Below are 142,910 nucleotides of genomic sequence, written 5' to 3'. Positions count from 1 at the left end.
GGATCGAATCGGATCCACACTCTAATCAGATAGAAGTAAATATGTTTAAAAAAGTAAACAAAAAAAATTATTGACTTTTTTTTATAAAAATAATTTTTTTTATATTTTTTATTTTACGAATATATTTGATATTTGATCCAAACATAAAAAGTGCGAATATCGAATTTGATCTAATGAGTTTAGTGCGGATTGGATCGAAATTTCAGCTATATCACATCTGTAAACACCCCTAGCAATAATAACTAAAAAATTATAATGATTATATTTTTAACTAAGAGGAAGTGCAAAAAAAAAAGTACTAAATACAAGAACATTTAATCAAATATTAAAAAAAATTTTACTTTAAAACGTTGGACTTTTTTTGCTCATATATAATAATAATAATAATAATAATAATAATAATAATAATAATAATAATAATAATATTATTATTATTATTATTATGATAATTGCTTTGTATATCACACAAATATAAACGTTTTTTTTCTATGATCTTAAAAAAGGTTTTGTAAGTCTCTAACTTTGTTGTCGATTTTTGTAGTGTTAGCTCTCATATTATCAATTTGATTCATATATAATTCGGATGATAAATTATTTGGTGACGTGCTTTCTTTTTTACTGTGATATACTTGTTTATTATTATTATTATTATTATTATTATTATTATTATTATTATTATTATTATTATTATTATTATGTACATTAAAAAATAACAGGCCAAATTATTACCATAACATAATAGAAGTATGGAAGTTTATCATTCTTCTCTAATGGAGGAAACAGAATTCTTTTCAATAATTTATTTAACGTTTAGTAGAATAAAAATAAATTTTATTAGAATAAATTTTAGTACGAGTTTAATATTTTTATTCATCATAAAATATTTATAGAATTACTCGTAGATAAATTTTGGAAAAAAGAAAAAAAATCATGATTTTTAATTTTATTTTTAAATAAACTTTATTTTTAATTTTAAAATAAATTTTATTTTTATTTTTTAATAATATTAATATTTTACTGTATATAATTATTCAATTATTTTTTAATCATATATAAATAAATTACTCTTAATAAGACTTTTTTGTGTTATTCAATTATTTTTTTTAAAAAAATAATTAATTATTAAAATAATTAAATTTTTCACAACAAAAATAATAAAAAAATTAGGAATGAAAAAAATTAACCATCCTGATATTTTTTGTATTTTTATTCATATTTTAATTATAAACATAAATATAATTTAATTATATTATTTATGAAATGTGACTATAGATGTAGATAAAATTTAGTTATATTACTTATATATAGTTTCATTGTATTGTATTGCTTATAAAGTTAGATTATAATTATGACAATAGAATTGTTCTTGTATTTTTATATGTGTGACTAATTGGTGGTGTTAAAACATTACTCTTAATTATAAATAAGGTTTATAATTTAAAAAATCAATGACTCAATTAAAAAGATACGAAAAAAATGATGTTAAAATATTCTAACTCTTTAAAATAAAAATATTCAAAATTTAATTAAAAATTATTTAAAATTTAAACTCAATAAAAATTTATATTCAATGTGTTTTGTATTAAATATATTTAATAACCTATTATATCATATTATATCATATTGGTTGAAATTAGTTTTTATAATGTTAATTTTTTAATAACACTTTATTAGAAAAAACCATCTTTTCAGAATTTTTTAAAAACTAATTAATATTATATATATTTTATTATAATATATCTTGTTATAAAAAAATTATTTATTTCTAATGTTTATATTAAAAATAAAAATAAAATTTAAATTAGTAAATTTTAATCTATAATATAATAATAATATAGTAATTATTTTATATATTATACGAATAAAAATTAATTATTTTTTTATTTATAAAATTTTTTAAGAGCTTATATATATATATATATATATATATATATATATATATTTTGATGAATGTGATATATTTTTTTATGTAAATAATCTTTTAAAAAAAATTTAATAGTTAATCTATTATCTTTTTTGTTTTAGTCCAAATTAAATGTTTTTTATTGTTTTTGGAAAGAAAATCTTTTGAGGAATTTAATAATATGTGATGAGGAACACCGAATAAATTATACCAAAACCAATTAAAACACAACATAAAGACATCTTTAAAAAAAGGCGTTTTAAGCGTGTTTATCTGAGTGGCCTCCTTAATATAAATACTGATTTTTTAGACTTTCTCGTAATAAATTTTGTGTAATAATTAAATGATTTAAGATTATATCTAATAATATAAAATTATTTTTTTTTATTGATCAAGAATACTCAGGGTAGACGAGTAGAAATTTTCACACCATCTCAAGTCTCAACCAGCAACTTTTCATTAAAAAAAATAATTAAAAAAGCTGTAATGATGGTAAGTTGACAAGAGTTGAAGGATAAAGAAGAATGGAAATGGTGAATGCATGGTCCAAGCGGCAGCATTAAATCAAATAGAATCTGACTTGACTCCCCTTCTTCTTCATTGTCTTCTTCTTCATCACTTGACTCAAGAAACAATGCGTCCAATCTCAGTGTTGGTGGTTCTGGCGGTTCTATCAGCGGCAGCAGAGTCACTGAACCAAGAAGGACTGTTCCTGTATGAAATGAAGGTCGCCATGGAAGATCCTCATTCCACGCTCTCCAACTGGAACACCAGAGACTCCACTCCCTGCAACTGGTTCGGTGTCACCTGCCACTCCGACACCGTCGTCACCCTCGACCTCTCCTCCGCCAACCTCTTTGGCCCATTCCCCTCTCACTCCCTCTGCCGCCTCCGCAACCTCACCACCCTCATCCTCTTCAACAACTCCATCAACGACACTCTCCCCTCCGACATCTCCCTCTGCCGCTCCCTTCTCCACCTCGACCTCTCCCAGAACCTCCTCACCGGACCCCTCCCTCATTCTCTCTCCTTGCTCCCCAACCTCCGCCACCTCGACCTCGCCGGAAACAACTTCTCCGGCCCCATCCCTCCCTCCTTCGGAGCCTTCCAGAAACTCCAGGTCATCAGCCTCGTCTACAATCTTCTAGAAGGAACCATACCACCTTCCCTCGGCAACATCACCACCCTCAAGATGCTCAACCTCTCTTACAACCCATTTTCACCGGCTCCGATTGCGCCGGAGCTCGGTAACCTCACGAACCTTGAGGTTCTGTGGCTCACTCAGTGCAACCTCGTCGGTGAAATACCCGAATCACTCGGTAACCTCAAGAGCCTCGTCGACTTGGACCTTGCATTCAATAACCTCCACGGTTCCATTCCCGCTTCGCTCACCGGGTTGACTCGCCTGGTTCAGCTCGAGTTGTATAACAACTCGTTGTCCGGCGAGTTACCCAAGGGAATGTCGAACCTTACCTCCTTGAGGCTCGTTGATCTGTCCATGAACCACTTGGAAGGTGAACTTCCCGATGAGTTCTGCCGTTTGCCGCTCGAAAGTCTCAACCTTTACGAGAATCGCTTCCAAGGGAACTTGCCGGCGACCATTGCAAACTCGCCGAACCTCTATGAGTTGAGGTTGTTCGACAACAGGTTCACCGGGAAGTTGCCGGAGAATCTGGGGAAGAATGCGCCGTTGAGATGGATTGATCTCTCGACCAACCAGTTCTCCGGTCCCATTCCGGCCACTCTATGCGATCACGGCCAGTTGGAGGAGCTTCTGTTGATATATAACTCGTTTTCCGGCGAGGTTCCGGCGAGTCTTGGCGCATGCACGAGCTTAACGCGTGTAAGGCTCGGTTTCAACCGGTTTTCCGGCGACATTCCGGCGGGTTTGTGGGGTCTTCCTCACGTGTCTCTGCTTGAGCTTGTCGATAACTCGTTTTCTGGTTCAATCGCGAGTACCATTGCCGGAGCGAGGAATCTTTCACTGTTGAGGCTTTCAAAGAACGGTTTCGAGGGTCCAATCCCTCAAGAGATTGGATGGTTGGAAACTCTTCAGGAATTTTCTGGTGGCGATAACAAGTTCAATGGCTCGTTGCCCCAGAGTTTTGTGAATCTTGGTCAGCTTGGTACTCTTGATCTGCATAACAATAAGCTCAGTGGAGAGCTTCCCAATGAGATTAAATCATGGAAGAAACTGAACGAGTTGAATTTGGCTAACAATGAGATTGGTGGTGAAATCCCTAAGGAAATTGGTAGTTTGTCAGTGCTTAATTTTCTTGATCTTTCTAATAACAAGTTTTCTGGGAAAGTACCCATTGGTTTGCAGAATTTGAGGCTGAATGAGCTCAATTTGTCTCATAATCAGTTAAATGGAGAACTTCCCCCAATGTTGGCTAAGGATATGTACAAGGCTAGCTTTCTTGGTAACCCTGGTTTGTGTGGGGATTTGAAGGGTTTATGTAATGGAAGAGATAAGGATAAGAATAGAAGCTTTGTTTGGTTGCTTAGAACCATGTTCATTGTTGCCATTTTGGTGTTTGTTGTTGGTGTGGTATGGTTCTACTTCAAGTACAAGGGTTTCAAGAATGCAAGGGCTATTGATAAGTCAAAGTGGACACTGATGTCATTTCACAAATTGGGTTTTGATGAGGATGAGATCTTGAACTGCCTTGATGAAGATAATGTGATAGGAAGCGGATCTTCTGGGAAAGTCTACAAGGTTGTGCTTAGCAATGGTGAAGCTGTCGCCGTGAAGAAGATATGGGAAGGGGTTAAGAAGGAAATAGAATGTGGTGGAGATGTCGAAAATGGCCGCTTTCAAGACAATGCTTTTGATGCAGAGGTTGAGACATTGGGTAAAATTAGGCACAAGAACATTGTGAAGCTCTGGTGCTGCTGCACCACAAGGGATTGCAAGCTGTTAGTTTATGAGTACATGCCGAATGGAAGCCTTGGTGATTTGCTGCATAGCAGCAAAGGAGGGTTGTTGGATTGGCCAACCAGGTACAAGATAGCGGTTGATGCCGCAGAAGGCCTCTCTTATCTGCACCATGATTGTGTTCCTCCAATTGTACATAGAGACGTGAAATCTAACAATATCTTGCTGGATGGAGAGTTTGGTGCAAGGGTAGCAGATTTCGGAGTAGCTAAGGTTGTCGAAACCACCGGAAAAGGAACAAAATCCATGTCTGTCATAGCAGGGTCTTGTGGATATATTGCACCAGGTTAGTAAAGCATTTCATGTGAATTGATTAATCATTGCTCAAGTTTGTGTCAATAAATTAGTTTGATATTTGAGTTTTTGCAAGAAAATCACATAGGACCAATAGTGTTTTTAGTATTACCAAGTAATTAGCATTATAAATTATGATGTATATTCTGTTTTGGAGGCAAGCCTAGCTGACATTGTGATTTGGCATGTGCAGAATATGCATACACGCTTAGAGTGAATGAGAAGAGTGACATATATAGCTTTGGTGTTGTGATACTAGAGTTGGTTAGTGGAAGGAGGCCGGTAGACCCTGAATTTGGGGAAAAGGACTTGGTTTCATGGGTTTGCACAACCTTGGATCAAAAAGGTGTGGAGCATGTGGTTGACTCAAGGCTAGATTCTTCTTTCAAACAAGATATATGTAAGGTGCTCAACATTGGCCTTGTGTGCACAAGCCCCCTCCCAATAAACCGGCCTGCAATGAGAAGAGTGGTGAAGATGTTGCAAGAGCTTGGCACCACCACCCCCCCTTACCCCCACAGATATCAACAGAACAAAGTCAACCAAGAATGATGGCAATTTGCCCCCTTATTACTATGATGATGGCTCTCATCATGGAAGTATTGCTTAGTTCAAATGGATGTCATTGCATTGTTTTTTTGATTCTCAAAAGGAGGGGCTTGGGAGATTGGGAGCTTCTTAATTCTTATTTATTATTATTATTATAGTGCCAACTTCATTCATCCATGTTTCCCACTCATGGTTTGGTTTGCTTTAACAAAAGTTGGCTAAAGAAAGGGGATAGAAAAGAGTTTTATTTTTAATTGAATTTATACTTCTTTTTTTTTTAAAGTGATTTTGGGGTTGAAAATAGAATAGTAGAAGTTGGTGCTGTTTTTCCCTGTAAAGTTAAGGTGGTTGATATTTTATCAAGGCGGTTCCCTGCTAGAGAATTTGAATGGTGGTTTTGCATTAATGCTATTTATTAAATTACATTCTCACTAGTCATTGCTAAAGAAAAAGATGTGACCTGTCTCTGCCATGAGTCACGTAAGTTGTAAAATCATACCTTCTAAAATTCCAATAGCAATTCACTGTAGAAATTCAGTTCAACTTCAGTCATCACGTAATGGAAAATGATTCCCAGGTTGGGAATCTATAATTAATTAATTATTACTATTATTATTTGATAAGATAATAGTATATTATTTTATATGAATAGAACATGAAGTAGTTTATTACGGTTTAGTTTACTTTTTAAAAGTTGTGACATATGTATTTGATAAATTAAATTAAAAATAATTTTTAATAAGTACAAATAATAATAAATATATTTAATAAAATAATTTTTAAAATTTAATAATATAATAATAGATATTAAATGTTTTTAAATTTAGATATTAATTAATGTATTTTTAATTTTGATGAGGACAAGTTAATTTTAAAAAGTTTATCTTTAAATAATTTTAAAAGCACTCTTAGTTTTTGAAAGTTGCGTTTTGAATTTCCAACACTTGCTTAAACAGACGAATGAATTGACCACTCTACCGATTCAAGTTAGTTGAGGTATATGCTTATTTAGCAACATATGTATGTGTGTTTTAATGAGGTGGTTAGGAAGGCATTGTCATTTATGGGCCCTCTCTTTTAATTGCAGGTTGCATCCAGTACAATTGGTACTACTACTCCTTCTCTAGGCCTATGGAGGAGTATTAATGAGGTTGGGTGTATAGCATAGGCACTAGTACTCATTTCTGTTGCAAAATGACTTCAGCTAGTGGTTACTTATTATGACATCTACTTCAAGGGACTGCTAAAATTTGGTAAAGGGAATTATTGCAGTTAGAACCACACTTTTGTAACAATGAATATGACACTCTTGTTTCCCATTTTGGTAGTTTTCTCTAGTTCCTCTCCAATGTTGTAAATGCATCATTAGCGCAAAGCTGTGGCATTTGAAGAGCAATGCATGGATCATAGCCTCATAAATAGTGACGTTTGGATCACCATTCCCTAGTGCAAACTTCATCCCATGATTACTACTCTCCCACTTTATGAAACTCATCCAAATAAATACTACAGGTTAACGCAAATTCACATTATTGAGTGAAGCTGTTGGATTATTGACTCATTGAGATTTATTTAGAAGGCGTTAAAATTGTAAATGTGACCTCATCGTCATTGATTAATCGGTGTGGAGGACCACAAGCCTCTCACTTTACGCATTTCCACGTGTACTTGATTGGTCCACTCTTCAATATTGCCTTGATCCATGATCCACCTTGAGGCCCAAACTTGTTTAGACCAATAAGGAATAAGGAGAGTTTTGTAAGGCCCATTATGCTGTTCTTCACCCAAAAGAAAATGAAAATGAAAAAAGAAGTCCATTCTCATACCGTTGACCATAATATTATTTTAGAGTCCATTATTTTATTGTTCTTTTGTTAAAACTCATGAAGAGAAGCTGCTGAAGGAATAGCAAGACATGGTTGGGGTAGATCCAAAAAACAACCCGAACAAAGGTGTGAATATTGGAGCATTTCTTCACCAATATGTGGCTTTAAATTTCATAAGGAATGCAGCAGTGGCCCAGCACAAGCACAGATGGCATACCTATCTGCTTCATACAACACTGCACCCAGGTTTTAATCCCAGTTGAAGCTGGTTGTTGGTTTAAAAATCCATGATACCCATGGTAGTGTGTGTGAGTGTGTTGTGTATGTGTAAAACATGGGTGTAATATCTAAGATTGGGTGCTGTCCAATCCACTTGACAAAAAAAAATTCATAAGGAATCAAACCGAAGTAACCATAATGTCAACCCAATAAACTAAGGGTTCATCTCAATCTACTGTCTGCCGGTGTTAGTTTAACACACTATCATGTAATAATGCAATTAATATTAATATTATTGATGATGTCAAGCTTCTTGCTTTCCCAAATAACAGCCACCACACCAATACTTATTGCTTGAAATCTTCCAAGATATCCTTCCACCAAATCCAGCAATCAAATCCATGCTTGTCTGATTACAGAAATAATAACACATCATAAATTTTTTTTGGTTGTCCACGGTATTTCCAGTCTGCTCGATAGGTCAATGACTAATTCATTGCAGACCTAAGCTTTATTCAAGAGCCTGTCACTGGCCAATGAGTTGCTGCATGCACAAGACAGAATTCGAACACTCGACACTTACTTAAACGGACGAATGAGCTGACTATTAGACTAATTCAAATTCGTTAACTATCATAAATTATTTTTTTATACCATCTTATATGATTCAACTGGTGGGCCTCCTTAGAGCTAGCAGCCAAGCCCGTGTGCATTATCATGAATAGTCCATGGGCCCCTATTATTTCCATATAAATATTATGTTTCCCTAGCGGGCTTAGCTCATGTACTACTAACTTCAGCTGTAGCCTAATAGCTATGTCTGTGGCCAGCATATAATTGGCTACTTCAGAATCCGGTGCATCACAATTCACTTGCGATTTGCAGATGTTCTTCTCCATTTATATTAATGAAAAGGAAATACCTCGTCCATTCATTCTTATTGTTATTATTATCGCTATTAGTTTTAACTTTGCATTGGGGGTCCTCCTATTTTTGTTATTTATCTATCATTGCTTTCAATTATGCATTCAAATGAGTGAGGTTCCTCCCCATACTATTCATGTTATTATAAAATCCTTTGCACGCTTACTATTTCTTTTGGGGCCTGGTTTGATATGCACACTTACTTAACGTTTGTTTTATGTTAGAAAAAAAAAGATTAAGAAAGTAAATACAGAAAATTTTAATTTTAAAGAATCCATTTAATGTATAAAAGAAACTTAAAACATTTATATATCAAAATTTTCCACACGTAGTATATTCTTATTGCTATTATATCTTATTAAATTAAGATTAATTTTATAGTAGTAACTTTTAATTTACGTTAGCTTTTAAGAAAGTTGCAGTCAACGATATGAGAAATTGAGAATGAATAACACAGTTTCCAAGCTGTCTCTTATACCATTTACTATGAGTCAGCATTGGAATAACCCCTGACAACCTATGCACAGAACATCACAAATAATATGCAATGCGAAACAGAGTCCGATACTTGGTGAAGAAAAGAATCTATTAAAATACCTAACCAACAACATTACAGACAAAGCTACAAAGAATTGGAGAACTAAAAAAGACAGGGAAAGTTGGTTTGCTGAAACCAAATTCTCTGTATCTGATGAATCCCCAACACCTTTTAGACTAGTATAGCGGTATATAAACTGAAACTTTAGTACAAAAGTAAGTGAAAAAGGCACACAGATGCACCAACCAGATCAACGATTCGTCTAATAAACCGAAACCTCGCTCAAACCACTTTAATTTATACATATCCTTTAGCAGAATTTAAGGAGCCACAATGTGTAACAACAATTCTCTAATTATGTTGCTACATTTATATACTGCGCGCTGTCTTTATGTGTATGCTAACATAGTACCATAGTCCCATTTATTTAAGGAAAAGTATAAGGAGTCAATGTATATTTTATACAGTGTGTACAATGGGTTAAATTAAAATTAGAATTAAATTAGAAGCAATTAATTAATTTTGAGTAGTTTTCAATTTAAAATTTGAATCAAATCATGATTTTCGCGAGGTATGGCAATTAATTAATTTTGAGTAGTTTCCAATTTAAAATTTGAATCAAATCATGAATCCCGTCATTTATGAAATCAAATTAGGATAAGAAATATTTGGGAGACAATAAAAATTAACTTAAATCAATTTAAAATTATCTTATGTTATATTTATTAATTATTTCTAAAATAACTACTTAACATTAGATATAATAAATGTATAATTTTAAATTATTGTCTTTCTAGCATAATATTTAAATTTCAGTATGTCACGTATATAAAAACAGTGGCATGGCTCCAACATTGAACTAACACAACTAATCTCACCAAATAGGCAAATACTAAATCTCTTTTTGTCAAACTTATGCTCTCTTTTTTCTCCTCCAAAGTTTAAACATACCCTCCAACTGTTTGATAAAATCTCTCATCCAATTATATTAAATCACATTTATAAGTTTGACAAACTACCCTCCAAATTCCAATTCACTTCCTGCAAGCAATTGAAAAGAGAAAAGAAGGACCGAAACTAGAAATGGACCATGCCAAGATTGCTTATGATTTAGTCATGGTGGCTCTATCCATATCTCTTATAGTTCTTGGTGTTGTTCTGTTTCTTGCATGCAAGAAAAAGCCGGTTGAATCCGAGGAAACACTTCCGGTAAAATTTTGTGCTCGTGCATACCCTTTAATGGAACTTGATGCTGCCACTGATGGCTTCAACCATAGGAGAATTGTTGGCCAGGGTCGCCTAGGAACAGTTTACGCCGCAACGCTATCGAATGCAGAGGTTGTAGCTGTGAAGAGGATCCACCCTTTTCTTGTTTTGAGCAATGCAGGCTTTGGATTCTCATCTGTGTTGAAGTGGCTCTCATTGGCACAACACCCCAACGTTGTTCCAATCATAGGATTCTCCGAAGCGCCAGGGGAAAGAGTTGTAGTCATGGAGTTTATCCGAATGGCGAGCTTGGAATTCTATTTACAACAAAACCAAGATGGTGTTTCACTTCTGGATTGGAGCAAGAGGTTTAGAATTGCAGCAGGTGTAGCTAGAGGGCTTCAATACCTGCATGAAGTGGTAGCACCAAACATAGTACATGGTTGTGTTAAGTCTTCTAATGTTCTTATTGATGTGAATTTCTGTGCCAGGGTTTGTGATTATGGACTTAACTTCTTGGCACCAATGGAGAAGAGAGGGGTAGTGGGGTATGTGGATGGTGAGTATTGGAATGAGAGAGGGCGTGGTGCTACTAAAGAGAGTGATGTTTATGGTTTAGGTGTGGTGCTTTTGGAGCTTCTAAGTGGAAGAGGGTGTGAGGGAGGGTCATTGGCAAATTGGGCATTGCCTTTGATTAAGGAAATGAGTTTTGGTCAAGTTTTAGATCCCAGGCTTGTGACTCCTTCTGATATGAGTCCTTTGGTTAGATTGGCCAAAGTTGCTTCTGCTTGTGTTGGTAATCCAAGAAAGTGTAGGCCTAGTGTTGCTCAAGTTGCTACCATTTTGAACGATTTAGAAATACAAGTGTGTGGAAACTCAGTTGCAGTCGACTTCACGTGAAGTTGATACTTGAGAGCCGTTAGATGAAAATTCAGTCAAATCATCTAACATCTCTCAGTATCAACTTCACGATAAGTTGACTTCACTTGAGTTTTCACCCTTTTTCATAGAAAATTATTTGTATCACTCATTTTTCTTTGTATTTTATAGTAATTGTGTATAAAATGATGGTAATAAAAGAAAAAGAGTCCTCCAATTATATGTTATATAAAGTTGTTGGGTTGTGAAATTAAATTGGTATAGCAATTTTGCCTTTTCAATATTATACATATTTAGATGCAGACCAATTACCAATAAAATGATATATATTGCATGCATTTTGGGTCCATGAAAAGTAAATATATCATATCATATCATATGCACATTTTCAATAAGAGTTGATTAAAAGGGAGAGAGGGATTGAAAGTGGGATAAGTTAGGTGATTTTAATTTGACATTTATCAGATGCTAGTGATTGGTATGAGAATTTCATTGAGGAAGAAGACTAGAAGAGGGCATGGCATTATCACAAAAGTTCTGACGGGTTGAGAAGTCAGAAAAATTAGATATAAATTATTTGAAGCTACCAAAATATCATTTGGTGGGGATTATTGAAATTAAGAAGTGGACGGTGCCCTTGACATTAGGATGGTGAACATTTATGTAATGAAAGGAACATTGTCTTTTTTCCGAATCTTATGACTCTCATTATTTCAACTCTTAATCAGCTTATACTTATGTAATTTTATTTTACAGCTTTTTCATTGTTACATCGTATCCTGTATGAAAAATATAGGCATACTTTTTTCTATTTGGCCGTTAATACATGCATATTTTAAAGAGTCAGGAACATTGAGAAACTAACTTAGTTCATCGAGTGATCAATTCATTCGTTCACTTAAATAAGTATCTGAATTTAAATATTAACATTTTTTTTAATCTTCGGGAAGATGGATGACTAGTTTGTTTGTTAACTGTAAAATTGTAAAAATATGTATAACTAGTTTAATACTAATATCAGTATCTATCTATTATATATTATTAAAATTGATTTTTTTTCCCTGTTAATAACATAGTTGTTATGGTATGTATGTTTGTATTTCTAAATTTATTTTATTTTATTTATTTAAATATATTTTTTAATTAATTATCTATTTGATTTGATGATTGAGATAACTATTAAATTATTTAATATTTTGTTTGACCATATTAATTATATTAATTATTTGATTTGGCTGGAATAAATAAATTGATTTTATTTTAATTTATATTAATTTTTTCATCTTATATATCATGACTAATTATTTTTAAGAATGTCATTATTAATCATTTATTTGATTTGATTGAGATAAATATCAAATTATTTTATATTTTATTTGATCATGTTAATTATAACTAATTAATTATATTAATTATCTGATTTTATTAGAATAAATGAATTAATTTTATTTTAATTTATATTAATTTTTTTATCTTATGTATTTTAAGTAATGATTTTTTTAAAATATTATAATTTTTATATAACATATTTATAAGATATTTTTTATTTGTTTAACTTATTTCATTGAGCTAAACAATTATAATTAATTTATTATATTAATTATTTGATTTAATTAATTTAAATATATGTTAGTTGATTTAATTTATCGTCATGTAAAATAAAAAAGGTAATTTAATGATAATTTTTTATTTCATGTTAAATTGTACTTGCTCAAATCAATTTTAATATAAAAATAATAAAATTTAAAATTTTTACTCATAAATTATAAAAAAATATTTATAAATTTAACTGTTAATATTATTTAAATAAAAATCTTGAAATGATAGGATTTTAATATAAATATTTTAATTTAATCATGAGTAATGATTATATTTGAAAACAAATAAAATTATTAATTATTGATTTTATTATTTTTAATATTAAAAATAGTTAAATTTTAAATTTAATTAAATTTATGTACGTGTTTTTATTTAACAAATTTGAAAAAACAATTATGTATTTTTATATAGTATCCCGTATACAGTACATATTCTAGTTAATTGTTTTTTTTTCGGTTTTTATTCTAGTTTTTTTTTTTTTTTTTTTTTTTTTTTTTTTTTTGGTCGGTGGATTGGACAACCCCCAATTCTAGGTACACATTACACACCCACACACTCCTCATATACTTACCAATTTTTTCTTCTCGGTTGCAGCTGGTAGGACTCGAACCCGAGACCTTTGAGATGAGGAAGGGGCGGAATGCCGTGTGAGCTATGGCTCATTGGCTTACTTAAAGGAGGGGAGTTGGGCTTACTTTCCTGCAGGCCATTTTAACGCTTCAGTAGTTTCAAAACAACCAAAACCCAAAAGGAGTCCATTATCCTTCTACTGTTTATATATAATTTAAAGAATTTTGATAAATAAAATAAAAATTTCAATTTCCACTTGTAATGAGAAAATTTTAAGTTCACTTTTTTCTATATCTCACTTAAAATTAACAAGAAGGAAAGTCTAAACATTAAAGAAGAAGAAAACAAGTTGGCAATTCTATTACCTTATCCATATAAAGAATTTTATATATACAAGTAGTATATTTACTTCATCCAAATAAAGAATTTTGTAATTAAATATTAAATTTTCCATGCATTTAAAATGTTCCTAAATTTAAAAATATTTCATCCAAATACAATTTTATAAATTATACACAATAATTAATAATTAAAAAACAAAATTATACACACAAGTTTTCTTGTGTGGGTAGAGGCCTAGAGGGTAAACTAAATAAAATATAAAATAATTTGGTTTTAACGGTGTAAAAATTGAATTTTTTGAATTTTAAAATTTATTTAGAGGATATATTGTAACTTTTTATCATTTATTTTATAGATAGAACAAAAAAAATATAAAATAAAAAGATTTAAAAATAAAAAATCGTATTTTATCATCTCAAATAAAAATTTAAAATTTAAAAGATTTAAATTTAAAAAAAAAAATTGTGAAGCTTAATGCCTAAGCTTCTCTTGCTTGGCTTCTATGACAAGCTCATAAAGACGTGTCGGCTGCCGCATACAAAAGTCACTATTTCTTAATTAATTCAAGCCTTATAATCTCCTGTGCTCCTGTCTTTGCTATGTACCGTACCTCCAACAATCCAACCAATAGGATCTCTCCACGTCATTATTCCTTACATGCAAATTTACCAGAACGTCACTCTATCACAAACCATTTAATAATTATATCATAATAAGACGCTGATTGTTAACATTCGTTTTCCCCAAGCTATATGTGATTTACAAAACCACGTTGTAATCCAGCATTCTTCATCATTCTTGATATTGTTAATAATCAATGTTTGTAAGTCCATCCTCTACAAATGCCAATAATTAAGCACATATAGTTAATTAAATTAAATTACTGTATGTTTGTACCAACAAGCTAATATGCTCTCTCATAGGTTCCAGCACAACTTTGTTGAATGAGAATAAAGATATTCAGTTCCCAGTGTGAAGGGAACAGAGATGAATGGAGGGGGGAAAATAAGAGAGATTCGTGAAGAATTGAACATTAACGAGAATATGCAGTACTAGTGTGTATGTTTTTTTTGTTGGTTGGTGCAAAAAAATGTATTATATTTTTGGAAGAATTTTAAGTGTATCGGAAACACCAGTGTTCCAGTTGTTTTAACCGTTGATCTGAATTATAAAAAGTATATATAATATATATTAATTAAAATCAACAGTTAAAATAACTGAAACATCGATGTTCCTTGATACACTTGAAATTTTTCCTATATTTTTAACTAAAGTTCATTCTTTGTATATATTTCATTCATTCATTTCTTATGATATGCACTATTTTTTTATATTTTTGTTTTAGTACTAAAAGTAATTTATATAAACAGTGAAAACATCCTTTTGTGGTATACTTAGATATGTGTACGGTGTACCAAATTTTTAGGGATAAGTATAATTTTAATTTTTAAGATATAGGTTGAAGATTTGTTTCGTTCTAATATTTTTTTTATAGAAAATTGTCCCTAAGATTTAACTTGGTTTTAAAATCGTTCTTATTTTAAGGACCAAAATTGTGCGGAGGTGATGGCGAAATCGAAGATACAGATGAATCGTAGACACTTCTTCATTTCTCCCTTATTTTTTCCTTCCTTTTTGTAGAAGCAAAAATATTTTCTTTCTCTTATTTTTTCTTTTTTTTTTTTATTTTATAATTTTTTTTGTTATTAGTAATTTAGTCTAAAATTATAATATTTAAACAAAAATGACAATTTTAAAATTTAATTTTAAATTTTAAAGACGATTTTATATAAAAAAATATTAAAAACAAAAAAAAATGTATATCTTAAGAACTAAAATTATACTTAACCCAAAATTTTTCCACAACTTTGAGGGCACTCTAATGCAACTTAACACTAGCTACTAGCAGCTCATCACTAATCAGCTTTGGACACACACAAAACCTTAATTATGTGGATCTCTTTCTCAAAAGAATCAGGTTTGCTCCATCTCCATTATTACCTTAGATCACCTTTTTAAAGTCATATATATAAGCTTTCATGTATAATAATAAATTAATAATAATCATAATGAGACCCTTTTGTTTGGCCTTAATATATAATAAGTGAAATAATTTAATTTTTTACAACACCATAGATATAAATGTAGGAATGCAGCAAAAAAGAAAAGTCTAGTAGTCTAGGAGGAATTTATTCTATTTAAAAAAAAACGTATATACCATAATATTATTACCAAACTTGACGTCCAAGTAACCTTTCCTTATATCTAGAACCGCTTCCTTTGGTTCCCACCTTTTCTTTTTATTTCATCTATCGCTTATACCTTTTGTCCTCTTCTTTATCTGATCTTCCCTCTTTCTCTCTCTATCAGTGATCACCAATATCATCAAGCACATAAGAACGAATTCAAGACGGTGGCCATGGTAATCATAAGCTAAGGGAGATAGAACGTGTCCCAAAAGAGTACAAATAAAGTACTACTATGCTTTCTACCTTATTTTACCTTTCTCTTAACTATATACTTAACTTGTAATTTTTTCTCCTGTTCAATTTTTGGGGGTTTTTTGTTTTTACAATTCTAAGTATAAGGGAAGAAAAATTAGAGGGTGGTCTCATTTATTGTGATGGCATGGTGCAATGACACTCATGAGAAAGAGATAATTGCTTCCAATAATAGTACTATTACTCTTAGACCTAAATCCGACCCAAACGTAACTTGCCCCTCATGTGGCCATAACATTCAAATAATCCAAGAGCAGGTACTCAAATTAAATTATCTTCTTTGTTTGTGGTCTTATGGTTTATTAATTAGGAACTTGAATATATAATAAATTGGTTTAATTGTTTTGATAGGGTGGAATTCATGAGTTGCCGGGGTTACCAGCTGGAGTGAAGTTTGACCCAAATGACATTGAAATATTGGAGCATTTGGAGGCAAAAGTTATGTCTCATGTGCCCAACCTTCATCCTCTCATTGATGAGTTCATACCAACACTTCAAGACGAGAATGGCATCTGTTATACACACCCAGAGAAGCTACCAGGTATTATTCTTTTATTTCTTCTATTTAATTCATTTTCCCTAATTAATATAATTAGGACATAGGTTATTATAAACTTATTATATCATTTATAATTTAAGGTAGGCACGCTGCACGCACGTCTTGCTGTGCACGGCATGCATAAAATTAATTACTCTTTTTGTAATAATAATAATGAGAATGATTTAATTTGATCTTCTCTTTGAAAAGGATCTAATTATTATATATACACACCACAAGCGGGATCTTAGAATTTTATTTAAATTATTGTGATATCTTTTAAGCTTTTAAAACATTTTTTTAAACTTGTTATATACTATAAATTACCGGGTGATTAAAAGAGTCTGAAAATATAAAGATTTCACCTTTCAAATGGTTGAGTAGTGGCAATAACTACCAAACTCTTAAGTTTAGCCATGTAGCATGCCGAATGAAAACGTTATTAACCCTTAATTATGTTCTAAAAAATGTTTATATTTTACGTCAAATTTGAACATGGCGTGGGGTGTCGGCCAAAATCTATCTGTCAACACCAAAAAATGGGGTTGCTGCCCTGCTACTCTTCTATTTTCATGAGCCTTCGTTATACTCAATATATATATATACCCAGATCATTTCATATATAGCTCCTATATATCCTATATAACAAATTTAAATTGCTGTTGATTGATATCTTAGTGTAGCATTATTTCATATATATTACCCTAAATTTATCCTTGTAACCAAAACTGGAGAGAAAAGAAAAGATTGATGATTTAAAAATTCAACTTGGTCAATGATCACCCAATTTAATTTTTAAGATAAAATTAAATATAGAATTAAATTTTAATATACTAATTATACACGTAAGTTTAATTCCGTATTGTTACTTAGCTAAAAATTTAAAAACATTTTTTAAGGTGAGTACATTAAAATTAAACAATTAAATATATTAATTTATTTTTCGATATCAATACATATATAGTCTAACAAAAATGTTATTTATACATCAAAATTAATATATTTGTATATTATATATGTGTGGTTTAATTATATTTCAACATACATTTTAGTACACGTAGCATAGTCGATAATCCAATTATCTGATTCTAAAGTTAATGATTGATTATAGCATTATGAATGACGAAAATCATGTTAATTATACCATAACTATAATAATGGTTTGCAACATTTTTACACTATATCTCATCTCCTTTTGTTTATATTTACATGTTAAGATTATTTGCATACATTTCTTAACATAAGAGTTTCTTTATGTAATAAGTATGAGACAAATGAAAGATTATTATTAATTAATGATGTAGGAGTAAAGAAAGATGGGCAGATCCGGCACTTCTTCCACAGGCCTTCAAAAGCATACACAACAGGAACAAGGAAGAGAAGAAAGGTTCACACCGATGAAGATGGAAGCGAAACAAGGTGGCACAAAACCGGAAAAACAAGACCGGTGGTGGCCGGCGGCGGCCTAGTGAAGGGTTTCAAGAAGATTCTAGTACTATACACCAACTATGGGAGGCAAAAAAAGCCTGAGAAAACTAACTGGGTGATGCATCAATACCATCTTGGAAGCAATGAAGAAGAGAGAGATGGAGAACTAGTAGTTTCAAAAGTGTTCTACCAAACACAACCTAGACAATGCGGCAATTCCATTGTTATAAAGGAAGATAATGATGATGATCTTCCCTATGGAAAGATATTGATGATGAATAACAGTAGTAAGAAGCACAAAAATAATAACGATAGAAATGTTGCTGCTCCTGTTGTGGACTACTACATCAACTATGACCATGTTGATCATCATAATCACAATCATAATAGTCAAAGATGTTCATCACCTACTCAACTTATTCCAAACTTGGTTCTCCAAGGTGATTCCTCTTCTCTTTTTCGCTTTGCTTCATCATCACTCGATGGGAATACCAACAAAACAAGACTTTTTGAGAGAAAGTTGTAGTAATTCGTTCATTATTATTATTTCTTTCACTAAGTGACAATATTTATTCTATACATATATGATATATGGGATTAATATAATTAGAGTGACATGTAATTAAGTTGATTGGCTTTGATGTGAATTAAGGACTCACTCATATAATCAAAGATTGGTTTTTATTATGTTAATTTTAGTGCTTAGGTACATTCAAATATTGTGGTATAAATAGTAGGGTTATTATTGTCCATTCATAACTTTGTTAAATAATGAATTAAAATTTTTCTCTTTCTCTTTTTTGTTTTTCTCCAATAATATATCTTGAATATAAAATACTGGAAAATCATAGATGTTCATTTAATTTCTATATTATTTCTCGGCAACATACAACTTGACGTGGAATGAAAGTTATCCATTTTGATATTGATCTTTCATAGTAGCTAGTTAGCTATAGCCTTTCCGTTTCTTTTCGAATAAATCCGACACACTTTAATTTGATATATTGAAATAATGTAAAAGGCCATAGATTCTCCCTACTGATTCCGCTCCTTATGAGAGTCTATATATATATATATATATATATATATATATATATATATACTAGTATATGTTTTAATCACATAGAATTAATATCGAACCATAAACATGCATTATCTGTGATCAATGAGTAATAGCTCAAATGGCATAGACTCTCCATACTTAATTAAGAGGTTGCTTACTCAAATGGCATAATCTCTTCATACTCAATTAAGAGGTTGCGGGTTCGAGTCTCTTATCTTTGGTAAAAAAAAAAAATACATTATCTGTAACGAACTTATATATTGAGGTCGTCAAGTACCAATAGCGTATGCGAAAATACAAGAAAATATGAAACTTTTAATTACAAAAGTTGGAAACCGTATTCTTCAAGGATCATTACCCGTATTCGCTGGAAAAAAGAAACAAACAAACATTCAATAACGTACAAACAATAGAAAAGAATAGAATAATGTCATATCATACGTGGATAGTAATTAAAGTTTCTTAATCACAATGAATGTCTATCCAACAAATAAATTATTAGAATAATGAAAATAAAGGAGCATCCTGAATGCACTAAATATCCTAACTGTGTTGTAAATTTATTAGGTGATTATTAATTTAAAGATATTTCTGTATGAAAATAATTTGACATATCTATATTTTAAGGTTGAGGAGGTGAATGATATCCTACTCTTTTTAAAATAATATATAAATTATTCTCTTTGATGTATCACATTTTAATTTGATGTTTATTTTAATATATTTGTTATATATTTATTAAAATATTAATTTAAAATTTTTTTTATATTAATTAAATTCTAAACTAAAATATTGATATGACAAATTAAAAATAGAAACACAAATTAGTGTCACCGTAAACATTTTCAAGTTAAAGAGTTTATCATGTCAAGTAGATCTTTAAATTTAAAAATTTATTCTACACAATTTGGTTTCGAATTATATGAAAAAAAAAAAAAGAAATTGAAACACTTTATATTTTATTTTTTAAAAATTAATGTAGCTAGTTTGTAATTATTTTTTTATGAAGATCTGAATTTTTATTTAATTTTTGTTAGAAATTAGAGATTTTGTGTGAAAAATAAAAGAATAATATATAATATTATTTTTCAAATATTTTTTTAAATTTTCAACAAATTTTAATGACCCGAAATCAATTTTTTATTTTTATTTATTAAATAAATTAGTCATTCAATAAATTTTACTAAAAATTTAAAATAAATAAACACCCATTAGAATATGACATATCAAAAAGAGAATAACTTACATATTATTTTAGAGAAGATAGAATAACATTCACCTTAAAATTATATCAAGAAGTAATTATTAGAAGTCCTTAAGTAATTAATTCTACTAGCTTTTGTAGAGTTATGTTGGTCTCTTCAGAGTATATATATAAGTAGGCTCTTGTGTTTTGATACTAAATAGACTTGTATTCAGTTGTTAATTGTTAATTAGTACAAGAATGTTGTTCCTATAAATTATTATTCTTTTTATTTCATTTTTTCCTTTCATATTTTAGTGTAACACTTGGAAGAGTAATCATCCATCATTGTGTGGATGTTAATGTTGCATATATGTGATGTTAAACACGAATTCTAAATAGATTGATGAATTGTAGTAGCTGCTGGGCTCCACTGTCTCATTCTAATAACTGATACTGCTAATTTATTTTATTTCTCTAATATTATCATTGATGTATTGTATAAAGAAACCGCAAAGTATATTAAATAATATTTTTAAAGTAAAACATGAAGAAAAAAAAGTTAAAGCCAACTTTTTTTTTAAATGATAAAATGTCTCATATTTTTATATCTAATCCGATTCAATTCGAATATTCAATTCAAATATTGTATGATAGGATCAAATCGAATTTAGAAGTAAAAAATATGTATATTTTATTCAATTTGATTTTTTTTAATACAAATCAAATTTAGATTTTGACGAAATCTACCTAAATTATATATTCCTATATTATAATATCTTGATAAAAAAATATTTAATTATTTAAGTACACTATTATTATTTTAAAAGTCACCAAACTTTAGCATCTTAATGATTCTTTGAAGATAAATATTTGATCGAATATTAGTAGTTATATATAAAACTCATTTATACTGCACATTAATATTAAGCAATTTATTTATATATAGTAGTTAAATCATACTTACTATTAAAAATATAATTATCTATATATTTTTTATTAACTTAAATTTATTGATTGAATTAAGAGTTCATACAACAATTACTCTAACAATCTACTATGACAATATTAAGACAGTGTTATTGGCCAACTAATTCTTTCTTTTATAGTAAAACAAAGCACTTTGAATTAGATCTTATTTTGTGTGAAAACACATGAATCAAAACAAACTCAAAATGGTGTACATTCTAGTAGAAAATCATGTTGCAAGCATCTTCACAAAATCATTATTCCCATATCCTTTAATTTTGAGCATTTCAAACACAAATTAAGGTTATTCCAAGAATAATCACAAATGTGAAAGAGGGGTAATAGAGTATATAGTCATAATAAGGATTGTTCTTATATGGATACCTGGAGGGAGAGCTCAGTCTCTGGGAGTCGACGCCGAGCTATTACCTTCGGTGCCGACCTTTAAGCCTTGTGACAATCCGAGCTTTACTCCAAGAGGGTATCCAATCGCGTAGAGCTTTGAGCAAGAAACAGGGGGAGAGTGTACCTGCAAAGGCACTCCGAAGCTTAAGTTAGTATTGAGAATTCAATGTCTCCTTAGGATAGAAGATCATACCTTTTTATAGGTGATAGTGTATAAATCGGTTATGTTCCTACTTTATTGCCTGTATTAAAGAGCAATAATAAGGGTTTGGACGTTTCACTTTTGTGAAGCAGTCCGTTAAGCTGATTTGTAACGTTACTTTTCAATGAATGACACTGATTGCTGATTAGTAACTACAACGCCGATTAATAACGTAAATTGCCGAGTAATGACTGAAATGCCGAACTATAACGTCATTTATCTGGGTAACAATGTGAATAACGCCGAGTTATGAATGATAAAGCCGATTTATGATATTGGATTTGTAATGGCCGGACCACAGCCCCAAGCTTAGCCTGGAAATGTATTAAATGAAGCAGGTTGAGCTTTAAATGGATCATAAGTCGGCTTGCTGAGTGATCTTATAGACTGGCGACTGGATTGGCCTTGTTGCCCCCAGTTCAAGATGCTTCATTTGAGAAAATTAAATACGTGTCTGTAAGAGAGAGAAAAGGTCTATAATGTTAATTAATGAACGTGCGTGTTCCCTATGCACATGATGGCTTTTTATCTGACTGATTTGATTGTTTGGTGGAATTGATAAACGTTTTGTAGTGGGAAGTTAATTGGTTTTTGGAATCCAAGAGGTTTTGTGTGTTTGTTCAGAGTGTGTGTGTTTATCAGTTGCATTTGGAGGAAAAAATGAGCAAGAGAGGTACGCAACTTCTTTTTTCATTTCTGTAATTTCTTGTCTTCTTCTTCTGGTTTTTGTTCCTCTTTTTGATTTTGTTCAAAATGGATTTTGAGAAAGGGAAAAAGGACAAAATTGATTGGTCATATGATTGGGTTAGTGAGGATGTGAGAAAATATGTATCTCTGTTTTCGGATGAAGGTGCTGTAGGGAAGATAGATAAGGGTAATGTTGGGAGGGTTGGTTCTGGGGTTAACTTGGAGTTTCTTCCCTGTGTTGATGGTTTAAGGTTTAGGGTTTAGGGTTTAGGGTTTTCCATACTTTTATATTCCACAGAGAGGATGGTTTTCTATACTTTTATATGTATAGCTGTGTGTTGGAGGAACTGAGGGTGAAACTTCCATTTAGTGAGTTTCAGTGTCAGGTTTTGATGCAATTGAACTGTGCACCGTCTCAATTGCATCCTAATGGGTGGGCTTTCCTTCGTGCTTTTGAGATTTTGATGGAGTTTCTAGAGGAGGTACCTACAGTGCATTTGTTTTTCTCTCTGTTTCAAACGAAAGGTGTTTGGAAAGGGGTGTGGGTGAATTTGAACAGTTCGCCAAGGTTTGCTGTATTCAAACTTTACAAATCCTCTTTTAAAAATTTCAAGGAGATGTATTTGAAAGTAAGAAGTTTTGAGGGTGACTTTCCGTTTTATATGGACGAGCACTTTGGGGAGAGATTTCTGATTTGGTGGTATTCGGAGCCTCAGAATATTTTGGGGCCAGAGGTTATAAGCGCAAGGGATGAATGTATCATCGAGTATTTAGTTGAGGCTATTGATCGGAGGGAGTTAATTTCAGTGTTTGACTTGCCCCAATGGGATGAGAATAGGAAAGCGGTGATAGAATATCTAGGTAAGTTATGTGATTTATTGTAGGTTGAGTGGGATTGTATAGTTGTTCTGATTTTTTTTGTTTTGCTTTTTGGTAGGTGAAAAATATCCTGGTGTATCTGCTGCGAGTTTGAGAGCTCGGGTGAAGAATAAAGGTCTTAACAAAGAGGGATCTTCATCAAAAGCGGGAAAGGTCGGCACTGGAGAGGTTGATCAGCCAAAGCCGAAGCGAACAAAGGTAATTTTGAAAAGGAAAAAATCAGACGTAGTGGATTTGTCCGAAGATTATGAAGAGGAAGTGGAGGTCCAGAGGTTATAAGTGCAAGGGATGAATGTATCATCGAGTATTTAGTTGAGGCTATTGATCGGAGGGAGTTAATTTCAGTGTTTGACTTGCCCCAATGGGATGAGAATAGGAAAGCGGTGATAGAATATCTAGGTAAGTTATGTGATTTGTTGTAGGTTGAGTGGGATTGTATAGTTGTTCTGATTTTTTTTGTTTTGCTTTTTGGTAGGTGAAAAATATCCTGGTGTATCTGCTGCGAGTTTGAGAGCTCGGGTGAAGAATAAAGGTCTTAATAAAGGTCTTAACAAAGAGGGATCTTCATCAAAAGCGGGAAAGGTCGGCACTGGAGAGGTTGATCAGCCAAAGCCGAAGCGAACAAAGGTAATTTTGAAAAGGAAAAAATCAGACGTAGTGGATTTGTCCGAAGATTATGAAGAGGAAGTGGAGGTTCCAGCCGAGGAATTACAGAAGTTCTATGATAACCAGAAGAAATTGCATGAATTTGTTGAGCAGAGTGAGGGGTCTTCTCTTTGGGGAAAAGATTACCCCTTCATGATTACCGCCGATGAAGTTTGCCAAACTCCTGCCGATATTAATTTGGCTGAAGAGGTGGGGGATGTGGCAATTGATCAGTATATGCAGGTAATGTTTTATTTTTTGTTTTGTTTTGGTTGATAATCTTGTGGATGTTCTTGTTTAATTCTGCATTTATTTGTGGAAGGTTGTTGGTCTGAGGCTCGTTAGTTTAGGGCGGAGCCAAGAAAAGAAACATCGTCAAGTAGCCTAGCAAAAGCTTGATTTGAGATTGGAGGAACAATTGAGGTTGAAGGCTGCTAGGGTTACAGAACTAGAGAGCAAATTAGCTGGGGTTGAAAAAGATTTAAAATTGATGAAAGAGAATTATGCCAAAGAAGTGGAAGATGTTAAAAAGAAAGAGGCGGATCTGTCTAATATGAGTACTCGGGTAGTGGAGTTGAATGCTGAATTGAAAAGCTTAGAAAAGAGTAAGGAGACAGCGATCCTGGACTCTTTTATTGAGGGGTTTGAACGAGCTTCTCTGCAAGCCAGGTTCTTAGTTCCTAATGTTGATCTTGATCAGATGGACCCTAGTAAGATTGTTCGTGATGGGGTTATGGTTGAAGATGACGGTGCTGAAGAGGAGGAGGATGAAAATAGTTAATTAGTGTTTATGTTTAGTACTGTTAAATATGTATTTTGGTGGGTTATTTTACTCCTGTAGTGAGCTTTTGACTGCTAATGTGTAGACAGTTTAGTTGGCTTTTCTTATTGTAGCTTATATGTTGCTACTATTTTCTGGCAGAGGACAAACTTGGTTGTTTGTGTTTGCATGTTATGATGGTAATATAATGTTATTACTGTATGATAAGTTGGTTTGTATCTGGTTGAAGCCAGATTTTTGAGGTAAAATTTGTTGTAATGGTGTATTGCCATTAATTTGATTGAGAAAAGATGAGTAGGCCGAGTTTGGGATACTGATTCATAGGCATGATAATAACTGTATTGTGTTTTAGTCATTAGCAATGATTGTCAATGAGATCGGCTATTGGCTATAATAGTATCATAGTGTTGTGTTTCTGACTTAAGGTCAGATATTTGATTGACTAATTGGTAAATTCTGAATGACTGGGTTCTGAGTTAGATCGGTCATGTTTTAATGATCGGACTCCGAGTTAAATCGGATGTTTGAGTGAATGATCGGGTTCTGAGTTAGGACGGATATTTTTCCGATTGAATGATTGGATTCTGAGTTAGATAGAGTATGTTGAATGATCGGATTCCGAGTTAGGTCAGATATTTGTCTGATTAAATGATCGGATTCCGAGTTAGATCGGATATTTTGCTGGTTGAATGATCGGATTCCGAGTTAGAGCAGATATTTGTCTGATTAAATTGCCGTTTTAAGGTCCGCAGTCGGATTGACTGGTTGTGTCCGAATGATCGGATTCCGTTTTAAGGTCGGCAGTCGAAATGACTGATTGTATCCGAGTGATCGGATTGATAGTATAGATCGGCATTATATGTTTATGCATGAAGTGAGAAATGTATTGGTAAAATGAAATATTTATTGAAGAACCTTTGATTCCAAAGGTTCAGGTAGACTAGCCTCGTTAAAACCTCTCCAAGCAAAACCCTTGTGGGAAAAATCTTGGTAGTAGGAAAAAGAGTACTTGGCTGTCCCTGGTATTAGCTGTAATATAACTTTAAGGAAGATACATTCCAAGTGTTAGGGAGATCTTTACCCTCTAATGTTTGTAGTCGATAGGCTCCATTGCCGATTACTTCTGCGACTCTGTAAGGGCCCTCCCAATTGGCTGCTAGTTAGCCATGTGCTGGTGGTTTCCTAGCTTGTTCTGTTTTTCTGAGCACAAGGTCGTGGACTTTGAAGGACCTTGGTTGAAGTCTTTGGTTATATCTTCGGGCAATGTGCTGTTGCATGGCTAAATGTTTGATTGCTGTGGATGATCTGAGTTCTTCAATAAGATCAAGGTCAGTTTGCCGAGCTATGTCCTGTGTAGTTTGGTCGGCCAATGCTGTGCGTAGTGAGGATTGGGAGATCTCCACAGGTATCATTGCGTCTGAGCCGTAGACCAAACGGAATGGTGTCTCCTTTGTGGTTGAGTGAATTGTTGTATTGTATCCCCATATGATCTCTGGGATAAGCTCGGCCCAGAGGCCTTTTGCATCATCCAATTTCTTTTTTAGAGCATGTAATATTACTTTATTTGCGGCTTCAGCTAACCCATTTGTTTGTGGGTGCTCTACTGATGAGAAGTGTTGTTTGATTTTCAAGTTCTACAAACAAGATGTGAATTTTTTATTGGCAAATTGGCGACCATTATCTGTGATAATGTGCCGAGGAATGCCGAATCGACAAATAATGTATTTTCAAACAAAGGAAAGCATTTGTTGTGATGTAATCTTGGCTAGAGGTTGTGCCTCTATCCATTTGGAAAAATAATCGATTGCTACCACAAGGAACTTTACCTGTCCTGCGGCTGTGGGGAAAGGTCCGAGGATATCAATGCCCCATTGGTTGAACGGCCAACTAACCTCGGAACAGTGTAGGAGTTCAGCCGGGAGATGTGTAATTGGACTGTGTTTTTGGCAATTGTTACAGCTTTTAACTTTCGCTTGACAATCCTGTCGTATCGTCGGCCAATATAATCCAGCTCTGAGGATTTTTGAATACAGACTTCAGGCTCCGAGGTGTGTTCCACAGATCCCTTCATGTGCCTCAGCAAGTGCAAGCTCAGCTTCTGTTCTGCAAAGATATTTAAGCAATGGACGAGAGAATCCCCGTCTATATAGGCAATTATTATAGATTGTAAAAAATGAGGCTTGTCGGCGGAAGTGTCGAGCATTTTCGACGTCGCCTGGCAAGATCCCTGTTTGGAGATACTGTGTGTATGGAGATCTCCAATCTGCTTCCTGTGTTACACTTAAGACTTGTGTTAGTTCAATGCTTGGCTTAAGTAGTGTTGACTGATAAAGTGATGATCCATTTGGTTGAGTGCTGGCGAGTTTAGACAGAATGTCAGCTCGGCCATTACTCTCCCTTGGTGTGTGATGTATTTCATATTTAGAAAATGTTGAAAGTACATTTTGTACGACATCCAGGTATTTAGAAAGCAAGGGGTCCTTAACTTGGTATAAATTGTTTACCTGTTGGACGATAAGCAAGGAGTCGCAATATACCTTAAGTTCGGTGATGTTTAGGTCGGCCGCGAGTCTAAGGCCGGCAATTAGCGCTTCATACTCACTTTGATTGTTGCTTGCTTTAAATGAGAAGTTGAAGGAATGTTCGATGACGTTGCCACGGCCATCGTCAAGTAAGATACCTGCCCCACACCCTTGCGGGTTGGAGGATCCGTCGACGTATAAAGACCATTCGATGTAGTCTTCAGTTGTACTTGGTACTGAGAATTCGGCAATGAAGTTGGCCAAAAACTGGGATTTAATGGATGCTCGTCCTTCGTACGTGATATCAAATTCTGATAGCTCCACCGACCATTTTACTAGTCGGCCAGCCAGGTCAGGTTTCTGCAAGACTTGCCGTAGAGGTTGATCTGTGCGAACATGGATTTCATGGCTCTGAAAGTATGATCGGAGTCTTCTGGCTGAGAAGATAAGAGCGAGGGCCAGTTTCTCAATGCTCAGGTATCGAAGCTCGACATTCTGTAAGGTTTTGCTGGTAAAATAGATCGGGAACTGTTTCTTTTCTCTTTCTGCAACAAGGGCGGAGCTTATAGCCCAGTTAGTGACAGATAAATATAAGAATAATGGCTCTCCTTGTAGGGGGGTTTGTAAAATTGATGGTTTTGAAAGAGTATCTTTGAGAGTTGTAAATGCTTGTTCACATTTATCAGTCCATTGGAAAGCTTTTTTGTTTTTTAAAGTTTGAAAAAAACATGAGGATTTAGAAGCTAGGCAAGGTAAAAATCTAGAAAGTGCAGCAAGTCTCCCTGTTAACCGTTGGACTTCCTTGATGGTGTGTGGGCTTTTCATGTCTAAAATAGCTCGGCATTTTTCTAGATTTGCCTCAATATCTCGGCTAGTGAGCATGAAGCCGAGGAATTTACCGCTTTGAACAAAAAATGCACACTTTTCGGGATTTAACCGCATGTTGTATTTTCTTAGCTGTCCGAAGATTTCTGTGAGATCATCAAGGTGATTTTTGCCGATCTTTGTCTTGGCGACCATATCATCGACGTAGATCTCAATGTTTCTGCCGATTTGTTTGGCGAAGATTTTATCCATTAGACGTTGATATGTTGCACCTGCATTCTTAAGACCAAATGGCATGACCTTATAACAATAGTTTCCATATTCAGTAATAAAGGCTGTCTTATTTTGATCGGATGGATGCATTTGGATCTGGTTATAACCAGAATATGCATCCATAAAGCTGAGTTTTTCAAAATCAGAGGCATTATCAACTAAACAATCAATAGAGGGTAAAGGGTAGGAATCTTTGGGGCATGCTTTGTTGAGATCGGTGAAATCAACACACATGTGCTATTTACCGTTATGTTTTTTAACCATGACAACGTTCGCCAGCCATGTTGTGAATCTGATTTCTCGGATGAAGCCCGCGTTGATGAGCTTCTTGGTTTCTTCTAGGGAAGCCTGTTTTCGGTCGTGGCCGAGATTTCTCTTTTTCTGTGCTATAGGTCAGACGGATGGATCCAACGCTAACTTGTGTGATATGATGGATGGGTCGATGCCTGGCATATCAGCTGGGGTCCAAGCAAACAGGTCGGCATTTCGTTGTAAGAATGCTCGGAATGATGATTTTTCTTCTGAGGATAATATGGAGCCGACGTATGTGAATTTGTCCGTGTTTTCTGTGAAATAGATTTTTTCTAAGTCTTCTGTTGGGGTTGGCCTTTCTAGTGTTCCTGCTCTGGGATCAAGGTCGGCCAGCATGTGTTGGTTGTTCATGTTGCCGATATTGTTAACCTAGGCTTTTGTGTTACGGTTAGGTGTTTTGAGGCTATTGTTGTAGCACTCCCTGGCTTCTCGGGCATCACTGTGAATGGTTGCAATTGTGTTGTCCTGCAAAGGGAACTTAACACAAAAATAAATTGTAGATACTATAGCGCCGAACCTATTTAAGAAAGGTCGGCCAAGTATTAAATTATAAGGACTGAAGCAATCAATAACTAAGTATTGAATGTCTGAAGTTTTTGACGAGGGAAACTTACCGAGTGTGGTTTGTAACCACACAGAGCCCATAACCGGGACTCGCTCACCTGAGAATCCTACCAAGTCACCAGTGGAAGGTTGGATGACGTTATTGCTTAGTTTCATTTTCTGTAATGTTGAGTAAAAGAGAACGTCGGCGCTGCTGCCTGGGTCGAGCAACACCTTTTTAACTAGGAGATCTCCGAGCTGTAGGGAGATTACGACGGGATCATCCAGATTTGCTACGCTGTTGTCATGATCGGCTGTCTGGAATGTTATCTGTGGAGATGTCGGCAGCGGCTGCTGTTGACTTTGATCGGCACTGATGGAAAATATAGCTTGGTAAGATCTTTTTCTTGCCGAGCTTGTGGCTCCGCCACCTGCAAAACCTCCGGAAATACAGTTAATTGTACGTGTTGGTAGTTCAGGATGGCTATTGTTCGGTCTATCTTGGCCATGTTGTGTAACCGAGCTTTGGTCTCCTGAAGGAGGTGCTCGCCGCTGCATGTGGCCGCTGATGTATTTGTCTAGGTGACCCTGTCGAGTTAGTCGCTCCAGTAGGTCTTTGGCGATGACGCAGTCGTCGATATTGTGTCCATGCTTCTGGTGGAAGGAGCAGTATTTTGATCGGTCAGTGCCTTTTGAATCTGGGTAATTGCCAGCTTTTCTTGGTGGCTTGATTAATTTCAAGTTCAAGATCTCCTTGATGATATCATCGCGCTTGGTGTTGAATTTGGTGTAAGTCTCATATCATGGAATTGGTTTGAAATTCTTCTTGCTGTCCCGTGTTTTGTTGTCGTCTCTATGGTGAAGCTTTTCTACTTTCCGAGCTTGTCGGAGTTCTTTGATGTCGATCTGTCCTTTAGCTTTTTCACGGAACTCGGCCATAGTTTTTGGTTTGGCCACAGCGATAGATTCCTGGAATTTTCCTAGTCGTAATTCGCTTTTTATGGCGTGTAGTTCCACCTCGGGGTGGAGGTCGAGTATACTCATGGCTATCTTTGTGAAGCGCGTCATGTAGTCCTTGAGGCTTTCGTGCTGGCCTTGCTTGACTGTGTTCAGGTAATCGGAGTCATGTAGGTAGATGGCTGATCCAGCGAAGTGCTCCTCAAAGGGTTTTGATATGTCTCGAAATCGAGAAATGGAACCTGCAGGCAAAGAACAAAACCAATCAAGTGTAGGACCGTCTAAGTAAGATGGAAAACAACGACATAAAACTTTATCAGATGCACCGTTTACTATCATTATGGAGGTGAATTTCTTAATGTATTTCTTCGGATCACCTAACCCATCATAAGGAGTTAGGGTGGTCAACAGAGTAAATCTTCGGGGTAGCACGAAGTTCATCACCTCCGCCGTGAATGGTCCGGCGGAGCTTTCCTGATTGTCATTCTCTATGTCTTTCTGAGCTTCCTCATTATGTTCGGGTTGCTCCTCTTCCTGTCGAGCAGTGTCTGAGACATGTGTTGGTCCTGACTGCTGCTCGGCTTCTTCTGCCCGTTCTTGTCAGTCATTGTTTTCGGTTCTGGTGTTATTCAAGTTGGCAATTTGATTTGCCATTCTTTGGTTCTCCTTGGCCACGGCTTGCCGCAACTCGGTCACCATTCGGAGCAATTCGGATGGCGTGGGTGGAGGTTGTTTAGCCATGACTTCAAACGGGAACCTTGAGGCCGATGATATGTGGAGAGGTTTATATTTTCGGCCCCACGGTGGGCGCCAATTGTTCTTGTATGGATACCTGGAGGGAGAGCTCAGTCTCTGGGAGTCGACGCCGAGCTATTACCTTCGGTGCCGACCTTTAAGCCTTGTGACAATCCGAGCTTTACTCCAAGAGGGTGTCCAACCGCGTAGAGCTTTGAGCAAGAAACAGGGGGGAGTGTACCTGCAAAGGCACTCCGAAGCTTAAGTTAGTATTGAGAATTCAATGTCTCCTTAGGATAGAAGATCATACCTTTTTATAGGTGATAGTGTATAAATCGGTTATGTTCCTGCTTTATTGCCTGTATTAAAGAGCAGTAATAATGGTTTGGACGTTTCACTTTTGTGAAGCAGTCCGTTAAGCTTATTTGTAACGTTACTTTTCAATGAATGACACTGATTGCTGATTAGTAACTACAACGCCGATTAATAACGTAAATTACCGAGTAATGACTGAAATGTCGAACTATAACGTCATTTATCTAGGTAACAATGTGAATAACACCGAGTTATGAATGATAAAGTCGATTTATGATATTGGATTTGTAATGGCCGAACCAAGGATCAAGAAAATCAAGAAAGAGAACCTCTAAACACTACTGCCAAAGACAATTACTTAACTAGTAAGGTATCTGTTACTCATTCTATCATTCTATTAAGTTTCTGTTTTTGGTCATTGTGTGAGTTAGTTGTGTTGCTTTGCTAGTTGGTGTAAGCTATATATTCATAGCTGTTATGTATAATTGATCATCAAGAATTCATAATACAATCAAGTGTTATTCACTTTCATTACTTTCTTTCTCTCTTTCACTCCAAATTACTCACTTTCTCATGACTCCTATCAGAAATCTAGTCATATAGTAATGTTAGGCTGAGTTTGTTTTTTGAGTGTATTTGATGACTGAGCTAGAACTAAAATTTTAGTCGGGAGACATAAAACTTTAATCTCTTTGGTACTTTTAAAAAGTGGAAACACAAGAGATTAAAATTTTTAGAGACGAAAACTAAAATTTTAATGATATTTCTTACAAAAAAAAAATACTCTAATTTAATTTTTTAAATTTTAAATTTACTTCTATATATTTATTTTAAACCAAATATGATAGTGAGATATAACACATTTTTGTATACTTTATACCAAATATAATATAGCAACTTAATTTAGTATTTATCTCTCCGTGTTTGTTTCTCAATCTCAGTTGCAGTCTTAGAAAACTAAGTTTTTTCAATTAATATCAATTATTTTTTTAAAATGATTTTATTTATCTTAAATGGTAGAATCTAAATAATAAATTATTAACCTTAAATAATAAATTATTGAATAATTAAAAGTTTTTTTTATATTTCTCTTACTCTTCGAATATTGCTCAAAATATAAACCATAATATCATTTCTTTTTCTTTGGGTCGGTGAAATAAACCATCAATAGTTAGGAAGAACAGAGTTGTAAGCCCATTTTTCTTCCATAAGTTTTTATATCTTAATTCAAACCCGTTCCTAAAGCCTGGAGTTTCCTGCCCGTTAAATGCATATGACACAATGTGTTATATGTATTGGTACGGCCCATACGTGTTTTTGTGTTATATTTAATAGTTTATATTCAAGACGAACAAAATAAATGTATATTACTATTATTCTAGAACTTTATAAGAGACAGCAGGTCTAACATAGATGGCATATTTGTATGCCTCTTGAATGCTGTATTCGGGTTCAAGTCTAAACTAAGGTTGGATGTAGTTTGAGAATTCATAATATGTATGAGTGGAGGATATGTAAGTAGTGTATAATGACCCCAAAAAAAAAAAAACATGATAAGAATAAATTTAATTTTATCCTCTTTAAAATAAAATCTGAAAAATTTAAAGTTGAAAACCAATATTTCTTTAATTTGGATTCTCTAAATTTTGAATTTTATTTTAGAAGGTAAAGTATGATCAATTATCATTTATTTCATAAATGGGACAAAAAAAATATAAAAAAAATATTCAATAATAAAAAATTTTACTTTATCTTTTAAAATAAAAATTTAAAATTTAAAAAATCCAATTTCATATTTTCTAGGCTTAGTTTATCTATCCTAGGGTTAATTTCCATCACGTGGCCCAAAAGCGCCAAGCTCAGCCTAATTAAATCCTTTCTAACGAACTAATTAATTCTGGGGACCAGTACAATGTGCGTATCGTGCCATGTTTTGGTACAGTGCATACAAATTTAATGGTTTCTCTTTTATATATATGAAAAATGCCAAATCATCATGTTATTACTTGGTCACCAATTCAAAATTTTTAATTTAGTAATTTAATAATATATTTTATTTTATATTTTTAATATTAATAATTAATTAATAATAAAATCTAATAACCTTCTAATATTATTCATTGTTTGATTAAGTGGTCAGATTAATTATCGGCTTATCGGAATTTGGGGTTGTTTAGAAGTTAGAAGCCTCCTTATTCTTAGCTTTTACCTTGTTAATTTAGGGCCCCTAAACTTCTTAAATAAGTTCTTTTGAAAAAAGGAGCTTAAAATATAAGGGTTTTTATTAATAATAACTTTTAAATAAGTTATTTTGAGTTTGAATAATTATTATAGAAGTCCTTATTTTAAAGTTGTGTATTAAATAAAAGTGATAAAATAGTTTTTGAAAATAGAAGAAGTCACATTTTTTAATTTTTTCAAAAACTCTTAAATAACTTTTTGAAAAGTTAAAAATTTATTTAAAAAATTGTACCAAACACATTAATATAACTTTCTATAAGTCAAAAGTTGAAAAAAGCAACTTTTTGGTGTTTCCAAACGGACCCTTAATCTATCTTATTTCCAAATATGATGGAGATGCACCTCTTTACTTAACCGAAAAATGGAAATCAAATTGTATTAGTGTTTAATTTTAATGTATTAATAATATAAATATTTTATGTAATGGTCCAATGACATTTATTTTTGTAAATAATTATTTAAAATATACTTATTTATATTTACGTGATGTTATTAAAATCAATTCATACTATTATTTCTGTAGTTTATTTAGTTTCTATGTTCTATGCCTGCTTGATTAAAATATTCTCAAACATGTCGATAAATTATAGATTAAATGGTATAATTTTTTCATACTCATCTCAGAAATTACAGTTTAAGTCTTTCTATTTTTAGTAAAAAAAAAAAAAATATTCTCAAACATTGCTAAGTAGATAAACGGGAAAACGAAGAAGAAATCAACTATTTGAAGCTTTTTCCCCCTAAATCTTTATCTACAGCTGTTAAGTAAGACGAATATCACTTGCAATTTCTAAGCAATTGTGAGAGGCCGAGATTTTGACTTTGTCTGCTTTTCTGACGTATATGTATGTTTTATTTTATTTTTTATTTTCTAACCACTAACCTAACGTGAAACTCACCAATCCATTAATTATATTGACAGTGAAGACGTTTTCCAAGTATAATTAGAGCATCGTTTTCTAAATTATTCTTCGTATCAAAGATAAACTCGTCTTTAAAAATGGAGTATTTTGTTTTAAAATACAAGGCAATTCTTTTTTCTGGTTTTATTATAACACAAAATAGTTCATTTTTCTTGCCTAAGAAACACTTGTAAGTAGTACATTCAACACAAAGCAAGTGGTATCAAATGGCTTAGAATTTATATGTATAACATATTAACAATTAATCAACACATAAAACATATTTAGATCGATCAGTACTTGGAAATTGGAAATTGAAGAAAATAAAACCCAAGAACAATTCTACTCCTTTTCAAACTCTATCTCACTTCACTTACTCACCTATTCTCAATCCAGATTTGTATATAAGGTAGACAGAAAAGGACGATGATGTGGATTATTCAAAAAATTCAACGACAATCCTTATATTAATGCCTTAATGCGTTCAGTTGTTACCTGGGTTAACGTGAAATTCAAAGATCGAAACAAAAGGATTAAGAGTGTAATCCAAAATTAAACCAGTTTGTTGTCAAAAGAAACTTATATAATGTATATAAAGTCCCTTATCTTGCTTGTCTAGCTACTTAAGAGATTGAAGAAAAGAGGTAATTATAATAAGAGTGAGAAGAACTAATTAACAAAATTTTGGTACAATTAACTTAATTCCTCTCTTGATAAGAAGAAAAGTAGTAGTAATTATAGGAAAAGAAAGAGGAATTAGGTAGTCAAAGCCACAAAGCGCCAGCGTCCTTTAGGATTGGAACCAATTCACCTGAGATATGAGTCGCCATCACTCTTTCCAACCCTCCAAACAACTTCCCTCCTACGAACACCGCCGGGAACTGCACCGTTGCAGCGCCCAGGTGTGCGGCGACGGCGGCCTCGTGGTGCTCGTCCACCTCGTAGACTGGAGGGTTGACTCCAAGGCCTTGTAACAACCTCTTGATGACGTGGCACATGCAGCATCCACGTCTCCCAATCACTATCACTGCGTTCTCCGAAACTAACTTTGCCACGCTGGCAGAATCCACACCTGCCCCCCGCACTCCTCCTGCGAGGGGAAGGTCACGTGAGTCACGTGTGTTCGCATGGATCCAGGTTCTATAAGGGATTGCTTGGTGCATCGTAGAGAGAAGGAGGTTCCAGGTTCGTGAAGGAAGCAAAGGAGAAGGGGGTTGCAATGGAGGGTAGAGGTGGAAATATAAAGACAGTTTTCGTGCCTGGAAAGAGAAGAGACGACTCTAACGTCAACGGCGGTTACGCGCTCTATTGCGTCACAGCTACTGTGGGTGACGTTATGTTGCGTCACCAGCTGGTCAACACATTCCAGGAAGTTGCAATCGCTGACGTGTAACTAACATGGGAATTGCATTTCGGATATAATTATTCCTTCACACCGTAAATGACAAGTCTTTATTAGAAGCTAAACACAATGGATAAGAATTAAGATGAATGTAATCTACTAATCTTCATAGCATTGGATGTGTTGAGCTGGCTATATAGTATATATTTAATCCAATTCTATTGGAGCACATACTTTAATTTTATAAAGAGTGACGGTGATTAGAATAAATAAATACTGATGATTAATGTCAAAATTAAATATTAAAAAAGGAAATAATAAAAGCAATGATCATGCATATAGCGGGAGCAAGTCTAACATGGCCACACGGCCAGCGTAGTGACAAGTCAAGTCATGTCGTGTCCCACATAATGCCGAGGACGGTGCAACAAACGACACCGTTTAGCTGACGTTGATATCCACTGCCACGTGTTAGTGGTGGTGATGAGAAGAAGCATCGTGGCCGTCCATTCATGCATGTTACGGAGCTGTCGTTTTTAGAAGCTGGGGGTAGTTCGTTTCGGTTCCACTACACGTTTTCATCGAGTCTGTTTATTATGATCATTAAAAAAAAAAACAATGAAATGATGTCACACGGGTGAAGAAGATAAGATTGATTACATTACATTATTATTATGCACCTATGAATTGATTAACACGTTATGGACCGTGTTAATCTAATCTAACCAGCAGGCCAAGGCACATGTCATTCTCCTTTGGACTGACGTATCAAGTTCATCAATGTTCCTCTAATTTTTGTCCCCCTCCACATATAACTACTACTATATGAGTATGTTAATCACTTGTGCTTGTCCATGCCCCACTATTTTGTATGATTTGAATTTCTTTTGTCTGTTGGGAATATGTGGTTGAGTCATATTAGTAATAGCGGAAATGAAATGAAATAAATCACATCACCAGACCCATAAGCCAAGAAAAAAATTCTTACTGAAATTGTTTGCTTAGATTTTTAAACAATGTGTGTAAATAATACCAGGTTAGTTGTAGGTATATCATTTCAATCCATAAAAAGATATAAGGTAGATTCAATTCAACCCTTAGTGCAATGGAAAAGGTAAGGTAAACACGAAGCTAGTCAAATCTAATAAAATAGTAGGCTAAATTAATTAAGAAGTAACTAATTTTGAAGGGGATACTTTTATAGAGACGTAGAAAAAGTTTTTTTTTTTAAAGATATTTTTTAATAATTAAAATTTAATATATATAATCACTTAAATTATGTTATTTCTGTTAAAATTAGGTCAAACAAATTAATTTGACCGAAAAATAGTGAATTAAATTTTGAATTTGTCTAAATTAATATTATTTTTTATAAAAAATGACTATAATACCCCTATTATATAAAATGACTAAAGTACTTTTACAATATATATTAATTTTGATAATTCTAAATTCTAGCCCTTTTTTTTTCTATCGTTATAGGATTAGATTTAAAGTTTTCAATATATATATATATATATATATATATATATATATATATATATATATATATATATATATATATAATAGAGATATTTTAGTTGTGTTTTATAACAGGGATATTGTAGTAATTTTTATAAAAAATATTAATTTATACTGATTTAAAATTTAATTTATTAATTTTTTTGCTAAACTGATTTGTCCAATATAATTTTAATAAAAATAATATAATTTAATTGATTATATATGTTAAATTTTAATTTTTAAAAAGCATCTTTTAAAAAAAGATATTTTTGACATCTTTATTTAAGTCGCTCCCAATTTTAAAATGCATGTTTCACGACCTGTACTGTTAATAACTTCATTTTTCTACTTGCGACTTGCTCAAACACTTCCAGAACAACGCAACTCACGGGTTCTCATTTGATTTCTTAATGTGACTGTTTCATTCGAGAGGTATTCTTGCACCTAACATGTATTCCTTTTCTTTTCTATTTCACTATTGCAAAATCATTCTTATTGTCTTGTAGTTTTGAACGACGAGTTCATGACCGTTTAGCTAGGCCACCATTATTGTTATGATCATTATTATAAGATAAGATAGACTATACAATTAAACCCATATACAAAAAAAAAAAGTAAATATTAATATACTGATAGTTATAAAATCTTTCATATAATCATCTTAATTATATTAACTATTTTTGTTAATATAGCGATAGTAAATAATTAAATAGTATAATTTTAATTAACTTGTCACCAAGAAAAACCTTTTGACTACAGAATACGCCTTCGCTTTCATCGTAAACGTAGTGGATCAATAGCCCTACTATTGCGATAATATAGTTGATAAGTCCTTGCTTATTATTGCATTGCTAAGAATAACTATTCTATTAAAATTATTGTTATTAGGCAATCATTATCTTTTTTTATTCTAACTATTCGGCAGGAAGAAAAAGAGTGCAAACAAATAGAAGAAAAGTCGTCGCTTCTCATTTTGTCATCACTTCCTTTCATCACTCACTACTCATCACCTGGACATATATGCCATTATGCCCCATGTGACACTAATATAAAATCATTTACTCACCCTAGCTGTTCTAACTATTTTGGCTTTATTAGGATGTTATGTATATTATTTTTGGTGCACACTATGGTGAAAAAATAATAATTTTTTTCGTTATAAATTTATTTATTTATTTATTTTATCTATATTTTTTTATTATTTTTATCTATATTTTTTTTTATATGTTTTTCATTTTTATAATATAAAAAATAAACAAAAATAACACAAACATCATTTTCTATATATTAAATAACTATACAAAATTACAAATCATTCTAATTCTTCTTTGTTCACAAATTTTGACTTTTTCACAATGTTTTGGATAGTTGATATAATCAGTACAATATGAACCAATGAATAGAACACACATACATTACCTTCCACATTTTACATACGTCATTTAATTGAAGGTTAATGACGTACCCAGTGACGAAAGCCTCCGGATATATTTTACTATATCCTGGTTGATAACACCTCACCCTAGAATCAATGATGTTAATTATCAACAATAATCCTTTGCCTTACAAGTTTTTCTTTCCATAATTATATATCAGAATATGGAGGGTAGTAAATGATGTGATTAAATAAAGAAAAAACGGCAAATCGATTCCTGATCTTTTGATTTGAGAATTTAAAAATATATTTAAATTTATAATTTATTTAAAATTTGGATAGATTAATCTTTGGGTTTAATTTATCTCATTTTAAAAATTCTCTTACGTGTGCATCTGTATTAACTATGTTAGTACAACGAATGTTACATTTGATTTTTCATTGAATTTGACAGACCCAAGTGAACATGAGGGATCGATATGTTCAAATTTTAAAAAAATCAAAGATTTAAATGTATTTTCAAATTCTCGAAAACTTAAATGTCCATAGATCAAAAGATCAAGCACTTATTTGTCCTTTTCTCATAAATAAAATAGGACTCAAAATTATACAAATACAATATTTGAGATTTTGTTATATTCTAGTTCTCTTTGATATTTATATAAATTGCATTGATTTATAGGATGTTTAAAAAGGAGATTGAGACTGAAAGACAAAAATTGAGAGACAGAAATTGAATTAAGTTTTGGTATAAAATGTGCTGAATTAAGTTATGCTTCAATATGTTTAAGATAAATATGAAGATTGACAAATAAATTTAGAATTCAAAAAGTTAAATGAGAGTATTACTAAAAAGAAATGCTATAAAAATTTTAGTTTTCGTCTCCAAAAATTTCAGTCCCACGTATCCCCACTTTTTAAAGGTATTGAAAGAACTGAAATTTTGTGTCTCTGAAATTTTAGTTTCAATCTCTAATCACCAAACAAAATACTCAATCCCAATTTCCCAGTGTTAATCTTAGTCCCAAAAAACAAACGCAAACGTAGTGTTTTTATCTATTTTAACATAAACCACGATAGGTCGTAGCGGTTTATGTTATTATGGTTTTAAAGCACAAACTGCTACCAGTAGCAGCGGTTTATGAAAGACAAAAATTGACTATAAAATTCCATAGGTTGTTGCGGTTTCTGAGGTAAGAACCATGACCCATTAACCACTATAAGTCACCGCGATTTATGTACATAGAATTTTCAATAAAAAAATCTTGAAGAGTTTTTTAGAGAGAATTACGAGAATCATGCAAAGATGGGGCCATGATAAAGGAAGAAGATCGTCTATACCGACTTAACGGTGTTACCCACATTGTTGGGTTTATCAATCAAGAGGTTAGTGCATACTTTTTTTTTTTTGTTTGATTAAAAAAAGTAACTTTATTTATTAAAAGTAGATTTGTAGTAATAATAATAAAGTTCATGATATTTTGTTAGATATACTAGTTTTGTTGGCTATTATTAGTGATTTTGTTAAGTAGTATGTGCAGGTTATTGATGTTGTATTAGATAATATATTATTTTAAAACTTTTAATGATGAGTATATGACATTATAGTTAGGGTCAACTTGTTACTTTGTGATCCAGCCGACTAAATATATATACAATGTTGGGAGGTAACAGAACATGTCTCTTCACGATCGAGTTATCCCCTACTTGGAGAGTGCCAGGTTGTACCACCTAACAAAGTTATTGAGAGATGGCGTCTTAGGACGCACATTTTTCATATGTCATTCGGAGATAGCATGATAAGACTGCAATGCTTCTAGCCATGGTAGACTGCACACCGAGAATCCGTCGCACCAACTCGCCATAAGACTCCTTCCAATCTCCAAAGATCTGCGCTATTGCCTTTTACTTCGTGAGCCAAATCTTTCTGTAACTAAGTCTGAAAGACTGAAACCATAACTTGCTTCTGTTGCTTGCTGCAAGACCTTTATTGTACCGCATCATTCGCCCTAACTAACAAAAAGAGGAAAGTACATCTCATGTGATAATCAAACTGCATGTAATCGCTTGATATCTATTATACCTCCTAACCTCTCATGTACTCTTTCTCTGCCAAAGTGAGATCTGTATCAACTAATTGCAGCCTCTACCAAATTCCTAGTACTTTCCATAATACTTAAGATGGTCTGACTCCAACACTATGTACTCTACTCTAAAACGGATGCAATAATGCTTGACATTAAGTATAACTTTCACTTTATTCTAGAATGACTGCCCAATCAAAAATTCTATTGGAGCGTTTGCATCGTGCAATTTCTGGCCACAAAAAACAGACTCAAAGTCTAATTATTGCAACATCCATCTAAGTTTAGGGCGAAAAAGTGTGGCTGGTATTGCTGTGTGCCAGAATTTGATGGACATGTTGTGTACATGAATAGCTCCTTCGATCCTTATCATTGTCTCCAACTATCTCAACTAATTCCTCCTCTGAATAATTATCTCACAATGCATTTTCAACCCAATCTGGTTCTCCGTCCTTTTCACCAATAGCAATCGTGTGAGAACTACCAATCATCGCAACTGCTAGTTCGCTGAAGGAATGATCATCTCCGTTAACACATGCATCCTAATAAACACAATCACATGGTTTAAAGCAACCACAAAACATGGGGATGCAACCAATGCTACAGCTGGTGCAACCATAGGCATTGAACTAGAAGCTCCCCCTAAGCCAATCAATTGAGGATTCAAAGTTAATCCCACTGAATTGGCAATAACATCCTCCAACTTTGCAAATAACTTATGGGTTCTCACCTCGAAAAAACTTCTCTCACAATGAAAATGTACTTGCAGATCTTCATCGGACCCTAGGACAAACATGTCGTACTTCACACCGCTTGATACGATGGCAATGAAAATCCTGTAAAATAATTTCTCCACCCACTTGATTCTATACATCCCAGGTTTTTGTAATACACTGATTTGAACATCTATAAAACTATTTGATGAACAGAGAAAAATACTCAAAAGCTCTTTGTTTGTAAACTTTGTACCTTGTCTTTTGCTCTACCTAATCTTTCTTGTGTAGTGCACCAGAGTTAAGAAACTATTTGATGTTGTATTTATTTATTCTATATCACAATAATCTTCGATCAGTATTTACAGAACAATTAATGTTCATAAACCGCCAAAACTCAGAGGGGATTAAGTTTAGAGAAATAAACTACCACTATCGCGGTTTATGGGTTTATTTTTCTTCCTCAAAAACAGTTGCCACTGCAGCAGTTTACGCTTGGTTATTCTCTCTTCATAACCCGATATAAATTGTAGCAGTTTATGTTTTACATGATGGTGCATATAAACAGTGATTATCTAAGGTAGATTATGAATCCCGCTTTGTACATGCAGCAACCCATTGGCCAGCGGCAAACCCTTAAATGGAGCTCAGTACCGCGATGGATTAGTCCTTGACCTGTCGGGTTGGGGAATACCGTGGGAAACCAAAAAAAAATCTAAGGTAGATTATGTAAAATCCTAAAATTCTACAACTAATCACAGTTTACATAAAATTGGATCAAGACTTCATTGTAACAAAATGTCAAATATTGTATTTGTGTAATTTAAAATTTTAGTTTATTTAGTCTAGACAGTTATCTTAATATCGTTCTTTCTCTTCTTCGTTGTTGCATCTCCCACCTCATCTACTGTTCTGTGTTTTGATTCGCTGTGGCATTTTCCCACTGCGTTATTTCGAAAGAAGTCACGGTCCTATCATTTAGACTTTTTACATAAAATCTTGCTATTTTTGTATGAAATGGATACTTGCAGTTCTATTCTTATAGAAATTAGTGATTAATCAGAATTACTGGAGAGATAAAAAATGAAATTCCTACCGAGAATAGGATCTTATGGAGAATAAAAATAGAAAGCAATAATTCTTCACAGCAAAAAATAAAAATAGAGACACAAAATAAATCTAAAGACAAAGATAAAAAATAAAAAAATATTTTCTACGCCTGTCTTGCTCCATTGTCATCCCTAAATTAAATGGAACATGTAATATAAAATACAAGTTGTGGGACACCTTTTTCGATCGATATATATACACGTTACAATTCTAGATGATGTGTAAATATTTGTGATTCCTTAAATAAATATATCGATGTTGAATGGTGAATGCTGAATTAGAATAAAGAAGTTTATATTTTATAAATACAATAGTGGTGGATGTATATGTGCCTTCAAATTTCGTACGTGAGATATGTAACAATGGTTCTCGGGCTGAGATGCTATATTCCATTCTCATTTGATTCATAATTTTCTACAATTTTCTTTTCCTTTTGTTTTAGTCCTATAATCCTATCTAAGTATATATACTTTTAATTGTCATGATTCAATGAATATAGTTAAGTAAACGACTTACCAAAGTCCATGTGAAAAATGAGTGCCAGCGGAAGTGCAAAATACAAAAATATTATATACACATAAAAAATTAATCATTGAATTAATTATGATATAATTTTATATAAATAAATATATAATTTAATTGTTTTTATATATTTTATATTTTAATATATATTTTATATTAAAAATGTGGTAATTGATTTTGGTGAATATCTATTATAGTTGTCTAAAATAATACACAAGAACGCAACTTTTTAAGCATATCCATATATATAAAGTGTGATTTTCGTTTATGAAATCTCGTCACTGTAGCAAAAGATTTTTTACGCCTAATTTCCTTTATTTTCTAACATACATTTCAACACTTGCAACTTTCATTTTTCAGCATTTCTGCATTGAGATTTGACAGCACCGAGAACGATAACTACTTTAAATATGGAAAATTTAAACTTCTCCACTCACTAACCTTTAATAAAATATATTTTAAAAATGGTGCAGCTATCAGATTTTATAATTGTGAAAACTCTTTTTTATTAAAAACTGCTGTTTTATTTTATTTATTTATTTTTTATCAAAGATAAGAGACTCGAACCTGCAACCTTTTAATTGAGTATGGAGAGACTATGTCATTTGAGCTATAACTCATTGGCAATTGTTGTTTTATTCATTGTCTTATAATCCTATCTAATATGTAATATAACTTATTTAAATTAGCATTTTATCGAATATTCCATCCGTCAAGCCACATCATTTTTAGATATCGATGTATATATTTATATAATGTAAAACTACAAAATCAACTATACTTTTTCATTTTCTTTTACCATAACCAAAAATTAAATAGTGATATATTTTTTATGTTAGTAAATAATGATTTTTTTCAGTTAAACTTTGATCCAAAGTAAATAATGATGATATATGATAAACTAATATCTAGTGTTTTAATTTTTTTGGGCTGGAAATTAACTTCTAGTCTTTTATCCAGTTTTTCAAGCGGGTCCAATGTTTGGGCCCTTCACTGATCCATTAAAGAACGAGCCTTTTTCTTTTGGGCTAACTCATTAAAGTAAAAACTGAAACAATACCAACCAGGCAACCAAATTATGATAGCTATTGGGATTTGGGACTCACAACATTCCTCTTATCATATTATGGTAATCCAACCATATTTTCTTAGAATTAAAAAGAATGTTATACACATCACTTTTAATTTTTAGATATTTTTGAAGTATTTGATTGTTAATTTTGTTAAAACAATAATTTGTGCACCTACTACTATTGCTAGTAATAACAACTTCAAAAATGCAACATATATGATATATATAACATTTTAGACCAAGAATCCACAAAACACCATCAACATAGGTTAAGATCAAGCTAACCTTGACCAGATTATTTTCAATTCTGTATTAGATCAACATAGGTCCCTGCATTCCTCAAAAGTTTACTTCAAATTTTTATTACAATTTTTCAAAGGTTAGCATTAACTTCCTTAGTATTTTAGTCATTGGTCCCGACATGACACATTGATGGGTCCCAAAATGCATTAGATCATGTGTAGCCAGACAAAGTAGCTTGTCAGGAAAGTGAAATTTCAACTTTGTACTTAACAATTGCCAAGAGATCAAAATTTAATGCTTGTTTGACTTTTGTAAACTTTGTGATGAAAACTCACTCCTTTTATAAAATAAAAATCCATAAACCTAGCCTCAAGTTGCAAAGTGAGAATAGCCTAAACCTCATTCATTTAAGAACATTAAATTACCAACCACTTTGGTGCTTGTATATTACCCTAGGAAGTTTAATGTGATGAAGGCTTTACATTGCTCATAAAGTGTGATGCTTGGGCCCTGTAATGTAACATGTCATTGAGTTGCCACAGTCACTTTCAAATATTAAATGATTTCAATATAATTATTGTATTGCAACTTAGATATTATTTCATTCCATGAACATGACCGTTAAGATGTCACATTCAGCAAGACTGATTCCATTATTGCAACTATATAATCTTTAAGTCTAGTTTATAGGATACTCAGCCTAGCAACTAGAGCTATTATACCAAAATATCTAGTTTATTTTGTTAAGAACATGAATAAAAATGCATAAGGTTTGCCATAAAAGTGTCTTACATAGTTGCATCTCCAATATGTCAGTGAGCATGCATAAAAAGATTTGTTACAGAAGCAGTTAATTGGTCATAAGCCAATTTAAGAACAAATCATCCAAAGTTTTCCTTCAAACAAATCCAGAGTTATCATAACAAATCACCAAACAACTGGAACTAGACACTTTCTTCAGCTACCTGAAGTCAGTGTCATAATACTACTTTCTAGTACACATCAGGATTCTCAGCTCAACACTGCAACACACCCTACAAAGAATATGAACAAATATCTAAGATCAGTGATTCAAGGAGATCATAACTACACACTATATATGCCAATAATGACTAAATGAAAATCACTTACTTTGGTGAAGTTACTCTCAACAGCTTTAGTCCTGAGAGAATGGCCGGGAGGAAAACTATCTTCGGCGTGTTGAGTAAATGTAGGGACTGAACTCAATTGCCGAGTGATCAAAGGTCGGTCAGCCTCCTTGTTTGCAATGTGAGGGTCCTCGGTTAAAGAGAATCCGAAGAGTCTGCAGCTACTTTTACACGAAGATGCCAACTCTTGACTTTCTCTCATTGTCAATGCTGATTCAACAGACTTTGAAGTGCCCAACTGATTATGGAAGTTAAACATGCCAAGGGAGTTCATATCTTCCTTAGCTCTTCCAGAGAAAATAGGCTCATCAGTTGGGAACGATGCAAATGTTCCACCTTTCACTTCAGTTGCATAGGGACGCCGGTAATGGACTGTACCCTCTATCTCCTGGTTACTCTTTTTATCATAATCAGAGTTTGAAAGAGGATTAACCACTTGCTGGAACATTAACACAGATGAAGGAGACGACACTTGCATTGATGCTACAGATGCATGCAGATGTGATGGATTGTCATGCACCTGGGTTGACCATCCATTTCTGGGGCTAACCAGATGATAACCATCAAAAAGTCCAAAGCGACCATTTGTGCGAGCCTCATCAAAAGACAAGGCCCTTCCATATGGTTGGCTTGGAAATATTTCTTGACCTTGCAAGACCTTTTGGAACCGGAATGATTCCCCAAAGCCTGTGCCATTGTTGTAGGAAAAATCAGAGCCGGCTTGAGGGATTCTGATATTACTTCCTACAACCGATGTCCCAGAACCAATAGAACCAGGATAACACCTCCCTAACTCGGATAACCTTGGACTCTGAGAATTAATACCATCATAAGGGGTATTAACACCCAAAATTTCTTGACCTTGCAAGACCTTCCGGAACCTCAATGATTCCCCAAAGTCTGATGTTCCAATCCCATCTGTAATGAGCAATAAGTCAACATCTTATCAATGTTGATGCATGATGTAAAACTGCTCAAATAAACAAAAGGAAAATGTAAACTTACTGGGAAGTGGAAATTCTAGTTTCCCTGAAGATCCAATTCGGCTCCTCTTCAAACCGGCTGCCATCAAGTTATTGGAAGTAGGAGCAGGCCCAGATGGCTCAATCTCCCATGGGGAAACCCTGTTATGCCTACCTGCTTCAACATCATCCCACCTTACCTGTAGGATAAGAACTTCTTGTTACCTTCTATTTTGATATTAAAAAAAAAAAAAAGTAATGACCACAACATAGACCTGACTAATAACTACAAATAGAAAACAAGGAATCTATTTTGATGTCAATGTGATAACAAAGCAAACAAATTTATATTTATATAGGTACTCCAGCTGAAATTTCCTAATTAAACATGCAAACAGTCTAATCAGATGGATGATAACCAACAACGAGTAATAAAGATGTCACTAGCAATAAGTAGACTACTCTACTGTTATTGGTTTTATTTCTCTCATGTGAAGCCAACAGATTAGGCTGTCATCATCATTGTGGATTTTGAAATTAAAATGATAGCTGAATTTTATGTTTTCTACCTTGGACTGCCATGGCTTATGGTTTAGGTACCTAGCATTTCAAAAGCATTATTGGAGGCACATTGTTAGCATTAGTATACATTAAGGTTGGCTTTAGTTCTAGGATACAGATTTTCCTATAACCTGGTATCCATGTTAAGACATGCAACATTTAATTTGCATGCTTAGGGCCAAATATACAGGAGTCATTAGATTCTTCAGAGGAAGTAAATCAATTTTATTTTTGAGGTCTTACTCATCAGCATAAAATTATCAAGCCTTGCAATATGAAAACACAGCCACATGCTCATGCTAAAAAACAATAACCATATTTGATTGTAGAATTATCACGGCAACATACCAGAAGGCATCTCCATTTTGAACCTGGCCATCTAACTGGATCCGCATCACCAATGCCAGCAATTAATCCAGTGAATCTGCTCAAGAGAAGTTTGAGTGATATCATTTGGTGATAGGTTGATTATATAGAGCAGGTTTAAACAAGACAACTGAGTGACTGACAAACCTGCGCTCTGCAGCATCTTCAGTTTCGAAGCGCATCTGGAACCTCATTCCAACTGAATAACAAAAATCAAGGCTCTTTAAAAATTTGTGGGGCGGTATGATGAATTCCGAGGAGCTCACCCTGCAAGGGATCAATGCATTAGATGGGAAGAGAGATGAGACCAAAGCATAAGTTCAGCAAGGCTCTATGCACTTGTTGCCACCAATTGTTTTAAAGAGTTTTTAGTTGTGAAGTTCATAACAATATAACAGTGTTGTCCACAGTTGACTCTATATACACATGAACATAAAAAAACATAATTAAGTTTGCCAATAAACAATAGCAGCTATGTTGAAAAATCTAATTGATAAGTAATGACTGTATTTGACATAAGGGATGAACAAAATGTCAATATCTGGTGAAGAAGATAAACACCTTGGATTATAGCAAACACTAAAGGCACTTCTCGAAGACAAAGCATTAATAATATTCATGACTGAGCCAGGATTCAGTTGCTGAATAGAAGGAGTGGCAAAGATACCACCATTCTTCAACTGAGCAGCCCTACGAATCCCTAGTCTTAATTCTCCATCGTCACCCCTAAGGAATAACACAGCATCTCCAGACACAAGCTTCTTCTTGTTCACAAATGCACTCCATCCAGTTGTGAGCAAATGTCTCCGTGGCTGCCCTGCTCATAAAAAGACAAGAAATGATTACTCCGCGCATGCAGACACATAAGAATGGTAATGAATGAGATACCTCTGTATATATGTCTAAACCTCCATTCAAGGCCATGCAAATCCTTCGCCACAAGCTCTTGTGAAGGCCTCTGTTGACTGTAATCCTAAAGTGAGCAATAAAACATAATTTCAAATTGTTATAAAGATAATGAAAGAACAAAAGTCTTAGATCTGCTAACTTCACCACATCAACAGAACATTTAGAGGATCAGACTTGACTGCAGCATATAAAAGTAGGATAAATTATTTGAACAATCCTCTTTGACAAGGAGAAAGGAGTGCCTCATAGTTCATAATTTACCAGAGGAGGAAAGCAATCTTCAGCTGCTCGACGAGGCACAGAAAATCCACCATGAGTGCTAGTGTCAGAAGCAGTAAGAGTCTTGCAAAACATATGGGGTGTTGTTGACTTCACCACAGCTTCAGTATCATCTTCTTCACCATCAGCATCAACTACCCCATGCCGCAAGTTTTTCTCCACTTGCTACAATTATAGTAACCAAGTTCAAGCATCTTTTTTTTGTTTTTTGAATAAAAGAAATCAACTAATAGAGGCGCTTCATTTAATAGTAAACACATATCTTTCCTTTCCCTTTCACTCTTCTAACAAGAAACTTTGTACTTCTCTTTTACCAGTTAGAAAGTAAAGTTGAAGAGCTAGGTAACATAGACAAATACACAGGTACCGTTGTGTACTTTTTGTGTTATTTGGTTCCCAGAAACATGACACAAAGCTAAATTAAGCAAAGCTTAGTCAATCTTACTTTTAATTGACCCCTAAGGTCTAGGCACTAAGTAGTACTAAAATGTTGAGAGAATTTGAAGTATGTTTCTCAATGTCTTCTTCAAATCTAAACTAAAACAAATTAAGATCATAAATATCCTAAATTCATAATTCAGAACTCATAGTCGTGTATAAACCTCACCTCACTTTCAGGAACCAACAAGACCTGGCAATAGACTTCATCACTGCCTTCCTCTGCCTGCTCAGAAAAAGAACAAACATTTCATGAAATTTTCAACACAAGCCAAACTATAGCCACCTTTACACCAGCACAAAGGGGCAAAGGATATTTTTCCTTGACCTATCAAAATCACATTGCAGTAATAATAATATACAAAACACAGGTCAGTCACAAATTGCTAAAACTTGGCAAGTAAATCATTTTACCCAACAAAATTTGCTCAGCAAACATAAACAAAGAAAACATTCCCAGAAGAAAAAGCTGTCAAATTTGAGAATGAGAGAGACTTTACATGGAGCTTGACATCAAGAACACGACAGCAGACATGAGGTGGGATGTTATAGGCAGTGACGGGAAAATCCTGAGCCTGTTCAAAGTGGCCTTGTGGTAAGTACACAACCACGCTTCCTTTCTTTGGGAGAGAGATCATAGGGCCAGCACAAGCGTGCCATAGCTCCAAGCACACAGAAGAAGAAGAAGGTGGAGCCAAAGCTGAAGCTGAAGTGCTTATACCAGAGTGAGAAGGTGATGAAGCAGAGCCCGTGGAAGCGGATGAGGCTAAAATTTTTAGATATGGATAATTTTAATGTGAAATACGACAATATTTGTTCATTTTGGTATTTTACAATGCTATGATGGTAGTACAAAACGTCACTAACATTTTGTAAAACAAATATTTTTTTAAATATAAAAAAACAAAACGTCACCAACGTTTTGTAAAAAAATATTTTTTAATTATAAAATGAGAAAACGTCATTGACGTTTTGTAAAAAAAATATTATTTTAATTATATAAAGTGAAAACGTCACTGACGTTTTGTAAACACCCACAATAACGTTTAACACCTAATTTAGATCACTTTTAAAGACTTCACCACTCATAATCCAATATACAAAAATAAAAGTTCGAGATTTGAAGGAGTGGTTTTTTCATGTCTGCATTTTTCAGAGAGCGTGAAGGGTTCTGTTGTTAAGAGCAACTTTGGCATTGCTAAAAGAGGCTGACCCCAATACTCCCAAAAAGAAAGAGACCCTCTTTCTGTGTCTTCTTTCTCTCTCTCTCACACACACACTGAGCTATCACACTCTCTCTGCTAATATTATTTTCCCCCCTTTGTTTCTTTTTTTGGGGGGGTTCTTTTCTTTTACTTTATTGTTGGTTTTGGCTGGAGGAGTGAACAAGAGTGGAGCGATGCGAATGAATGAGTGATTGGGTTTTTTTGGGGTAGCATCAAATCAAGCTTTCATTGGGATTTAAGTTGGAGCAATATAAAAATGGGTTTTTTATCCCTCTCTCTCTCTCTCTCTCTCTCTCTCTCTCTCTCTCTCTCTCTCTCTCTCTCATCTATTTAACTATTTTTTATTATAAAAAAATAATCTTTTTTTAATAATTTATTGGAGGGGCTTTTTTGCTTGGCTGCAGGCTGAAGCAGGAGCAGTGCTGCAGTTGCTGCAATGCTGAGACTGTTGGGTGTGATGTGTGGCAGAGAAAGTAGAGAGAGAAAAGAAAGAACACAACACAGCAGAGACTGTAGTAGTAGTAGTAGTAGTGCCTCACAATGTTTTGATGGCTATAAAGACCAATAATAAATAAATAAATAATAAAATAAAATAAAAGAAACTGAATATAGATAAATAAAATAAAAAGGGTAATTTAAGACTGTACGGCAGCCCTGTATTTCCGGGCGGATGTCTATTCTGTCCCCTTCTACTTCACCAAATCTCACACCTATCCCTCTTTGTTTAACCTTAACACACAACACCTCACAACAACATGGTTTTGATGTCAACAATTTTTAAGATTAGGTCACTCTATGGTTCTGTTTCATCACTTTAGATTTTGATTACATCTCAGTTTCCATAATGGTATTCTTTACACTTAACTTTCTTTTTTTTTTTTTTTTAATTTTGTTGACCATTGCTATTGGATTGTGTACAGAGATTCTCCTACCCATTTAGGATACTGTTTCTGTACGGACTTGAAGAGGCCTAAGTACTTGTATTGCACCATTTTTTGCATTGTGGACTTGTGGTATGTGGGTTTTACCCTAATAAATAAATTCGTATTGTATTTTTGCAATTGCCAACATTGGGATATAGTTATTAGGGTAGAATATTTTATGGAGTTGAAATTAGTTTTAAAATATAAGATTTTTTTAAATTTATTTTTTAAATATTTTTCAATCAAATTTGTCATTTAAAGATTGTGAATTAATTATATTTGTCCTCTAATCACTCCATTAACAATTTTTTTTAAAGATTGATGTTGTAAAACGTTAATTGATAACATATATAATACCTAATATGTCTAATTGGATATTAACCAAATATTTTATGAAAATTTATTAATTTAGTCATTTTACTCAATTACAAAAATCCTATTCCTAATATGACACAGTGACTAAATTGATAATTTCCGTAAATATATTTAGTTAATGTCTAATTGAACATGTTATGTGTCATGTATGCTATCAGTTAACATTTTACATTATCAATCGTTGACGATAATTGTGAGTGGAGTAACTAAAGAATAAATATAGGTTAACAGTGGAGTAACTATTAACCCATATTTTACCCCTTTTCTTTAAAATATAAAGAGATTATCATCACAAAACATGAAATATAAAGAGATTAAGAAAGGATAGATAGAAAAACAAATTTGGCAAATTCAAGTTTTACATAATTTAAATTTATAAAAATGTTATTCGTACATTAAAATTAGTTATTAAAATCAGCCACTAATATATTTGTATATAAATACGTATATAGTTTAATTTATTTTTAATCTGTATTTATATTTTAACATATATTTTATACTAGTAACTGATTTTAGTGGCGAATTATAGTATATACATAACATAATCCTTAAATTTATTAATAATAGTTATTAATAATTTCATGAGAAAAATAATTAAGATATTAATACATATGATATTAATTAATTTAATAAAAGATATCAAATTATCTAATAAATTATTATTATTATAAAGATATATTTATATAAATAATCACTTTCATTATAAATGCTCATATTTGGCAGACTTTAATGGTAAACGTTGACAATTAACCTTAACAGCTAAAAGAATAATAAATAGACAAGTGAAAGACAAATGGAATTTTATTATATAGTTGTATGGTGTTTTTAAGCATATTCATATATTATTATTTTTTTTTCGCTTTACAAAAACGGCCAATTACTTTGCTAACTCAAGTTTTGACTTTGTCATTAGGGTCCTATATATCATCATTATTATTGGCTGCTTACTTAGACAAAAAGTAATGATAAATCCAGATAGATCACTAAGCCTAACCAATTATGCAACTGGTAAATTAATGGAAAAGTTTCTTTTAAATATGGCATGTTAGTTTAATCATTCATGTCCATGCTTACACCTTTCTCTTTTAAATATATATATTGCTAAGTTGCTGTAAAGTTAGAAAACATGTCAGATTCTAAACATGATTTTAGCAGAAAATATGACAATAAAATTATATTCCAATATTGCCGGTTTTTTTCTTTACTGTTTTCTGAAAATTACTAACTAGTTAAATATTTAAAAACTTAAATAATATTAGTGATGATCAATACATAAGAATTAAAAGCTTGGTATAGAGGATGATGCATAACTATATAAATTTTTAGGCCAATATGACCAGCAAATAATGTAGACATTGGTCAACAAGTTTAATTAGCAAGGAATATCTCTATGTTAGGCAGAAAATGGTGAAAGGAGGTAATCCATGGATATTTATTATGGACACAACACCATCATTAGGTAGGCTCCATTTGGTTAATATATATACTATAAGTATTAAATTGGTCTCTTACGTTTAGACGTAATTCTGTTTTAGTTTTTAAAATTTAAAGTGTTCTATTTGAATTCAAAAAAAAATTTATTTAGCTTTAATATAGTCTTACCGTGAGGTCAAAATTAAATAATTAACATAATGTCCTACATGACAGCACTACAAAAACAAGATCGATAATTTGGAAAACAAGTACAAGCTCTAGAAGCACAAAATTCATCGTGGATGCATCAATACATTTATTTATTATTTTTCTTACAATTTAAATGAAATATTTTCTATAAAACTAAGGAGAATGATGATAAATAAATGTGTCGATGCATCCACGCTTGATTTTGTGTCTTTAGAACTTGTACTTATTATCTAGATTAAACCTTAAGTATCAAAATAAGATTACGTCTAAATTAGGGGACTAATTTAATACTTTGTCATATAAAGAATATACATGAGATAAATTATTTATTTCATAAAATATCTTTTAATGTATATATATATATATATATATATATATATATATATATATATATATAATCAATAAAAAAATATTTTTATTATTTCAAAAATTCGAATCTAAAATCTTTTTGTTAGAATATTAGATATTTATTATCTTAATAAACCTCATTATTATTATTATTATTATTATTATTATTATTATTATTATTATTATTATTATTTAATTCATAAGAAAATAAATGATAAGTACATTAATAAATATTTATATATTAGTAGACATAAAGATGTAGATATACAAAATATCTAGATACAAAACATTTGTATTTGTGTATTGCTTTAGCAAAACTAATGAACAAGCTAAGATACGTAAATAAAGTTTTATCTATATAAAATATTTTTTTATCCTTATAAATAAAGACAAATATTTTTTGGAGAATAAAAATGTTACGAACTTTTTGGCCAGACACTTATATTATGTATCATGTCATTTTTCAACACGGGATAAGATTACCATCATGAAATCAAATAATGATGTATATATATATATGCTTCCTTTTTTTTTTCACCAACATGGCAACATTATTTGTGCTTATGTGAAGAATGTTTGTGTTTGGATTTTTTCAACTTAAATTAGAATATAGTTTTATGCTTTTTGCAAAAAAAAAAAGAAAGTTTAAAATGATTACTTATCAAAATAAAACAAAAAAAATTTAAAAACTCTAATAATAATAATAATAATAATAATAATAATAATAATAATAATCTCTGAAGATTATTAGTCAAACATTGAGCATGGCAACGTTGGTGATCACGGGGAGAGAATTGAGTAATGTACATATTCAGCTTTACTTTCGATGCAGTATGCTTCTCAGTTCTCTGAGTTGGGAAAAACCCACACTCCAAAAAGTTAAGGGGTAAAAAACACGGATTAGGCATAAATATTAACGAAAAATAATATTAGGAATTATTAAAATTTCTTATTTTTTATTATCACTTTATTATTAATTTAACTTTTTTTAATATAATTTATTTAATTTAATAATTTAATAACATATTTATTTCATATCTTTAAATATTAATAATTAACTGATAACAAAAAATAATAAATTATGATAATTCTCTAACTTTTTTTAATATAATTTGTTACGTGTCTATGACTAATAGTGTTATATTTTATCAAATATATCAATGATCACGGGAAACGGTATAGATTGATAAAACGAAAAGAGTATGCAAAGATAATAGAATTGTAAAAGATGAAGAAATTTTATTGATTGTTGATTGATTGAATTGAATTGAATTGAAGTGTAAATTAAGAAGGTAAAACTAAATATATATATAAAACATTGTTCTATGAAAGAAAAAAGTAAATAAAGATAAGATAAGAGCAACTAAATATAAGATAAAGATAAGATAAGATAAGATAAGATAATAAAGACTAAAATTTTAATTGAATTTATGTATTCTGGCAAGATGTGATTGGTTGTGTACCATTGTTTAACTAATAGTCCGTTTTCATGTTCCCGTCAGTCGCAGTTAGGACACGGGGTGAAGGTCCTGACGACACACTCGCCATCGTTGAAACCTTCGGTTTGGACGAATGTGCCGTCCAGCGTCACCGCGCCGGAGGAGCACCACGTGTCGGTTTCCACAAACAGGGCGCGGTAGCTGTTGGCAACGACATCGTATTCGACTGAGTGTGTTGTGCAATCGTTTTTAACGACCATCTCTCGCGGGTTTCTACAGCATCTGGCGTTGGGTAATGAGAGGTTGGATAATCCAAAGTTGGTGCGGTCGAAGATTACGATATGGTCGTTGTGTAGAAGCTGCATGTGCATGGCCACAATGCCAATGCTTTTCTGTAGGAGCTGCCACTCTCCGCCCCCGCCAACCGCTTCAACAGGCGGCAGTGGCAAGAACGTGGTGGTTGCAGCCGTGAAGAGAATAACAACAAAGTAATGGAGAAAGGGAACTTGGAAATGCGTAGTATAAGTCATTGGACATACGGATCGGAATACTTGGATTGGGTGAGAATGGTGAGAATGATGAAAAGTGTATTGTGGTGATTGCAATTGAATTGGAAGATGTGTGATATAAATAGCAGGAAAGGGATCTGAGATTTGAGGATTGAAGAGTGTGAATTTGTGGGTCACGAGACTTCTTTATTATTGTCATGGGCTAAGGTGGAAGAGTAGTTTAATACGCCCCCGCAAGCTGATGGATGGAAGATATCAATAATCCACAGTTTGGATAAGTTCCGATGAAATTGTTGAGAAAAACGCGTCTGCGACGCGGAGGAAGATGCGTGCGGCGGAACTTGAGCTGCCGACGGCAAAAATATAAAAGGAGATGCTGTGCTTGAGCAGCGATCTTCAAAAAATGCGTGTGGCGGAGCTTGAGCTACTGGAGGCAAAAATATAAAGGGAGATGCTGTGCTTTAGCAGCGATCTTCAAAAAATGCGTGCGGCGGAACTTGAGCTGCCGGCGGCAAAAATATAAAAGGAGATGCTATGCTTGAGCAGCGATCTTCAAAAGAAAAATGAAAAGTAAGCGCGTAGAGCGCAATAAGATTGATCTTTAGAGGGCGCGTATGGCGCAATAAGAGAGGGCGGGTAAAGTGCGATAAGAAAGATGGCGCATAGAGCGCGATAAGAGTGCATATGAAACTGCTAAAAACAGATGTAGATTGAACTTGCTGAAATAGAATGCAGACATGACTGCTGAAACAGAATGCAGACGAAACTCTTGGAAGAAGGTAGGTGCAGGCGAAATTGCTGGTAAAGAACCGGGGTAACCAAAACTGGGGTAGAATTTTCACTTGGATGCATTTAACAAAGATTGGTTGGATCTTGAACTGAATTGGAAGATTGATTATTCATTGTGAGAGGAGATTGAAAAAGAAGCATGGTGATTTCTAGCCGAAAAGATGATAACTTATATATCCTTCTCAAGGAGGATACCAAGGTTCTGATACCATGATAAAACGGAAAGAGTATGCAAAAATAATAGAATTGTAAAAGATAAAGAAGTTTTATTGATTGTTGATTGATTGAATTGAATTGAATTGAAGTGTAAATTATGAAGGTAAAACTAAATATATATATAAAACATTGTTCTATGAAAGATAAAAACAAATAAAGATAATATAAGATAAGATAAAGATAAGATAAGATAAAATAAGATAATAAAGACTAAAATTGCAATTGAATTTATGTATTCTGGGAAGATGTGATTGGTTGTGTACCATCGTTTAACTAATAGTCCGTTTTCATGTTCCTATCAGTCGCAGTTAGGGCATGGGGTGAAGAGAATAACAACAAAGTAATGGAGAAAGGGAACTTGGAAATGCATAGTATAAATCATTGAACGTACGAATCGGAATACTTGGATTGGGTGAGAATGATGAAAAGTGTATTGTGGTGATTGCAATGAAATTGGAAGATGTGTGATATAAATAGCAGGAAGGAATGTGAGGTTTGAGGATTGAAGAGTGTAAATTTATGGGTCACGAGATTTCTTTATTATTGTCATGGACTAAGGTAAAAGAGTAGTTTAATAAAGATAAGCCCTAACAAATTATGCATACATTAATTTAATCTTTAAAAAATCAAACATTTCAAATTAATCTCTAAAGAATATAATTTTTATCAAGAGAAATACATGTAAATAAAACTGCAATATGAAATGGAACAAGTAGATTGTACATTAATAATTAGGGTTTAACTATTTTATATCGTAAAAATTCATGTTAAGTTTACAAATTAAAATTTAAATTTTAATACATTTATTTTAAATTTTTTGTTAATAATAAATTTATTATGTATCTTTAGAACACATATTAATTAAACTCTAATAATTAATGTGTAACAGAATTTATATCACGCGATCTATACTAGATAGTGCAAAATATTTGCAACTGATGAGAGTAGGCAAAAGTGAGAAAAGCTTTAAAGTGTTGCAATCCATATGATAATGTATTAATGGAAAAAGGAGACAAGAAATAAATAGCAGCAGTAATATTGGTAAAGAGAAGCAAATCAATTTCTCATCTTCAAGGCACATAAGAAATTGTATATATTTTGCATGTAGCATTATAAAGCAGTCTTTAATCAATACCAAAAAAGAGGTTGCTTTAATTAAAAGCACGCAATAGTTTCTTCAATGCATCTACTGTGCATAATTTAATTTTCTCCTGAAGCTCAAATAACAATAATAATGTGTGTGATTTTTCAAAGAAAAGCTTCAAACTACTCTATGATTGATCGAACGAAGGAGGGAGGCCAAGCAATTATGACATCGTACATAGACAACTTTCTTAGTTTCTTATGAAATTAATTAGTTTTATTATCAAGTCCCTTGAGCTCGTGCATATATGATAATAAATTCTTTTGGTGCGATGTCGCATTATAGTTTTAATTATATGATGTCTTATGTTTTTGCTAAAATTCATTATTGTATTTAAGTGTAGGTGAACAATAGTATCGTTTGTCTCTCCTGTATCCATCTTGTTTTAAATGTATGTACCTATATACAACAGGAGCTGAATTAATGTGAGATATTGATATTAATTTAATAAAAGATGTAAAGTAAGAGTATAATAATCTTTGTCAATGAGTTATAACTCAAATGGCATAGATTCTCCATACTCAATTAAGAGGTTGCAGGTTCGAGTCTCCTATTTTCCAAATTTTAGTCAATGAGTAATAGCTCAAATGGCATAGTCTCCCCATACTCAATCAAGAGGTTGCGGATTCGAGTCTCATATCTTTGGTAAAAAAAAAAAGAGTATAATAATCTTTTTTAATAAAATATTTTTATGGTGTTTTTAAACATGTATTTTTAAGATACATATTAATAAGGTTTTTTTAAGTCACTACTTAAATTAAAAAATATCCAAACACATTATTTTAATTATATGATCTTTTAAATTCTTTATAATGTTGTGTAAAACTTTTTATCATTATTAGCAAGTTAAAAAATTATTTCCTATGCAATATAATTTTTAAAACTTACTATTTTTAATTTTTTTAATACAAACTTTTTAAAAATATTTGATAAGGCACTTGTTAATTAACATAAATTTATTATTCTCATTCGTTGTAAGAATATTTGATTCTCTTTATATAATGACTTGTCACTAAATTAGTAAGATAGATTTTACCATGGTTCTGAAAATCGGACCGGACCGATCGGTTCAACCGAAAAAACCGGGAACCGGTTACTTGGCCGGTCTGGGTGACCTCCAAAACCGTGTGGCAAAAAACCGGTCGAACCGGCGGTTAACCGGCGAACCGGAAGAACCGACCGATTTTATTACGGTTCAGTGGTTTCGAAATTTATAAGCCAAACGACGTCGTTTTGGCTATATATAAAAAAAAAAAAAAAAAAAAGAAAAGAGGGAAACGCGTTAAGCTCACCAAGCTCACCCTAACGAAGGAACCCTAATCAATCAGCCTGCCACCAAGCTCACCCCCGACCCCGAAGCTCTCACTCTCAGCCAGTCAGCCTCCTCCCCTTTCTTCCCCCCTCATCCACCAAGGCCACCATTGCCACCGCCCACCAAGCTCCAGATTCCAGCAGCGCTCCTCATTCGCGAATCGCGACCCAGCATCGCTCCCCATTCGCCACCCAGCAGCGCTCCTCAGCAGCCGCGACGACCACCGCGTTGAGCCCGCCTCCTCGTCGCCGAACCTCGACAAGCTCGCCGAGCCCGCCTCTCATTCGCCGGTAAGACTGCTTTTCTTGTCTTGATTTTGAACATGCTTCCTTCTAGCTCGCCTATTCTGTTCTGTTTGCTGGTTCATGAATATGCTCTATGCTTCTGTTTGTTCTTTGCTCTACCATTCTGTTTGCTTCTGATATCAGCCTCTGTTTGCTTCTGTTCTGTTCTGTTCTGTTTGCTTCTGTTTGCTTCTGTTTGCTCTATGCTCTACCATTCTGTTTGATCTATGCTGGCTGTTCTGTTATTGCTACCTGATATCAGCCTCTCTTATTTTGTATAAAAAGGTTTGAAGACCATACTAAAAAATCTGCTTCACTCAAGTGTTGAATTTTTCTTTGTTGATTTGTTTTTGTCAACATTTTGTGCTGATAACTTGACATTGTGATTGGGAATTGTCACGGTTTGGAGTTTTCTTTCTATTCACGCCCAAATCCAAAACAAAAAGAGAAGGGGATGTAAATAAGAAAACTGAGATGTGGTCCACTCTGTCTGTCCGGAGTTGAAGGAATTGCATTATTAATGGATAAGATATGATGATGTCTCTTCTCATTGTTTTTATGGCAGATAAGCTAAGTAGCTAACTATGATGGAAAAAATGGATACCTGCACTGCTTCATTATATATACGGTTACAATAGAATGATACATTATGTTACCTTAAGTTCTCCGCATGATTTCTTTTATACTGTATATTGTATGAATTCGCTGCCTGTTCTGTTTGATGGAAATAGTTTTTGATTCTCTATGCTGCCTGTTCTGTTTTTGATTGTTTTAGATGGAACAATCACAAAGTAACTCACAGCCACAAGATAATGCTGCTCAAAATTCTCAAATTGGTTCATCTAGAGGTAAATCTGATCCAGCTTGGCAGTATTTCACAGTGAGGTATGACAAAAATAACAAGGCTCAATATACATGTATTTTCTGCTTGAATACTTATAATGGAGGGGGGATATATAGAATGAAATATCATCTTGCAAAGATCCCTGGACAAATTAAAGTTTGTAACAAAGTAACTGAAGATGTTGAGCTTCAATTCAAAAGGCTTTTGGAGGAAAACAAAAAAAATAAGGCAGAAAAAAGAAAATTTACATCTGAGTGTTATGATGTGGAAAGTGAAAGAGAAGCGGAAGAAGAGGGTGAAGCGCCTAATCCTGTACAACCTCCGGCTCCTGCAACAATGGGAGACAAAGGAAAGAGAAGAGCGATTGCTGCTACTCCAATTGGAAGTTATTTTAAGGAAAGGACTACGCCAGGCTCTCAACCAGCTTTGAAAAGTGTCTTGGCCAGTAAACAAGTTAAACACAAGGTTAAGTTGGGGCTTGCAAGATGGATCATTGATGCACGGATTCCATTCAATGCAATTCAATCGCCTTACTTTCAACCTGCCTTGGACGGCGTTGCTGCAATTGGACCTGGTTTCAAGGGACCGTCGTATGACGAAATGAGAGTTCATTTGCTGGCCGATCTTAAGAAGGAGTGTCAGTTACTTGTTGAAGGTTATAGGAGCTCGTGGAAAAGGACTGGTTGTACACTGATGGCAGATGGCTGGACTGATCAAAGGCAGCGTACGTTAATTAATTTTTTAGTTTATTGTCCTGCTGGTATGTCATTTGTTAAGTTTGTTGATGCTTCTGATATGATAAAAACTGCCGATACCTTGTTTAAATTGTTTGCTGAGGTTATTGAATGGGTTGGGTCTAGTAACATTGTGCATGTGGTTACTGATAATGCTGCGAATTATGTATCTGCTGGAAAACTCATTCATGAAAAGTATCCAAACATTTTTTGGTCTCCTTGTGCTGCTCATTGCATCAATCTTATCTTAAAAGACATAGCAAGTCTTCCTCACATAGCTGACCTTGCCTCTCGTGCTTCAAAAGTGACTGTCTTTGTTTACAATCATATAATTTTCTTGTCATGGCTTAGAAAAAGAAAAGAGTGGACAGAAATTGTTCGACCAGGTGTAACACGTTTTGCTACTGTTTTCATTACTTTGAAAAGTATATATGATCATAAACAAGACTTGCAAGCATTGGTGATTGACAAATATTTTACTTCTCATAAATTATCCAAGAGTGTCAATGGGAAGATGGTTAGTTCAATTATCTTGGATAGTAAGTTTTGGGAGGATTGTTTGACTACTGTTATGCTTGTTGGTCCTCTAATTAAGTTATTGAGGCTTGTTGATGCTGATGAGAAACCTTCTCTGGGTATTGTGTATGCAGGCATGCAAAGAGCCAAAATTAATATCAAGACAATGTTTAGAAATAGGAAATCTGCATACACACCTTATACAAGTATCTTGAAAATGCGGTGGGATAAGCATTTGAAGCGTGACCTCCATGCAGCAGCATACTTTTTGAATCCAGATTACTTCTATAGTGAGGGGTTTGTTGAGAAGGCAAATATCTTGAGGTCTTTGCTTGATTTATTTGATATTGAAACTCTTTGCAATGACTCGGTTGCTGCAATGCAAGAGATACAGTTGTATCGAGATCGAAAAGGAAGTTTTGGAAGGGAAAGTGCATTGAAAGCAATTACGAGACTTGAACCTGGTAAGTATTTAAATTTCTATGTTCAATTTACTTTGAATGTTTTTTAAATATTGAATGAGAATTGATAGTTGAATTTCATATTCTGGTAGGTGAATGGTGGAGGCTACACGGTGGGAGTGCTCCTAACTTGCAAAAAATGGCAATTCGTCTTCTTCATCAAACATCTTCATCATCCGGCTGCGAGAGGAACTGGAGCCTCTTTGAACAAATCCATTCAAAGAGGAGGAACCGATTAGAGCATCAAAGGCTAAGTGACATTGTTTATGTCACTTATAATCTACGCCTTCAATCTAGAATGCATCGCAAGAAGAAGAATTATGATCCAATTGACATTCAAAGCATTGACACAGTAGATTTTTGGGTAATGCCGGATGAAGAAGATCCTGAATTTACTAATGGAGACATTGAAGGCATTGAAAATTTAATCTATACGGATAATGCTATGCCTTCATATCCTACAGGTTATTGAAATAGCAAAACTTGTTTCATTTCCTCTCAATATCTGATGTAAAGTTCTAACTTTAATTTTTTCTTGGTTTTCTATTTTATTTTATTAGATGGAGGAGATGTGGAACTTGATGTGGATTTCCCTAATGTTGCTGATTCTTCAAATACAGCTTCTTTTGGTGGTACCTCTGATGATGGTGGCTTTGGATTACCTGTTTATGATGGAGATGTTGGAACACTTAATGATAATTATGATTTCTGATGAGTTGAATCTTTGATTAGTTGAACGCTTGCTAGTAATTGTATCTTTTGAATGTAGAACATTATGGGTTTGTCATTATGTACGTTTTATTTTTTGTTTAGTTATAAGTTTTGATGTTTGAAGTTGTTTGTGAACCTCTAATATTAAGTAATGGATAATTTATTATGTGAAATATTAAATTTTATTAAGTTAGAAATTATTGAATTTATATACTTAAGATTATTTTAAATTTTTTAATAATTTTATTTAATATTTAATTAAACCGGTTGAACCCCGGTTGAACCCTGGTCGAACCAGTGAACCATTAAACCAGTGACCTCATCGGTTCATTGACCGGTCCGGTTCTCGCAACCTTGGATTTTACTGTTGATTATAATAATTCAGTTTATTTATAATTTATTTAAGCCACCTTTTCATATATTACATTATTAATTAATATAAAGATTTATTGTAACGATGGCTTAAACAATATTAAAATAACGATAATATTAAGAAAAAAATAAAAAATTATTTTATTTAATATTGTAAAAATAAAATAAATTCTGATTATTTTTTATGAATTTTTTTGTTATTAAATATTTTTGTTAAAATAAATACAAATAAACAAATGACAATAATAAAGTTTTCAATATTTAATATGTCTCATAATTATTTAGAACTAGTTGTAGCTCTAGATCTAATGGACTAATACTAACTAGAGAGGGATTATTAGAGGTGAAGCCATAAAGGGGTTATTAAAGGTGGAAATAATTAATATGAAATTAAGAGAGGAGTGGGTAGAATCCCAAGGAGAGAGAGGTCGCAGCAATGGACCAAGAGGGAATGAAAATGAACCCAGCAGGCAAAGTGGTTGTGGTGCTTGCACGCTATGATATTGGAAATTTCATCATAAATAATTAATATAAGAAGGGTATATTTGAGAATTCACGTGAAGAGTGTTCAGTCCCAGTCCTAGTAATAAAAAGGGTCACGTCCTTATCAGAAGCCATCAATTGCGACAAACCCAAAAACCTAGCCATAGGCTCTTAGGGTAGACCCAGTCCTATACGACCCTACTTTCTTGCCCTTATTTTGGATCACCACATAAAATAATGGGTCACTCACCACCCTCTACTCCACCGGTTAAACCGCTGTCCCTACCACTCTACATTCCTTTCTAATCTCAAAACTATATATATAAATTATATATATATATGGGGTTAAAAAATTTTGATATAAAAGTAAAATGAGTACTATATTTTAATATGGTAATTTTTTGTGTTTTTTAAAATTGTGTGAGAGTACATAAATCAAACTCTCTAATTTGTGTTTAAAAAGTTGAAAAAATTTAGAGTACACAAATTAGATTTGATTTGTGTTAAAAAATTGAAAAAACTCAGAATACACAAATCGGACCATGTAAGTTGTTTGATTTTAAAATTTTGCTTAAGAAATAGCATGGTCCGACTTGTGATTGGACAAATATGAATTTCGAAAGTTAGAAAACGGACCCTCCGTTTACTGATAAAAAATTCGCATGGTCCGAGTTCTATTCCACTGACACCACATGACACATGACTATGAAGCACCTGTATTTTTCATATTCGAGTCCAATACCACTTTTGCTTTCATATTCAAATTAAAAAGTGTATATATAGCCAGTTCTTACTTAATATATAAATATTTAAAATTTATTTAATCATAAATTTTTGGTGTACCTTTTTTACTTACAGACACTTATTTTTTTTATAATTTAAAATATAAAATACCAAATATTATTAGTCTAATTGTAAAAAAAAAGTTACTTATTATAACATAGACAATACGTGTTAAGTACATTCTATTCATAATAAGAATATAAAATAGTACTCTTTAATTAAAGTTAAGAAAACACATGTAATTTAAATTATTAATTAAGATATTTATAAAGCTTCCACGCTCCTTTAGTAAGCGTGCTGCTACTAGGTGTTATGCTTGTTTGTCGAATTTGAATGAATTACTATTGGGATTTGAGAATGTGACAAAAGTTACGAATGAGCCATGTTCTATGCATATGTATGTGTGCTTATGATTCCCTAATGTGACGTAATTCATCCTAATAAGCACTTGGATTCAATTACTGCTATTAACTATATGTGTAGATATGAGATAGATGTAGATCTAGGTAGGTAAACATCATCATGTGGGGATAAATACAACACTAACAATAATTAACTAACGGCACACAGCAGAACGTTTCAATTAAGGATATGTCACTCATGACTTTATACAGTTCAATCCCAACCATTAACAACTATAAGAATTTGTGAGCTTCTTTTGGGGGCAAGAAATAAAGGTACTTTGTCATCCTGCTTTGCACATTTTGGTGAAAGTTGAAAACCTTCTCGCCCATATGCATGCATATTATTGAAGCCTATTAGGACTCATCTTTTTGGTCAAATTCAAAACTCTTCAGATCCATACACCAATTATGGGATGTGACGTTCCCTGCATTCTTGTGATCCTTATTTCAATAATGGTGGTTAATAATTGATTAAACTATAGGAATGTAAAATTTGATTTACATTATTCTGAGATAAATTTTTGTTATAAATTGGATAGGGCTCCACAAAAGCATGAAGTAATGCAAGTGTGTAATAGCTTGAGTAGGCTACTAGCTAGCTATAGGCTGAGCTTAGGTGACCTATCATCCACTATGCAATATCAACGAATTGTCAATTGTCTTAACAGAAAATAATTGAATGGATAACTATAGAATGAGAATCAATTAATAATTAGTGAAATGCATGATGAATGTGGTACTTTTCTGTTTTCTATCTCCATAGGATAATGGCTAATAAAATGTACAAGTAAATGTTGTAATGAATTGAAGTGGGATAATAATATCGCTGGAAATCATAATAACAGTTTGAGGGTGGCATTAAGCGAAGTGAGAGCAATACATTCCAAATACAAACACCCACTTGGCCCTCCTTCCATGAATGCTAATAAGGATGCATCCATGATTTTACAATACATATACCACCCAACCAACCAACCAAACCCCACATCTATTTTATACTTTTTCTCTTTATATTATAGAAAAACTTTTAAGTATATTAATATATTAGTCTTTCAATAAATTTTAACTGTTAATCTTAATTATAAAATTTATATATATTTTTTATAATTAAAATTAACGATTAAAAATTACTGATATATTATACAGTTATAAATTTTTTTAGAAAAGTTATCAGGTATATCCAAAAATACTGGTATTCCAGTTATTTTAACCGTTGATTTTAATTAATATATATTATATATATTTTTTATAATTCAGATCAACGGTTAAAATAATTGAAACACTGTTATTTTCAGTACACCTGATAACCTTTCATTTTTTTATATTATATATATACATATTCCAGCTGGGCCCACCATTCACATGCGCGTGTCGTCACGCTCCAGTACTGTGAAGCGTAGAAGAGGAGCAGAGTTAAAGTGAGTTTAGAAAGAGTGATTTTTGCAGGCAGCCAGAAGAAACCCTCGACTTTTACGCGGGTTCTGTCTCTCTTTCCAATTACTTTTTTCTTTTCAATTTATCTTTTTCCACAAAAATATATTATAATCAATTATTTCAATTTATAATATCAAATATTTCTATTAAAATCAATAATAATTATCAAATAAGATAAAAGATATGTTAAACATTAAAAAAAGATAATTACATTATGTGTATATAAAAAACGATCACTCAATTAATTATCGTATAAATATATATATAAAATAACTGATTCAATAATTAATTTTTTATAAGAATTGATGGTACTTTAGTTATGTCATATTGTGATTGACATTGGCGATTCCAACGTAGCTGCGGTGGCAAGAAAGGCGCGCGATGGGGTCTGCAGCCGCATGTCCACGTGTCGAGTATTGAGGCGAGGTTGACGGGTGCCCCTTCCGGTGAAGGGTATTAAAGTAATTTTGGGTAAATAGAGGGTAGGGGATGGGGCCCGTGGGAGGGATTGCCAAAAGGAACTAGACCGGTCTTTGTCTCATCAGAGGCTGTCGGCTACCGCCAACTGGGTTATTTTAGATCGTACGGTGAGGATTTGGCCAAAACTGAGTAGAGAGGGCCCACACTCTGTATGGGAACGTGATACCTGGAATCAAGACACCCAACAAAGGATAGTGTTTGTGACACTGTGCTATGCTGTAAGCTTATACTAAAATTATATTATTCAATATTCATATAATTTTATATTATTTAATTCTGTCTCTTTCTTTTTATTATACTATACGAAGATGCAAAACAATCATATTAAGTAATATTTATATAGCACAAATATATAAAAATTAATTTTGTAACATTTTTTTATGTACGTAGTATTTTTATAAGAGTTATTTTTTCTATACACTAAAATCAGTCACTAAAATTAGTGGTAGTATAAAATATATGATAAAATACAAATAGGATAAATCACTAAAATAAGTCAAGAGAATAAAAAAATTACAGGAATAAGTCAAATAAAAAATTTTGTCATGAATCAATCAGTTCACATTTTTATATAGTTCGAATTAGCCTAATTCGAACTTTATCTACATGTAATTCGAATCATACTGATTCGAATTACCTACACACGCATACACCCACTAATTCCAATCAACCTGATTCGAATTACACATAGATACTGCACATAGTAATTCGAATTGGGCAGATTCGAATTACTCAATTTAAAAAAATTATTAAAAAATTTAAAAATATATATTTCTCGAATAATAATTTAAAAAATTTTATTAAAAAATATATATTTTATTTCATGCATTAAAAAAACTAACAAAATATTTAATTACGAGACTTCTTTAAAATATTAATGAGCTATCAATTCGAATTCCATACAATACAATATTCTATTGCCCCTTTATTTTAATCGATTATATATGTTAAATTTTAATTACTGAAAAAATCTTTTAAAAAAAAACGTTTTAGACATCTTTATCTGAGTAGCTTCTTTTTTTTGAATACGAATAATTTGACTTAATCTGATTACAATTTCATACAAAACTTAAAGCCTCCCAAAAAATTTTCTCTTATCGTTTTTAATATTGTAGATTTACTTGGGGTTATTGTTGAGAGTGAATTTGAATGCTGGTTCAAAAGGGGGAAGTGGAAGTTGAGTAATGAGTAGGGGTAGAGAGTGCAATGCAAAGGAGTAGCTAAGTGGGCCTCTTCCCTGTCAGTGTTACACAGTACTCGTTAGTCGTTACACCCTTCAAAATAGAAACTTCCGTAGAAATAAAAATTCCTCTTATTTTATCTCTCTCTTTCTTTCCAATCCAAAAAATAAAACAAATCAAAATTAGGTCCACCATTTTCACTGAACATCTTAACGATACTATAACCATTTTTTTTTTTAAAGAAAACTAATGTTAACGTATGGTGTACATAAAAGTAGTGGTACTACTGGGAGAGGCGTCGTTTTGTCTTGTAAAGTTGTAGTACCTTTCTTTTTTTTTTTTTCTAAAAAAAAAATCCTCTAGATATTACTGTAGGGTAAACAATTTAGATATGAAAAAATTTTAGGTGATTAATTTGGGTGAAAATAGACTAATGTGAATGTTGCAAGAGGTATATGGAGCATGTTTTTATTGATTTTCTGCACATCTACAATATTAAAAAACACTCTAAATAATAATGAGAAGTGTTAGAATAGGTTAATAAGTTTTGTGATTTGTAACTATCAATTAATCATCATTAATATTTTTAATGATGTGAGATTATATCCAATGATGTAGGATTACTCATTTTTCTTTTGATAATTAAATACTAGTCAGATTTTAATAAAAGTGCTGGTCTCTAGACTTTCTCATAATAATATTATATAAAAATACCACTTATTTTTTCATATAAAAATAATTTCTGTATTATTGTATAATCATTATAATTTTATTTTGACAAATTATTCCGTGGAATTTCACATGACATCTCCATTGATGGACTCCCAAATAATTAAAATTCTACCCCAACCCAAATTGTGCAGTTTGTAGATTTAGCACCATGCGTATTTCTTGTGTTTACAATCTTTCCACCACTAATTTTCCAAATTAAAAATTTTAGGTTGATTAATTTTTCCAGTCCCTCTCCAAAACAATCATTTCACATTGATTTAATTTTCCCTCAAATTGTTTCAAAAAAATGAAGCAAGGGCTAAGTTACAGAAAAGATTCATGTGTCTGTCATTGACATTAAATTTATTAAGGTGATTAATTTTTTTGTCATTATTCTCATCTTCATCATCACTACCGATGGAGGGGCAAAAGAAATTAAATATGAAACTAATGTAACTTGCATATGAGGTACATCTAAATCTTATTATCGATTGTGGCAAGCAAGGATTTTAACTCATCCATTACATTTAGAAAGAAACCAATAATAGCTCGTAATTTGAAGAACATGTTATAAATCTTGCATCTCTAAATAAGATTTTTACAGTGTTTATAAATATAAAACATTTTCTAATTTTTTTAAACAGTTTTTGAAAATTTTTTTTTTTTTTTACCAAAGATAGGAGACTCGAACCCGCAACCTCTTAATTGAATATGGGGAGACTATGCCATTTGAGCTATTACTCATTGGCAGTTTTTGAAATTAAATTAGGCTCACTTAATATTAATATAGTATCAAAATTTATTGGATCTAATATTATTAGACCATCATATTAGAAATTGACTTTATAAATGTCAGATATTTTTTACTTCTTAAGTTAACTTTTTGAGTGAGTTAGGTCCAACTAATTCTAAAATAATAACAGTTTATATCTGATACAATGTTATTAGTTTATCTTCTTAAAAATACTCACACTCTAAACAATTATTTTAGACATAAAAAAATTATATTATAAATTATATCTATTAAAAATATTTGTTTTTATAATATTTATATTTATAAAGCATTTTTCACCTTTTTAATTGGTTTTTAGAGCAATTCTAATAAAATATTTTTTGAGTATTAGTTTTTTATTTTTATAGTAACTGAACTTATTTGAAATTTAAACTTGCATTGAATATAATCTTTGAAATAATATTAGTATTAATAAGAAGATATCATATTATTTTAAAGAAAGACTAGTAAAATGTTATTATTTGTATATCTATTAAATCTATTAAATAAACATTGTAAATTTGTAACTTTTTTTTTTTATTTTACCAAAGATAGGAGACTCGAACCCGCAACCTCTTAATTGAGTATGGGGAGACTATGCCATTTGAGCTATAACCTCTTAATTGTAAATTTGTAACTTTGTTATATAATGTTGTTAAATTGAAATAAAATCAAGTATTAAAGTGACGAATTTTATATTAAATTTAAATTAATTTTTATAATATATAATCTTCCAAATATTTATGTAATATTTAATGTATAAGGTCCAAAATAAAATAAAATTAAAAACCAGCGTTTAAAATGCTCTTAATTTTAAGTTAGATCTACTTAATTCTGAGATAGTATCGAAATTTGACGATTCATCAGGTGATGATAAGTTGGCTATGCCCCTAATTTATTTTTAGAAGCAAAATAGAAGATATTATTATTTTGTGGCAACCTTTTAAATACAAAAAACATTTTGGGTGACAAAGTTATTCAGATGAGATGAAAGTCTTCATGTAAGAGTGGCTTTTTTTTGTGTGTGTATTTTTTGTTTTAATCATATTCTTGTTTAGTCAAGATGTTGTAAGCCCAATGGGTTTGACTTACATTTTGTTTTTGGTATTTCTGTTAGACTTACTTAAAGGATTTAATTTGACCAGAAAAGAAAAAAGAGGTTTCAATAGTTCAAGCCCTACTTCAACGAATCGAACTGTATGCTTGTTTTGGTAACTTAAACAACATAAACATTTATCTAAAGCTTTCAAGTATCACGTGATCTTTCAATAATATTTTTCACCATTAAAATATGAAGATTTCTGATTTATGACATGATGATGGTTTTTGAGAATTCTCCCCCAATAAGATCTCCAAAATTGATCCCCCTATTGGGTTGTGTTTCTGGTCCCTCCTGGCTGTAGCACTTGTATTGTTATATTTTTTCTGAGAAATGGAATATGTCATTTTCCGTGAACTGGTTGAGCCTTTTAACAGTCATAAGAATTAGAATTATTGATTTTATGTTAATGGAACTTGAGTAGTCTACATCACATGCATGTCTCAATTCGCCCTATTATCATAGCTTGCATCGCCATGGACCACGCAAATTAATTATTAATTTTACAAAACAAGCATGTGATATTTTTGTGGATCGAAAGGTGTCTTATCCTAACATATACATACGTTCTCCTCAACTCATGTATTTTACATGCATACTCTAAACCCCTAAACTCCATGAATGAATTATTAGTACTATCATCATTATTCCTATTCCCCCTAAATACAAAACTATATTCACCATATATCAAAAGCATTTCTATACCTATTTTGACCTTAAAACTATATATATTGACACATTCCATTTAGTATGGTTATGTCAAGCATTCCAACTAGGACCGGCAATATATACGTTACCTGTCCGGACTAACCCGATCGAGTAGGATGCGGTGCGAGTTTGTCTGCAAGTAGGATAGGGTATCCTATCCTATTCTATGCGCACCCCTAATATATTATATAATATATAAAAGTTATGTATATAGTGAAGAAAGTGAGTGTTGAACCTACAATCTTTTTCTTATAAAAATTTGAAATAACTACTAAGTTAGTTGATAATCATATTATTTGTAATTTTATGTTAGATTTTTTTTAAGATTTTATTGTTTTTAATTTTAATTTGAACTTAATTTTTTATTTTATTAATATGTATGGAATTTGGAATGGTTGAATTTTATATTTACTTTTTTTTTTTTCTACGAGTAGGGTCGAATATGGTAGGGTTTAGAATTTTAGGATGCGGATTAGGTTAGGGTTGACCGGTTGAAAAATTCTCAACTCGCGATAGGGTAGAATAGAATTTTAAAAAAGTTTTCAATCTGCGAGTAAAATTAGAATAGAGTTCAAACCTTATCCTACCATACCCTACCCATTACCAGTCTAAATTTCAACTCTGCAATGTGCTAAGAATAAGAAAATTCTCCTTATAATACAAATATTAAATGTTGAACATACGAAAAAAGGACAATGATCTGTATACTTTGTATCATTTTAGCATTTCTAATTCAATTCCAAAGAACCTTCGCACACACAAACACTTAGCTTGTGGCTAAAGCAAATTAATGCGTTCAGGGTTTTATATCCACTTGACTTATTTATTATAGAAGTCTAGAACAGAGCCTTGCTTGCAAGAAAAATGTTGCTTGCTATTCTTTATTGGACCATCTAATTTGGCACGCCAACTGCCAACTCATCTTGTAGCATCCATTACAGCATATTCTTGCTTCTACTTTTTGTTCTAATAAATTAAGAATTTAACTTTGATGGCTCAGTGTAAAATCGCTTTACACGTGTATCTAATTACATAACGTCACATAGTAAAAATAATATTGACTGGACGAATAGTTATCTAAGAGAACAATTGTGATTACACGATTGTAATACTTTACACTGCATGACTATGTTAAACGTTTTACACTGTCCGTATATGAAAATTTAATTCATAAATTAAAGAATAAAATATACTTTATCCATAAAATCATATCTTCCACTAACATTTTTTCTTTATGACCATTTAAATTATCCATTCTACTCTTAAATTATTCAAACATGCCTAGTTAAATAACAATTTTGAATTCATTCCACCACGAATTTAAATACTATATAAATCACTAAACATAAAAGTGCTTATCAATTTATTAGTATTATTTTATGACTCTTACTTTCTGAATTTCATAATGAACACAACATCTCTTCATAAGATCATTACAAATTATAACTTCCCTTTGCAATATGAGACTGAGGCTTATTACCATTATGCAATGGCCTTGAATTAGAGTCAAGATAGTGAAGAATTATGACCATAGAAACTGAGCAAGCAAACATGGGAATTGGTCCAAAAAACCAAAGCAGCAAATCAAGAGCAAAATAAAGTGCTCTAAGTCCAACTGACCAAAAATCACTGCCTCTTATAACCGCTATCTCCACGCTACTCACAGGAACAGGACAATCCGGTGTGCTTATTAGATAGTTTGCATGAACAAAGTGCCTTGCTGATTGAATAAAGCATGCAAATGCAAGAAGGAAGCATAGCAACAAGCATATGTACTTGATTGAAATTGTGGTTGGTCTTGTGTCACCATAGATTAGCCTACTTTGGAAGAAGATGTTGGAACTATTAGCAATCCATGCTCCAATGAGAGAACATAGTGTCAATGAGACAGAGGCTAAGAATGTAGCTGCTGTTGTGTTGCTCTGAAGAACAGATAAAGCTGTGCTGACATCCCTTTTGTCTGGCTCAACCTAGACATTAATAAAGTATATAACTTTATGCATTGGTAGAGATGTTTATCAACTAGTTTTATTTTAATAGATATAGAATTCAAAAGGGTATTCAAATTTGAAGCAAAATCATGTTAATTAACTTGCCTGCATGATTCTATCAACCCAAATCTTCTTGTCATTGTTCTCAAACCCCATGGCTGTAGTGTGAGGCCGATTTAGATATCTGTAAAGGAGAAAGATGTGATAGGAAAACATGATGAACAATCCCAATGGGACCAAAATCAAGTCTAGGTACTCCTTGTGGAACATCATTTTGTTGCTTCAATTCCTTCCTAGGAGTCCCTAATTGTGAGGACTGATGGATATTGAGTGGGTTTTAATACTATCATTACCCTTCATTTGTATATAAATTGTGTCAACTAAACTAGCTATTAGGTGGAATGCTTGGTCATCTTTAGCATTAAGACATTGGCATTCAATTTGATCCACCAAGGACCAATCACATTTAATAATATGATATTATCTAATTCAACTTGCTAATTTATGTATTTTATTAGGAATAGTTGGTATTATTTATGATTACAGATAAAAACAATATTATTAATTAATAAGTTGCTTTAAAAGTGGGATAAGAAAAAATGGGCAGAAAGAAGATGCACTGGCTTGTATTCTAAAGGCAAAATTTTATGAAGTCATTTTTTCTTTTGCTAAAATTTAGTATTTGTCAAATGAATACGTTCCTTAAAAAGACCATTCTAAGGTACAACAAATGCAATATTTTCATCTTGACTCTTGACTATGGGTAAATTGATTCTTAATTATTCATAAAGTTAATTAAGTAATTAGAATATTAATTTTGAATTACTGCTAATAAATTTTTCGCCGTTTTCGGTAGGTTAGTAATTAGTATATATTAATTGTTCAAAGAGAAATGTTAAGGACTAATATTTTTTATTAGAGCAATGCTAGGGAACCAAAAAGGTATTAGCTAAAAATCAGTCAAAATATCTTTGGTGAATTCAAAATTTATACGAATTAATATATATGGATGTTTCTTCCGTTAAGTATCAGAATGTTTCTTTTTCATACTAAATGGATGTTCTTTTATATATTTTTCAATTTTTTTTGTATTGCAAATGTGAATGTGTCAATTTCTTTAAAAATTTTATATTTTTTTTAAATTTTATAAATAGTTAATTATTTTTGCTAAAATATAATTGGATATTTCTTTTGTTAAGTATTAGGATGTTTTTTTCATATTAAATAAATGTTTTTTTTTTATATTTTTCGATAAAACCGTCCTCGAGTATTGCTTTCACGGCCTACCAAGGTACGTTTTCACAACACCAACGCGAGGGGCCAAATTGTCAGCGGGTCGAATCGTTGCATTGTGTATGGAGATTCCGGTATTTTGGTTGGGATCGGTTCTGCCTTGTGCGGTAATTGAGTTGAATTGGCCAGTCATAGGGAGGAGGGGGAAGATGTTGCAATTTTGGAAGACTACGGCGGCGTTACCAAAAATAAAATCAACGGTGCCATAAATGTGGCAGTCGCTGTAGAATTGACGCATGGACTGGGCGTAGAGTGTGTCTTGGTAGCCCTCGAAGCTGCACATGTAGAAGGCTGATAAGTCGGCTCCGTTTCTAAGAGCAACTGCTTGGTGCTTGCTTGGCCCTGCTTTGTTTTGGAATGTTATGTTCACTGCTACAAAATAGAAGTGGAAGCCATCGGAGGAGTGGGTTGCAGTGGGGAGGCGGAGAGAGCTTGATGGTGAAAGAGAGAGAGGTTTGTGTGTGTGATTGTTAGAGGTGGGGTAAGTTAATGTGAGAGAGAAGAGGAAGGTTTTTATAGGTATCAATTAGGTTTAGTTAATGAATTTTAAATTTTTTAAATTTTGAATTTAAAAAATTTAAAATTAATTATTAATATAAATTAATGTGGTTTTGTTTAGTTTTTGGCTGGTAACCTCTTGGTTCCAAATACTTTTCCTTTTTATTAATATTAGCCTTAGCTAATATTTTGGGTCCATATTTTTTTGTTTTAATTATTTTGTTAGTCTCTATAATTTTACTAAATTTTAATTGAGTCTCTATATTTTTCTTTTCAATTGGATTCTTATATTACTTTTAATTTATTAATTAGGTCCTTTTCATATTAAAAACGTTAAAATTAACAAAATCTTTCTTCTAAAATATATGCGGTCAAAGATCTATGTAGATTTTTAATTCTGAACGACTTCAATTTGCGAAAAAAAATTCAATTAATTCTTACATTTTTTACAATAAAAGGACCTAATTATAAAATTAAAAACAGTGTATGAACCCAATTGAAAAGAAAAAAAGTATAGAGACCTAATTGCAAAATTAGTAAAACTATAAAACCAACAGAATAATTAAACTTATTTTTTTATACTATTAAAATTTATATAGCTGACTAAATATTAACAAAAAAAAAATAATTTTTTGTTGATAATGTAATATACTAATATTACTCTTGTTCAAAATATTTGAATAGGTAAAAATCATTTAATGTTAAAGATGCAGTAAAACTCAAAAAATATTTTTATTGTAGTGACAATTACAAAACTTTGTGCCATTATATACCATTAATATTAAGTATACAATTGTACTCCCTTTATTTTCTTAAGTAGTCGTCCACTCAAACAAAGTGGTATATTGGAGCTAAGATACCTCACATTTAATTATATAGGAATACAATGAAGATAGTTGAAGACAAAAAGAAGGAAATATATATCCACAACAGCACAAGGTTGTTGCACAAAAACACAGGCTGTTTGAACTTTGAAGCTTATTATAGGTTTGTTTAATGTTATTTATAAAGCACCAAGAGAGAAACTATTACAACAGACTCCCAATATAAACTGCTATTGTATATGCTTGTTATAAAGCAGAGGCCTAGATCATTAATAGAAATATGACTAAGATTTAACTCCTAACAAAATAAAGCAATGTATAGATCAATATCTCTGCCTTTTATTATTCAAGGATAAACTTCGATGAGTGACCTCATACCAAATATGGGTGTTATCTTATAGTGACTGAATCCAGCTTCCAAGAAGAGCTTCTTCCATTCTTTTTCTTCCCTCTCTTTTCCAGTGACCACACTCATCATTAGCAGATCAAAGAGGAGCTTTGATTCTGTCAATTCACGCTTATCATTCTTCTCATTGATCACTATGTCTATGATTATTACTTTCCCTTCCTTACCTTTGCTTGAAATAGCTTCTCTACACTTCTTCAGTACCTTAACGCAATCTTCATCACTATAAGCATGCAAAACTAACTGCGACATGAATATTAATCATACTTTAGCTAAAAAAGAAATATTAATCATATAAAAGATGAACAATTTGAATTTTGATTTTTGCATACCTTAAGAAGAATAGCATCAGCTGAAGGAATAGACTGAAACATGTCACCCCCAACAAATTTCAAGTTATTGCAATCTTGTGAAGTTTCAACAACGTGTGGAAGATCAAGTACTATGCATTGCAAATGAGGCAGAGATTCAGAAAGCAACCTAGCCACGGCGCCTTTTCCGCCACCAACATCAACCAATAAACTCAGCCCCTCAAAAACAGGCTTGCAATCTTTGATCACCAAATTCATCATTCCAGAATCACTGATCATTGCTTCATTGAAGAGGCCATTAAACTCTTGGTTTTGGCTTAAATAGTCCCAATAGCTTTTGCCATGTGCAGTGTGAAAGGGTGTAGGCTCATTTGTGTGGAACCATTCTGCCAAGAACTCAGGAGAGTGAAGTATAGCAGGATGAAACATTGCTTGAACAAAAGGAGAGAGAGTTGGGACAGTGTCTTTGAGGAGGAGCCTTGAGGAAGGTGTAAGATCATACCCCATTATTTCTTCTTCTTCTTCTTCTTCTTTTCCACCATCAATCTTGGTTGTAACAAAGAATCCAGAATGCACCAAGAACCGCATGAGCCTATACACATATCCGGATTTGTTAGGGTCAATTTGAAGTGCCAAGACCAACTCATTAAGTGTAATGGGTTGACCATGCTTGTGGATTATGTCTGGTATTCCCAAATGAACTGCACTTTTGAGGCACATAGACCCAATGAAATGGTATGTATAGCTGTATAAATGGGATTGAGCTTGAAACAACTCTTCAGCACTCTGCATTTGTTTCATCTCCATGCTTTCTTTTGCTTATGATCAATGGTCCTTTCTTGTTTTGACAAACGAAACCACTACTGAGATGTTCTAAGGAGGTCAGAAGTGGTTAATTTATGCTATTTGATGAATCATGTGAAGTCTTCTAAAATTGGGTTAGTTGCATAGTTGACCAGTAGTTCTTTTTCCCTTTATTTTCCCCCTATTTTTTTTGGCCCCCTCTTCTTGACTTGGACTCGCTCTTAATTGATATGACATTTTGGCTTCGGCGATGCAACTTGCAAGTGGATAGAGCTGACTTTTGTGCTTCGGTAGTTGATTGCAGAGAGATGACATGACATCAATCATCATTATAATACAGCAATATGGTATCACCAACTGTGAGTTGGTTTTGGGACAGGGCAGCATTGAGCATTTGAGCATTCTCCCTCGTGTGTATGGAGATCTTTTTCTTTTTTAGTGATGGGCTACCGCACCTTTTTGGGCGTCTCATATTCAAGGTTTTATAGAGATTTGAGAATGTGCTGGACTTGTTCGGTGAAAGAGGAAAGATGTGACAAGAGGAATAGAACAGTGAAAAACCAATTCAAGATCAATTAAAACTTAATGTCAGATCTTTTGAGAGGAGAACGAGAAACAGAGTAGCATTAGAAGTTTAGACAAAATTTTCACACTCAGCCACTCAGGTAACGGTCTGTATGAATCAAGTTAAGGTTAACCTAACTTAGGAAACATGAAGCACAAATAACATATCAATGAAGAAAATTGCCTTAACACCAGCTTTCAAAAGTCTTTACAAAGCAAATATCTTGAATTAGTTTTCCAGAATACCTTACATGCATTTATTGGCTACTTCTATTGACAACAATTCAAAGAAACCAGCACTACAATATATATATAAACCAAAACATATATATTTAGTGTGTTAAATACTGGCTAGTTGATCTTCGTGATACAAATACAAGCCAAGACCAAACCGGGCGCAAGCTTTGCAGAAAGCAATTTCCTCAGCTGCTGCAACTGCATCGCCAATGTGGCCATCACTTGGTGACACTGTCCCAGTTGCCTCACGATGTGCCTGTTATTGTTTATAAAGACAGAAATTGAATGCAGCTTAGACACTGTAGAAGATGTTACCAAATGCACAGCTAATGTAGAAGGGAAATACGCAAATTTTTTATCTGGTAAAGAGACTGTCTACACAGATGCATTCAAAACAAGGCAGCTAAACTAAATACTGATCAAAAGACCTTGCTTTTTACTTCGGAAGGACAATAACAGATAGGCTCCAAATTACACTCTAAATGTATGAAATGTTTGTAATATAAAGGAGTAGTATCTTTTTGCTAGTACAATCTTAACCTGATAAGCTAAATAGCATAACCAGCAACCCGTTAACCTGATAAATAACATAGCCATTTACATTATTAAGCTGTCCATTTCTACAGATATACATTCTTCTAGAAAATAACCTATACCCCTAAGAGGGGCTTGAAAAGTATAATAAAAACATGATCAGACATATTCTGAACCCCTCAATCCATAAAGTAGCAGAACTAAGACGAAGTGAGTGAAATCACAAAGACATGCACAAGATTATTGATTCCACACACTTAGTACTATGGCAATTTCTTTTGCTATTATGACTCATAGCATTGTACAGTGCATTCTTTCTAGCGTCAAATCACGCTCTGCTAGATGTTCAAGGGTACTCATTTCTGATCTCTTCATTCCTAATGAACAACAGTATCTCATAATCCCGGATCCTGTTGCAACTTGCCACCAGCAAGTAGCAACCTTAATGGAAACTTGAGACAAATTAAACAACATACAACAAGCTTAGAGGTTACTAAATCCCTAAACATTATAAAAAGAAACATGAATATCTATTAACAGAATTTAAAAAAGAAAATATAAGAGTAGATAATGGAAGAATCAACCCACCTCTCCATCAGATCCTCTCACAGTAACGCGATAAACCACAGTAACACTGCCATTGTCAGAGAATATGACATCACGTATCTCGCCGCACCATCCTGCAATGTAAACATGAGTGAGTTAACTTTTAAAGTTTACATTTTGATTAGAGATATCAAATTATTGAGTTTACAAAAACATGAAGAAACCTGGGGCATAGAAGCTTAACATCCTATTAGCATGATACCTTGCAAAGAGATAGCACAAGTTAAATTAATTAGATAATAATATTAATAACAAATACTCAAAGACAAAACAGAATTTATTTTTTGCCATCACCTTTAACCATCAATAAGATTCTTTCCAGTAATCTATATATACTTACTTTTAACTCGTATTTTTAAATATTAATAACTAACTGCTAATTAAAAATAATAATTTTTAATGATTCTCTAACCTTCTTATTAATAGTAATAATAGAAAAAAAGGAAGATTAGGTAGGGAAGTAGGTTCACCTACCACGGGATTAGCGTTGGATCGCGATCGTGAGGTTTGACGATATTCTCCGGGATTCTCTTGTTGAGGTCTCTGAGAATCTCGGCGAGAGGGCGAGCCAGCGAGTTCGTGAGAGGGAACGTCGTTTCCAGGGGCACAACGTAGTTCGAATTAGGGACACCTCCTCCTTTCTTGGTCTTTCCGCCGCCGTCACTGCTGCTGCTGCTGTTGCTGCCGTTGGTGTTGCTCCGTTCGACGGCGCACACCACAAGGGGCAATGCAGTCCTCTTGATTCTCGTCCTCCAGCAGCTGCTGCGATCTGTTAGTGTAAGTGAACCCGAATTAGGGGTTGTGGTTCTGTTAACGGCGTTGAATGATGATGAACAGGCAGGGATTGCATTAGTGGTGGGTGTGATGGCGAACCCCATGATTGCCTCTCTCTCCCAGATTTGATTTGAGATTGATTTTGAAGAAGGGGAAACTATATTGACTTTCTTTCAGTGTGTAGGTAGAGGTAAAAGTAGACGCCCATCAACTAATTACACATATGCTTTCTTAATTAATTCTAGTTAATTATTCTTCCCGTAACAACGTCATTTTAATGCTATTTATTATTAATTGTTATTAACAACGTTAATTACGCATATGCTTTCTTTAGTACTAGTTTCTTTATTCCTATTTTTTATTTGGAAAGTTACTCTTTCTTAGTGATAGGATTCTTGTTCTAAACGGAGTTACTCCTTTCGTGGAACGCCGTCCTGTTGACTAGTTTCGTTTTCATAGAGCAAAATTCTCATTTGTTTTCCTAACACAATTCTTTTTGTTAGAAAACATGGTTGTTTAATTTGGAATTTAGGATGTGTACCCCATCAAAATAACAATGTAATTTTTCATTTTTATTATATTTGAGTCTTATTGAAATAATTTAAAACCAACTGTCTTAACGAAACTTATAATTAAAGTTTGAGTAAATTACCATTTGTATCCATGAAAGTTGAAAACGCTGACAAATCTACTCACAAGAGACGAAAACTACCAAATGTAGCCATCAATCATGAATTCCATGGGACAAAATTAACCAATCCATATTCCGGCGTTGACTCCGTCAGTAACACTCCCTACGTGGCACTTCACGGCGTGACATGACTTGGGGGGCTGCAGATGTGGATTGCTGACATGTCTGACCGTTATAATCTACCCTCAACCCCAAAATTTTCCAAATTCAAACCTTCTTTCATCTAAAGCACGAACCCTAGATTCACAATAATCTTCGAAATTATACCGATGTCGAGGCGAAGACTCTTTACTCCACCTTCGAATGGCAGCGGTAGTGTGTCTGGAAGCTCAATTTCAAAACGGGTGCATGATAGGAAGTTCAATGGCAGATGTTTCTGTGGGTTAGGGGTGACGCTGTTACAGTCGGGGATGGCGATGAGTCCTGGGAGGTGGTTCGTCCGTTGTCCCAATTGGAATGTAACCCGTTGTACACCCTGTTTTGTGGGAGTTGAATGTGCATCTGATTTTACTTTTTTTGCCATGGATAGAACTCGGGCTACAACTTCTTTGCATGGGTAGACGAAATCGAAGGGCAGTAGAAGGGTTTGAGGAGAGAACTGTCGGAAAGAAAGATGCAGGAAGATGTTGATGAGGCTGAGGATGAAGTGAAGATGCTCACCAGATTAGGGAGCTTTGAAGCTGAATTTAGCAAAATTAGGTTTTGGCTTCTGATGATATCAATGGCTGTGGTTTGTAATGTTGTGTGCACTGTGTATCTGATTCTTAGGAGGGTTTGATCCTTATTAGTTGTTAGTGTAAGATCATGACAAAAATACCCATGATCGATTCTAAATATGTCATTTGTGCACACATGGTATCCAATTAATGTCAGATGTAGCCTTATAAGTTATGTAACATGCAAAAATTATCTGGTACTAATTGCAATTCTTGTTTACTTTGTGGTCCAAAATAACATCAAAGACAAGCATAACATCTTGATAAGTATGTAGTAACTGGCTTATAGAAATGTGCAAGATACTGCTAAGAGTTATCAAAACGTAAACAAAATAAGGCATAGTATGTGACATGTCCAACAATTGTACGATAAACTGCCAACAGGATTACAAAAAAACATAACTTATAAAACTATTGCTTCACGGAATTGGAGTGGAGTTGCTGCTTCCGCTTGACCCCTCTTTCAAGTGTGCAGTTGTTGACCCCTTTTTGGCTGGTGGACGGAAGGCTGGCTGCGGCCACCTCTTTGAGGTTGATACTCTAACTGTGGGAGTTGGCATGAACTCCATGAACCTTGAAGTAGTACCCTGGGAGGCAGCTTGCATAGTTTGAGGTGTCACAGTGGGTGGCACATCAAAGGCTGGGGGTGATGGACTAGTAGTAGTTGGTGTTATTGGGCTGACAATAGGCGGAGGAGGTCGTGGTTGCTGACTAGTTGGTGGGGGTCTCCTCACATTCTTCTTCTTCTTTGGTGGCCTTTTTGCAGTGGGTGGCCTAATTGAAGGAGACCTGACTGGATTAGGAACGGGTTGACGAACTGGGGTAGTCTCCTGTTCAGATAGAGAGGTATGAGTGATATAATGACATAAAACTTATAACTTGTAAAATGGGATTGCAAAATAAATCAATAGAGTTACAGGCGGGGGCTGAGTTGTTGCTGCTTCAGCTGCTTGAACAGCTTCAAGAGTTTCCTCCCAGAACATCTCCTCTAGTCTTGCCGCCTCCTCTTCGTCATCCGCAGCAGGTGGGTGTTGACTTGCACTTTGTCCCCCAGCACTCCCAGCCATTGCCTCCTTCTTCTTGGAACAGCTGCGACTGTTATGTCCAGTCTGCAGTAACATATGGCATGAAACAAAACATGGAGCATGATTTCATAAGTAATGTAACATATGAAGTATGATTTACCTTTAGGCAATACTTGCAGGTGATGGGGCCATACTTCATGGGTGCCCTATGTGGATCTGGGGTGGGTTTCTTTGGGGCGTCGTTCTTTTTGTCTCTTTTTGACTTTGGCCTCCCAATCTGTTTCTTGTATACTGGTGGGAGTACAGGTGGTAGGTCAACATGCTCCCAGTATTCTTGACTTGGAACAGGTTGGATGACGAACTGGTATGTGCTGTTATATGCCCCCATGGAAAGCCAGTTGTGTGCATGTTCCTCTGGCCGCCTATTCTGGTATGCAAGGGCAGCACATGCATGCTTGCATGGCAAGCCAGTCAGTTGCCAAAATCTGCAACTGCAAGTCCTCTTTCCTATGTCCACCATAACCTTATGTGGCAAGCATTGAACTTCATACACATTTTCAGGATCATCTCCAGTGAGAAACGGCCGCCACTTATTGCTCTCCCTTTTCTCTTTTTCCAGCCTACTCTGCTGCACCGGAGTGATGACTCCGTTATATCCCACCAACGCCTTCTTGTTTCTAGCAATTATGCCCATCATGTAAACCCTCACATCTTCCAGCATAGTTATAATAGGCTTCCCTCTCGTATTCTTGATCCTAGAATTGAACGATTCGCAGTTGTTGTTCGTGTAATTGTCAAACTTTGAGTATTCGCTAAAGCCAGACCTACTCCATTGACTTGGAGGGATCCTGTTCAGATACTCCCAAGCATGTGGATTAACCCATCTGATCCGATCTAGTACAGCATTGAACTCTTGGAAGGTTGTGGCCTTGGCACACCTCCACATTGCCATCTTCAACTCTGTATCACCCCACTGTTTTCTGAAGTTCTGCCATATGTGCATAGCACAATATCTATGATGAGCTCCTGGGTTTACTTCACGCATAGCAGGGATGAAGCCCTAGTGGGGAAATGCAAAGCAATCATATGATTATCCTTTATGACAGCAATAACTACTTAAAGAACATTGTAAACCACTAATTATAAAGACATACACGAACAATAAGAATTGAGACCATTACCTTCTGCATGTCTGACATGAAGTTGATTCCATTGATAGCTGCGTCCCCTAAGTCTTCTTGGAGAAGTTCGAGAAACCACTTCCAACTATCCTTGCATTCGCACTCCACCACAGCATAGGATATAGGGTATATATGGTTATTGGCATCGTGCCCGATCGCAGTCAACGACTGCCCAGGGTAGTATCCCTTTAGAAAAGTACCATCTAACCCGATAAAAGGCCTGCAGCCAACTGAAAAGCCCTTCTTACACCCTTCCAAGCATATGTAAATCCTTTTGAATTTATGCCCAGTCCTTTCGACATAATCAGTGCTAATCCTTACGGTGGAGCCATGGTTGATCCTTATTATTTCATTAGCATAATCCCGAAGAAGTGCATTCTGAGCTATCTCTGATCCTTCTATTAGTTCTTTGGCCTTCACCATTGCACGGTATATCTTCCTCTCATTGACAATCACATCAAACTCCTTCTTGAAAAAATCATGTGCCTGCCTTTGAGTCATGTCTGGAATGTCACGAATCTTGTCCTCAAGCTCCTCTACAACCCATTTTCCATCTGCAGATTTGTTCTTATTTACTCTGCTGCAGGTATGTTTGTTGACAAAGGTCTTCACCTGGAAGCTTAATGGAAACGACCGTTTTGCACAATATATCTGCCATGGGCAATCCTCATCATAACATATGGCCTTGCACCTAGTTGAATCAACTCATGGGAAGAATATGCTTCGCCCTAGGTTGATGTTGAACTTCCTAACTGCCTTCTTGAAATGCTCCAGATTCTCAAACTCCATGCCAACATCCAACCTTACCTCCCTTACTGGAGCATCGGGATTAGCTTGAGGAAATGCTGCTTGCTGACTGTCTTCATCATCACTTGCAACAGAATCCAGCTCTTCAGACTCGTAACAATGCATCCCTGCACTGGGCTCAGACATATCTTCACCCTCCACAGGTATAAAGATTGAAGGATGCTTGTTTGGATCCTGGTTATGTATGAAGGTTTGCCCTGATGGAGGAGGCCTGACTGTTGATCGTCTTTTCCGCTTCTTTGGACTACCACCACCCACATATGGGTTTATAGACGGTTCGGGCTGTGAACTGCTAGGTTGACTCTCTTGACAAGGTGTTTCATTCTCATTTTGAATGCTCTGCTCCTGAGACTCTGGTTCGTGGCAAAGTTGTGGGATGTATTGTGTGAAAACCTCATTAGATTCCGCAGGCCCTTTATCAACTGTGAGAGTCACTGACTCTGCAGAAACGGGATTTCGGTGTCCAGTTTCTTCACTTCTAACTGACACACGTGGTTGTTGAGGGTTTGGAGGAGTCTTGTCCAACGGCTCATGTGGAGACAAATTGGGTTCGGTGGGTGCATCTGGGGTCTGAATTATCCTTGGTGGCTCTTCGAAGGTTACTTTTGGTGAGTGTGTGGGGAGATTTGGTTGGTCACTGCCTAATTTTGGTTGTTGTGTGTTTGTTGGGGGTAGGATGGACATCTTTGTCTACCGCATCATCCTCTGTTTGGGTATCGGGTCCAGGCATACCTCCTTCACTCTCACTGACTTTCACTACTCTCTTTCCCTTCTTCTTTGGGGTTGGTGGTCTCCTAACACACAGTTTGGTTCTGTGCTTGACTGGGGTCTTCGTAACATTTAAAATCTCAAAATCTGGTTCATGTTCATTGTTTTCTTCTGCAAACTCCGGAAGGTTAACTGGATGCTCAGTGAACACCTCAACTCTCCTCCCATTAGCAATGGTTGCTTCGTACATAGTCACCACATCCATGTCAAGTCTAAGCAACCTCAACCCACCATCCAACTCCTTCCCAGGTTCAAGCCAGTAAAGCTCGCTCACATCAGTGTACCCTATATCCTTTACTAAGTCATTCATGAAGAACCTATTTAGGATATCGACATTCACTCGTTCAATCTTTGTTTTCTCACCCCCAACGTATGCCAGTCTGCCATCATCGCCCTTTTCAAATTTTTTTCTGTGACTAATGACTAACGTAATGTGGATAGTTGCCATCTGCAAACAGACACTCCCTAATTAACAACCAAATTATAGCAAATACAAGCACACCCTAATGAAAACCCAGTTTCCACAACCATGCACCGAAAAACAAGAAAACCATGACATAGAGATCAACGGTTACTACTTACCTATGGATGACACCACGCAACTCCACCCGCTGAAACGATCCACACCAACAAGCACCCTCTCTTCAATACGGAGATTATCGTCGGCCTGGGAGTTTTTCTTTGAGTGTAGAAGATGAATAGTTTCTTCCTAGGACTCTACCCTTTGTTTTCTGAAACGCACGAAGATAAAAACCTTTCCTAACTGTTCATTTCTAATTTCCCTTTTTTTTTAAAAAAAAATTCAAATTTCATTTTTTTAAACTAATTGTAATTATAATATCCACGTCTGCAGCCCCCAAACCATGTTACGCCGTGAAGTGCCACGTAGGGAGTGTTACTGACGGAGTCAACGTTGGAATATGGATTGGTTAGTTTCGTCCCACGAAACTCATGATTGATGGCTATATTTGGTAGTTTCCGTCTCTTGTGGATATATTTGTCAGCGTTTTGAACTTTCATGGGTAGAAATGGTAGTTTACTCTTAAAGTTTTTAAAGTTTTAAGTAATAATATGATTTGGAAGTTGGCGAACGGTGAACGGAGGTTAGTACACTAACACAGTAACACGAGTTCGAGTATTGCGCAACTGCGTTGGAAGTTGGAACTTGGAAGGCTGAAAAGGGAAAATGTTCATTCAGTCCTTTTTTCATAAAAATATTATAACTTTCAATAAAGCCCAACAAGTTAGACTTATATGGCCCAAACATTTTGTTTGGCCCAATCCAAACTAGGCTTCGTTTAAGAACACACAAAAAAAAGGTAGCCTTCGTTTTGGTTAACGTTGGGAAACACCGAAAGAAACCTCAATTGTGTCAGAAATGGTTACAGTGGCAAGCACCTCACTGTTCACCCCTCTTGTTCCCCTTCTCCCCAGCACCAAATTCTCTCCAACAACACTGCACCTCGCCGACACAACCACCAAAGACTCCAACTTTGCCATCTCCTGTTCTTCTTCTTCTTCCAACGGCATTTTCCACACTGAGCAAGAATTGCTTGAAGCCATTGCCGACTATGACGGCAACGACCTCCCCTGCCTCAGGACCTATGAGAATGACCTCGCCCAGCTCACCCTCCTTGGAACCGTCGATTTCAACCAGGCCTTAACTGCGGCCGCCGCTGACGGCGGCGAAGTCGCCGACGAGCATGTCAACGCCGACATGGATGCCATGGTCGTCGAAACCATGAATCCTGGTCCTTCCGGCGAGAGAAGCACTGTCTCTACCCGATTGGTTAGTTCAATTCAATTTCCCTTGTTTAAACGAAACTCTGTTAATAGCAACAACAATGAGTATTATATTTTTGGGGTGTGGTTATGTTCAACAAAATGCTCAAATTCCACTGAAAAATGTAACTATATAGGTTTCATTGCTTAATAGTTAATGTTTTTCTTGTATCTAAGTTGCTTGGTAAAGTGAAAGTGTTGGAGCTGAAAACATGGTATGCTTTGTATTGATGGAACAATGATATTAACATATTAAGGGAGTGTTTATGTATTGCATTTGTGTATATTGAACCATGCACTAGGTCTGACTGGAATTTTAGGATGCCTTTGGTGGTCCTGTTTTGGAAACATTTTGGTGTTAAGTATGTTGCTAATTTCTAGATGAAACTTATAGAAATGCAATTTGAGGTTTAGATCTTTAAAGCCTGTTGTCTTGACAGTTCTTACCTGCTAAGAAAGTTAAAGAAAAGGCGGCTAAGCTCAAGAAGACTATCTCGAGAGATATTTTTTCTAGCAATGCATCCAGAGATATACTTGCTATGACCTTTAGGCAAGTGGTTCTGCAGCAGCTTTGGAACTTTGAGCTGATTGTCTTTGAACCAGGAGAAGAACGGAACATGGGGGATCTTGAAGCCCCGAGAGAGGTATGTTGCTTACCTTTACTTTCTTTTGAAAATGAGATTTTATTTTCTCCATTGTTTTTTGTAAATTGTAATGGCATATTAAAATGTCTGTCCTGCAGGTGGCCCTGATACTGATACATTCAGTTGTTTTTATGCATTTCATATAAGCAGGTTTCTGCATCTTTTGCCCTTGGCTCATCTGATGAATCTCTTATCTCCAAGCTTGCAGAAGCTGTTTGCATTGCTGCTCTTCAAAACACTCAACAAGAATTTCTAAATAATCTAAATAGTGGTAATAGAAGCAGTTTCTTTCCCTGGTTTAAGAAGTCTAAAAGGATACAATCAAATGATTCTTCGGTCTTCTTGTACAAATTATTTGAAGATGAGATAGTTGAAAATGCTAGGAGTCTATTGGATAAATATAATTTAATGAAGGATAGTGATAAGCCTTTGAAAACAAAATCAATGCATCGCTGGTGGAAGCCATCGTGTTACGAGAAATTAGAAAAAATTGGTGGTTCTCATTTCAGTGCTTGGGCAAGCGAGTATGTACCTACATATCGATTAGAGATTGATGCCAATATAATGGGAGATGCAAAAATTCATGGCTGGAAGAAGTCTGCAGATAATAGGTGGGAAGCTCTTTTGACCCACTCTCAAATGGTACTTTATCTTTACCTTTTGCATTGAATGCCTTTTGGAGTTTTGGCGGTGGAATTAATTTTTTTGTTCTCAATTTTCTGTTTTACCTTTTGCATTGAATGCCTTTTGGAGTTTTAGTGGTGGAATTTATTTTTTTGTTCTCAGTTTTATGTTAAATAAATATAAGGAAGAGAACATGGTGAGACACTGGGGTCAATGTTCTTGTTCATGAGTATTGGATGGCCTCATTGCTTCTAGTTGCTAAAGTGTCAAATGATACTCTTACTTTACTACATAAGAAGGGGCAATTGAGCACACTAATCAGTGATTAACTTGACCAAAGAAAAGTAATATTTTTCTTTTGTGTTAAATAATTCATGCAAAACCATTAAAACACACAATTATGACTTCCTCTAAATTTTCTGGTTAAAAATATTATAGTGCAAACCCAGTCAGGAAGAAAAAAGATGATCAGGAAAGCAAACTAACAAAAACGTGCAAAGTGTAAGGGTTGATAAAATATTAATGAAGACTGAGGGTGAGGCTGAGAAACAACCTGGAGAGTTACAGACAACTTTCTAAACAGATCAGGCTCTTAACCCAATGATAATGTGTATGGCGGTTTGTTAACTTCAATTATGATGGCTTTATGTTTATATATATACATGATTTTAATTATTGGTTATTGAACGTATTGCTGCATAGGCTTACCTGAAATTATGTGACAACTATGTTATCAATATCATGTGTACAATTGATGTTCATTTTGCTCCAAATTTCACAATATTGCAGGTTCGATTGGCAGAAGTGCTAGATATGTATTATGTGGATCCTTATTCACTAGTTGATAAGCAATTATCCTGTAGTGTGGCAGCCAATGTTGCCAGTGTGTCTAATAAGAAGGTAGTCAAGTGTCTGTGTTTGTTGCTTGAAGAGTAATATTTTCATCTTATATTTCCTTCATATGACTCCACTGAGGTAGCACTTACCTGTTTTTTTTATCATTTTAATTGGTAGGGGGGCTTGTCTTTATCAAAACTGTTGTCAGTCTCCCTTGCAAGTGGTATATTTCTTTTTGCAGTCACTGCTCTGGGTCAATTATGTTTGCCTCATTTGTTCAAGGAAAAGAAACACCTTGTAGATCATAGATCTCCGTCATCATCTGAAATCAATGTTGTAATGCATGGCAGTTCGGATGCAACAAAGGTATGCAGTTTATTCTTTTCCCCCCTTCTATTATTTGCTTATTATGTAGAAAATATTCAGAAACAATTTATATGCTCAATTTATGTGTTGTTTGGGAATGCAGATTTCATTTTCTTGTTCATTTCAATTTATAAGCTCAATTTTCTTGCTATCTGCAAACAACAATGAATGCTATTAGAAAAAGGCTTGTCATATTAAATGCTATTAGAATCAACTAGTCTATAGCATTGAGCTGTCTGAATTCTGCCACTTTCTTGTCATTGTTATGAGTTTGCTTGCCATGCTGTGACAGTGACTGGTGCAAAGGTTATAAACTTACCTCTGGGGGTAGGAAAATCATGATTTGGTTAGCAGATCCAAAGCTATAGAACTTGAGTGTAGGTATTTTGTTGAAATGGAATGGCCTTACCTTACCTTTTTTTTTTAAATAAACAAAAGTTGCATCAGTGGTGGATATTTACAAATAAAAAAAGTATGTCATAAGCTTTAGCTTTTAATCTGCATATTTTTACCCTTTGAAATTCTTTCTCAGCCACATCATGTTCCATGGCTGTTTTCTTGTGTTCGTGCTAGCATATCTGTATTGTTTGTTTTCGTGTTACCATACCTTTAACTTCTGTCTGAAGAGTGCTTCTTTTTGTTGGCTATATTGCATGGATAGTTGGAAGATTTTTGCACATTAGCTGTTGAAAAGGTAAAGGATGCTCTTGGGTGGTCCGGTGACATTAGGAAGGAAGATGGTATTGGCGTCTATATTGGAAAATTGCCGCCCTACTTGAGAAGAGGTGAAGGCGATGCTACTCTCGATACCACTCTAGATAACTTAGATGCAGATGTAGTAGAGTCCATGGAGGACATTGATAGTTACCAGGTACTCCAGATCTTCAGAATATTCTAAATAACCTTGCCTTCTCTTTGGTGCATCTTTAAAGTTAACAGATGACTTGTCATGAGAACTTCAATTTCATGAACTGCTTGAGGCTTGAGTCTCCTTAATGTGGGGGTAAAAACTGCATTCATGTGACGCGTCATGTTTGATCTGTGTTTATCAACCTGGTCTGGATGCACGACAATGGTATCTGGAAACTCTTAATAGTACATTTGATTCTGTCCTTGACCTTGCAATTGCTTGAAAATCAGGTGGTTTTCTCTAGCGACGGGAGCGTAATTGGTTTTCAACCTCTAAGTCGGGTGGCCGTCTTTCGATGGGCTGCTAATCCTCTAACGAGGGAGCTATACGGAGGGAAAAAGCTTTCACCGAGTAAGTTCTAGTTGCTTTTTAGAACACAATTAGAAGGCTTACCAAATGTGCTAACTCTTTCCCATGGATTTTTTCAAGCAGGTATTATTGAACGAGGTCTCAAGTTCTCCCTTCCAAGAAATGTTTTCGTTGTAGAGTTGTTAATGTCAGTGAATCCAGATGCTTATTTTGCTGTAGCTAGGCCATTTCGGTGATTAATATTGATAGCAATACTTCCTAATAGCTGGTTTTACTTATAAACAGCAATGATGCACAATTTTATTCAATAGATTTTGTGAGAAGTTGAAAACGTCCTTCCCCAGCTTTGCCCTATTGTTTGAAAAGTATTGTTGTTATTGACCAACACGTTCTGTTTGTAAATTTGAAGTGAATAGATTTAAAGTTTACTTCTTGTATTATTACCTCATTGACCAAACTTATAATTATTCAATGGGGCGTAAGTATGAAAGAGTTTCTTTCAAATAATTAAGTATATCCTTAAAATAGAATTCTGTCATGGGAACGAGAATCAATATGAAGAAAGTATAAAGTAGAAAGCACTCACTCCTACCTGATTATAGAATTGCCGGGAGATAGCACTCACGAACTACATGACTTTCTAAACCGTTGGCAATTTTTAGAATGAGAAGAGCATGAAGTATCACATTCTTGTGAAATCCACACTGTTTGAGCTCTATTCTACATAACTTGGCAGAAGTATCACATTCTTGGCCTTGATTCCTTCTGGCAACAATGGGCACCACTTCGTTTCATGTTGCAGTGTATCCATGGTTTGCCTTAGGCCATCTTACATCATACCTTCACATATCCAACAAACTTGCTGAGAGAGGCAACATGATTTCATTTCTAATGCCTAGAAATACCATACCCAAATTGGAACATTTCAATCTCTACCCAGATCTCATCTCCTTCATTCCGATAACCATACCAGATGTCGATGGCCTCCCTCCTGGGTCTGAAACAACTGCAGACCTTCCTTTCTCATTGTATTCCCTTCTCATGGCAGCAATGGACCTCACTGAGCCTGCCATTGAAAATTTTCTCAGAGAGCTTAGACCCCATATGGTATTCTTTGATTTCACATATTGGTTACCTGCATTGGCATCCCGGTTAGGCATTAAGGCTGTAAATTACTGCACAACTAGCCCTGCCGTTGTAGGATATGTTATAAGCCCAGAAAGAAAACTCCATGAAAAGTCACTAACAGAAACTGATCTATTACACCCTCCACCAAGCTTTCCTGCATCAGCCATGCGGCTACAACCTTATGAAGCAAGAGATGTAGCTGCTATCACTATAAAGAGTCACGGCAAAGGCATTTCATTTATGGAGCGCCAAATTATATCTTTCACCAGCTGTGATGCTGTCATTTTCAAAACTTGCAGAGAAATGGATGGTCCTTATTGTGATTATCTTGAAAGGCAAATGAGAAAGCAAGTGTTTCTGGCAGGACCAGTTTTGCCATACCCACCAATATCCAATTTAGAAGAAAAATGGGTGACTTGGCTAGGAGGTTTCAAACCGAAAACAGTGATTTTCTGCGCTTTTGGAAGTGAATGCATTTTGAGTAGCTACCTATTTGAGGAACTGTTATGGGGTTTTGAACTAACAGGAATGCCTTTTCTAGCTGCCTTAAGACCCCCGACCGGAGCAGAAACAGTGAAGTCAGCTTTGCCTGAAGGATTTATTGAGAGAACAAAAGGAAGAGGGGTGGTTTATGGAGATTGGGTTCAACAGCAATTGATCTTGCGCCACCCATCCGTGGGTTGCTTCGTAACTCATTGTGGTTCTGGATCATTAACAGAGGCCATGGTAAATGAGTGCCAAATGGTACTGCTCCCCCACGCAGGAGATCAATTTATTAATGCAAGAATAATGAGTGAAGAATTGAAAGTAGGAGTAGAGGTTAAGAAAAGTGCAGATGATGGACTATTTACTAGGCAAGCTGTGTGCAAGGCTGTGATAACTGTAATGGACACTGATAGTGAAGTGGGACAAGTTGTGAGAAAGAACCATGGCAAATGGAGGGAGTTCCTACTCAGCAAGGGGCTCGAAAACTATTACTTGGATGATTTGGTTCAGAAGCTGCATAGTCTGCTCAAATCTTGATTTAGACATTATTAAAAATATTGAAAGCCACTAGATGAATAAATAGCATTTACATATGAGCTGGGAATACATATTATGGTAATCACAAAAATGAATGTGATTCTTTGGGGTGTAAGTTGAATATGACTAGATAGTAGACTAAAATCAGATTCTGCTGCTAAGAATTTTATCCCCTGCCATAAATGTCATAACATTCTATATTTCTCATATCCCAATTATTGGGTTTAGTGTGTTTCCTTGTAAAGTAAAAGGCCTCAAAGGTAGCTAATAAATATCAGTGTATGCTATCCCCATGATAACTTATAAAATGCACTACTCACGACATCACTTGATATTAACTGAAAAATGAAATGTTTCAGCAGTTTTAACTTGATATATAAATATATAATGAATTCTACAAAAAGCCAGATTAAGAGTATCATCAAGTATATATGTTATTTTCCTTGAACTTGCATCTAAATATAGAGGCAAAGAAACTTCTCTCCCTCTTCTTGTTGAGGACGTCATTTTTTTGGAGTGGTTTCTGGATTTTCTAGCCCAAAACGACGCCTGAACTTGGCAATCTGCCCCAAACTCTCGGCCATCTGACGCCTTGCCCGGAAGTGGTAAACTTTGCCAACAGGGTGTATCTTTGTCATCATGACATGCATCAATCTACCCGTTTGTGTAACATAGGTTATCCATTGCTTCTGCGGGTGCACTCCCTTCTTCATCTCCTGCCAATTTGCAATACATCCAAGCTTATCAACAACGGACACACCATACACACATTTGATCAAACACTTGGTACGCTAAATAGAATTTCATTTTGGAACATTCTGCCACCACCAAAAGCCAAACCCCCCCCCCCACCCCCCAAAATCCAAAAACAAAATAACAATGATAATAATAATTGTTAATACAAATAATTCAGATCAACTATTGTTTTTCATTTCTGTTTTGGGCATAATGAATGAAGAGCGATAACCATGTCTCTCCACGAACAGAGCTAAAAAAACGAATAAGGCTTGCCTTAAAATTTAGGAACTGTAAGACCAATAATACAGCTCCAGAAGAACAATGGATAAATTTCAGGAATTGAAAATAAAAAGCGGAACTTGCAACAAGCAACCCATAAAGGCACAACCAAACTCATTCTAGCAGCTGGGAAAAAAAATAGCGAGAGAAAAAGTTCAAATTGAAACAAATGATGAGGTTTACCTAAAATGGTGGTTGCTGCAGCTGAGATTAGATTGAATTCTCTGGACTGTGAACTGTGGGAAAAGAAAATCTGTTCCTCACTCTGCAATTACCGACGTAGAAGACGAAGAACAGGTTTTAGGTCTTGGACCTTGGAGATAATTTGGGCCTCTTGGGCCCATTTGAGTTTAGAAACAATACCCCGAAAAATAAATAAAAAAGTTTTGTGAAGCAAACTGCAAAAGAATAAAATAAAATTGAAAATTGGAAATACAGATTCCGAATTGGATTCATCAAAATTTGTAATGGAGTAAACGCAACTAGGGTTTTTGACAATTAAAAAAAAGAAGAAAAGATTGGAATTTGGAATAAAGTGAAAGAAAGCGCATCACCTTTTTGGTTTGAGCATTCTATTCTATTTGATCATAAACGATTGCTGCAGAAGAGTAGCATTATTCTAATCTGATCGTAGTGTGTGAGTGATTGGTATTATTGAATTGGAACTGCGATGGGAAGGGGAAAATACAAGAGCAAGCCCACCGGTCGCCGCCAGTTCTCCACGCCGGAAGATCTCCGTAAGCACAATTCTCAAACCCTTTTATTCTTTTCCATCTGATTCCCGTTGTTGGTGGTGTTGTCGTTTCTTCTCAAAATCAGTGAAATTCTATTCAGCTTGTTGCAAATTGTGATTTTGAGCTAAGTTTTTATGTAGCTGGTTTATTGATTCAATAAAATTGAAGCAAGCGTGTGTTGTTTTTATGTGGACGTTTTGTAGTTAGATCTGGATAGACTGTGAAGTTTGATAATTAATGAATATACTGTTATGTTGAATGAAATTCAAATTAGCGTTCATAGTTGGTTTATGCTGTTAATTCTTTTATCTGAAGCTACAAGCTGCAGTGCTGCACTATAGATGAAATAAGCATCAGTTAGGACCCTGGATGAATATGAAAAATATTATAATTTGTGATGAAAATGGAAAATTAATGATTATGTAGTGTTGCTGAGATTATCACTTTTTTGGCCTATGATTGTGGTTGGTTTCTATATGGGCTACCATGAAGGCGACATTGCCTAGTTGCTAGATGTTATATAAGTCTATCACTTAAAAGATATGTCTGTCTTGTTTGTGAGTTTTAACACATAAGGAAATAGAACTGCCAGGTTTGTTAATAGAATTTTGGTTTTCCCTCCAAGATTTGTTAACCATTTCAAAATTTGACTATGCTGGGGAGAACTGATTTAGATTGTTGTTTAGGCATTTCAAACATGATTATGGTTTTGGCTTAGATTGTTTATGTGACTATGTGAGGCTGATAAATCATGTAGGAACTTGTTTGTGAAAGTGGTAGTAGATCCTAGAAATTTTATTCTCTTTTTAGGATTGATGACAGAAAGAAAAGCTTCTATAATGATTTTCTTTGATCAGCCCTTAAATCCTTTTAAGTTTTAGAAGACAAAAGCTTCCATTATGATTTATACTCTATTGATATACTACACTGTTCAATTGGTTAAGTTATAACCCAATTCTCTAAATGCGAAACTGAGCTGTATTAAAAGTTTAAAATTTAAAATAACAAGATAGATTGTGATACCAACACCTCTTTCCTCTCCTCCTTTAAAGAGATGAAACAGAAGAGATATTTCTTAATTTCATAAAGAATACTTTTGAGAACTCAATATTTCATTTGACTACTGCAGTTGCTGGTACCTCAAACCGGCCTCGAACTTTTAGACAGGTTTTCTTCTACACCCTTTTCCCCACCCCCTCTTTCTCCTTTCTCTCAAGTACACATCATTTGTTCACTTTACACAGAATAATTTTGTCAGTTTGGATTACCTATGGTGATTTGTTTTTAAAGAAATACAATGTACAATTGTACATGATTATAATTAAACTGTTTCCATTTTCTTGATATCTTTTGCAAACCAAATTTTACTAACCTGATCATTTTCTTGATGACTTTATTAGAAAGAAGCTGAGCATGAAGAAGAACCCAAGGAAGTGTCTGAGGATGAATCTGGGGAAGAATCTGAAGAAGAAGAAGCCACAGTTAATTTACTACTATATAAATTTTCCTGAATTGTTCACTTTTTTGTGTCCTTTTGTTTGCTTCTGCAGTATGCCCTCGTAAGTATGAAATTGACTGTCCTGTTGCCATATAATGTATGCAGAAGAGTAAAGGAACTCAAGGGATTATTGAGATTGAAAATCCTAACTTGGTAAAGCCTAAGAGCTTGAAAGCTAGAGATGTTGATGTGAGTTCAACTTTCCCTTTCGATCTTTACACTGACATCTTATTATAATAAATTTCATGGTAAATATAATGCTAGCTTTTTTTTCCGTCGGTGCAGGTTGGAAAAACTACTGAACTTTCAAGGCGTGAAAGGTTTGTTATTTTTTATTCGCTTCTTGTTAAAGCAAGATTGTTAAAGGAGATCTGGACATTCTATTTGTCTAATTGCTTTTTCCATATTGGTGAAAGTTGTGAAGTTTTCTTTATATATAAAATTTCCCACCTTTTTGCAGAGAGGAGCTAGAGAAACAGAGAGCTCATGAGCGCTACATGCGGCTGCAAGAGCAAGGAAAAACAGAACAATCAAAGAAAGATTTAGGTACCTCTATAGCTCTTGAAATAGTTTCTCTAGTTCCGTACATTTTTTTCTTGTTCCTCTTTCCCTTATGTTTATGGTTGCTTGTGTACAAGTTTTGATGATTGGAGTACGCTACAGTAGTTTAACTGAAATAGATATGTTTTGCTGGGAGAAATCATGAGAATCTTAATTGTAAAATACATATGATTAATGTTTCTATCTTTGGTATGCAGAACGTTTAGCTCTTATACGTCAGCAAAGGGCGGAAGCAGCTAAGAAGAGAGAAGAAGAGAAAGCTGGTAAGCTCTAATGACTGTTTGTTTTGCCAACTCTTGTGATTTCAAAGTCTTTGAACCGAGGATTCAATCTGTTTCAGCCAAAGAGCAGAAGAAAGCCGAAGCACGCAAGTGAATTTCATGGAGATTGCTGTGTGGCCTGGTTTTACTCCAATTAGGAGGAATCTGTGCTCTCACTACACTACAATACAATATTGTGTCCATTTAGCTTTATAATGGAGATAACCATTCCAAGTTGTTAACATGTAATGCAATTATTTGGCTTGAAATATTTACTATTATTATTATTATTATATAAAAGGGTTCCCTACATCAAGCCAAGGGAAAATATTTCTCTTTCTCTGCAGTATCCTCCATGCCCTCTACCCTTCTATTTGTTAACCAAAATGTTTTTGTTAGAGTAGGGCATTATTGCATTTTCAGTCTCTAAATAGCATTCTAGTGTTTTCCATGTTATTCGAGAATGAATGAATACTGTTACTCCTATTTTGATAATGTCATTTTTTTATTCTATAAATTCTTGCAAATATACAATGTAAAAAAACGTTTGGAGTGGTATTATCAAAATTAAAGTGACATTATCATTTTCTTATTCGAGATAGATGTCTTTGGCTATAAATTCAAATAGTAGAATTTGCCACTTAACATTTTTATTTTAGACCGTCTACCTTATATTCTTTGGAATCAGCCTTTAACCAAACTTCATGCAGCATGGGTGCTTTGCATTGGTCTGCCCTTATTCAGCTATTTGAGATGGGTTTCTTTTTCTTCTTGGGGACGTTGCTATGTTCTCTGTTGAGTAACTGCTGATCACATAATCACATAACTTATTTTCATTTTGAGTAACTACTGATTAAGGGATAATGCGTTATTACTTATTATCATACCTTACATGGACCATACCCGAGGATTTGGATTCTCTAAAGTTTGAATTTCACTTTAGAGAGTAAAGTGTGATCTCTCCATTTATTTTATAGGTGGGACTAAAAATAAATATGAGACAGAAACTATTCAAAGGTAGAAAATCACACTTTACCCTCTAAAGTACAAATTTAAAATTTAGAGAATCCAAATTCCATACCCGAATATCATGAATTTATTTAGGTATCTTGACCTCTTTAACAACCACTGGTTTCATTAATGCTAGGAACATGATCAACAAAGATTTAAGCATAATAACACATAACAGCTAAGCAAGCCTCTTCAGCCAATGCATTACTTGCTACCTTGATTGTTCTGGCATTATGTCCAGCTTTATTATTTTTTTTTTTTTTGAGGTGTAATTTAATGTATCCAGATATTTACAGTATCCTAAGTTGTGTCAATGTTGATGTTTAGTTTTATCTTTTACTATAAATAAATTCATATAAGAAAGAAAGTATAATAACTCAATATGGGAATGACGTAAATACCTAAACTTTAAGAGGCGAATAATACAAGAATAGTTTGAGAACTTGTTGGAGTCTCTCTTATCCCATCCATCCAATTTAAGTTAAAAGGGTATTTACTTACTCTCTAAACTGCCATTTGTTTGAGAAATGTATAGCACTCGAAAGGTGGTAGTATTATTAATTAATTAATTAGTATTATTGTTATTATTATTATTATAGAGTTTTGCATTGTAAGGAAGGATAAAGAATAATAACGACATGAAAGTGGGCAAGGCCGGCGACAAAAAAAAAAAAAACAGAAGGCCGGCAAGTGAAAACTTAATTCAAAATCAAAAGTGAACCTTAGAATATAGCTCACTAATAATTAGGCCATACATAGTAGTCTACAACTTAATCTCAATTAATATCATCATATATATAGCTTCCCTTCAAAGATGATACGGTAGTTGTTATATATGATATAATATAATTGCAGCTTATGGTATCTATCACTTTTTGTTGATTGTTCATTTGTAATAACATTTCTTTTATCCAAATCACTAGTATAAAACTCCAATCCCACTTTGATTAAACTATGTCATATGATATAAGTAATAATTGTCTTTTTTTCTTTAAGGACTCAACATAGTTTTAACAGCATATATAACTAGGCTCAATCATGAATTAATTATGATTGGATTAAACTTTAGCATTTTGATGTGATAACTTGTAATGTTTTATCACATCATCCTTATTTTTGACTGGTTGCATATGTTTCTTCTTAGTTCAGTTTGATCAGCGAAAATAATGTCTACAAGTTGGGTGTTGTGATTCGACTTCAGTCAACATCCATTTAATGTAGCACCGCCCATTGTGGGAGTTTAAACCTTGAACTATCCAGCTGTTGGTAAAATTATTTTTTTTTTGGGTAAATACCCTTTTCGGTCCCTGAGCATTTTAGATTGGGACATGTCGCATCTTTATCATCCAGAAACTTCAACCAGGTCCTCAACCATCAACATTAGTTAACGTATCGACCCCTGTGACCGGTTGTCAACAGGTTGCCAGGATGACGTGTCAGGTGGAGGCTGAGTTGTTAACTGCAGGCACCACGTATAAGTAGAAGTTGTTGCAGGGACTCAAAACCCCCTCCCAGCAACTGAAACGGCGTCGTTGCGTTGGGTTTATATTCCCCCTCACTTTCAAGGTATATTTACTGTAATCTCCTTCTTGTTTTTACTCATTCACTAAAAAGTCCTAACACTTCATCTCCCACCATTGTTTCCCTCCAGAACCTTTGCACGACGCTAGAACGGAAGTTTGGTATAATCAAATCTACGACGAACGTGTGGAGGAGTTAGATGTTGACTGTGTGAGACGGCAGTGAAAGGTTAGTTCCTTTTTTCGATTTTCACATTGTGTTAGTTGAGAATGTAATTATTTTTCATGCATGTCTATGAGGGGTGTGAACTGCTTTACGTTCGTATTGATCAATATGATTAATGGATAAAATGGTTAACAATAAACACTGTTTTTAATTAGAGTTTGGTAATGCTAGGGGTTGATAAACGTAGTGAGTATTCCGGACAATGAAATTTGTATGTAGTGCTTTTAGTGATGATAATGTTGGTGGCATTGTTGTGCATTACGGTAAAACTTTAATGATCCAGGTTATAAATGTTGCAGATGTCTGTGTTTGTGATCCCTGTATTTAACCATGGCGAAAAGTTTGTAAGAGCTAATGGTAAGCTACATTACTTAGGCGGGAAGGTAGAGAAGTTTTCTCCAATGGATATTGATTTCGTAAACAAGAAGGACCTGGAGGAACTTTTCAAATGTTTGGGGTACTTGACATACAAACAAATCTACTAGCATGACGTAACTGCTATTGAGTTCGAGGATGGTCTGCATGTGCTCTATGGCAAGGAGATCAACAATATGTGCGACTTCACTATGAGCCATAATATGAAGGAGTTCCACCTTTACTTTGAGCATGGAGTGGATATTCCTGTTGTAACTGACGATGAGTCTGTGGTGGAGGAAGTGGTTTCTGAAGATGACGATGTGTTGGTGGTGATAGATTCTTCAAAATCTTCTTCCTCCTCCTATGATTCATACGAGAGTGCTGAAGATGAAGCTTACAAGCCCCCTCCTCCTGGGTATGAGACTGAGAGTTCTGAGGAGTCTGTTGATGTACAAAGAAAAAAGAAGAAAAATGAAAAGTTTGGCTCACCTAAGACTATGGCAAAGAGAAGGGCCTCCAAGGGATATACTGGTAAGAGGAGGATGAAACATATTCTGAATAGAGAAATGGAAAGTGGGTCTAGCAGTGGAGATTCAGGGTTAGGCCAAGGCCCAGGTAGTGGAGGCTGTGTTGGGCCGGATCTAGGTAATATGAAAGGCCCAGCTAGTATTGGAAATGTGGAACAAAAGGGGGTTGCAATTGAGGCTGGTGAGGAATTTGTTGATGGTGCTGACATTGTATATGAATATGAGTTTGAGGGTTTTGTGACTCCCATTTTATCAGATGATGAGAGGGGCCCTGCTGGTCCAGATTTTAATGAAGGCAAAACATTTGGAGAGGTGCAGTTTAGGCTAGGTATGCAGTTTGCAACTATGGAGCAATTTAAAAGAGCACTTAAGGATGTGTTTGTGCAAGATGGAAGGGATTGCATGTACCTGAAAAATGAGCCGAGAGAGTTAGAGCAGCTTGTGCGGAGGAAGATTGTTGTTAGCTAATTTTTGTGTCGAAGAACTCGGTTACCAACTCTTTTGAGGTCAAGACATTTCACAGTGAGCACACATGTGGCCGGGATTATGGAAGCAACCTTGCTGATAAAAATTGGGTTGCTGAGAAATTAGGATTGCGACTAAAAACGCAACCAAAGTTGACACCTAAGGAGGCAATGCAACATATGAAAGAAGACTATAATGTTCAATTGAATCAAAAGATGATTACACGAGCAATAAAGCAAGCTAAGGAGACTGTGTTGGGCAGTGAAGGGGCACAATTTGGGAAGCTGAGGGACTATCTGAATGAGATACACAAGAGCAATCCAAGGAGCACAGCACATATGAACACCTTACCCCAGCCACAAGGGTCAAACTTGTTTCAGAGATTGTATATCAGTTTTGATGCTTGCAAAAGAGGCTTCAGGAATGGGTGCAGGCCACTCATCGGGCTGGATGGGTGTTTCTTTTAGGGTTACTATGGAGGCCAACTTCTTTCTGCAGTGACACAAGATGTAAATAATCATGTATTTATCATCACATTTGGTGTAACCAGGGTTGAGAACACTGATAATTGGAAATGGTTTCTGACTTACCTTCAGGAGGACTTCGGGGCAAGCATGCTCTTTGGATGGCATTTGATGTCTGATCAACAGAAAGTAAGTTACATAGTTACTAGCTAGCCTCTACTATTGTTAGTTTGTGATAACTTAACTATGTGATATAATATTCTGCAGGGTCTTGTAAGGGCAGTCCAAGAGGTGATGCCAAATGCATTTCATAGGAACTGTGTGATGCATATGTGAAAAAATTGTGAAAAGAGGTTTAAGGACAAACAGGTTAAGGGTTGTGTTTGGGAAGCTGCTAGGAGCACAACTCCAGTTCAGTTCAAGGCTGCTATGGATAGGTTGAAAACTGTGAGTAATGGAGTTTGGGAATACATGAGTAAGTTTGACCCTAAGGTATGGTATAAGGCATTTTTCAGTCATTATCCTAAGAATGCTGCTGTGACAAACAACATGTGTGAGTCTTGGAACGCAATCATTGTGGAAGCTAGGGAGAAACCAATTCTAACACTGTGTGAGAAGCTACGGGTTCATGTTATGAACAAAATGGCTAGACACAAGAGGATCCTAGGGGCATATAAAGGAAGGCTAGCACCAGTGCAGCAAATGAAATTAGACAAATGGATTAAGCCACAAAGTCACAAGTAGAATGCTTAATGGTGTGGTGACAATGACAGGGTTGTATTTGAGGTATCCAGGAATACACAAAAACTTGGGGTTAACCTGAAAAATTAAACCTGCACATGTAATTTATGGCAGCTCACAGGTTAGGTGTATGCATGTCAAATCACTCAATTTTTTTGGTAATGTTGTTGAGCTATGGATGATGTTATATTTGATAAATTATGTTCTGTAGGTGTACCTTGTGTTCATGCTATTGCAGCAATATCCAGAGTGAGGGTAAAATCAGCTGTAGACTTCGTGTCTCCATTTCTCACTATGGAAACCATAAGGAAGACATATGACATTTGTATCAACCATGTACTCAGTGAAGAGTATTGGGAACCAACTAACCAACTGAAGGCTGATCCACCAAAAATTGTGAGACCTGTTGGTAGACCAACTAAGAGGAGAAAGGAATCAGCTACACCTCCAGCTCCAAGTGATGGCAACAAGGTTAGAAGGACCTTCTAGGTTACCTGTAGCAAATGCGGAGAAAGTGGCCACTATTTCAAAACATGTAAGGGAGCACCTAAAAACCCTAACTGGCAACCAAAAAGCAGGAGAAATAACAAGGTATGGAAAAATTTTGTAGAAAATTTGCTTTTCTTTCTGCATACATGGAATACTATAAGTTAATTGAAATCTTGAAATCATTGTTCAGGGTGGAACATCTGGCCACACTCACAACAAACCCATGCATCAAAGGCCGAACCCTACTTTAGAGGAAATTAGGGTTAGAACTGTGAATTTTACTTTGCTATGCTTTTTGTTCTTTAGGTTTAGTGTTGTGCTTGGCTGTGTGTCTTTTTAGACCTGATTGGTTTGCTATATTATTGTTTGAAACTAGAACAGGCTAAGATTAAGAAGCATAAGAAAAAGATGCCAAAGAGACCACATGCTCCACAAGAGGAAATTCCAATCACTCAATCTGCCCCTCCAGTGGTAAATGTTATTCACTATACTATGCAGTCTAACTTGTTAACTCTTTTTTTTTTTTTGTGAAGTAACTAGCTGATTTTGGATGTTGTTGCATAGCAATCTCAAGGTGAACCTACAACACCAGGCCAGCCAACACCTTCACCACCAGGCCAGTCAAGTCCTGCACCACCAGCCCAACCAAGTGCCAGATTCAGGCCCAAGCTGAAGACTTTTAGGCCACCAGGTTCTCTGAATCCACAAATAGGCCACCAGCCAGCAGCTACACCAGAAAATCTTGAGGCCATCTCCAAGGAAACAGTGGCTGCATCAAGTGGAGAAACCTCTTCAGACTTATTGAAGTTCATTCCAACACCAAATTTCAGGCCACTAAAGCAGACTTAGTTAACTAGGATTTTTAGACCATAAGACTTATCTGTTTGTAATGCTGTTTATATTTTTTAGTTGCTAGTCCAGAATTTGAAAAATTACTACCAAGTAAGGACATGTTTTTTTAGAAAACTACTTGGCCTCACATAGTTTGGGAGTTTTATTTTGTAAACTTTGTCTGGTGTACCTTGTGTGTTACCTTATGGAAACTTTGCCTCACATGGTTTATGAGCTACATATTCCAAATCTTGGATTTATGAAATGACAATATATAATCCTTGTGTAAATGTGCATTGTTACTATGTTTTCAGTTTCTTTCAACCATGATTTTGTCAATCAATTACACACAAATCATGAAATGCAAAAAATACTCATAACTGACTAAACAATGTCTATTAATCCAGAACCATAGTTTATTACAATTTCATAGTCTTTTCTTTCACTACATTCAGAAATTGTACCCATTACAAAACACTGAATTTACAAGTTCAAAGGCATATTAATATTATACAGCTGTAACTAGACTACATCCCTTTCCTATTACAATTCCTAGCAAAATCAACTCAAACATTTTCCATCTGCTAAGAGTACCACTGTTTTTATCATCGTTTTTGACCTCATCTATCTTCTTTTCTATCTCTGTAATTCTTTCTTCCATCTTTTTCGTTGGGTCTGCTACTCCATCTTGTAGCACTTCATCAATACAAAAAGAGGCAACATACTCATCTAGCCAGACAAAGTATTTGCAATGTCATGTGTTGTTCTACATCAAACATGCTTACTGTTAAACTCCAACAAGTTACCAAAATAACGCAGCAACTCAAATAAAAACGATTTCAAAAAATTTACCTTAAAATAAGAACAACCAAAGAAAAGTCTCCTTGGGTTTTTTGAAGTGCCAGATTCGAACAAAATGGCGTATGATTCGCAATTGCACACTGGAGGAACAAATTTCTTCTTCATTCTTCTCGACGCTCCTTCCAGAATGACACTCATTCCACTGCCCCAACTCTCCTCACCCCACCGCATCTTTTCTCGCGACTGAATGAAGCACCAGAATTTGCAGTAGCCATGCCACTGTTGCAGGTCCTCTCACATAGTCAGAAGATGCAAACCCTAAACCCTTTCAATCATTCAAGAAGGGGGGAATATGAACCCAACGCAACGACGCCGTTTCAGTTACAGGGAGGGGGTTTTGAGTCCCTGCAACAACTTCTACTTACACGTGGCACCTGCAGTTGACAACTCAGTCTCCACCTGATACGTCATCCAGGCAACCTGTTGGCAACCGGTCACAGGGATCGATACGTTCACTAATGTTGATGGTTGAGGACCTGGTTGAGGTTTCTGAATGATAAAGGTGCGATATGTCCCAATTTAAAATGCTGAGAGGCCGAAAAAGGTATTTACCCTATTTTTCTTAATTCACTGTATTTGGGTTTAAATTTTAGTGAATGCGCTAAGTATTGAATATATTAGTGTTGTGTGGATGAATGTGTAATGTAAGTGTGTTATAATATTTAACATTAGAGATTGTCCAATTCATCTGACAAAAAAAATTTAAAATATTATTTAATTAATTAACTACAAAAAGAACAAGGACAGATCATATACGTCAGCATCAAATTATGCATGTCCTTTTAATCAATGTATATATCATAATATCCATATTACCAAATAATAGAAACGGGAGAAAAATAGGTTGTATTGATCCATCATCCATGTGCCATATGATTAGAGTATTTATTATATTTATTACAAGTCTTAACTGCATATATCTGCATCGTTACCTACCAACTCATCTTCCATTATTGAAATTCAAATTAGGTCGTGCCACTTTTCTTCCTCCGTTCCTATATTAATCACTTTCTATAAGTTTGAAGGCAAATAATAAAACGGAAAAGTCTGATAATAAAAAAAATAGTCCAAAATTATTAAAATTTATTTTATTTAGTAAAAAATAATTAGAGCTTATTTTATTTGGTAAATAAAAATAAATTTTATAAATATTGAATAAAATAAATTCTAATAATTTTTTTGTCTTCTCAGCATTATCAATAATAAAACATCTTCTTGTTTAGAATCCTAAATTTTAAAGGTTGGATTGAAAATTATACTGTCATTTAACTTGCCTTTTAATGTCTCGTCGCTAATTTAAATATTTTTTTCTTTTGATATATGTCACTGTTTGATGCCATGTAATTAAAATAGCTATCCAACATGAAATTCAACTTGGACATTTTTTATGAAATTTCAAAAATATGACTGCGTTTGTATTTTTGACTTTTTTTTATATAATAATAATAATAATAATAATAATAATAATAATAATAATAATAATCAAATGTGGGGATTGGATATTTGCAGCACATGACAATATTTAATTATTTATCATTTCATGCTAAATAATTTTCATTAAATAATGAAGGATAATACACGAGTGACGAAAACATTATTAGAAAAAAAAATTCAAATTTGCAAACCAGTAAAAACATTAAGATTGAATGGGACTACTTCTGTAGGTTCATGAACTAACATGACTTCTTCCATATACTAGGCCACGGTTAACCGATCAACGTATGAAATTGTTTAATTTGACCCCTTAATCACAGCTTATACATGAACCAAAAAAAATGTTACATACTTTTTTATAGTAATTATATTGGTGGATTTGACCAACTCCTTTCTCCAACATCATTTGAATAATAATCTATGCGGCTTTTGTTAAAGAAAATGCAATTTGCTGTAGGATTCACATTATTACTTTAAGTAACTATTATATAAAGACACTTAAAATATTTTTTTTAAAGATATTTTATAATAATTAAATTTAACATATGTAATTAATTAAATCGTATTATTTTTGTCAAAATTAGACCAAATAAATCGATTTGACTAAAAAATTGGTAACTCAAATTTTAAATCGGTTTAAATTAATATTTTTTTATAAAAAATAACTATAATACTCCTATTATAAAAAATAACTACAATACTTTTATTATATATAATTAAATAATTAACGGAATATCCTACATGAGTACAAGAACAAGGTTGATATTTTAGAGAACAAATACAAGCTCTAAAGACACAAAATCAACCGTAGATGCATTAATGTTATATAGTTAAATAATTAACGGAATGTCCTACATGAGTACAAGAACAAGGTCGATAATTTGAAGAACAAGTACAAGCTTCAAAGACACAAAATCAACTGTAGATACATTAATGTAAGATATTACATTAATTATTTAACTTTAATCTCATAGTGGGACTATATTAAAGCTAAATAAAACTTTTTTGGATTCAAATAGGACACTTTAAACTTTAAGGACCAAAATAAAATTACACCAAAACGTAAAAGACCAATTAAATACTTCACTCTCTATATATATATAGAATTCTAAATCTTAATCCTTCTCTTCTCTCTAGAACATATCGTCCAGTCACTAGGACAAAAAGTTGTTCATCATATTTAATTTACGTGAAGCTAAGAATACAACATGCAATAATGAATAGTCAATAGTATATAGATACACCACACTGATGGCTTTCTTTATCTTAATAATTTTAATTTAGCGTTCTCACTTTTCTTCCGTGAAGTAGAGTCTCTCCTCTAATTTGACGTTGCAATGACTTTTGATTTTTTTATTTTAATCTTAATCACTTTGATTTTTTTTTTTTTTAAATCCTAGCTAGTAGGAAATAGAAGAAGATGCTATATTTTCATTTAAACTTTTTGTTTCTTTGTTTTTGGTTTAGTACAAAACTTGTATTCTTTTCTCACCCTCTTCGGTTGCCGCTCCACTTTGCTCAAATACAAATTATACAAAGATCACAACCTGCTTCAAGCCTGTCCAACCAACTATACAATTCTCACATCTTTTCTCTCTAAAATAGAACACTAAAAAATAAATAAAAAAATTAAAAATTCTTGTTTATTCTTGTTCAATGCGTGTGCTTAGTTGTGTGCAAGGATATCTGAAACTAGGAAATATTATTACTATTAGAGAAAGGAAAAGTATATAGAACCAAAAGCTTATCAACAAAAAAGTAAACAACTTAACTAATTTATAATTATATTTAATTAATTTTATTTGTTTTTAATTTATAATATTTGATATTAATTGTTTCTCACCCCAAATTAAAATTTTGAATAATAGTTGAAGAAATAGGGGCGGGGATCACGGAACTTCCAACAATCCCGATTCTTAGTATATAAATTTTTTTATAAAATATATAAAAGAACATCCATTTAGTATGCAAAAGAAACATTCTGATACTTAATAGAAGAAACATACTAATGCCTAGTATAAGCACCATCCACGTAGAGGTTTTGGATTCACCCAGAGACACTCTTGGTTCCTAGCATTGTTGATTGCGTGTAATAATTTTAGGTATACATATAACAAAACTTAGAATATATCTTAGGTTGTACATGAGCAGAGAGTAGTGAAAGCTACACAAAATTTTGGCATAACCAAGTTTATTTATTTTTGTATTGCTAATAGTAATATTAATTGGACGGCAAACTAGATGTTCATGAAATTGTCATATAGTGTAAGGCCATTAAATTTGAATATGAATTTGGTTATGGAAAAGAAAGAACAAGGTGGTTCTTATAGTACCACTCATCTGCCAATTTAGCTCCAACAATGTGAGACACCAAAAATGAATGTATGTGTCCCCTCCTAACAAATATGAGAGTGATGATGAGGAGTGCACCTTGTTCATCACCTATAGTTTATATCCTCAATTAATATTCAAATAATTATTAATTTGACTTTAATATCTAACTACCTTAGAGTTGTGATGAGCAGTATTTTAATATGGAAGTGGAACCAATTGCATCTTGCATGATTGACAGATACCAATAGAAATTAAATCTTACATTTAGGTGGTTGCTTATTCAAACACTTCATGTTTTCTTATTCTTATTATTTATAGAATTCTTCTTTTGAATATTTCAGGGTGAGAAAAGAAAAAATCACAATGACTCTATCAATTGAAGATATTTATAGATATATATGGTTAGTGGCCACCATGGAACAATTTTTATCTTTTTCTTCTTTCTTATTTATTGGAGTTATATATAACCTTCTCAAACGTTGAAATTTTTACATGGAAGAGCCGTTGACTGAGTAAAATGTATTAGTTAGCCATCAAGATTCAAGAAGACGCGTCTACCTTTATCTATTGAATTTATCTCAGACATTCTTGGTTAAAAGATTCTGCTTTATTATGCACTATTTTTTCTGCTTTATTCTGTGATCCTTGTCTTGCTTCCATTTGAAAGAAAAGGGTTGATTAGATTTTTTCATTCATCATCAGAAGATATAACTTTCAGCATCATAATAATGGAACATCATAACAAGTTGTTTCTTCTACTCATGCTTCTTATTCAAGTTCTGCTTGTAGCAGCACAAACAAACAGCCAAGACTGTAAGCTCAACTCAACCCTTTTTGATATCTTACTCTTTGTTTCATGTAGCTTTATCATATCTCATATATATAAATAAAAGAGCAAGAACTCTTGCCATTTTCTTGGGATGCTACTATATATGGTTGACAAGTGCCTAAACTATTTTAGGCCTTTTATGCAAATTATGTATCAATTTATGTTCTATCTTCATCTTTATCTCTGTCAAAATCTGTGCTTATTATGCATGCAAGTCATTGACCTATATTGGTACCTACTCAGAGATCCTTTGCTGCTAATAAATAAAGCTAGAGTTATGATATAACCTTCAATTAGCCTCTAAAATATTCTTCTAAATATTTAATGAAGCAAACAACTGATGAAACTAATGTTTTGAAATTTTAAAAAGTAATTGATTCTTCCTTCATTTAGCAGTTAGGCAGATATTTTATAAGAATAGATCATTTCTACAATGGTTATAAGAAATAATCAAAAGTTAGAAAATGGATTTGTTTACCTTGTTATTTTTTTCTTTGCCAGAATAATAGTTGACATGATGTAGGTTCTTAGTTCTTACTATTGTAAAATCTGTTAAGAGTTTGTTTGAGATTGTAGTCTTCTATTTACTTAGTTCCTTTAACAAATTTTCTTTTTGTGAATTGTGTTGCTTCAGATAATGGCTTAGCAGCTCTTACAGGATTCTGGACTAACAAACCACCAAATTGGGTTGGTACAGATCCTTGTGGCAGTAATTGGGAAGGAATTCGTTGCTCCAACTCAAGGATTACAGAATTGTTAGTCCTCACTTCCTTTGACATGAAAGATTGTTTCTCACATTATACTCTTCAGAAACTAAATTTGAAAAAAAAAATGTTTATATTTTTCAGGAAACTATTAAGCATGAATTTGGAGGGACAACTGTCTTCAGCAATCCAACAATTACCTGAACTAGACACATTGTAATTTTTCAATTTCTCATATTCATTAAAATGATTCAGTGTGGTTAAGGCATTTGATCTTCAAAATAAGCTGAATTGAGAAAACAGAATAACCAATGGATCATTCTTGTTTTGTTCATGTAGGGATCTTTCTTACAACACTGGCTTGACAGGAACGATTCCACAAGAAATTGGGAGTTTGAAGAAGCTAAAATCCCTGTAAGGAAAGCAGTTTAATTAGCAATATCATATTTGAAAAATAAAATGAAATTCTTCTATCTAGCATTTTTCTATCCCTTGAAAAATATAGTATGCTTCTTTATAAGTTACTTCTCTTATTATTTGCCAGCGCCTTGGTTGGTTGTGGTCTCTCTGGTCCTATACCAGACTCTATTGGAGCTTTGAAGCAACTAACCTTTCTGTAAGAACTTCTATATTAACAACTCTGCTACTTCCAATATCACAAAGGATATTGTTTCATATAATGTTCACTTCTTGAATTTATCCAAATATTGCAGCTCAGTGTTTATTCATTGTGCTAAGATATGGTACATTATGATTAGCTTATCAGATATTGCTATGCAGAGCACTTAATATGAATCGGTTCAACGGAACAATTCCGGGCTCCATTGGCAATCTGACTAATATCAATTGGTTTGATGTTGCTGATAATCAACTTGAAGGACAAATTCCTGTATCTGATAACAAAGGAAGACCAGGACTTGACCTGCTCCTTCAGGCACAACACTTGTATGTCAATTCTCATTACATCACTTTTCAGTTGATATTGTTGCATTAATAATATAACTGAATATATATAGTTACCACTTCAGTGATTATCTAAGACAATGTTCACTGTTTTTGCAGTCATATGGGGAACAATAAGTTCTCTGGTCAATTACCGGAAAAACTGTTCAATTCAAAAATGATACTAGAACATGTGTAAGCATCATTACATCTTATAGTACTTTTTTTTTGTTTTCTTGATTTTGATAAATGAATTGAAGGCATGGAAATCCATGTCACAGAGTGTAAGACAGCACAATATTTCAATTACATTTATCTGCAATTTCATGTTATTTTCCTAATATGCTGGTGACATTATCCACCCTTGTATTCTTTTTATCTTAGGCTTTTGGACAACAATCAACTGCAGGGTAGTATTCCTAGCTCCCTTGGTCAAGTGAGCACATTGGAGGTGTTGTAAGTATCATGTTACCTGTGTCAGGTGACTTCTTGATGTCTGAATTTCTTTGGATTTTCTCTATATTGATGTCTTTTCCTCTCTTGATCATAGGCGCTTAGATACAAATGGATTTAGCGGAGCAGTGCCTTCAACTTTAAAGAATCTTGGACAGCTGAGTGAGCTGTAAGGAAACTAAAGAACCATCATGTCATATTAAGCTTCATACATAAACTGTCTATCTGCAAATATTTCCATGTTTTTCTATGTTATCAATCTTGCAGAGAGAAGGCACTGACTATATATACTTTTGCAGGTATTTATCCCATAATAAGCTAAATGGCTCTCTGCCGGACCTTACCGGATTGAACAGTCTCTCCTATGTGTAAGTAGTAAACTGTAGAATAATTATAGCCTGTTATATTTTGGAAAGTTTTTATTCAAGTTAAACTCAATAATAATATTCCAGAAGCCATGCTATTGCTTACATGTTTTTCCTACACTTAGATCTTATGCAACAAAAACATGCAAAACATAAACATAAAACTCATGCATAATATAATGATCTAAGTTTGCATTTATGGAAAATCTTCTGCAGGGATATGAGCAACAATTCTTTCAACGATTCTGATATTCCATTATGGGTTTCAAGTTTGCAATCTCTGACAACTGTGTATGCTATTCCTTCACCTTGATTCTAACTTTCAATAATTAAGTGATGCATCATATGAATGTGAGATAACCTGGTTTTATTGAATTGTGGTAACAGGCTACTAGGGGACAACCAGCTGAGTGGCACATTGAATCTTACCAGTGGCTACAGTAACAGTCTGCAGCTCATTGATTTGCAGGATAATCAAATAACCGATTACAAGCCAGGAAGCAAAAAGATAAATTTCCAAGTGGTGTAAGATTCATTTATGACATTGATATCACAGAGTTCAATTTGATTCTTCCAGCTATTCAAGTAGACTCAATTTGATTCTGAGACAGTTATTATGCAATGCTTTTGCAGGTTAGCTGGTAATCCAATTTGTCATGAATCTGAAGCTCAAAAACTGAGTTATTGCCAACTGCCCCTACAAACTCCTGCATACACAACACCACTAAATAATTGCTCCGCTCAATCATGCTCTTCTGGTCAGGTTTCCAGCCCAAATTGTAAATGTGCATATCCCTATAGTGGAACACTCTACTCCAGAGCTCTTAGTTTCACAACCCTTAACGATACTGATTACAAGGAGCTTGAGCAGTCTTTGTTGAAGAGCTTTGCGTCCCAAAAGCTTCCTGTGGATTCAGTTTCTCTGAGTAATCCCTCAAGGAATGCATCTAACAACAATTTTCAGTTGACTCTGGATGTCTTCCCATCTCAAACTGATCGTTTCAATAGAACTGGAGTTTCAAGTGTTGCTTTTGTGCTAAGTAACCAAATTTTCAAGCCCCCGGAATTTTTCTCCCCTTATTTCTTCAATGGTCTCAACTATCAATACTATGGAGGTGGTTCAGTGTCTAATTATTAAGCAGAAATATTGATTATATTTTCTCTGTCTCTTCTGTCATATATTATTTTCTTCTCTCACTCTGTCACTCTTATGTCACATAGGAGAACCTAAATCAAAGTCAAAGCATACCGGAGCTATAATTGGTGCAGTAGTTGCTGTTGTGGTGTTTCTTGGATTAGCAGTCGTCATAGGCATGTATGCCCTCCGCCAGAAAAGAAGAGCAGAAAGATCTGAACTCAATCCTTTTGGTAAGATAGTTGATGCAAGTTTAGCTTAGTTTGTTTCTTGTAATGAAAGCAACGTTTCTGGTACTCTTTTATTGATCCAAATGTCATTTAAATTGCAGCAAATTGGGAACAGAACCCGAATAGTGGAGCTGCTCCTCAGTTGAAAGGAGCGCGATGGTTTTCTTTCGAAGATCTGAGGAAATACACCAACAACTTCTCAGAAAGTAATACTATTGGAAGTGGGGCTATGGAAAGGTATTCATTCATGACATCTTTATCTTTACTCTCTTCTTGTTCAATTGTATGAAAGAGTGAAAGATCTAATTGTTCTTCATCAACTAGGTGTACCAAGGTGTTCTTCCTGCTGGGGAAGTGGTTGCCATCAAGCGGGCTGCACAAGAATCTATGCAAGGTGCTGTTGAGTTTAAAACTGAGATTGAACTTCTTTCAAGGGTCCACCATAAGAATCTTGTTAGTCTTGTGGGTTTCTGCTTTGAGAAGGGTGAACAAATGCTGGTGTACGAGTATGTTCCAAATGGTACTATAATGGATAGTCTTACAGGTATTTCCAATTCCTTCACCAGTCCATATCTGCCATGATGTTGCATCATAGACTCATGATTATTATTTTCCAATTCAACTTTGTCAATGCAGGAAAGTCTGGGATATCGATGGATTGGATACGGAGGCTGAAAGTCGCGTTGGGCGCAGCGAGGGGTCTGGCATATCTTCATGAACTTGCTAACCCACCAATCATACACAGAGACATAAAATCAAGCAATATCCTACTTGATAATCACCTTAATGCAAAAGTGGCTGATTTTGGTCTCTCAAAACTTCTTGTTGATAGTGAAAGGGGCCATGTCACTACTCAAGTCAAAGGGACAATGGTTTGTAGACAATGCTTTAGACTTTATAACTTAATTAAACATCATACATAATGAAACTTGAAGAATAAAGAAAGCTTCTGTTTAGCACAAAAAAATTGAATAAGTATTTTGATTGCTTTGTTACCTTTTGTTGTCATAGGGATACTTGGATCCTGAATATTACATGAGCCAGCAATTGACCGAAAAGAGCGATGTATATAGCTTTGGAGTGGTAATGCTTGAGCTAGTAACAGCGAAAAGGCCAATAGAGCAAGGGAAGTACATTGTGAGAGAGGTAATGAGGGTAATGGATACATCAAAAGACTTGTACAATCTTCACTCTATTGTTGATCCAACCATAGTCAGAAGCACAAGTCCTAAGGGGTTAGAGAAGTTTGTTGAAGTGGCAATGAGGTGTGTGAAAGAATATGCATCTGAGAGGCCTTCTATGGCTGAGGTTGTGAAAGAGATTGAGAACATAATCCAACTTGCTGGTTTGAACCCGAGTGTTGAATCAGCTTCCACCACAGAAAGCTATGAGGTGCCACTTGGGCAAAATGTCAAACACCTTTATGACAATGAAGATTTTAGCCATTCTGGAAACTTCCCAACAGCAAAGATAGAACCTCAATGAGACTTGGTATATTTATATTTTTTTGTGTATCTACTCCCCTCTTCACATGTAATCATTGAGGTTTGTTGTGTCAAATTTAGGATACAAATTCACTTTGAATATTTGGTGCATCAATTATGAGGTACCACAAGGGGAGAACTTCAAACATCCTTATTTGTATGTATTGTAGACTTGTGGTCATGAAAATATTTTTGTTAATTTTGTTAATGATTGTAATTTTAAATGTAAGTATAGTTTTTGAATGCCAACTCTCTCTCCATTTTCTTTTATTTAGTTGCCCACTGTATTAAAGACTAATTCATCACGAATTTAAATTTTATTTAAAAATTTATTATTGAAACAAACAATTAGACAACATACTAAAAATTTCATTAATTTAAGTTCTTATATATAAGTGATTTTATTTTTTTTTAGATTTTTTATAAAATAATTACTTAAATAAATAATTTTCATATAATAATTGAAAACTTTCGTATGATAATTTAGTCAAATTAATTAGTAATTTTTATCTATTATTTATAATTTTTATATAAAGACAATTTTATATGAGGGATATTTTTATATAATTCGAACTTTTTAAAATTATTAAATTAAAAAAAAAAAACTCAAAAGAAGGAAAGGAATTTTTCTTGGGGGACACATGTGAATATGTGATCCATGATTTCATGAAACGTGGCATATAAATATGTTGTAAGAATCTAAGGTAATATAATTCATTTACACGAGTGATTTGTTCGGTGATTGAAGAATGGGAGAAAGTGATCCAAAAAAGCAATACCCTGTTCCACCATCTTCTTCAAATGGAAGTGGGAAGAATGGGTCTTCAAGCAAGTATTCAGGGCACAACCAGAAAATTCACGTGAACCCACCGGAGACGGTGAACCCTGATCCTTCCACGCTCAAGGATCAGTGGAAGTATGCCACCAGAGAATACAGCAAGTGGTACTCTCACGCTTGGGGCACCGCCTTGCTCGCCGGCCTCGCCTTCTTTGCCCTCGGTTGGGTCATCAAGGGCCAAAACCCTCTCCTCTCTTTCCGCTCCGACGACTCTCCTCCTCCTCCTCCTCCTCCTTCTTCTTCCTCCTCTGTATCGAATAATGACGAAGACAAATCTCGCCCTTGAATCACGCGCTGCTTCTGTTTTCTCCTAATTCGGTTGGTGACCTAGTTCCTCCACTTTCACCAATTTGGGTATTTCAAGGTTTAATTTTGATTTCGCTTCTTTTAGGGTTTACACCTATGAATAACTTGGAGGTGCTGTTCGCTGCGATAGGGCAATGCTGTTTCATGTTTATAATCGACTCTGCTCAGTGCTTAGTGCTGATGTTTTTATTTTAATTTTTTAGCTGTTCGTTTTGATATGGATAAGGAATTTGTATAACCTTGTTTCATGTTTTATAAGAGGTGGAGGTTAAGAACAATGATTATGGAGTTTAGAACAATGTTAATTCTGTTTGATGTTCAAACTTCAAACTTAAAACATAATTGAATGTAGCATATGATTGGGGAAAGAACAAGGTTAGATGCTTTTGCCAATATTCATAGACAAGAGTGAAGCAAAGCAAAGTACTGAATCAATTATATTAGATTAGATAAATAAACGAATACCTTGATAATACACAACAAAATAGGAAGCAAGCACAATTAAAGTGTATATTTCCTAAGGCTGATTTCTCTATAGACAAAGAAATAGAAAGGTTAGAGAGTGATGCTCTCTACGACAATGATGCTCTCTACATTGATATAAACAAGGAATAGGCAAATCGAGAGATTCTGATTGCAAGTTCAGGAAGAGCAACATCCACCATTCTTGACTGCTGAAACATCATCTCTAGACCCAACATTGATTGATTGCCCTTTTGGTAAAGATGTTGGATCATCATCAATGTCGAGTGCCCTCTTGCTCACAACATGATAGATCTGCTTCATGACCTCTGTGAAGGCGTTTTCGACATTGAAGGCCTCCAGAGCAGATGTTTCCATGAAAAATGTGCTCTCTCTTTCAGCAAAGGCCGTGGCGTCATCGGTCGAAACCGCCCGCAGATGGCGGAGGTCTGCTTTGTTTCCCACAAGCATAACCACAATGTTTGCATCTGTGTGATCTCTCAGCTCCTTCAACCACCTCGCCACATTCTCGAATGTTACATGGCGCGTAACATCGTACACTAGTAATGCCCCAACGGCTCCTCGATAGTATGCACTTGTAATTGCTCGATACCTTGAGTTAAAGGAATGCAAGATGAGTTATATATCACATAGGTGCATACTTTCAAAAGCAACATTGCCAAAGGCATTGAATCTCTCTCTACAAAATATGATGACAAAAATGACAATCTTAAATGCCTCAGAGACATCTATCCAGATTTTGTGATTGTCATTTCACCAGAACAACTCAATCCACATAATTGAAACAATTGAGAGAACATAGAGAATAATATGTAAGCTTCCAATAACAAATCATGGATATTCATATTTTTTACATGGGGAATCAAATTCACAAAGGGAATGATGAATAATGAAATATTTTACCTTTCTTGGCCAGCAGTGTCCCAAATCTGAGCCTTGACAATCTTATCATCTACCCTAATGCTTCTTGTGGCAAACTCAACCCCAATGGTGGATTTTGATTCATTGCTGAATTCGTTCTTGGTGAATCTCGACAAAAGGTTCGATTTTCCCACACCAGAGTCCCCAATCAGCACCACCTTGAACAAATAATCGTAATCTTCATCAGCGCTATACGCCCCCATTTTCCTCAATCACAAAGCGAGAGAGAGAGAGAATGAATGAAGAGAAAGTGAGAGAGAAAATCAAAGAAAGAATTGATTTTTATTTTGGTTTTGAGACGGGTGTTGTCTGAGATATTGAGATGGATTGCCGTTGAATCTGAAAATACTAAGGATCATCAGAACCATAGTTTATTGGTTTTGAAATCCAGGTTTGGAAGAAGTGGCAATGGAAACAGGGTGCAATAGTAATGCTCAAATTGAGGGAATGAAATGAAACGATGCCTGTGGTTCCAAAAGAGTTTAACGTACTCCCAATTTTTAGTTTATTTATGCCATTTACCAAGCAACAAATTTTCTTATAACGGCTTAAACCGTTAACAACTATGTATGTATGGGCTTTCGGGTATTGGGCCTCTGGGCCTCTTCTAAAGCCCACTTTCATAGCCGTATTGCATGTTAATTATTTGAAGCCCAAAGTAAATCATTAAAAATTAGAGAAAGACAACATTAGCGTGCCAAGTAGGGAGTAGGGAAAACTGAAAAAGTGTTAATGGTGATGATTATATATTTTCTGCATGAGTGATGGTTCAATTCATGTAAAAGATGTATATAGCTGCAGCTATATATCAACTAGACCTACGTGATCATGAGTGATTCTTTTGGTTTTGGATGGGATTTGTCTTGTTATTCCCTTGTCCTATACAATAACACAGCTACCTAATTATAGATCAGATATTCAGATACCAAGCTAAGGCACTAACATCATTTAGATGATAAAGGCATAAATAAATGAAATGTACAAATAGATTTTATTTACAAATAATCTATATATCTAAGATATGACTTTTCTTCTTTACATTACAATAAAAATTCTTATAGGATTAACTAATCTATAATAGTTTGACTCATTCAACTATACATTACATTACTTGTAAATCTCGACATACTTGGTAATGCAGCCTTATTTAGTCATCGGAAAAATGCAGTGAAATCGAGTGGACATCCAATCAAATTAAAGTCAAGGTGACTGTTTCTTCACCTAACATTACCCTCGTGCGGGATATAACCAAACGTGATGCACATACATATATATAAGGCTCAAATTTATGGATATGGAAGGCTTGGGTGTGATCTGCACAGATATAGAATTATGGCGTACAAAACAAAAATGTGGGACAGTTTTTTCTGAGCCAAAGGAAGAACAACTCGGACCATGCAAGTTCTTTGGTCATGAAATTTTGCTTCACAAATCGCATGGTCCGATTTGCAGTTGATGGAATTTGAAATTTGAAACGTGGAATTCGAACCTTTTGTTTTTCTTGTTCTAGGTAATTTTTTTTTACGTTTTGAGGGACACAACTCGCAGAATCCGAGTTCTGCATCCTCTGATGAGGTGAAGCACCCCTCCTCTCCATACGCGAGTCCAACACTTCATTTGCTTCCATATTCAAATTAAAAAACGTATATAAAATCACTTTAATGTTTATCAACAAGCTAAGGTTTAATATAATTTTGAAAAGGTATGAATGAATGAATGCTATCTTCAAATCCCATCCATGTGACATGAAATTAAACTCTCTGGCGAGCATAAAGTGTTTGACACATATATGCTTCTAATAATTTCCTCAACCATCAAAGAGTCGTTGTGGTCATGATTGTAGATAGCATGTAAATGTTATATGTTATGTTATGATATGATATGATATGATGATCGCTTCAATTCACATATATACCATAACGTACGTGATGGGTTGAATTGAGCATGCAGAAGAAAATAATATATAACATGTGTGGGTGCAGTGTGACATAGATTGCATTGGTAGAGCTAAATATCAAAAAGAGTAGGGAGTGAGGGAAGAATTTGATTTCAGATTATTGCAGATAAGTCTGTCCATGATAAATCGAAATCGGTGTGTCAAATCGAAGCAGGCATCAAACATTGAGAGCAAATACTGTTCTTATCAACTTACACGTAAACCAATCACCTTCTCAAATTCAAATTCAACCTCTCCTTCCTCAACAACGTTACTACTATCCTATTCTTGTCCCTTTCTCCATCTAGTGCTTCAATTTCATACCAAATGAACAGTCACTCCCTTCTCAACAACATAATTTGCCATACCAGTTATGCGTGTTCTTCTCATCATAATAATCAAACTTTACTAATTTATGTTACTCAAATTCTTTTGCAGAGCAAGTAAAAGTTATTTTTATTTATAGAGAAAAGGATAAATAGGTCTCTGAGCTTTTGCCCCGCCGACATTTCGTCTCTGACCATTGAAAAATATTTTTAAGTCTCTTGCCTTCACAAAATTTGGATGGATCAGTACCTAATGAAGGCATTTGGACGGATGAGTCCCTGACGGAGGCATTTGGATGGAGGGACTGATCCGTCCAAATTTTGCGAAGGTCAGAAACTTAAAAGTATTTTTCAATGATCAGGGACGAAAATGTCCACAGGACAAAAGGTTAGGAACCTATTTGTCTTTTACTCTTATTTATATATAAAATCACCTAATTAGATGTTAATATAAAATAATGTATAATAAATAACATAAATATTTGATAATGTCTAAACAAATTAGATTAGTCGATTAGTTAGCTCAGTTTACTTAAAACAAGTATAATGGTTCGAATAGACTCCCCATACTCAATTAGGAGGTTGCGGGTTCGAGTCTCTTATCTTTTCAAATTTTAGCCAATGAGTAATAGCTCAAATGGCATAGTCTCCCCATACTCAATTAAGAGGTTGCGGGTTCGAGTCTCCTATCTTTGGTAAAAAAAATATATATATAATGGTTCGAATCTTGCGTTGTATATGTAATAATTCATTGGTGAACATAAATTCGTAGGGGAACAGATATTAATTATTAAATGATTTCCATTTAGTCACCAAAAATGATTTCCATTTAATAAGGTAGCTAAATAATGTTATTCTTGCTTGAATATTTTTAACCAGTTTTGAACACACATATTTGCAACTTGTACGGAAATGTTGGTATCATTCCGTTTCAGGTGAGACCTTTCTGATTCGTGTAAACAAGATTTGGTTTTAAATAGCATACAGTGAAGTAGATTCCTGTTTCTTTTGATCAGACTAATACGAAATCCGGAAAAAAAAAAAAAAAAACCTTCTTCATTTCAAATTTTATTCAACTCCTTATTAGGTTAGGGCATTTAGGTTATATCTTGTTCAATATATATGGTGCTATAAAAGTGTACTTATTTTAGACACGTATAAAAGTGTAAATTATTGTTTTATTCCTTAATTTGAAACTTTAGGATTCACATCCATAAACTTTATTCATAATATAGAATCGCATAAAATAAGTAACACGAGAAATGGCATAGGTGTACAACATTCATGGCAGTAGCAGGCTAGAACTTTAATATCCACTGCACGTTGACATTTAGTGCACAGATTGTGTTAACTTCGATTTGGGATTCCTAATAACATATAGAAATGTTTGGAAAGATAATTTTTTCTTTTAATTATTGTATAATTGTTATTTCATTTTTTATAAAAAAAAAGATACTTGCTAAAAATACAAAAATGAAAAAAAAAATTATGAATCTAATATATCATTAGGATTTTCAGAAATTTATCTTTTCTACTTTTATACTTTAAGGATATTTATATTCTATGGATAAAAATCTCATTATTTCATTACTATCTTCACAATATTCATTTCATTTTAATTATATTTCCATATTATTTAAATTTTTTTAAAAAATAATTAAGAATCCTTTATCTAATTTATAGTATAAGCACTTCAATATCTATTGTACTTGATACAACGAACGTAACTTTTCTGAAACTTGCTAAATTAATATAATTAAAACAACATATTATAAACAAAAGATCATATTATAAAATGGAGTGTAAACTCTCACTTGTTACATAATCCACGTTTCATCTTATCTTATGATCATTTTATCACGAGTAGCATTAAAAAACAAAAAGTAAAATTAATTAAAATACATTATATAGATTTCTATATATAACTTCTCCTAATACAATAACTCATTTTCCCTTGGGAATAATAATAAGAACGATGAGAGGCACAAAGCCATATATACGACCATAGCAACAAGCTAAGAAAGTTTTCATTGGACTAATATAGGGTGGGTAAGAAGATTACATGGTAGAAGTAAATTGCCCAAATTAAAAGAACTCATATTCATATAACCCTAATGCTAATACTTAAACACAAAGTAGACAAGTAATAAGTAGGTAATTAATTAAAGATATATATATTTTTATAGATAGATCTAAAGCCCCTCCATCGATCCTATAGTAGATGCTTAATTAAAAGTCCATTCCTTCAACACTTGTCTTCCTTGCTAAATCTGCAAAAAAAAAAAAAAAATGAGAAGTGTGAGTAATAAGTAATGAAAGTAAGTGATGAGAAATGGGAATGAAGGAAAATGAGGAGTGATTTGTTACTAATAAGGTGCGTGAGGGAGGGTATGTAGAAGCAGATAATAAGAAGCGCCATGGTGGAGAGAGTGGAGGGTAAGACCCCATTGGTTAGTGAGAAGAGGTTGACCAGTGATGGCGTGAATCAGGACTGCATCCTCCCCAAATGCCTCCCTTACATTGAATGGCCCCGCCGCCACCTCAAACGCCACATCATTTATGAACACCGTTATTTTCTCACTTCCATCTCCAGTGCCTACTGCATCTGCATTCCATGCACACACCACAATACAATTCTTATTAATTTATTACTGCTTCAGACAAGTTTGAATAGTATTCATGTTACCTTGAGTGAGGAGTGATGGTGTGGTGGTGGGAGGGACGAGAGTGGCGGTTGTAGTAGTAGGTGGAGTGACGCAGAAACTAAGCTTTGGTGTGTGGTGGTGGCCGCCGCCATGGTGCATTAATTTGAGGGACTTATTGCTGCTGGCATGTTCTTGATGATGATCTTTCTTTGAAGCATTATTCATCATGATCTCACTAAGCAAGAGACTAGTGCAGGGACCAACGACGTTATGCATCATGAGCTGATGAGGTGGTGGTGGAGACGGCTGATGATGATGAGCTTGCACCACATTGGAGAGCTCAGAGAAGAAAAGGCCTTGCGGGGATGATGTTATAGTAGTAGTAGTACTGTTACCTTGATGATGTTGCAGCGGGAAGATGAAAGTCTCAGCGGCCACGTGCGGCGGCGGTGGTGGTGGTGGAATAGTGGCGGTGTGATTGTGGGTATAGAAATAGGTATTGGTAGTAGCAGCAGAAGTAGTAGTAGTAGTAGTAGTGGGTGGGGATGATGACTTGTCAGAGGAGGAGGATGAGGTGGATGACGGAGGAGGTGGAGGAGGAGGGTTATTCTTGGTGTGGAGGTGGCGGAGCTTGTGTTTGGTTCTAGACTTGCGGTTCTGGAACCAGTAGAAGACATTGGCATCACCAACTTGACCGTACTCTTGCAACTGAGCCCTTATCTTCCTGATCTCATCCCTGGGAGGGTTGACCATCCCAGAGTTGAATATGGACTCCAGGATCCGAATCTGCTCGGGCTTTGGGTTCCACCTGGGCTTGGGCTCAGGGCTTCTGTCGTCGCAAGAGTAAGGAGAGGTTCTACTACTACTACTAGTACTAGAAGAAGAAGAAGAAGTGGCGGTGATAGTGATATCATGCTGCCATGTGGGCTTGGACTTAAACATGCTTGGCCAGTGTCTGTTAGAAGAAGCCATGAATGAATGAATGAATGAATGAAATTGCTTATCCTTCCTTTTATATACCCTCTCTTGTCTCTCTGTCTCTTGCCATTCTAATTCATCAACATATATACACTTTTATTTATTAAGTAATTAATAAAATAGTAGAAAGGAAAAGGGAAATAATAATAATAATAAAGAAAAAGGAAGAGAAAGTAGCATACTAGTAGCATGATGATGAGAAGTGAGAAGTGAGAAGTGAGAAGTGAGAAGAGGATCGGGCTTGGTTGCGTATTCAGTATGCACCACTAATTATCATTGGAAGGCGGTGGTAGTGGATTTCATTCATTGACTCGAGGGTGCCATATTTATTATCTCCTTCCCATCCCCATTTCATTTTCGCTTCCATTACTTCTAATTAAAACTAAATTAAAACTAAATTAAACCATTTTACACCTTCAAATTCAAAGATTTACAATTTAGGTTGACTGCCCAATCGTCACTTCGGATGGATGTAAATAATTCTACAATTTCGTTACGTTACCAACACATTTTTGTCCATTTTTATCAATTCTTATTTATAATTGTGTTTAATTGAAGTATCTTTGTAGATGTGTCTAATAAAAATATCTTTTTATGATTATGTTTAATAGAAGTGTCTTTATAGATATATTTTTTGAATATATCTCTTTATATATGTATTTAAAATATAATAATTAATTATTATTGACAATAAATTAGTAAATAATATATCGGTACCTATGCTTTTTCATAATTCTAATATTTAAGAAAAACAAACAGCAGCCTAAAAAGATAATTTAGTAATAAATGAATTTGTTTGACCATAAACTAATAATTAATTATTGACTGAATTTTCATCCAAAATCTCAACATCCAAAAGCAATTAACTGACCTTATCTTAGTGTGTAATGCTGCTAGTTTACCAGTATTGAAACTACAAAATTTCCGATTTTAGTGGGTCATAATACTCAAGAATCAAGATGCTATCATCCATAAATTACTTCCAATTAAAAAAGAGTTTTGTTAACAACACTATTATGGTTAATTAATTCTATTCTAATAAAATTTTTTAAAGGAAAGTTTTCATCAAATACACAATAAGATTACTATGTATTGAAATTTTCGAATGTGTAACTTTCCCAAACAAACTTACTATATTAGTACCCTGAACAAAATATTTATTAGCTAATTCCTAAAAAAGAAAAGAGGGATGGGGGATAAACACTTATGGTGTGGAAATGTGGACGGATTTGTAATATAATGACGTGCACCATGACAAAATGTCAAGAGTTCATATGGTTAGCCAAAAGTAGCGACAATATATATTCCAAGAACAAGTACATTTAATTTAATTTACAAGATTCTATTTTGCATGATGAAGTAATAATATTTGGTCAAAGCTACTACTTTTTATGTTGCTGGATATAAAAAAAGAATGCATAACTTGCTTACGCTTAATTAGTTAAGAAATGTATATATATCCGGTACAATAATCTTCAACCTAATTTTATGTAGCTACTCTCTTCATCTCTAATGAAATATTTATGATGAATTAATGGAAATAAAACGAAATTCATTCCTTTTTTTTCTTACACCAAAAAGGGTGATGGTAAGGAAGTATTTAAAATGGTGAAAACTCGACTTCACATGAAGTTGATACTTGAGAGTTATTAGATTAAAATTTAGTCAAATCAGTCAATGAAAATTTAGTCAAATCAGTCAAATCATCTAACAACTCTCAAATATCAACTTCTCACGTGAAGTTGACTTTACCTTAGTTTCCACCATTTAAAATTTATTCAGCATAATTTGTGTTCAAATAGTGATGTTGATGTACATTTGTAATTAAATATAGAGTATATATTACGTAACTATAGGTATTATTGCAAACACATATATAAATCTTAGAAAGCTTATATATTTATAGTAATTGCTAAATGGATTCACTGTGAATAGTGAATAGGAGGAGGCATTACTGGAGCACGTGCATAGTTGCTCCCCCTTCTTTTTAGGAGATTCAATGGACATGTAAATCAATATATAGTACTCAAGATCTAGATTGAATCTCTGTATATATACAAGGATAAGTTAATCAGTTTTGATTTTCTTGGTTTGGTGTAAAAGAAAGAAAAATTATGAAAGAAGCTAAGGTAAGGTTATATTCAGTTGTCATTCTTACAGAAATGAACAGAATGACCAGACGCTGGTTTTTAATTGGTAGATAGGTAGCTAGGTTGAGATTATCCTACACTCGTGCCATTGGACTCATCATATACGTCAACAAAAATTAAAGCTAACAATCGCCACAAACATCAACTACTCATACTTTGCTTTTCTTTTAATTCTATCATAAAATGCCTAAAATTTGTAGATGTGGATAATTTTAGTGTGAAATTAGACAATATTTGATTATTTTATACTATTACGATGGTAGTACAAAATGTCGTTGACGTTTTATTAAAAAAAATATTTTTTTAATTATAAAAGATAAAATATCACTGATATTTTATAAAAAAATATTATTTTAATTATAAAATAGAAAACATCATTGTTGTTTTATAAAAAACTATTATTCTAATTATATAAAGAGAAAATGTCGTTGACGTTTTATAAATACTCATAACAACGTATAACACATAATTCAGATAATCTTTAAAAATTTCACCACTCATAATCTAATATACAAAAATAAAATTTCTCATAATTTATTAAATAGTTATATATTTAACAAAAAAAATAATTTTAACAAAAAAAAATCACATAAATAGTTATATATTTAACATACTTTCTCAAATAATAGCATATTTTGAATTTGCTTGAACTTTTATATAGTTTTCTTTATCTTTTATATATATATATATATATTAGAATTAAATACTATATATTTTAGATATAAAAATTCAGATACTATATTATCATATTTTTTTTAAAATTAAAACTGATATAAGAAACACATGAACGATTATATTTCTAACAAAATTATTTTTAATTCGTTGTCGTTCATTTATTTGTTTATTTAAACAAAAATATTTTCTATATACTAAAAATTAGTCATTAGAATAGTTAAATTCATTATAATAGAATAATAAAAAATATACAATATATAGACAATAATTAAATTTAGTTACAGTAATATAATAAAAAAATTTATGGATTTTGATACACAATGATTAATATAATAACAAATTTTGCATATGAATTTTTTTTATTTGTTTTATTTATTTTTTTTTAGGTTAATAAGAATCAATTTTAAAACTTTTGATGATAAACATTTTTGATATTATATTATGATATTATTTTTTTAAAGAATTAAACTAGACATAAATAATTATATTTTTAATAAAGAGGATAATTTTATACAATTGATGGAGCGAGCATATACACTACATACAGGAGACAAAATACACAATATATGATAATATGTTAGCATCTACAGGGAAAAATATACTAAACAGTATTCACTTAAAACGTGCATGCATGGTGTAATTATATTGTTATAAGTTAAAGTAGTTATTAAATTAGGCACCAACAATAACCTACATATAATTGCTTTACTCTAATGATTATACAGACAGAGGTAAATGCATTATTCTTTTTGGTAGAATAGGTGGCTCATGCATTTAATATAAAGTGATAATTTTATGTTTGTTTTATGTATGTGTACAAAAATAAATAATAGTGGAAATATTTTGTTATATTAATAGGTAGTGATCTGACATATGAAAGGTTAGGAGGGGACCATGCATGGAGATATCTCTGTTTGGGGGAGACAGAGAGGAAAGTAGGCACAAAATTGGGATTACAATCGCATCAAACAACTTTAGCAACTCAACTAGACCTTCCTGAGACCTATACATACCCATTATTAATGCCCCACAACCTTCCCAGCAAAACCCCATTTGGCGTTTTCGTCATTAATCCAATTAACCCACTCCTGTTCTTTCTAATTTATTATTAGTTAACCATAAAAGTTTTAAGATTTTTCCCTTTTGTCTTTTTATTGTCTCAAAGATAGAGATAAGAACAATTTTTTTATAAAAAAAACTAGGTTAACTGTTAAAGTCACAAAAAACCCACTACAACAATATAAATTATTTTTTAGAGCTAGATGTGTCAAAAAAAAAAATCGTCAAAAAAATAAATTTTGACATTATTTTAATTATGAAAATATGTTAGTAAAAATTTTGTCAAAAATAATATTTTTAACATATAAATAATTGTGAAAAAAGCTTAAATCTTATTTTGATAAATATTGGCTGTCAAAAATAATTTGTTAGAAAAATTTTAGAATATATTTTCTGTGATATTTATTAACCGTAAAAAATACTATTTATTTTGATACTTATTGATTATAAAAAATTCTCAACAAAAATTTTTAACAAAGAATGAGATGAAATCTTGAAACTGAAGAATAAATTAAGATTTTGAAGATAAAAAATGAATAATATGATCCCAGACTAAGAGCAGTGTGATGCTAAAATTGAAGGAGTCAAAGAAAAAGAAGAATAGTAGAGTAAATTGAAAACAAATAAGTGTCAAAATTGAGGAGTAATTTTCTACGATCAAATTATTCATAAAAAAATATAGAAAATTTGACATTTATGATATTTGTCAAAATATATATTAATTTTGACTGTTAAAAAAAATGTTAAAATAGCTCTCTTTTTTTATAATGAGCTTGATTATAATGTTAGATAAGATAAAAAAAATTATGTCTAAAAACAATGTGATAATAAATATTTTTTGTCCACAAGTATTCTGTATTAATTACTATATTTGAAAAAAATAAAAAGCAAAGATACTAAGTGATTAATATTTTTCTTTATTTTAAAATCATATTTGAATCAACACACTTGCTAAGTCTCTCTTTTTTATATTAAAAATATTGGCTTCTATTAAATATTTAAAGAAAATGAAAAACCATACCTTAAAATTTAACTATTAGGTAAAAAGAACTATATTTTTTAAATTCAACATTAAATATTGAAACTTTAAATATCTCTTAATATTAAAGTCTTTTAAGTTCTAACAGTCATCTAATATTTTCTATTATTCTCTTAAACATTTTACTTATTTCTATAAATATGTAACCTCCTTGTCCTTAATAAATCTGTTATTATCTATAATATGCCAATATATATACATGCATGTATGTATTAGTTTCTCTTCAGTGATTATTAAGTGTTTTGAGAACAAAATAAAATAATTTATTATTTTCATTTAATTAATAAGTTATAACACATACTTTAAAATCATTTTAGAGAAAAATCCAAAACCGCCCTAACAATTATCTCGAAAGACAACGAGGTATTTGACAAAAAGAAAAAAAAATTCAATCCAGCTCCTGACAATTACTTCGAAAGGACAACGAGGTCCCTGTGCAAAAAAAAAATCAATGTTATTTTTTTTGCACAGGAGCTAATCAATCCCAAATAAAAAAGACAAGGGCCAAATTGGGTGTTTTTTTTTTTTAAATCTCGTTGTCCTTTCGAGATAATTATAAGGTGGACGCAGTATTCACTCATGATTTTGTGATAAACACTCATTAATAATGAGTTATCATTAAATTAATAAATTAGTGTAAGAATTATGGAAAAGTATAAATTACAGGCAGAGCAGATGAAAAGTTTTGGCCTCCCTGGCAGCTTGGAAAAGTGCAAAAGGTGCGCACGTAAGAGGGAGTGAAGGAAAATGAAGCTACATGGATGTCCGTACAGAATTGCCATATATATAGGTGAAGCCATTGCAGATACCCCCATTCCTTGGTTGCTATATTTTCTCTATACTTTGTATTAATTACATCTCTCTTTTGAATTTGCACTTCTAGTTATGACTGTACCACACCCCCTTGATCCTCTGCATCTCTGTCCACATTTATTTATTACTCATTTTTCTTTAATTATTTTGTGATCAGAAAATGAATTTGTTTTCCATTCTAATCATATTGCACTTTATTCTGTTCCCACCCTTCTGTCTCCACCAAATATGAGTAGTGAGTCACATCTTCCTGCTCCTCCTGGACCACCACCTCTATCTATCTATGCCTTTAATAACTTACCTTTCTGTATCTAGGTTTCTTATTGCTGGGATAAACATCATTAACATACATTCTTATATTATAGAAAACATTTCAAATGCATCAGAGAGTATCGGTGCACCAGTAGTTTTAACCGTTGATTTCAATTAATATATATTATATATTTTTTTTATAATTCAGATCAACGGTTAAAACAATTGAAGCACCGATACTTCCGATATACTTGAAATGTTTCCTATATATGCTTTGAAAAATAAATAAAAATAAAATAGTTCAAATACATGGTCAACTACTAGTACTCATCATAAATGATGATCTGATTCTTGTGAGAGTCTCCAAGATTTGTGATTGTGGGGAACTTTACGTAAAGAAAATACGCATCGAATCAAAAGTGAATCAAAGTCTCTTTAACGTACTACTTATCCAATAAAGATCACTTCAATGCTTTTATAGTTTTTCAAACTAAAGTACATTGTTGATCCATCTATCATATCTTCTTTCACAATCTTATAACAAGCAAACTTTGACGGATCGTAATACTTTAATTTAATTCATATTGTCAGAAGCAAAGACAAACATACTTTGTTTACGTCACCCCAAATACAAAACATATACTTAATCTAATCAGGCTGTTTTAATTTATGTATGCGTGCATGCTGTCTTAGTAAATCTAATCAGTCTGTTTACATTTACTAGAATAGTATACATGCATGCATAAATCGAAACACCCTGATGTATGCATACATAAATCGAACCAGACTGTTTCGATTTATACAAAAAGTTAAATTTAGTCTATCTGTTTCGATTTATATAAAAATGTGATTTGGGTGATTCGCGTTATATTTTTCATTTTGGGTGATATGCGTAATATTGGATGAATGTTAGTTTATTTATATAAATTACCCTATTTTTTATTATGAAAATTTTAGTTGTTGATAACTCTACCTTAATTAAACACAATCAACAATTATAATTGATATATATTCTAGTTTAGTTTCAAAAGGAGTTGGGGTAGCACATGATATCCATAAATGTTTGGATTAATCTAATGCAAAACATGAGATGGGTATGTGTGTCGTAGCTAAAGTTGCGCCAACGACAGTCACTAAATGCTAACATGCGCGTAGTAAATACACAACATGGTGGATATTCAATGCTTTAATGTTGTTGCACATGCCATCAACTAAACACACTTATAATATACGTTGGCACAAAAAATTTGGAGTTAGAGACAGAAAGTTGTGACAACTATTGGTGGTGTCACATTTATTTCATGACTTCAAAACCCCTATATATATCAATGAAAAGAAAATATTGTACACACCATTTGTCTACTTCAAAAATACTAACTCTCTCTCTCTCTCTTATTTTCACTGTCGTTGTTATTTTTAGATACAATTATTATATTCAAATACATAGATAACAAAGCATACAAAAATGAACGGGTACTACTATGTTAATTCAAGTGTAATTGAATATCTAAATATGTAAATGTTAAGATAAGATCAATGATAGCACAATGAAAAAAGGTAGAAACTCAGGTGCAGTCGACTTCACGTGAAGTTGGTACCTGAGAACCGTTAGATAATTTGACTGATTTCACTAAATTTTAATCTAATAGCTCTCAGATATCAACTTCACATGAAATCGACTTCACCTGCGTTCTCACCATAAAAAAAATATTATTTATACATTAAAATGATTTAATATGTATTTTGTATAAATATATAAAATTATTTTATATTAAAAAATGAAAAGCAGAAAAAGACCTAAAAAGACAGTAGTCAAACGAGATCTACATGTAAACAGTTTTTCTGTAGACATAATATACATAATAAAGCTCAATGATATCGTTTGATCCATGTAGTCGACTCCACCTAATGAGACAAGACTTTGTTGTTATTGTTGTTGTTGTTTATATTCCAATATATATTATATTCTAATAGCTAATTTTAGTAACTGATTTTAATATATATGTATTTAACATTTGGTCGATAAAAAATAGTTGACACCAATAATTTAAAATGTATTCCACAAGACTGCATGTATAAGTTTTCTTGAGTTAATGTTGAATATATAGCTCAGAGCACTTAACTTCCAGTGTATAGTTCATCATACATAATTTTGTTACTGTTTTTTTGAATTCCATATTATTGTGCTTTCAATGGAAAACTTGAATTTGAAGCAAAGCATTTAGTTTGGGGTGCTAAGAAATTTACAGAAATTGCGGGATTGAAATACTCATATCATCATCACGTCACGGCAAAACTTGGATTTAATGTAGCAGCTAGTAATTCGGAAGAATCTACGGAATATGATGAAGATGTAGTTTCAAGGGTAGCATCCTAACTGCTAATAAATTGGGTCAGAGCACTCTGAAATCTGAATGAATAGCTAGGATGCATCTTACTGCATTAAAATCTAAATATCACATTTCATAATAGTTGAGAATTGTTTGACTAAAATGTTGGACATAATTAATGTTTATATCTTAATTATTATCTTTATGTCAAGACATTTCATATGAGTAACGATTATTGAAATGAAGATATTTCACATTAGTGACCGTGATTGAATTGAAAATTTTAGGGTGAGGACGGGTCGATTTGGTTCGGATTTATGGTAAAATTAGAATCGAATTGGTTCGGATTTGCATTTTTTTGTATATGTACCCGAATAGTTCGGTTCGGATAATTGGGTACCCGATGACTTTGAAATTTATAAAAAAAAAAACAAATTTTTATCTTAAAAATTCAACAAGTACAATAAACATGTAACATCAATAGAAATAATCCAAACATGTTAAATACCAAATACATTAAAAACTAAACTCATTAAAATCCAAACATATTAATAATGAATAATCATTGTCTAATGGAAAAAGCCATATATATATTTTTTATTTAATTAATATATGATCGGATTCGCGGGTTGGTTCGGGTTCCGCACCCCCAAAATCGATACCCGAACCAATCACTAATAAAAGCTATCGGTTTAATTCAAGTTGGACCCGATTATCCGTTGGTTTCAAAACCAATTTAATTGGTTCAGTTCGAATTTGGACGGGTAATTGAGTAATTCGGACGGGTTCAAAACCAAAGTAAAATGGAAATCAACTCAACACTGTTGCAAAAGCAAACAATATTAATTCAACATACATCAATGAGCTTCATTTCAATTCTACTATATATAAGTAACTCAATCTGAAAATATTTAGAGGAAATTGCATGTCTTTTTCCTCCGTGCTCTCTTCTTTGCTTTTGGTGGCCTCAATGCAACCTTTATAGCAGCATCAAAAACTGTTTTTACATTCTAAAACACAAAATAGTAATGAAGAAAATCAGCACACAAAGATGAAATGTAATGAAGTTGTTAAATGTAATGAAGTGCTCATACTCACCTGTTGTGTTTTAGAACTGCACTCAATATAAGTTACTGCACCAATCATTTTCTTCATCTCTTCACCCTGTTAAATATTCACAATAATTGTTCAATAAATTGTCCTTACAAAAGGTATTCAATTCATATTCTAAGTAGACATTAATGACATGCCTGAGAAGTTGTAATTCGTGTGGATCCAGGATGATCAATCAGAAATTGTTTGTCATCTCGCAAATCTTTGCAAATCAGAGTGAAATTGAAACCAATATTATTATTAGCTCTAAGAAAAAAGCAACAAATTCATGAAACTGTTACCTAGTTTTGTTCCCACCAGCACAACAGGCACATTTGGAGCATAATGTCTCAATTCAGGCATCCACTGTTAATTAATAATTCAATAATCTTCTTTAAGACATGTTGAAATGTGACAGATACTAATTAATTAATTAATTAATAACCTCAAAATCATAAAGAAAACCTTTTTAGAAACATTCTCATAACTGGCTTTGCTGATGAGAGAAAAACACAAAAGAAACACATCAGCTCCTCTGTAACTCAAAGGCCTTAGCCTGTTGTAATCTTCTTGTCCTGTAATCCATACAATTAAACCAAATTAACATAGTTAATTAGCATTAATGATGTAATATCAGAAACAAACAGAGATGACTAACCAGCAGTATCCCACAGACCAAGATTCACAGTGCTGCCATCCACCACCACATTAGCACTGAAATTGTCAAACACTGTTGGAACATAATCCTATCATAAAAGGAGAAGAATGCTAATTACTAATTAGCTCTGATCCTTGACGATTCACTCTTTCTACACATGCATGTGCACATTAAGAAAAAGAAAAAGGAAACATAAACCAAAAATAGTTACTGTGGGAAAGGTATTGCTGGTGTAGGATATAAGCATGCAGGTTTTTCCAACAGCACCATCCCCTACTGTAACACACTTGATGAATCTGGCAGTACTCATTCTTCTTCTTCTTCTTGAACAATTAAGAGAGATTCTTTACTTATAAACACAAGTTTGAAGTTGAAAGAATGAAAGAAAGGAAGGTGGCTGGACCTTAACATTAACAACCTAGCAGCAACTTTAGTTATGGTTTTTTTTTCTTTTCTTTCCTTTAAGTGCAAGGACCAATAGCAGAGAGAGGGTAACACAAAGTAGGTATAGTGGTGGAGTTAGTTGGTTAAGTGTAGGGAAAGGAAGGGAATGAATCAATGATGAAAATTGAAGAAAGGCATAGGGAATTTTGCTTAATTTACCAGTGTACAATGATTAAGGGATGATATGATATCAAAGCAAGTCAAAAAGTTAGTTCTGACTTTGTTGAGATTCCCAGTTTTTTTTTTTTTGGTTGCCCACGGTATCACTCAACCCGACAGGTTAAGGACTAATTCGTCGCGGATCTGAGCTCCATTTAAGGGTCTGCCGCTGGCCAATAGGTTGCTGCATGCACAAGGGCGGGATTCGAACCCCCGACACTTGCTTAAGCGGACGAGTGAGTTGACCACTCGACAAAGCAAAGTTAGTTTGAGATTCCCAGTTATTATGTCTTCCAGCTTCTTCCTTTGCTTATCTGGGCTTAGCTAGCCAAGGCTGTTCTATGGGTCCTACATGCCCAAATCTTGATGCCTTAGTTTTTTCTGAAACACCAATTGCAACGAAGATGTTCAACTTCAACATTCAAGATATATGAATTTTAATACATTTTGTCGATAAATGTTTTGATTACTAGTTTCTTTTCATATTAATTACCGTATTAACATTAGACAAGATTGGGACCCTTGTGCCACTAAGTTCATCATGCTTGGCTATGACTAATAAGAAGTACAAGTGGATTTTCTTAAAATATCTAATGTGGGTCTAAGGATAGCATCAATAATTAACACGGGTCCAATATATAAGGCCCATTAAATGGTGGTCCCCCTTGTTTACAGGTGTATGTTATTTTTGTCCAAAAACATTTGTTTGTTAATTTATGCAGTGTTTGTTTAGTGGGTGTGTCGACCAAATTTTGAGACACGGTGACATATTCACATTCATATTTTATGTTTGATTTTTAAATATATAAAATAAGAAGAGACACGGTAGTTTACATTAGTATACAAATACATAAAATTTGTGTACTGCCACTTTATTAAGACACAAAATCTAAGACATAAATTTTTTCAGTTCTATCCTTAATGGTGGTGATGGTGGTGATTTTTTTTTTTGGAATAAGGATAATAATAACATTTATAATTTATGTTCTATCTTGTGTATAGTTACTAAACAAAGTGAAAATTTTGTGTCTCCTTATGTATATGTCTTCAGGGCACAGATTCGGTAAGTCAGATTGGACCATTGGATCTTTTTTTTAATTCAACGGTGAAGATCACCTGAAACTTGTTTGTTTTGATTGGCTAATGAATACCTTTTGCAAGCTTTGTGTCAAAGGGATCACTTTAGAAAATTTAAATTTTTTGTGGTTATTGTTATAGATCTAATATCTATCCAGTTAATATAGCAAAGATTTATGAATTTGTAAGTTTAAATTAATTAGAGTTAAGTATTATGTTTTATGTTAAACTACAGAACAATGAAGTTGGGTTGGGAAGGAGATTTGTCGTGGACGTCTGTTGTCGCATAGAAGAAATGCACGAATTTACGTTGCTGTCACTCGCCTTTATGCAGTTCGAGTTGCAAAAAATTACTCTGTGTGAAATCGCGGGGCAAGAATTTGCACAGTTACTGAACGGCGCATCTGCCTCGATGAAATTGGAAAATTTATTACCTTAGCTCTGTTACTATCGTCGCTGGAATATGGATGACAAGTACTGGTAGTTTGGGTAAATATTTGGCTTTGTCCGAGAGGATCAGTGGTGAAGGATTGAAGCAGCATGGAGAAGGTGAGTGAGAGACTGGCCAAGGAGAGGCAGAAGATGTTTCGGGTCGGGTGGGTCATGTTGCAACAAAGTTGGGTTGGACTTGATTGCATCCAATACCTATCCGAAAAAAAATAATGGACCTGTATAGTATATTTTTTTATATAGAAATGTATGTTTTTTCTGAAACGAATGTTGGGCTCATGGGTTGGGTTATTAATAATGTTGTTAAAACTAGACCAATCCTTTATATGGTCCTCTTTACTATACCAAAAAAAACCTCACATGTCAGAACAAAGAAGAGAAAAGCCAAAATAGTTATTGCATGTATAATTAGTAGTTGAACAATTTAACAGCAGTATTGATTTACACCAGAGAAGACTACCAAAGGTGAAAGGTGAACATTTTTCTTGTACGTTGCATCAAATGCAACGACATCTCCAAATACCTAGTAATCAATTTGGCTAGTGCCATCACACCAAAACAAATGTTGCAACATACTTTCCCGGTCAACAACTTCTTTGTAGTACAATGCTGGATCATTTGCCTTACACTCTCGGAGATATCTTAAACACGATTCCTCATCTAGGCCACCCTCCCTTCGTTGCTTCGTATTTACATCGTGCATGTCCCTTGTTGTGTAGGAGACATTATGATACCTGCTGGCTAGGGTCGCCATAAAAGCGTGGATTCGTGATATGGAAATGTCCCCTTTGCACATGTTGTTCATCTACTCAATGTCCATTTCGCTCATCCTCTGATGGCTTGGGAGTATAAGAAAATCGCAATTCAAGAATGGGGTGGTTATGCTCGTCTGTAAAGTATGCAACGTACCAACGTCCTGATTCATCGTTCATGCGAACCTGCATCCTTGCAGGGCATTCACACCATGTCTCGGCCCTTGGCCTCTTTTGCCGATTAGGAATTAAGTAGAACTTCACCGATCTGAACCCTTCTCGGTGGCACACAAATTCCTATCGTATCCTAATTTCACCACATTTTTTGCTCCTTGAACGTCTTCCGCTAAAATCATGGTGCTTTGCATATGCCTGGTAGAACTCAAACGCAATATCAATATTTGCAAAATTAAAGCGGCAAACTTCTTCTCTGCTTAAGTTCACAAAATCAATCGAACCTATCGATTCGCCAGAATCAACAGCGCATAAGTCATCATCCGCAAAATTGTCATACATTCCTCCGACACCATCCAAATTGTCTTCCAATTCAATCCTATCCCCATTGTCTCCATCAGCCTCTCCAAGATGGTCGTGTTCTGTTTCATCTTCGTGTAACTCATACTCGTCCGACTCCATCCTTACAAAGCCTTCGCCCTCAACTGATCCAACTCCATGGTATGCTTCGTTGGCGAGATGCACGCTCGTAGGGATATCTTTATCTCCGGTCACCCTTTGCCAAATAACAACAATACGGTAATTCAGCAAAACACACGCACACGGGGATATACTTGAACAAAGTTGACGAAACTTGGGGATATTTAAAAATCAAGTGCAGAGTAATAATATAATCAATACCTTCTCTCCATTGATCGAGACGACGACACCATCAACTAGCGAAGACGACCAACAATGAAGGTCAGTACCATGTGGTTAGATATGAAGCTGTTGGTGTGCTTGAATCCGCCTTAGAAGAAAGTTTCACACTGAACACTTTATCAATCCCAAAAAATCGAGCATTTTATGGTTCAAAAACGTCAAATCTCATCTGATGAGTTTCTGCAATTTTTGGCAGAGTGTGGGCAGTGGACTTCGAGCATGCCAGAGAAGACGGTGCCGAAGCCACCATGGCTAAGTGGGGGAGGAGAGGGAGCTGGTAACGTGACGAAGGAGCGAGTAGCTAGGACAGGTGGTGGAGAGGTTTGAGTCGTTGTCGGCGGTGGAAATAATAGAAGGGGTGGTGCGCTTGCGACAATAGAGGAAAAGGAGGAGAATCAGGAGGAGGAGGGAAGCGACAGTAATAGTTAACTAAATACTGAGGGTCCAACTAATTTTAACAACTAAGCTAAATATATTTATTTAAAAAATTAATAAGTGACCCCTCTATTTTCTATGCAGAAGAGATCCCATTAAAATGAACATTTTTATTTTGTATTGTCTGACTGACCGGTAAGTCAAATAAGTTTTTGGCGTTTCGGTGCCACAAACACGTTATGTGTACCGAATCCGTGTCTATGTCTTCAATATTTGTGTATTTGTGTCTATGTTTTCACCCATATATGAACCAAATACAGTGTTAGTGGACAAGGTGTGACATAAAAGAAAAGTGGATAAGGCTTTGACCGCTTGAGGCTTCAGCTAGGAGTGTTCATGAATCGAGTGAAGCCGATTTAGTTAGATTCGGACCTGACTCTAAAAGATCATCAGGTCTATTTTGAGCTTTCTGATTCGATCCAAAAACAATATGAAATAAAACGGATTAAATTGAGTTAACTCGGTGTAAATTTAGTATATACAAATTTGTAAATTTTATATACTAAAATAAAAAAATTTATTTTTAAAAGTTAAAAATAACAAATATTATATCATATTTATATCAAAATAATTATTTAAAAAAAATAATATCATATAATATAAAAATATTAATTAAAGTATAAAAGTATAATATAATATTAGTAATTTCATTCTAAAAATTAATGTTGGGTTGGGCAACTCCAAGCATAAATTGAAACCGACTTGAAAATAAATCCGGGTAAAAACAACAAATTTGAACCCGATAAAATATGTTTTAGATCTAGGTCGGACTGGATCTTAAACACCTCTAACTTGAACATAATAATTAAGGTAAATTTTCTGGTGTAGAAATGGTTGTTATTTCTACACGTGTAGAAAGCTGCTGACAATGTGAGATGAGGACACGTTAAGAAATAAATTCTGCACTGTATTACAGGTTGGGCAGAAGGCATGTCCGATAAAGCTTTCGTTGCGGTGATAGTTAATGATAGTATGATTAATTAAAGGTCTTTTTGTAAGGGGCCTCAATGTGGGTTTGGAAAAAAAATTTATGTTTGTAGTGGGTTTATTGTTTAATATTGACATTATTTTGGGTCATAAACTATCCACTCTAAATGAATTTTAATGGGGATGCTTGACATGGGTTTGTCTTATATCCAAAAAAAAATGATGTATATTGTTATGATAATTATATTTGTAGTTAATTAATCATTTATATTATTAATAATTATATTTGTAGTTAATAATTATGATAATTTATATTTGTAGTTAATAATTTTTATTATGTATATCTTTCTTTCCTTCATAATAAATAATTATATTAAATCGTTATTAAATATTATGTATATTGTTATGCTAAATTATAATTAGTTAAATTTGTTTAGGTAAAAAAATAAATTTAATTTATACACATTTAAAAATAACTTTTGGTTAGGTTATTTATTTTTATCTATAAAATTTAAAAATACTAATCACATTATAAAATTAGACGTTACAAATTTAAAAATGTTAACTATATTATAACTTTTTAATATTAATATTTTTAATAGTAAATTATTTTTGAATTCATAAATTTGAATAATATTATTGTAAAAGAAATAGTACCTAAAATAATCTTAATTATTTTAAGTACTTAATGTAGTGGGACCATCGCAGGGATTAAAGTTAGTTCCTTTTAATGGAGAAGAGAGAGATACTTTGAGTTCCTATTTACTGTTAAACTGATGTGGAGTTACTTTTTATGACAGGTGAGCCATAAATAGAGACTGAGATGAGTTCCGTACTGGAGATGATCTCACTCTCTCATATCTCTCTCTTCTCTCTCTCTCTCTCTTTCTATATATATATATATAACTCCCTCTTGTTGTTGTTGGCTCTCTATGTTATATCTCTCGCAGTCTTCCTGACTCTCCCTCTCTCCCATCTCTACTCGTGTCTCTGTCGCTTCATCCGTATCGCTCTATCTATCGCTCTACCTATCTCCCAACACAGGCTGTTTGGTTATCTAACGCCATTATTGAGAAAGTTGCTAGAAGGAACGTAACGAGAGCATCATGTCGAGAAAAAAATAAAAAATCTGAATCAAACCAAGTAACGGTATGATGTGGCTAGAAGGAACGTAAAGAGAGACAATAATTACTCAACACTTAAATTTAACGGGTATATTCCCAAGTCATTTCCCAATACCCAAGACGTTGATTTACAATCATTTCATTGAAACATTTCACTTTTTAGTATCTAAATAAAAAAAACATAACAAATGAGAGGGTTGCCAATGTAGTTAACTATGCCGTACGAATGATAATTAGACAATTCTTATATTCTACAGTCTATATGCATGTACGTTGGGTTAACTAATTTACTCATGCTCACAATATTCTAGTGTTAATAGGATGATGATGCAGTTGGGATGGAAGTCATACGACCTATAATTTATTAGCACAAGAAATTTATGCCCCTTGTTGCTATGTTTCATCAACCACAGTGACATTTTCGGTCCTCAATCCAATAACAACATCTCACCCATAGAGTTAATGGGCCTCAAGGCCGTTGATTCTCAGTCCACCCTACGTAAAAAACACACTCCTACCGCATATCAAGAAGGAACTATTCAACCTGATTGAAATAAAAAACAGTACAACATAACACTAATTCACAACAGTAAACAGTTAATCCCCCTATCATCCAAGTACAGATACATGCAAAGTGTCATCTTAAAACATCTGATTTTCCCTTACACATACGGTATTCATGCAAAGTGACTATATACTATTTTCAGACAACACATTTTCAAAAACATACTCGACAAAATGCTAGCTGACGTTGTGGAGCAGTTCCATGACTTGCATAGAGACAAAACTAAATTAATCCACCCTAATTAATGATTGACAAAACATGCCGAACACACGATAGTACAGTTTGGAAGTCGTGAATATCTCCCTAGTTACATCGTCAGGGTCCAGTAGATGTTCCAACCTCACATTCCCGCTTTGAATCGTTCCTATCACGTCTTCGCCAAGACCAAGCGGACGATACGGAAATACAAAAAAATTGGGATAAGATATTTTAGAAAAATAAGGAAACACAGAAAAAATACTTGACAAATACATATTATTTTTTCTGGCAGTGTCAAATGTCATCTTTTTTTACCCTTTTTCCTTTAAAAGAAATTATTTTACCATTTGGTTGTGAAAAGAATTAACATCTTTCTTACACTGACTACAGTTGCCTTGAATGTGATTGTAGAACTACTTGTTCAACATGCTTTTATAGGATACACGAGCTGCTGCCCATGCTTAGGTGGAAGCAGTCAAAGAAACGAAAATAGAGGTGGACAAGAAAATAGAAGCTAACCTGAAAGCAATTACAGAAATTAAGGTTGCAACATATATGACTCTGAGGAATGCAGATATGGCAGATTCTGTGATAGAAGCAGTCAAGGATGACCCAAAAAGGTGGCGTGAAGAACAAAACAGCGATATGGGTTACACAAAAAATTAACCAACCCTGTCAATCTCCTTGCACATCTACAAGGCAATAGAAAGTCAAAGATCAGATATATAGATAGTGTTCAATCTATAACAAAAAATAAGCAAAAGAGAACCATATTGGTTGTAGCAATTAAAATTTTGCCCTTTCTCTTTCAGATTTGGGGGTTCTTAATCAACTACATGTCCAACACGATCATCTTGCGGATGAACAACTTCTATAAAAATATTTTGCAAACGCAAATAAACTCATTTTCAAAATCTGTTTCAAAGTATTTAGCAGAGAGATTATACATGTAATTAAACTACTTTGGCATATTAACATTGCAAATTAGCAATTAATGACACCCTTGCTTGTTAAAATTGTGCGAACTGTTTAAATTAAGTTACTATTGAAAATTGAAATGGAATGCTGTTTAAACTAACTTCTGTTATTACAATTGTAAACTTTAGGCACAAATTTGTTGGGATCAGAAATTATGAACACGGTCCTACAAAGGTAGAATCAAAATTCTAACCTTTTCTTAGGAAGCACATCACATCTTCACCCAAACACGAGCATATCCACATTTCACAGACGAAAAAAACTTATGGCATAATAGTTTCATCTGGACTTTGAGCAACGAAAATATACAATGCATACCTCCACCGGCAGATCGCGATCGATGGCAATCTCGCCCAGCTTCGGTGCTCCGTTTTTTGTGCATCGACACTGTCCCACCCGCAGCACAGCACACTCTCTGGTGAAGCCGATCAATCTCCGCCAACACACGTGGAGCCACCACCCAGGAAAACTCAGCCTCGCTCCGGCGCCGTCAAAGGAGGAGCAAGTTCTTCTCTCTATCTAGGGTTTTTATTTTCCCTCCGTTAAGTTCATCTCCTGGGTTACCCTCTTTCTATTTCCAGCGAAGCAACCTAAAGTCACCACCAAAGCTATTTTTTCTACTCTATTTACAAATACTTTACAACAAAAAAAAAACCACCTCAGATAGGCCCATTATTAACTATCATAACGGATCCCGTAATACAACTTAATTAATATATTTCATCCCGTAATTTTTTAAACTCACCTATCTCAACATTCACGGATTCACAGTATTCTCTGTACACTGTCACCAGCTTTCTCAGAATTGGTCTCATGAAATGGACAAATATTGCTGAATTATCCTGTCACCATATTTCTATACGTGTAGAACATAACTTCCTTTCTACACCAGAGAATCCACCAATAATTAAATTCTAAAAGCAGTTGTCATGGCGATAAAAAATACCCAAAATCAGTTACCATATAAAATACTAAGAACTTGTACAAATAAAAGTTAATTTTGAAAAGAAATTTCATATAATATGAGTATTTAAATAGGATTATTTAAGACAAAAAAAAAAGAGGTCATTTAGTTTTCAAGAAAAAGAAAAAGGTTATTTAAATACTCTATGCCTTTATTTATATTTTCTTTTCTTAAATGGGTTATCCCTTGATTATTAACTAAGCCATGTATTAAGTCAAATAGAAATTTCATGTTAAAGCATTACATCAATCACAAAATGGAAGAAATCTCGCGGAGGTGGATCTAAAGATCATAACCTCAGAATCTAATTACTGAAATAATTTTTTATGAGGAGCGCTAGGAGAGTAGGAGGCCAACATTTTTGTTAAATTCTAGCTAACATTTAATCATTAAAAAAAAATTGAATGATTCTACATCAATAGATATAATCTTATACCATTAAAAATATTATTAATAACTAATTGATAATTAAAAACCACAAAATCTACTAACTCCCTAAACTTTTTTATTTTTCATTGTATCCAATTAGCCATTGGTTTTCGGTTGTCGAGTTTGTACGATCTCTAATTGACCAAGTGTTCCGATTATGATTGACAGATTAAAATCCATACACATATTATATCCGTATGTTATTAATTAGTTATATATATAAGCAATTAATTAGGAAGGTAAAACACTTTAGCTCAATAAACGAACCACTCTCCCATTTCCATATCCAAAGCATAAAGGCAAACGAACCACTCTCCCATTTTTCCACGTCAAACTTTGAAGGACTTTCGAATTCAACTTTGGATGCTTTTTCAGTCATTATTCAAATGGAGAAGATAGACTGGAAAATTATTATGATTATTGATTATTGATTATTGATCATAGGCTATTCGATGCCAAACTTGGATTTGTCTTCCTCTTTCTACACACTGCTCTAAAAACACTCAACAGTAATTTTAATATTATTAAAATTAAGATTATATTATAAAAAAAATTCAATTTTATTTATAATATTAAAATATTACTAAAACTACATAATTACCGTAACTAACATTAATAATTTTGATCGTACGTGTTCATCGTGAAATATTTATTTTCGCTGGTCAAAATTTCAAAACACGTGAGTCTATCGTGGCAACCCACTAG

The 142,910-nt window shown here is 33.7% G+C and overlaps 16 protein-coding genes, 1 long non-coding RNA gene and 1 pseudogene across 18 annotated transcripts; 11 read left to right on the top strand and 7 right to left on the bottom strand.

Annotated features, from left to right (window-relative positions):
* The first annotated feature begins 2,351 nt into the window (after positions 1–2,351).
* On the top strand, positions 2,352–5,943 carry LOC112783287 (receptor-like protein kinase HSL1). The gene is given in 3 exon segments (XM_025826176.3): positions 2,352–5,127; positions 5,329–5,669; positions 5,671–5,943. Coding segments are annotated over 3 exon segments (3,099 nt in total). The 5' UTR covers positions 2,352–2,444; the 3' UTR covers positions 5,746–5,943.
* Positions 5,944–9,965: 4,022 nt separating this feature from the next.
* On the top strand, positions 9,966–11,503 carry LOC112782260 (serine/threonine-protein kinase-like protein ACR4). The gene has a single exon (XM_025824604.3). It carries the CDS (start codon positions 10,275–10,277, stop codon positions 11,295–11,297), a length of 1,023 nt encoding a protein of 340 aa, XP_025680389.1. The 5' UTR covers positions 9,966–10,274; the 3' UTR covers positions 11,298–11,503.
* Positions 11,504–15,913: 4,410 nt separating this feature from the next.
* On the top strand, positions 15,914–18,947 carry LOC112785172 (NAC domain-containing protein 73). Its single transcript, XM_025828617.3, has 3 exons — positions 15,914–16,545; positions 16,640–16,829; positions 18,131–18,947. Exons 1-3 carry the CDS (start codon positions 16,411–16,413, stop codon positions 18,778–18,780), a joined length of 975 nt encoding a protein of 324 aa, XP_025684402.1. The 5' UTR covers positions 15,914–16,410; the 3' UTR covers positions 18,781–18,947.
* Positions 18,948–45,391: 26,444 nt separating this feature from the next.
* On the bottom strand, positions 45,392–50,455 carry LOC112783558 (auxin response factor 3). Its single transcript, XM_025826552.2, has 10 exons — positions 49,821–50,455; positions 49,490–49,546; positions 48,865–49,047; positions 48,583–48,667; positions 48,256–48,511; positions 47,842–47,961; positions 47,677–47,752; positions 46,811–46,967; positions 45,789–46,723; positions 45,392–45,691 (listed from the first exon to the last, which is right to left on the bottom strand). Exons 1-10 carry the CDS (start codon positions 49,956–49,958, stop codon positions 45,674–45,676), a joined length of 2,025 nt encoding a protein of 674 aa, XP_025682337.1. The 5' UTR covers positions 49,959–50,455; the 3' UTR covers positions 45,392–45,673.
* LOC140182513 (uncharacterized) lies at positions 50,451–51,607 on the top strand. The gene is made up of 2 exons (XR_011878242.1): positions 50,451–50,806; positions 50,951–51,607. It is a non-coding gene; the product is annotated as an uncharacterized lncRNA (long non-coding RNA).
* Positions 51,608–54,975: 3,368 nt separating this feature from the next.
* Positions 54,976–62,947, top strand: LOC140182905 (uncharacterized). The gene is made up of 11 exons (XM_072230874.1): positions 54,976–54,991; positions 55,318–55,472; positions 55,653–55,823; positions 56,492–56,564; positions 57,071–57,139; positions 59,327–59,514; positions 59,653–59,793; positions 60,284–61,076; positions 61,737–62,066; positions 62,156–62,527; positions 62,624–62,947. The coding sequence occupies exons 1-11, from the start codon at positions 54,976–54,978 to the stop codon at positions 62,773–62,775; spliced, it is 2,460 nt and encodes an 819-aa protein (XP_072086975.1). The 3' UTR covers positions 62,776–62,947.
* Positions 62,948–72,541: 9,594 nt separating this feature from the next.
* On the bottom strand, positions 72,542–73,682 carry LOC112785963 (uncharacterized). Its single transcript, XM_025829384.3, has 2 exons — positions 73,298–73,682; positions 72,542–73,171 (listed from the first exon to the last, which is right to left on the bottom strand). The coding sequence occupies exons 1-2, from the start codon at positions 73,463–73,465 to the stop codon at positions 72,635–72,637; spliced, it is 705 nt and encodes a 234-aa protein (XP_025685169.1). The 5' UTR covers positions 73,466–73,682; the 3' UTR covers positions 72,542–72,634.
* Positions 73,683–75,946: 2,264 nt separating this feature from the next.
* On the bottom strand, positions 75,947–77,331 carry LOC112783144 (probable O-methyltransferase 3). Its single transcript, XM_025825938.2, has 2 exons — positions 76,546–77,331; positions 75,947–76,456 (listed from the first exon to the last, which is right to left on the bottom strand). Exons 1-2 carry the CDS (start codon positions 77,329–77,331, stop codon positions 76,154–76,156), a joined length of 1,089 nt encoding a protein of 362 aa, XP_025681723.1. The 3' UTR covers positions 75,947–76,153.
* A 726-nt stretch (positions 77,332–78,057) lies between these two features.
* LOC112783145 (DNA repair RAD52-like protein 2, chloroplastic) lies at positions 78,058–80,614 on the bottom strand. Its single transcript, XM_025825939.3, has 4 exons — positions 79,744–80,614; positions 79,434–79,471; positions 79,252–79,343; positions 78,058–78,385 (listed from the first exon to the last, which is right to left on the bottom strand). Exons 1-4 carry the CDS (start codon positions 80,145–80,147, stop codon positions 78,233–78,235), a joined length of 687 nt encoding a protein of 228 aa, XP_025681724.1. The 5' UTR covers positions 80,148–80,614; the 3' UTR covers positions 78,058–78,232.
* A 5,944-nt stretch (positions 80,615–86,558) lies between these two features.
* Positions 86,559–91,146, top strand: LOC112782513 (uncharacterized). The gene is made up of 8 exons (XM_025824928.3): positions 86,559–87,020; positions 87,454–87,657; positions 87,808–88,299; positions 89,071–89,181; positions 89,296–89,484; positions 90,146–90,355; positions 90,625–90,745; positions 90,827–91,146. Exons 1-8 carry the CDS (start codon positions 86,610–86,612, stop codon positions 90,937–90,939), a joined length of 1,851 nt encoding a protein of 616 aa, XP_025680713.1. The 5' UTR covers positions 86,559–86,609; the 3' UTR covers positions 90,940–91,146.
* Positions 91,147–91,258: 112 nt separating this feature from the next.
* Positions 91,259–93,257, top strand: LOC112785301 (cyanidin 3-O-galactoside 2''-O-xylosyltransferase FGGT1-like). Its single transcript, XM_025828760.2, has one exon. It carries the CDS (start codon positions 91,478–91,480, stop codon positions 92,852–92,854), a length of 1,377 nt encoding a protein of 458 aa, XP_025684545.1. The 5' UTR covers positions 91,259–91,477; the 3' UTR covers positions 92,855–93,257.
* Positions 93,258–93,770: 513 nt separating this feature from the next.
* On the top strand, positions 93,771–97,264 carry LOC112782515 (uncharacterized). Its single transcript, XM_025824929.3, has 8 exons — positions 93,771–94,608; positions 95,735–95,772; positions 96,006–96,086; positions 96,209–96,292; positions 96,389–96,423; positions 96,564–96,649; positions 96,862–96,927; positions 97,005–97,264. The coding sequence occupies exons 1-8, from the start codon at positions 94,542–94,544 to the stop codon at positions 97,037–97,039; spliced, it is 492 nt and encodes a 163-aa protein (XP_025680714.1). The 5' UTR covers positions 93,771–94,541; the 3' UTR covers positions 97,040–97,264.
* Positions 97,265–101,200: 3,936 nt separating this feature from the next.
* Positions 101,201–103,288, top strand: LOC140182904 (uncharacterized). The gene is made up of 8 exons (XM_072230873.1): positions 101,201–101,484; positions 101,581–101,683; positions 101,762–101,785; positions 101,846–102,227; positions 102,447–102,706; positions 102,915–102,986; positions 103,106–103,195; positions 103,265–103,288. Exons 1-8 carry the CDS (start codon positions 101,201–101,203, stop codon positions 103,286–103,288), a joined length of 1,239 nt encoding a protein of 412 aa, XP_072086974.1.
* A 5,233-nt stretch (positions 103,289–108,521) lies between these two features.
* On the top strand, positions 108,522–114,575 carry LOC112784392 (leucine-rich repeat receptor protein kinase HPCA1-like; annotated as a pseudogene).
* Positions 114,576–114,946: 371 nt separating this feature from the next.
* On the top strand, positions 114,947–115,748 carry LOC112783805 (uncharacterized). The gene is made up of 2 exons (XM_025826879.3): positions 114,947–115,482; positions 115,556–115,748. Exon 1 carries the CDS (start codon positions 115,076–115,078, stop codon positions 115,448–115,450), a length of 375 nt encoding a protein of 124 aa, XP_025682664.1. The 5' UTR covers positions 114,947–115,075; the 3' UTR covers positions 115,451–115,482; positions 115,556–115,748.
* A 131-nt stretch (positions 115,749–115,879) lies between these two features.
* On the bottom strand, positions 115,880–117,387 carry LOC112783804 (ras-related protein RABA1f). The gene is made up of 2 exons (XM_025826878.3): positions 116,857–117,387; positions 115,880–116,545 (listed from the first exon to the last, which is right to left on the bottom strand). The coding sequence occupies exons 1-2, from the start codon at positions 117,075–117,077 to the stop codon at positions 116,113–116,115; spliced, it is 654 nt and encodes a 217-aa protein (XP_025682663.1). The 5' UTR covers positions 117,078–117,387; the 3' UTR covers positions 115,880–116,112.
* Positions 117,388–121,146: 3,759 nt separating this feature from the next.
* Positions 121,147–122,809, bottom strand: LOC112783917 (WUSCHEL-related homeobox 9). Its single transcript, XM_025826997.2, has 2 exons — positions 121,823–122,809; positions 121,147–121,741 (listed from the first exon to the last, which is right to left on the bottom strand). The coding sequence occupies exons 1-2, from the start codon at positions 122,751–122,753 to the stop codon at positions 121,503–121,505; spliced, it is 1,170 nt and encodes a 389-aa protein (XP_025682782.1). The 5' UTR covers positions 122,754–122,809; the 3' UTR covers positions 121,147–121,502.
* A 9,067-nt stretch (positions 122,810–131,876) lies between these two features.
* LOC112785226 (rac-like GTP-binding protein RAC13) lies at positions 131,877–133,959 on the bottom strand. Of its 2 annotated transcripts, XM_072229275.1 has the most exons (8): positions 133,431–133,947; positions 133,039–133,150; positions 132,828–132,915; positions 132,635–132,744; positions 132,472–132,535; positions 132,328–132,392; positions 132,176–132,241; positions 131,877–132,087 (listed from the first exon to the last, which is right to left on the bottom strand). In XM_072229275.1, exons 2-8 carry the CDS (start codon positions 133,135–133,137, stop codon positions 131,989–131,991), a joined length of 591 nt encoding a protein of 196 aa, XP_072085376.1. In that variant the 5' UTR covers positions 133,138–133,150; positions 133,431–133,947; the 3' UTR covers positions 131,877–131,988. The 2 variants fall into 2 exon arrangements, with proteins under 2 accessions (XP_072085376.1, XP_025684461.1); XM_025828676.3 differs by having other exon boundaries at positions 133,039–133,959.
* Between the last annotated feature and the right edge of the window lie 8,951 nt (positions 133,960–142,910).

Source organism: Arachis hypogaea, chromosome 20, assembly GCF_003086295.3.
Source record: "Arachis hypogaea cultivar Tifrunner chromosome 20, arahy.Tifrunner.gnm2.J5K5, whole genome shotgun sequence".
Classification (NCBI taxonomy): Eukaryota; Viridiplantae; Streptophyta; class Magnoliopsida; order Fabales; family Fabaceae; genus Arachis; species Arachis hypogaea.
This window is presented reverse-complemented; position numbering and strand designations above follow the sequence as displayed.

What these genes read in the sequence shown, in the direction of transcription:
- LOC112782260 (XM_025824604.3), top strand. Translation starts at nt 10,275, where the DNA reads ATGGACCATGCCAAGATTGCTTATGATTTAGTCATGGTGGCTCTATCC.
- LOC112785172 (XM_025828617.3), top strand. Translation starts at nt 16,411, where the DNA reads ATGGCATGGTGCAATGACACTCATGAGAAAGAGATAATTGCTTCCAAT. An exon ending in TTCAAATAATCCAAGAGCAG is followed by an intron (nt 16,546 to 16,639) that starts GTACTCAAATTA and finishes TTGTTTTGATAG; the next exon opens with GGTGGAATTCATGAGTTGCC. An exon ending in ACACCCAGAGAAGCTACCAG is followed by an intron (nt 16,830 to 18,130) that starts GTATTATTCTTT and finishes TTAATGATGTAG; the next exon opens with GAGTAAAGAAAGATGGGCAG.
- LOC112783558 (XM_025826552.2), bottom strand. Translation starts at nt 49,958, where the DNA reads ATGATCTCTCTCCCAAAGAAAGGAAGCGTGGTTGTGTACTTACCACAA. An exon ending in CAAAATGGAGATGCCTTCTG is followed by an intron (nt 46,968 to 47,676) that starts GTATGTTGCCGT and finishes CTTATCCTACAG; the next exon opens with GTAAGGTGGGATGATGTTGA. An exon ending in ACTAGAATTTCCACTTCCCA is followed by an intron (nt 46,724 to 46,810) that starts GTAAGTTTACAT and finishes TGCTCATTACAG; the next exon opens with ATGGGATTGGAACATCAGAC.
- LOC140182905 (XM_072230874.1), top strand. An exon ending in AGGTGCAGGCGAAATTGCTG is followed by an intron (nt 56,565 to 57,070) that starts GTAAAGAACCGG and finishes TGTTCCTATCAG; the next exon opens with TCGCAGTTAGGGCATGGGGT. An exon ending in CTGGACTGATCAAAGGCAGC is followed by an intron (nt 61,077 to 61,736) that starts GTACGTTAATTA and finishes TTGTGTATGCAG; the next exon opens with GCATGCAAAGAGCCAAAATT.
- LOC112785963 (XM_025829384.3), bottom strand. Translation starts at nt 73,465, where the DNA reads ATGATGTTCCACAAGGAGTACCTAGACTTGATTTTGGTCCCATTGGGA. An exon ending in GGGTTGATAGAATCATGCAG is followed by an intron (nt 73,172 to 73,297) that starts GCAAGTTAATTA and finishes ATTAATGTCTAG; the next exon opens with GTTGAGCCAGACAAAAGGGA.
- LOC112783144 (XM_025825938.2), bottom strand. Translation starts at nt 77,331, where the DNA reads ATGGAGATGAAACAAATGCAGAGTGCTGAAGAGTTGTTTCAAGCTCAA. An exon ending in CTGATGCTATTCTTCTTAAG is followed by an intron (nt 76,457 to 76,545) that starts GTATGCAAAAAT and finishes TTCATGTCGCAG; the next exon opens with TTAGTTTTGCATGCTTATAG.
- LOC112783145 (XM_025825939.3), bottom strand. Translation starts at nt 80,147, where the DNA reads ATGGGGTTCGCCATCACACCCACCACTAATGCAATCCCTGCCTGTTCA. An exon ending in GTTAAGCTTCTATGCCCCAG is followed by an intron (nt 79,344 to 79,433) that starts GTTTCTTCATGT and finishes TTTACATTGCAG; the next exon opens with GATGGTGCGGCGAGATACGT. An exon ending in TGAGAGGATCTGATGGAGAG is followed by an intron (nt 78,386 to 79,251) that starts GTGGGTTGATTC and finishes AAACAATAACAG; the next exon opens with GCACATCGTGAGGCAACTGG.
- LOC112782513 (XM_025824928.3), top strand. Translation starts at nt 86,610, where the DNA reads ATGGTTACAGTGGCAAGCACCTCACTGTTCACCCCTCTTGTTCCCCTT. An exon ending in CCAGTGTGTCTAATAAGAAG is followed by an intron (nt 89,182 to 89,295) that starts GTAGTCAAGTGT and finishes TTTAATTGGTAG; the next exon opens with GGGGGCTTGTCTTTATCAAA. An exon ending in AGGGAAAAAGCTTTCACCGA is followed by an intron (nt 90,746 to 90,826) that starts GTAAGTTCTAGT and finishes TTTTTCAAGCAG; the next exon opens with GTATTATTGAACGAGGTCTC.
- LOC112785301 (XM_025828760.2), top strand. Translation starts at nt 91,478, where the DNA reads ATGGGCACCACTTCGTTTCATGTTGCAGTGTATCCATGGTTTGCCTTA.
- LOC112782515 (XM_025824929.3), top strand. Translation starts at nt 94,542, where the DNA reads ATGGGAAGGGGAAAATACAAGAGCAAGCCCACCGGTCGCCGCCAGTTC. An exon ending in CTGAAGAAGAAGAAGCCACA is followed by an intron (nt 96,087 to 96,208) that starts GTTAATTTACTA and finishes TAATGTATGCAG; the next exon opens with AAGAGTAAAGGAACTCAAGG. An exon ending in GAGAGAAGAAGAGAAAGCTG is followed by an intron (nt 96,928 to 97,004) that starts GTAAGCTCTAAT and finishes AATCTGTTTCAG; the next exon opens with CCAAAGAGCAGAAGAAAGCC.
- LOC140182904 (XM_072230873.1), top strand. Translation starts at nt 101,201, where the DNA reads ATGCAACATATGAAAGAAGACTATAATGTTCAATTGAATCAAAAGATG. An exon ending in TTGTAAGGGCAGTCCAAGAG is followed by an intron (nt 101,786 to 101,845) that starts GTGATGCCAAAT and finishes AATTGTGAAAAG; the next exon opens with AGGTTTAAGGACAAACAGGT. An exon ending in CTCCAAGTGATGGCAACAAG is followed by an intron (nt 102,707 to 102,914) that starts GTTAGAAGGACC and finishes ATCATTGTTCAG; the next exon opens with GGTGGAACATCTGGCCACAC.
- LOC112783805 (XM_025826879.3), top strand. Translation starts at nt 115,076, where the DNA reads ATGGGAGAAAGTGATCCAAAAAAGCAATACCCTGTTCCACCATCTTCT.
- LOC112783804 (XM_025826878.3), bottom strand. Translation starts at nt 117,077, where the DNA reads ATGGGGGCGTATAGCGCTGATGAAGATTACGATTATTTGTTCAAGGTG. An exon ending in GACACTGCTGGCCAAGAAAG is followed by an intron (nt 116,546 to 116,856) that starts GTAAAATATTTC and finishes CTTTAACTCAAG; the next exon opens with GTATCGAGCAATTACAAGTG.
- LOC112783917 (XM_025826997.2), bottom strand. Translation starts at nt 122,753, where the DNA reads ATGGCTTCTTCTAACAGACACTGGCCAAGCATGTTTAAGTCCAAGCCC. An exon ending in ACCATCACTCCTCACTCAAG is followed by an intron (nt 121,742 to 121,822) that starts GTAACATGAATA and finishes CATGGAATGCAG; the next exon opens with ATGCAGTAGGCACTGGAGAT.
- LOC112785226 (XM_025828676.3), bottom strand. Translation starts at nt 133,137, where the DNA reads ATGAGTACTGCCAGATTCATCAAGTGTGTTACAGTAGGGGATGGTGCT. An exon ending in CCAGCAATACCTTTCCCACA is followed by an intron (nt 132,916 to 133,038) that starts GTAACTATTTTT and finishes CTTTTATGATAG; the next exon opens with GATTATGTTCCAACAGTGTT. An exon ending in GCAGTTCTAAAACACAACAG is followed by an intron (nt 132,088 to 132,175) that starts GTGAGTATGAGC and finishes TTTGTGTTTTAG; the next exon opens with AATGTAAAAACAGTTTTTGA.